The sequence below is a fragment of the Empidonax traillii genome, unplaced genomic scaffold (assembly GCF_003031625.1).
Source record: "Empidonax traillii isolate 1590-97213 ecotype Southwest subspecies unplaced genomic scaffold, ASM303162v1 scaffold62:size2133460, whole genome shotgun sequence".
Taxonomy (NCBI): Eukaryota; Metazoa; Chordata; class Aves; order Passeriformes; family Tyrannidae; genus Empidonax; species Empidonax traillii.
Genome location: NW_020955255.1, coordinates 1,273,738 through 1,390,736, shown reverse-complemented (window position 1 = coordinate 1,390,736; position 116,999 = coordinate 1,273,738). Strand labels below are relative to the sequence as shown.

At 38.7% G+C, this 116,999-nt stretch overlaps 4 protein-coding genes across 8 annotated transcripts; 3 read left to right on the top strand and 1 right to left on the bottom strand.

The window, feature by feature from the left end:
• Window positions 1–12,927: 12,927 nt before the first annotated feature.
• On the bottom strand, window positions 12,928–33,617 carry ALG14 (ALG14 UDP-N-acetylglucosaminyltransferase subunit). Its single transcript, XM_027879943.1, has 4 exons — window positions 33,434–33,617; window positions 31,329–31,480; window positions 26,920–27,042; window positions 12,928–13,723 (listed from the first exon to the last, which is right to left on the bottom strand). The coding sequence occupies exons 1-4, from the start codon at window positions 33,561–33,563 to the stop codon at window positions 13,493–13,495; spliced, it is 636 nt and encodes a 211-aa protein (XP_027735744.1). The 5' UTR covers window positions 33,564–33,617; the 3' UTR covers window positions 12,928–13,492.
• An 86-nt stretch (window positions 33,618–33,703) lies between these two features.
• Window positions 33,704–69,958, top strand: TMEM56 (transmembrane protein 56). Of its 4 annotated transcripts, none has more exons than XM_027879942.1 (7): window positions 33,704–34,075; window positions 53,024–53,189; window positions 57,734–57,823; window positions 62,148–62,206; window positions 63,977–64,071; window positions 65,988–66,061; window positions 69,436–69,958. In XM_027879942.1, exons 2-7 carry the CDS (start codon window positions 53,035–53,037, stop codon window positions 69,749–69,751), a joined length of 789 nt encoding a protein of 262 aa, XP_027735743.1. In that variant the 5' UTR covers window positions 33,704–34,075; window positions 53,024–53,034; the 3' UTR covers window positions 69,752–69,958. The 4 variants fall into 4 exon arrangements, with proteins under 4 accessions (XP_027735743.1, XP_027735742.1, XP_027735741.1 ...); XM_027879941.1 differs by lacking the exon at window positions 33,704–34,075 and adding an exon at window positions 48,034–48,165; XM_027879940.1 differs by lacking the exon at window positions 33,704–34,075 and adding an exon at window positions 48,426–48,515.
• A 9,610-nt stretch (window positions 69,959–79,568) lies between these two features.
• On the top strand, window positions 79,569–86,023 carry LOC114055613 (cytochrome c-type heme lyase). The gene is made up of 7 exons (XM_027879937.1): window positions 79,569–79,649; window positions 80,093–80,242; window positions 80,976–81,124; window positions 81,708–81,856; window positions 82,781–82,900; window positions 83,407–83,493; window positions 83,730–86,023. Exons 2-7 carry the CDS (start codon window positions 80,128–80,130, stop codon window positions 83,926–83,928), a joined length of 819 nt encoding a protein of 272 aa, XP_027735738.1. The 5' UTR covers window positions 79,569–79,649; window positions 80,093–80,127; the 3' UTR covers window positions 83,929–86,023.
• A 5,063-nt stretch (window positions 86,024–91,086) lies between these two features.
• On the top strand, window positions 91,087–99,510 carry RWDD3 (RWD domain containing 3). Of its 2 annotated transcripts, none has more exons than XM_027879936.1 (5): window positions 91,087–91,267; window positions 97,217–97,701; window positions 98,407–98,522; window positions 98,622–98,889; window positions 99,017–99,510. In XM_027879936.1, the coding sequence occupies exons 1-4, from the start codon at window positions 91,261–91,263 to the stop codon at window positions 98,734–98,736; spliced, it is 723 nt and encodes a 240-aa protein (XP_027735737.1). In that variant the 5' UTR covers window positions 91,087–91,260; the 3' UTR covers window positions 98,737–98,889; window positions 99,017–99,510. The 2 variants fall into 2 exon arrangements, with proteins under 2 accessions (XP_027735737.1, XP_027735736.1); XM_027879935.1 differs by lacking the exon at window positions 91,087–91,267 and adding an exon at window positions 91,588–91,686.
• The last annotated feature ends 17,489 nt before the right edge of the window (window positions 99,511–116,999 follow it).

The window sequence follows — 116,999 nt, the reverse complement described above, 5'->3', positions numbered from 1 at the left end:
GGACATTTTTTGTTAATGCTCTCAATCATTTTTGCTACAGTACACAGTGGCTTGAGAAGTTTGAGACATTTACAATTGGTATGCTTTTCTCAGCTCCATAAATTGTATGTTTCATCAATTTCGAAATAAAATGGTCCTGATTAGTAGCAGACAAAAATACGGCCTACTATTTTCTTGCTGTACAATCAGGTTTAAATTATACTCAAATAAATACTGTAGTTTGTGGGTTTTATACATCATCTGAGCAGGGCACAAATACTGTTTGTTGTTTTTATGCTGATACTGAACATCTGATAAGAAAACTGCCATTTTTTGGGGTGATTGCTGCCTTTTATTTTGTGATCAGTAGCATGCTTACACCCTGCAGAAAAGGTTGTACTATAAATATTTGAGTGTAGTTAAAAACACATTCTGTTTTGCATCACTCTGATGACACAAAGCAAATTTAAGCCCATCAGTGCAGTACAAAGCAGCAGGAGCATAGTGGGCAATCTGGCTCATTATGGGTAAATCTCTTATCTTTGCCCTATTTTTCTCAATTTCTTATTACTTAGGCTGTGTGTATGGAAAGAGGATTTGCAAAAGAATTATTCCCCACCTGAAACCATAATCCTCTTTGTGACATTGTAATAACTTCTTCACTACCACATGTAATATCATAAACACGTGCTGATGACTTCAGTCAGAAACTGGAGAAAAAGCTCTGAAGAGACTAAGACTGTTTTCTTAGAAACAAATATTCTCGCACATGAATTATTATAGGCATGTGTGTAGTCCTATTAAACACCCTGAATTTAAATTATCCTGTGTGTAATTCCACCATAATCTATAGAATTAACATAGCTCAATCAAACTATCAAATAAGAAATCACATGCTGTGATTTTTGTGTTCTGCTTGATGATTGAAGATGTGCAAGGGGGTGACTGAGTCCTACACATGGAGTCGAGTGTAGCCATGTCTGAGGCGGAGCATTGTCTCATTCCTACTCATCTGAACCTGATAAAGGGCCTTGGTTTAATCAACTGGCTCAGCTGATGAGGAGTGGGATGATTTCCCTGAGGATAGAGGGAGTTTGTTTGGAAGAGCTAAACTGTAGAGGAAGAGAATTTGCCAGGACTAGCTCCAAAGGGTGATATATAAGAGAAGGCTTTGGTGAGTGGTGTGGCTGATCTGAGGAAAGGGAGTAGGGTTCTGAACTGGGGAGGACAGCAGTACCAGCCATGGTGCTGGGTAGCAGCAGATGAAGAAATAGACCACTGGGAGTGTGCTTGTGGTCATGGGTGTGATTTTGCCTGGAGTGGAGGAGTAGGTTCCTGGGTGGGAGGTGGAAGCAACAGTGCTTGGAAGTACTGGAGCACAGGAAGAAGTCAAAGCAGGGTGTTGTGCTAGCTTGGTATGGGCAGGAGGTGACTGGTGAGGAGGGGGTCCTACACTGCACTGCCATCGATGGAGCTCACCAGCCCACAGGTAACTGGTGGGGGAGTTACAACTATGTTATTTCCTAATGATTGAGGAGAAAAAATACTAGTGAGTTAGTATCCTGATCTGGTGAGGCAAAAAGAAGGCTGTACTGCTCGCTTTCCCTTTGATGTGCTTCAGCTAAGAGGCAAGGAGCTAACTAAGCCCTTCTGGAATTCTCTTGAACTTGGGGGAGTCTTTCCCAGGCTGCCCCGTCCCATGTAGGTGTGTTAACTACTGCCGGTGTTGTGAAATGGCCTGTCCCAGGGTGGTAGCGACACTAACACTCAGTAATGTTTTAGCCTAATTAACTTCCGTGACTGAAGTTATTAAACTGCTGTAGGATAAATACAACTTGTGACTCTAGTAAGACTTGCATCTTCCTGATGGTTGATGCGTGTTAAGACCAAACATCAGTACAATATTCAGTAGCACTGAAACTGCAAAGCAAGAACTCCATAGAAGAGCCTTAGCACTACCCAAAACTGTCCTTAATCTTTCATTTACTATGATTCCATTTGAAAATAATGCATGTCTTAGGTAAGCACATATAATCTTTGTTCATATGTTGCCTCAAATACCTGCTGAAAACATTGCAGGGCTGAAACTGCTAATTACTTTGGAAGATTTTGGAGGTATGCAGCATTACCTTTGGTACTTAAATTAAACATGCCATTCTGTATGTGTGCTGTATTGCTTCTCAACTACTTTCACAGATTATTCTCATCCTATGGGAGATCCTCTTGCCTTGTAGAACAATTTCAGGCACTATGAGGTGTTCATAGCCCGCTCCTCTTTCCTCTGTACCAGACTACAGAAGACAACATTTTCTTGACAGTCATTAATTCTACCTAAAAGGCCAGCTTGCAAGTGTCTAAAATCAACATCTGGAAAAACTAAGTCCACAGACTTCTTTCAAATACCACAAACTGAATCATGGGGCCAAATTCAGCCTTGATGGAATTATTATCTGATATCTGTGTTCTGTGTTTTCCCTATGTTGCTTGAGTAAATTCCCTTATATGGAGATGTCTTCAGAGATGCACATGATGCCAAAATGCTCAGAGAATTGCATAGAACCAAACCTAAAATACTGCAGTAAAAAAGAAATATAAACCCAGACTTCTCTTGAAAGGGTGTTGTGGTGCAAATCCCTCATTTGAAAAGAGATTTTAAGCTTCAGTTCTTACAGTTGTAATACTGGGAGACAAGTCTTAATTTTGGGAAATACTCCCCTTTGTGTCAAATTTTTAAGGACATAAATATTATTCATGTTTATGATAAAATAATTTGCTGAAGGGAAAGATTTATCTACATGTCTGTATTTTTAGAGATTAGGCTTTATTTAAAACAAAACAATATATTCTGTTTGTTAAAATATCTAAATGTTTCTTTTTAATCCATCACTTTTTCATTAATTTTAACACTGATGTCATCTTCTGTTGTTCATACTTTTATGAAAATAGTGGGGGTTTTGTTATCTAGTTGTACTAGCTGTTGATAAATAAGCTTAAGGCAGGCTGTTCTCCTTTTTTCATTTTTATTTGAGATTTATGACCTTCTCTTAAAATGTGATGGCTGCATTCTTATCAGTGGGACTATAGCTAGAAGAACAGTGGAATGCAGAAGTATGTTCCTTGATAATATAGAAAAAAAAAAAAAAGACTAAAACTATAATTTGCCTGTGACCTGATTAGTGTTGATTAGCGTTGGGGGGTCCTGTGTTGTCAGATGCCCCTCCCTGCCTTCTGCCTGACTGGGTGATAGGCTTGCTGCTGGTGTTGGTTTTTAACTTGCCAAAACCAGTACACAAGCAGAAGGTAACAAAGGCCTTCAGATTGCTTGCTGTGCAATCAAAATGCCTGACATATTTTACAGTTATGTTCCTCAAGCACTGGAACAGCAGTCTGTTGGCTTGCAGCAGGTAGGTCAGAGGGCCATTTCTCCCTCTTATTTAATGGCTTCACTTCTCCATGTAGGACCTAAAACACTTGCAGATAGTCTGTGTCGTCAGCATACAGGTATTGAAGTGTTTGATTCTGTCTGTCAGCAAGCTAAATAACAACAGCCATCAGTTTTATTTCACAGTGATGTTTGCCTACAAGAACAATACAGCAAAACATGCAAAGGAAATGCCTTCAGGGATATGGTATATTACCAGAACTGCTCCTTTGTGATATTTTGTGCTTCCAGATTTATTGGCTTTTAGCTACCACTTCACTTTATATATATACATACAAAATATAATTTTTCATATATATATTTTAAACAAGCAACTTCTGTCTCTCCAGGATGCAGAAGAACCTATTATATTTACCATTTGGCTGATACCTCCTCAGCATGATCTGAGATTGATTTCAGCACCTTATCTCCCTACCTGAATCCCCAAACTTGATTTTTATGCTGCTTGATCTTGTTTTTCTTGCTTCTGTTTGAGTGCAAGTCTTAACAGGGTCTGGACAAATTCATGTCTTTCAAGGACTGATGTGTTGCACTGATTTCTTTCTTCATCCTCCCTTGTGTTCTCCAATGATAACCTCAGAAGAGAGTCGATTTAAAATTGTAAATGGTAACTTTTTTATGCAACTTCATGTTGCATTGTTCAAATATATTTATTTGGATGCCAAACACATAATAAATTAAATGCCATATACAAATAATTAAAACGTATTGGTCTACAAACTGATCAGTTTTTTGAATGGTTAAAGTCTTCACACTGACTTATTGAAACAAGACCATGCAGTGATGATATTGTAAAAGGCTGGTTAATTACCTAGTAATACTCTTGTCAATAATAAAAATCTGAATATAGAAAAAACTAGAAATTTTAATTATCTAGGCAGTATTTTCTAAATAAGACTAATTCCTCATCAGAAATATATTCTACCTCTTACATGGTATTCTTATAAGCTTAAGAAAATGTGGTGGCTCTTGCCTTTTTGTTAACTTTAGTTTATTATCCTTCAATGAAATTTCCCAGCACAGCTTTACTTAGAAGCTAATATAATTTCAAGAGCAAAGCAATACACAGCAAGTGACCCTCACAGTGTTTTATAGGGTTATTTGGGACTGAAATGGTGCAAAGAAGCAAAGACTGCTGAGTGTTACACATGAGTGACTAGCTGAGATACAGTGGTATTTAGCCAGAGGCTGGCTACCATGGCAGAGAGACTTGGTTATTACAATAGTTCACATCCCAAATCTGTTTGAATAAGAGAGGTTTCAAATAATCCGTGTCACTGTTAATGTACTTCAGTACATGTCAGAGGATGTGATTCAGACTTGGGGGGGAGAGAAGGGAATTAGGAATAGCTGATGCTCAGATAACTGAGACTATACCAGAATACAGAATGCTGAGGTTTTTAGCCACTTTATCCCAGATCATTAATCTTGTCTATTTTATGCTTGCATTGCATCCCACAGAATTTCAGACTTTCCAGAAGATGTTGAGTGTGGGTTTTGGTTTTTTGAGGCTTTTTTTTTGTTTTGTTTTGTTTTTCTTGTTTGTTTTGATTTGGGGTTTTTTTTGGTGCTATGGAGAAGTATTTTTTCCCCCTTTATTTTTTTTTTTTTTCCCTACAAAGGAATAAAGATTCAATACTTGAAGTAGTTACCTGCTTAAGTGTTAAGGCAAGTAATACCTACTGTTTTAAATTCCAGTGATATTAATATGATGACTTTGTATATGCCAGGTTTGCCTGCCCAGTAGTAAATGCAGTTGGGGATGGTTCAGACCTGTACCGGCAGTTCTCACATGTACTGACCCGTCTCCAAAAGGGGGGTGTGGGGTGGAGCAAGAGCTGCACGCCAGTTGAAAGTACTGGTAATGTTTACTTGTAAACACAATGAAAAATTCTGATTATGGAGGTTAAAACTGTAAGTAAACAGACACAACTTTATTTTGTATCTGCATTCCATAATAAATTTTCTTCAGAGGGAAATCTTGTCAAATGAGCATATTGTAGAAATACTGACTACATCACAGCTAGCACAGTTCAGCACCAGTTGCAAATTCAGTCTACACAGTATAAAACCTTAATTCCTCTGTGTTATATATTCCGAATCTTCAATAAACCTGAAAGAACTTGGTGGGCTGGGAGGTGTCTTAGGGGAACAAGACAGCAGTAATAATTTCCAAGGTAGTGCGTTATATGAAAGCAGCTCTCTCTGTATTTCTCAGCCTTCATATTCTAACCCCATTCTCATTTTCGAGGAAGAAGTTAGATTAAGGTTTTCATGAATTATATCTAGTCTGGAATTCAATTAAATATATGGTTAGAATGGTGACTGTGCTCTGATGTAATTACCTTTACTTGTCAGTGGTCATCTGCTGTCTCTAAGTAACAGAAGAGTGGAGATCCTTCCACCAATTATTTTTGAAGGTATCTATTTTGTATCTAACTACACTGCAAAATCTGACTGAATGTACCCAATTGCAAGGTTACTTTTTTTAAGGCATTATTACAAATATTAATGCAGAGCCACTAATATATCACATAAGTGCTTCCTTGCAAATATAGTAGCATTACGTTTAATATTCTGCTTTTCAGTGTGGATACAAAAAAACCATTTAACTATAATTCCCAGCTGTCATGCTTGCTTTTTTACAAATGGTTGCCTGCAAAAACAGGCCTTGTTTACTGCTGCTGAATAATAATTTCTGGATTTCATCTTGGCAGTGTTTGTTGGGGAGATATCCTTTAAGCCACTGAATTAGAGGTTAGGACATTCATTTTGGTGTCATCTGACATCCCAAGCTGGATCAAAAATGAAAAGCAGCAGAGTTCAATTGCAGTGTTTAACAATAAAGCAGGAAACTCTAACTGCCAAACTACTGGCAGCTGAAAGTAGAATTTACAGTAATGCTAACTGAGCAGATCTGACTGTTGATATAACATTACAAATATCCACTCATTCTTAAACCAAATAGAGGCTTGTTCGGTTTTTGTTTGTTTGGTGTTTTTGTTTGTGTTTTTGTTATTTTTTGTTCTGTTTTAGTTTGGGGTTTTTTTGTTTTCTTTTCTTTTTTTAAAGACCCTACTGTGCACCAATGGATAGAATGGGCAGGATTATTTGGGGCAACTTCACTCCATGGTCTAAAATACTTCTTAAACCTCAATATTAAAAAAACATACTCTAACTTTGTTATGGATTCCTTTAAAAGTTATCTGCTGCATAGTGCAAGGACAATTTAATCCATCTAAGAATATTCTCTTTCTCTTCTTCTGAAGTTTATATAGAATCTCTTTGAGCATGTCTCAGTCCAGTACAATCCAGAAGGTCATTCTGATTGCATAGTCATGAATCAACACCTGATTTTTATATTGACCCCCCCCTGCTGTGTGTGCTACCATTAATTAATTCATCAGTTTATGACAGACTTGTTGAATATGCATAAATATCTTAATTGATAGTTTTATAAGTGGTCTGAAACATGCAGCATTCCTAGGAGAGACCCCTCACTTCCCCCATTTTGTCTGTTGAATTTTATTATTGCCCCTAGTCTCTAGTTAGAGAAAAACAAACATGTCAAACATCTCATTTAGCTTTGTTCCTCAGGTATGAGCAAAGATAACACAAGGTATGTGTAAAACTGATTTTATCAGTCAACAGATACATCTTTCTATAGATGCATGCATGGTTAAAGCCTATCACTGGCACAGCTAAATGTGAGATTTCTTATTTCTACTGCATGCATATTTCTGTCCATTCTGTCCATTACCTGGGTTATAAAACGTTAAAATTTTGGGGTGAGGAAGTAAAACAGAGGTAAGAAATTCTAAATGTTAAATTTTACACTGTGCAGAAGTCACCTGCGTTTGCATAAGCATGTCAACAAATGTTGATCTCGGTGTATCACATGCCACTTTCATTTCCTCCTTCATTGCTACTGCAGCATGAAGCAGCAATGCAGAGGAAAAATGCTATCCAAAGCTATTACAGTAAAAGCTACTGGTTTTCTTAAATTCTTCTGCAAAATTCTGTCCCTTACCAAGTAGTTTCTGTAAGATGACCTCTGCCCCTGGTACTTCCTATTGATTTCAACAATACTGGTCATGGGACTACCATTATGCTATCAGGAAGTAAGGGTGATTGGAAGAAGTCAAATCCAAGTTTCAGGAAGGTCTTGGTTCAATTTGCACCTCAAACAACCTGAGGGCTCAATGCTTACTTTCCTAGGCCCTCTCCCACCTCCTAGAACAACCAGGAGTTTACCAGCACAGCATGTGACCCCAGCATGGGCCAGGAAAAGGAGTCACGTATCAAAGTACTGACTGAGGGCCAGAGAGCTTCTTCAAACCCCTTATACAGTGCTTGCTTGTGCTCTGCCGAGCAATAACCACTACTAGCAGTTTTCCAACTTCCATGGCTGTCAGATCTAGTACAAAAATACAACTCGGTTTTCTTCAAATGTACATTTTTTTTAAAGTTCTCATTTTCTGTTGTAAAATTTCTGAACTGTGTCTTTTTGTCACATAACATAGACACGATCCTCCCAGCACATTACTCTGTGACTAATTACATAAGCTTCAGTTAAATGATTCTTGTGTGTTCATCACATGTAAGCAGTCCTTCTTTCACATAGCATTACTAATGAATGGAAGACTATTTTTTTGTGAAATGAAAATTAAAAACTAATATTTTGGGGGGACTAGTTTTCTTAAACACTGAAGTCAGCAACCAGCTCATAATTACTCATACAAACTAGTTTCCTGAAGTCAGTCTGAAAATGTAGATTAAGTGTTGTATGATCTATTCCGAATGCTGGTAAGTCTCTGATACATACCCCAGTGATCAGAGCTCTTATGTACCATGGTTGTTGATGTCCCTTACTTGACTGGAAGGGAAGGGAAGACTCTATCTGTGTCCAAGTTGACATGTAAAATGCATTGCAGGGACAGTGTGAATCCAATTTGCTCTGATCTATGCAAGGTTAAAAGGGGTATTGCAGTCTGTTATAGAAAATATTTATTAAGAGAATTTTAGTGCTTATCCCTGCTGTACTTCTTAAAACAGCCAGTGGTAGACAAAGACATGTTTCTGATTTGCACAGTAAGTCCTAAATCAAGTTTTAAAAAGTGACCTTTTAAAGCCTCAACATTTATGACATGCATGACCTACAGTAGTCTGTGTCAGGCTTTTACTAAACCAACTACCAGAAGCAAAGTGGGATTGCCATGGCTACAGTCCTTGTACGCTTGCATTCATGTCCAGTGCCTCCAGTTGGGAGAGAAGTTCCTTTAGAGAACTAAAAGCACTGTCAGATCAGCAGCTTGTATCTGTTGCACTGACTCCACAGCCCACCACGCTGACTTGATTTCAGGTGTGATCAGGAGGGAGAAAGGCAACACAAACATGCTTTGAAAAGAAACACAAGTACTGTGTATGGAATGTGGAGCAAACATGAAGGCAGCTACCAAGGGTCTGTTAAAACCCTTCATTTTCGTTAAGGTGTAAGAGACCAGTTGCTAGAAATGGTGACAGCGAGTCTTTCATGCTATTTGCTGAGGACTGAACTGTAGGGTTAAAATGTGTTCAATTGGATTGTGCCACTTGGTACTAAAAAAAGGTTTTTGTGCAAGTGCCATTCCCTGAGATGCTCTTCCATGTAGACAGCATACTTTCTCTCCTATATATCTCAGGGAAACTGGCTGCTGCCTGGATGCAGTTTCACAGAACATTCTGAGTTGGAAGGGACCCACAGGATGGTTGAGTCCAACCCTTTGGTGAATGGCCTATACGGGATCAAACCCACAACCTTGGTGTTATTAGCACTAGGTTTTAACCAACCGAGCTAATCCTGGGGTTTTTGGCTAAGGCACAATGATAAGCTTATTTGAGGGTGAGAAAAGGATGGAAAAGTTGGTCACACCAGATCTGTGTATACTCTGTGGCCCCTTGCACAGATATAAGAGGATCTTTTTGCTTTACAAGCGTGATTTGTATGTCTAAAATGCTCTATGTACTATTTGTATACAGCAATCTTTTGTTTCAAGGCATTAACTGTCCTATGTTATGACAGGGTGTTTTTACATGCAAAACAGGTGTGTTAAGAATTGTGGGAGTACAACTCTGGAAGTTGTTTTTGGGGCTTTGAGTACCGTCTCCAGAAATCCTTAATGTCTTGCAAAATGTTACAGAACAGCGTAACTTTATTGGAATGGTCACTGCTGAGTTGTAAGAAATTTGAATCACTGGCTAAAAGCAGATCAGTCTGTTTAGCTTTTAGATCAGTCTGTTTAGCTTTTAGATCAGTCTGTTTAGCTTTTAGATCTGTCTGTTTAGCTTTCTTTTTGTCTAATGTGGAAATAATCTCTTAAGCTGTTTTTATCAGGAGTCAACATTTTTCTTACGTAGTTATTTTATTACAATCTAACTGATTCTCCTCATTTACTTTTCCTTCCTTCTTTTCTAAAAAAAAATTAACCTGTTTTTTAATGTATACTAATATACATTATATACTCTCCATTAGAAGAGAACCAGATCAAAAGAGAAACAACTGAATATTTAATATTTGTCGATTAATGCATATCTAGATAAAACAATTTGATAACTAAAACTCATTTAGAATTTGGCTTCCAGGATAGGACTTGGGGAAAGAATTTCTGGATGCCTTCTGTTCTGTTTTGAATCTTTGCCAATTTTCATGATGGTATTTCCATAAAGTCATATTTGTTTTCTGTAAGAATATATTTCTTCTCCATTTTGGTTTGAATCTGTAAGATATTATGGTTTCCTTTTTTGGAAATGGAGAAAAAAAAAAAGTAACGTATTTCACTCCAAATGCCCCTCATGTACATAGTGCAAATGCGATTGCCACAATGTTAATATTCAAGAGAAAAAATGAGACACATCAAAACCCAAGAATCTAAACTTCAGGAATCCAGTCAGTGACCTTTAAGTCTTTGGACAGACCCTGGAAGGGCTGCCTTCTGTTCCATGCTGGGAGCAGGAAGAATACAGTTTTCCCCTAGAACAATTGACTGTTTGGTTGTACGCACCTACTAAAAACAAAAGATAAGAAAGAGCTACTCAATAACAAAATGCTAGTTTACTTCGGCTCCTCTGTGCTTTTGGAGAGAACTAGCAGTTATTTGAGATAATCTTTTCAAGGAAAAGTCAATGGAGCTGATAAGAAGACTTCCTTCAAGAGAATTTAAGCTGAGAACTCTTTTTCTCTGTACTGTCCCCTATGGCTGAGATGCAGTGTTGTGTTGAAGGCTTTGGCCAGAGTTAGACTGTAATCTTCTCGTTTCTGAGCACTCCAGAGCAGTCCTACCTCTTTCACTTTACAGTCTTCTGGGTCATTTTGAATCCAAGTTTCTTGCTAGAGCTAATTCTAAACTGCCAAAAAGTAAATGTTCTTAACCCAAATAGACACTTTAGCCAGTAAGGAAAATAGCAATACAAGGGAATGGGTACCATCCCACCCTCTCATAGTCAAGTACCTGGATTGAAAATCACTTCATATGCGCTACTTTATCATGTGTCTCCAAGGCTGATCAAACAGAGTAAAAGACATGCTGTTTGGGGAACACAGGCAGAGATTCTCTTGACTTTGCCCCCCAAAAAGGCTGGCAGTGAAGTAAAGGGGGAAAAGTCTTCCCAAGTCCTTGAAAATAAGACTCCTCCGTATCAGATGGCCTGGAGCAATTCAGTTTTTCAGAACAGCCTCTTGTGAAGAAATCCATGTTTCCTTCAGAGTGTTTACATGGGAGGTTACAAGTCTGAACAGGCTTTCTTTTGGCAGTTATCATTGCCATGCAGGTGACAGGTGGAAGAAAATTCCTGGAACTCCCCAGTGTTCAAAGGCAGACGCACAAAGTTTATGAACCCACAGTTTGAAAGCACACCAAATCCCAAAATCCTGCCCTGGGCAGGGCTCTAAGGGAGTAACTGAGCAGTCAGAGATGCTTTCACTGATGTATAAATGCAGAGCAGGATAAGGATGTGCTACCTTCTGCTTTGCTCTAAGCAGAAGCAGCATGTGAACTCGGTGCTGTCTGAGCCTTGGCTGCCTTACTATTTGGCCAGCGGGCTATTCAGGCACGGGATGTGGTGCATGAATGGAAGCATTCATTGCCTTTCTCTTCTCATGCTTCTCTAAGCCTCTGGGCATTGATCCTATGCTGTTGCCTCTTATCCAGAGCTGAGGAAGAGGCTGCCTCTGTCCTCTTCCCCTCTACTCTAGTTCCCTTGCAAAACAGAAAGCAAGATTCAAAGCAAGGTTCAGCACAGAAAGCACTAATCTAAAATAAACTACCATTAGCCATAATAAAGTCCAGCGTATCTCCAATTTATCAAACATCTGTAACTGTGCAGAAAGTCACGATAACATAGTCCTCTCTCCAGTTCAGGGGAAGAAAGAAAGCCCTTGCACACATCAGATTTACTTCAGCCAAGTAATTTTCAAGGACCGCAGTATGTGCTGCACAAAGTCCTTCTCACATAGCCTTAACCTATTAACTGCTCTTTAATTTCAGACATAATCTCAGTTAAAACCACAAAAACTCCCTGTTCTGAGCTCACATGTGACCACATCAAGGGACTCTACTTATGATGAGGATTATTAAGCCTGTTGGACAGGTTATAATGACTGCCTTCCCCACGGGGCCTCGCAATATCCCGGCAGTAGTTTTTTGCATGATGTTTTCTGATGATTTCTAAGGATTTTCTGCATAAAGCAGACTATTTCTCTGGACCCTTGTTTCCTAACAGCAGGAACCACTGCTTCTGTTCAGCTGAATTCCACCCCCCCATTCCCTCCCAGAATAGCTGCTGCAATGTTTTGTATCAGACACTGAGGAAAAGGCTTCCTAGAGCGAGTCTCCTCCTGTGGCAGCGCGAGGAGCTGCTGTTGGCTTCACCAGAGCCAGGCTGGGCACTCTGCTGGGTGTTTCTACTTTTCTTTGATCTGTTTTCTTTGTATGTGTTTCTGCAGCCAGCCACATAGCTCTGTGTGTGTACAGATGACAGATGTGTTTATATTGCTTTATAGGTGGGATAGTGTGTAGGATTACATTGCACCAGATAAATGTGAAATGCTAAAGGATGTTTTCATATACTTAGCTCCAACGAAATACCTTTTAAAAGTTGTTCCAGTGTACAGAATACCATTTTCCATGGCAAAGTCTTAAGAGCATGTGCTGCTGCTTAAGAACTTGTACTGCTGAAAGTAAGGTGCTTAAATTTAGAAAACAGGATATACTGAAAGTCAGATTCATTGTATCAGGAAAAGAGAGGGAAACTCTGTTCCTTCCCTTATTACTAATAGTAACATTTTTTCTATATTGTAGAGCTTGAACCTGTTTTCCCAATTGACAGTTTGCTCTTTTTGATGTAGACTTGGTAAAGCTTTTTGCACATAAGCTTTGAAGAAAGTACTTCTTAAATTGGTAAGTATTGTGCCTGTAGCATGACACTTGTCATCTTTTTATTTATCTTAAGAACTGAGCAACGATTTTCAAAAGGTGCACAACAGATTATAAGGACAGCTTTGACAAGACCAGAGGAAAAATGACACTGGTTTAATGCTTTGGGGGGTTTGGAAGACTGTAGAGTACAAACTGTCATGAAGCCAACTTAATATAACTGTTTCCTTTATACTCTAAGGATTCACAAGGGACTTCACTGCTAGCATACAGGAAATAAAGTCTGTTGTGCTAGAAAAAGACTTTGTTGCTTACAATTTAGAAAACTACACAAAGTTTCCTTAAAGGAAATGTTACATTCATACAAATTCCCATATTTATTTGTAGACAAAAATTCCCATTCACATAGCAGGAAAACTAGACGAACACAGAGACAGCATCGACTTAAAAGCCATTATGGGGTAAACAGACCTACACGACAGCAATAAATACAACTACACAAAAATTTTACTTAAATGTAGATATATCTTTATTATTGCCTCATTTTCTAGTACCAGCCTAATTTCTTAATGGTAATTCTTGAAAATAACTTGCTACATGAATGCAATTCTTCAGTGAGGAGTTTGCAGAGTTTATTTTAGGTAAAGCTTGTCTTCTGTTGTTACACGATTCGACCAAGATATACTGACTTGGGATATTTTTCCTTTAGATCAGGCCACTGAACGATGAAATAATCTGAAAAGTAGTAAAGGATCTTTCCAGAGAGGGATAAAGTTTCCACACGGCAGATGCTCTCTACATATACAATGATTGATCTCTTTATTCCTAGAAGGCCAAGAAGAAGAGCAGATATACAGACAGGAACACATGTTCCTGGTCCATTGCACAATATCTAAAAGAGATGAAACATATTACAAAAGTAAACCATGAGTTTTTTTCATACAGTAAAGAATTAAAAGGGTTCATATTCATTCAATGTTACATTTACACACAAAAAAAACATATTTCCAAATATATTAAGCAAAAAAAAAGGCACAAAAACACCCCCAGAAAAAGCAAGTGAATATGAAAAAATCGGGGAGGTAAAGAAAAGACATTATTTCAAAGTAGCTGCCAAAAAGTATTTATTTGCGTGTCATGGAGGAGGAAAAGAGCTCTGATATGGCACAGTTAATTTCTACGAAGGAAAAGTTTAGAATTCCTTGGGTATATAACTTACAACAATTTCCAAATTCAGTCACAGCTTTGTGTTGTATCAGTCATGAAATCTATGCACCTAATAAGTTGAAAGAAGTTTAATTAGGATTACTAAACCTGAGATCCAGTTATAAACCTCTTGAATTTTGTCTTAAGTCAGCAAAACACTTAAGAGTTCACCAAAAATGTGCTGATGAATTGAATTAGGACCTTCATGAGAATCTATTAGCTGATAAGCATGACTGGATTTTATTTTTTATTTTTAATAACATTAGTAGACAGTTACAAGCATACAGAAGAAGGTGTTTTGATAAAAACATATCACATCCTTGTAGCAGAGGATCTCAAATTCACTTATAAATGTTAACAGTAAAAGGAAGTACTCTTTTAATTTTAGACATTGTTCAACTGAAAAATTGCTTAAAAGTAAAAGGTTTAAACCAGGGTATATTAGGCACTCTGCTTGGTATCAAAATGGTATATCAGGCAAGGAATTTCTTACTAAACTTAAATACTACCATGTAATCAGCAGTTTTCTGCACAGCTGGAGTTACATGGAAATAAAGAGTTCTTTTATAAAATCATGGCTCTATATCCTATAAACTCATATTTTTTTTTTTTTGTTTTTGTTCCAAGTTCACCAGCCTGTGAAAGATATTATACTGGTGGGGAGAAAAAAACAAACACTGAGTTTCTCTTTCAGGGCTATAGCAATCATCTCAGAATGCTTCCTTCCCAGCTTCAGGGCAAGATCCCACTGGCTGGCAACACCTTGCCTCAGTTAAAAGGGGTAACAGCTTCAGTGCTACTGAGTCCTAAACTGTCTCACCTATACTTTGCCTTTATCATAACCCCAGAAGTCTAACTTGGGGATGTGATGGCCATACTGCTGTTCTTATCAGAATTAACAGAATGTAATACTATTTTCAAAATTTTATTGTGGATCTTGAACTATTGAATTGAACTATTTATTCATGCAAGACTTGCTGACATTTTCTCAAAGTCCCTTACAAGCAACATGCTGTATATAGTTTTAATCTTGGAATTTTAGGGTATCAATGTCCACACATTCCTGTATTTGAAATGTGCAGTGGTGCACTGATTTTATAAGCAGTTATATAGCTAAGAAGCAAAGAAGCTGAACACATCAACTTTGCATGCTATTTTGAAACCAGAGTAATATACTGTGGTTTCAAACCTCCTGCTGAGCCTGACTTCAAGTAAATCCATGAGACTTTAAACTCTTCAATCTGCTGAGAATGAACAAGCTGTATTTTATACATCTGGCTTGGTGAGCAAGGACATAAACCAACCACACACACTGCCTTTTAGCATTTCATAGAAACTTTTCCATACCTGTGAACTAAACCATGCATTTTGCCCTATTTCTTGACAAGTTTGATTAATTTGCATGGATGTTGATCGTGATACTGGTACATGGCTACTGATACGTAAGTTAAGGCAGGTTTAGGTATCTCTATTTGCAACAACATCTGTTCCTGTACTGTAAATAAAGGAATAGGAAACAATGTGGAGTGTTCTCCTCTGTCTGCAGGCAAAACCCACCAGATGCAGAAAGAAGCTGGACTATTTCAGACAAATGCGTAAGAACCACCAAAACTGTCCCAGTAAATTATTTACTACTTATTTTTGTGAGTTGAATATACAGTCTAACTACTGATTTAATATTCAGAATTCAGCTTTAAGTGAACAGATAAAAATGGGCACCACTGCTGAACACTTTCTCTTTCCTTCAGTAGAATTACCTGGAGTATACATATTGTCTCATCTTCAAGCTCTTTCTCTGTTGTAGTACTGTTCTCTCCTCTGTTCTTTCCTCAGTGTCATCAGTTTCCAGATTTCTCTGTACTCAACCCAAGCCTCTGAGATGTCTCCCATCCACCCTTTCTTCCCTGGTTTTCTCTGTGGTTCATCTCCCTCTGCATCCCTACCTATTCTGCATCCCTGCCCTTCCACCTCTCCTCCTTCTGCAAAGGCTCTGCACTCTTTTGGCCTCCATCTGAGAACTCAATACAGTTGTCTAAACAAGGAGTTTCACATTGGTTTCTTACTTTCTACAGTCTGACATAAAAAAAATACCACTTGTGGATATGATTTAGGTCAGGTAGACATCCTGACACTCTTCTCAGCCCATAAGATGAGAATTGTAGAACAGGTTTTATAAAAAGCTGAATTATTACAACCATGGTCTTTATCAAGCCATTGTGCCATACACTTCAACCTCCTTCCCCCCTTTATTAAACTTGGCTAGCACCTCCAGTCCTTTTGGTATTTGATATTCTTTTGTCTAGATGCACACACAGAGGTAAAAGCCACAATGAATTCCAAACTAAGTGTACTTACAAAAGATCATGTAATGAAATAACAGTAAATGGGTCTATTTGTGAACCTCTGTAGCTCTAAAGGCCACACTGAGATGCTGTTATTTTGCTGAGGAGCAAAACAGAAAAGCAATAATCAAAATCATAAAATAGCTCTCCTATATCCAGGTTTTGATATAATTCACTCAATTTATACTTTCTACTGACCAACTTGTAGGCTGCTTCTCAAATGCCCTTTGATTCATGGAAAAGGACTTGCATGCCGGAAAAAGGATCAGGAAAATTATGGACTTGGCATCTCTAAAAAACCATGATATGATCATAACTCATGTCCTCTGCTCTTTCCCCTTCCACACGTATCAGTTCAAACAAGACAAAGCAGATGTGGCTTTATAGGATTTATGTATGCCAAATGCTCATAAAATACTCTGATTATAGATGTTGCCATTCCAAAATGCTCAGATTTAGGAACTGGCCCCTGAAAGAGACTCTAGTATAAACCTGCTGAAGGTCACAGACAAATTGCTCCCTATCTGAATTGGGGGTCATGATCTGTAAATCAGAACTAGTAATCAATCTTTCTGAACATTAAAAATTAACCTTCAGTTAACCTTCGGTGCGTGTCTAGAGACATGTCCTACCTAGAACTGGTGTAGTTGCAATTGCAGTGGCAATTCCCCTCCAAAAATCTGGTCTGACCAGTCCTACTTACTCCCTCTCACACTGTCAGCAGGAAAGGAAACCAGTGTTCCTTCTGCCCAGAATCCAACATCATACACTCTTCAAGGGATACAGGGGAAACTTCTGAGAAAACAAATATGTACCTCATAAAGAAGAGGAACTAGTGCAGAATCTGTAAGCTAGAAATGCTGCTGTTCAGCTCCTGTCAGTATACACTTGCTGATTGTGGAAAGGAACTGAATCATGTACAGCTTTCCTTAAATATGTAAGAGAAGGTGACCTGTCCTACTAGAGAATCTTAAAAAAACTATTCAAAAGTAACTTCTGGAGAATGATTGATGTCTTACACCTTGAAAAGACCAAATTTTGTTTTTCCTCTCCAACAGAATGCAAGTACCTCTCAGTGAATCCAATGGCAATCATTAATTAGTATGTAGGGATGAGACAGGCACCTATTGGGCAAGAAGGGACCAGGGCCTCTACAAGGTCAATCAGCTGTTCAGGGTGTTTCCCAATATCTATTTACTTTAGCTACAAGGCTGCCTGTAGAATATTTGTGTTGCATGGAATATGTCTCAAAAATCTTTGGTTTATTTGGTTCAGCCTCCCTTAAGGAGGCAGCAGAAAGGGGGAAAGAAGGGGCCAAAGACAATTTTTGTATCACCTTTGAACTGCAACTGCCAAAGGACTTTCCTGGTCACTGGGCTATCTGACTTTATTGCCAACAAGTGGTAAGAGATTGTTCCAGAAGCCAGTGCTACAGGTCTCTCTACACCACTTACATGCACCTCTAATGCAAAGAAATGTCCATCTCACTGCTGAATTGGCTCACTAGCTCCCTGGGTTCACAGCTAGGTCTGTAAACTAAGTTGTACATACTAAAAACCTCTACCAATTCAATCTAACCAGACTTTAAATTGTAAAATAAACTAATCAAGCTGTATATTAATGGAGATTTAAAAATAGAGGATCAGAATACAAAATTTATCTTTAGCTACTCTATAAATCTAATTTAATTTTAATCATTTTCATATAAAAATTGAATAGTTCTTGCTTTTACATTTCAGATATTTTCCACAGCTGTTGAAAGAAAATAAGCTAAGCCAGCAGTCTGGCACACTGAGAACACTGGCACATGGCACCACTGCTGATAAAAGCTACTTCAGAGTCGGTGAATGCAGTACTGTGGCAGAGTGACATTTACCAGCGAAAACACTGAAAGCAGAGCTCACAGCTTCACTGGGATTAAATGTCAGGGCACTGATTAAAGCAAAAATGAGTAAAGCAGAAAACTTGCAGTTTTTCTCATAAATATGTAAACATACATTTGCTATATATCTTCAATGAGCAAGTATTTAAGTACTACTTATGTTCCCAAATTACAACAATCAAAGGGAGGTCAACGTGAGTCCCCCTACACTTAGTAGAAAGTGGAAAACATGTGTGATTTGTTTTGCATAAGAAACTCTCAACACCTGCTGTTTTCCTTAATGACTTTTGCAGAGATTGGCCTTTGTTACCTGAGCAAGAGCAGAAAACTGTCCAGCTTCCTAGGGCTGGAGAGGCTTGTGGTGTGGGAATGTTGTTTGCTACTGTGGGGTGATGTGCATATGTGAACTGGAGACTGTGCTGCTTTACCAGACATGGTGTTACCTCCTGGAGCATATTTAGGACATTGCTCAGGCCTCCTTAGTTCTGGTAATGCTTCCCTATTCCACAGTGCTAAACAACTGGAGATACGACTAAGGGAATAGCAGGTGGCGGTGACAGAGAACTAATAAAAGAGGCAAAGGTAAGTTGAGTGATACAAAGTGGATCCAAGCTGGGTTAACTGCATGATCTCTGTAAATCTACGTAAGTTCTACTTTTAAATGATACGCAATACCTGTTTTTTAACAATGTAGGGAAAAAAACTATTAGATATTCCTATGTTATAAGAACAATGAATGTTTTCGTTTGTGTGTTTCTTGTTTTGATGGGGAGAGGTGGTTGTTTCTGTGGCATGAGTATGCAATGAATTAATTTGTATTCTGCTATGTAAATTACAGAATTTTAGGAGCTTATCAGCCCTTACTTGTTTTTAGTACTATATTACTATTTTTAAAACTTCACACTAACGTCCTGTAAGGTGACATATCCAGCTGAACAATTTTTCCTTCACCTACAGAAGTACTGAGTGCTACCTACAAAAGCTGCTGTAATCTGGCTTCTTGGTTTCAGCTGTGCCCACTTCTTGTCCCATAATATACAAAGTTTCCCCTGACTTCTCAGTATATCCTGAACAGTCCCCAAACCTGTGGGAAACACCAGGACAACACTAGTTATTTTGATGGCAACTAAAGCCTGGATGGCAAGCAGAGAAAAATTTTTACCTTTTTCATGAATTAGTAACCCCAAAAATGTTTCAAGAGATACATTGCTCATCCACACAGAGACACTGCAGTTACAGAAATATCTCTTCTAGGGTAGATAAATTTAATAATCGGAAAAACAAGAGAAACCTGAGAATTTGAGAGAAAGGGATTTCTCCTTACCCAAACATTGAGAGGGAGTGTTCTTTTTGAAGCTTTCGCTAGTTTTGTATTTAACGTATCTGAAAATTCAAGTTTTGAACTTTGAGAGAAACTAGCTTAAAACTGTTAATATTTTTTAAGGTTTTAAAAAAAAAAGCAGAAACCTTTTTCAACAATCCTTTATTATAGTTATTGATAGGGGAAAAGAGGAATTTAAGGTTCTGTTTGAACAATAGAACTAAAATACCTATTGGTTTATTATTTTTGGAGAGTGAAGATCTTATCCAGTTCCCTTCCCTCCACAACCTGTACATAAAACCAGCTAAAACTTCACACCCTATTTTCTGTTTGAACTTACCTGCAGAATGCAAGATAGGACAAAGAACCCCCCAAAAACTAGCTGTGTAGTCTGATGTAAATCGGGTAATTAGGGTAGAAATCAGGTAATTAAGGTAGAACTGAATTATACCTGGGTACACTTCTATCTTCTACTGTCTAAATCGCTTGAATCATCAGAGGTGCAAAAAGATAGTTATAATGTTCTGCATCAGGCAGTTCTGCAACACAGCTTGTGTTCAGGTTGGTCAGCAGCTTGTAGCATTTACATGAAAGCCTTCCTTGTCCACCTCTGCATTTGTTGGTACAGTTGCTGTTGTTATTATCATACATTTACACAGTAAGTGAGGTGCTCTTCAAAACAAGCAGAGACATGTGTGGTCCTACAGGCAGATTACCTGAGCAGGATAATAAGATCGGTGAATGCCAGAGTGGGGGAGAGAGAAGTGGAAGAGCAAGGACTTATATTAGCACACTACGCAGCTGGGTTTCTAATGTGTACTAATTTTTTTAATGAGTATTACTTGCATCATGGAATGAAAGACATTGGGAAGCATCACTAGCTCCTTCTCTTTTGTAGCTCTTACTTTATGAAGGTTTGGGGAGAGGGAGACAAAAATCCTACCCTAGTAGATTTTTCTATGGGAGAAAAGGAGAGCTTTCACAAAACCACCAGGAACCAGATGTAACAACAGGATTGAATTGTAACAGCGTTAGGCATTGTCACTTCTGCCTTCTAGGCACTCAGTGGCCTGACCCAGAGTTATCAGCCCATTGTCCTCAGGGGCAAGAGACAAGGATGAGGCCCAGCTTACTGTGATTTGCATCAGCATCCACATACAAAGTAGTGAGGGAAGCTCCTTGTTTCTGGATTTCAGCAGAGCACAGGAGCTCAGCTATGCATGTGGCTATATGACACTGTAAAGATTTAAAACAGCTCAGGTCTGTTTCTGGGTATGCCCAAGGGCTTTACTGATGAAGAGGAAAGATAACTGGGGTCATTAAGTGCCTCAGAAGTTAGGCAATAGCTTCGTGAGCAAAGTTTGAGAATCTAGATTTGCATGCATAAAGAAATATGCAGGTTTTAATTTATTAATTTTTTTAAATGAACCTAACTTTGGGCACTCTGTTTAACTGCTCCTGTATGACAGGTGGCAGGTCTGTCATTGGGATTAAAAGGTTTTTGGAGTGGTAGTTTCCATCAGCATACTTTCTAGCCTAGTTGCCAAATGTAAAATGAGAAACACAGAACGAATCAATTAAAAGTTACAATAAATGATAGGTGTGAAACTGGTAGTAATGTTCAAGTCTATGGGAATGTTGGCTATTAAAACATCACATTAACACCCAGATTGTCAGTGGGACTAACAAAACAACCAGAGAGTATTTTGAGAAACAGTGGGAGATGGACAGAAGGTTGGTTAAAAAAGATTACCAAAGCAGATACAGGGTGGAGAATAAACTAACTCCCTACCTACATCACTATGTAGTGGGTCTGTGGTTTATTGCTGCTCAAAAACTAGTATGAAGTAACGGAAATTTGACTTTGTGTAGATAAAAAAGTTGGTCATAAAACAATACAGTAAAAGGCCTTTGCCAAGTAAATGAAATAGTAGTTACTGAACTACATCTGTAGTTAAAAATACTAGGTACCAGCTGTCTTTCAGCAGTGTTACCTTGGCTGAATCTGAACCTGACTACAGTCTCTTGGTCACTGTGAGAAATACTATCCAATCATTTAGAGCTTATTTACAAATACTTTTTATATCTCCTGACATAAAAAGCACTGCTTATTCTAGTAGTCTGCTTCTACTCAAAAGGAGAAATTAAATCCAAGGACTGTTAAATATATTCATATATTACTGATAGTAGCCTAAAATGAGCCTTTAATTGCAAATCTCAATGTGCCTTTCGTTAGTCAAGCATTCATTTAACTAGAACTTGAAAGCAGTATTTTAGGTTAGCTAAAGATGACATTTTATATGTACATAAAAACATATCTCAGGTTACTGCCTAAACACTGAAGTTGGCACAGCAAGAATGTGCATCAAATACCTGCCCAAAATATCTTCGCAATGCAAACCCTAGAGGTGTTGGCAATCTGTATCTCATACCAGTGGTTAGATTTAGCCAGACTGTTACGTTTTATAACATACATGGAAGTGTCGCCAGGGTGTTCATTAGGTTTATAATGAACCTGATAGCTGATGAGTTAAGACTCTTTTATGTCTAAAGTCTGCTTAAATCTAAGCTAAAAACTCACTTCATCTTTACCAGTACTTCTGTGCTCCCTCTGAAATGTAGTGTCTATAGACACGTCTAATCAGCAGTCACAGAAAGAGCAGAGCTACAACGAAGCTTTAAACCAACGGACTGGAATAGCTGTAGATGTTTATCTGTGCTCAGCAGAGGGTAATTCTACATTGTGGTGCAGAGTAGCAGTACACAGCACACAAGGTAGAGGAGGGGTGAATAAAACTAACTTCCATCAACACTGAGAAGTTAAGCACAAATTTTGATAGCTTAACTTTGGGTTTTTTTGACTAAACAATTTGTGTCACTGCAGGTCCTAATCTGATATTCTTACTCTTGCTTATTTTGACTGTTTTGATCCTCGAACAACAACAGTAGGTCAGACACACCGTCAGTCTGGTCCAAAAGAATTATAAATAGTGGCGAAAGGTTCAGTGTGTAAAAGAATGCAGCAGATAGTCTTAATATTGCATTATACAAAGTTCACTTGTTATGAAGTGAATAGAGAAAAAATGCCACCACCCAGATTTTGTAGCTTTCCATGAAGTACCAATAAGAACCGTGATATAAGGGACAATAACTTACTATTTGTCACAGTAATTTGTTACAGTGCTATGAACTTTTGGGCAGGGCACAAAGGATGGAAAATCTTAGCTAAATGGAATAATGGTCTCTTTTCATTTAGCTTACTGTGTGAACATTTCTGTTGCTAGAAGCTGCCTGTAGTCAGTTTAAGCAGTCAGGGGACCAGACACGTGTGATGGGATGTGCAGTCATAAAAGAATAGGTAGATTGCTACATGCATGATGAGCTGTGCAGGTTTCAGGCTTCTAGAAAGTTTAACAAGGAGAGACTCATTCAACTGACAGCTGGTGGGGAGGGAGACAGCAGAGCTTGTTCTTGCTGTGCAAATGTAAACTTCTTACTACAGACTTCCCACAGGAAGGAGGCCCTCATGTGGGAGGACCGCCTTCTTTGCCTGATTTAACCCAGGTTTTTCCAAATAGCAGTGATCTGAAAATATCTGCTTATTTCAGGCTCTGTAGGGCCCTGAGGCACTAGGAACTGCTGAGAAGCGTCTCCAGAAAAGGAAAGAAGTCTGGTCCTGAGGGTCCAGGATGTGCAATCTACTAATGAATAAGGCTTTATGCAGCATTTCTGCCCAGTTCTAGGTGAAATTTAATTATATTAAAGGACAAAATCACTGGTACAAGTACATAACCCCTCTATGGCTGAAAACGAGGACTGGATACAGTATTTTGCAGTTTTCTGCTGTATGGTGGGTGCACATCCTTTGTTTCCAGTTTGAATGTCAGCTATGCCAGAATGACCAGGGATAATCATGACCCAGACAAAGGGCTAGATCACCTGAAAACCTGTTTGCAGGGTTGGCAAACCAGCCCAAGAACAATGGTTCTGTGAGCAGCAAGAGAACTGAAGACCAGTTTCCTTTAACTTGTATCTTCTTAGCCTTTCCCTCAATGAAGACAGTAAATCTCTCTTCTCTGACCAGCTGCCTGTTTTCATGGTAGAAATTTGCAGTCTTTGAGCTACAACTGCATGCTAAATGTGGCAGAAATTGATGAATGGTTTGAAAAGCTTTTCTGGGGAAAGGTAGGTGTAGGCACAGTGCGCTGGCACAAGCCTTGCTTCCCTGGAATTTTAGGCCATTGTAGAGGAAGCCTATTTAAGGCAGATAAATGTTGCAAAAACTGCCCACTATACATTCGCTTGCAAAACATGCTGACACTTATATTTCTATAATTCTTGGCTATACAAACACAAGCTGATCATCACTTCTGACATCTTAATTGTTACTTGGTTTAATATATCTAAAGGGACTTGACTTTGCAGAGTGCAGATGTTCATAACTCAGAAATGGGCCTCCTGAAGATGATCTCAAGCTGAACAACTAGGCTAACTTTTACATTTCTTAAGCTCTCTGGGGGCCCACTTCAAGTGTGGGTCAGGTCCTGCAAGACAGCAAAGGTCTCCTGGAAGTTGTTCAGTTCTTTCTGAACTCACTATCTTGAAGAAGGGTCGGATGGAACTGCTTTCTCATGCAAAGTAAACCCAGAAGCTTTGCCAGAAGATCAGTGTGAGATACAAAAAGGGACACAGTGCTCATATAAATAAGCACATAGCAAGTAACTCCTGTGCAGCTAGGTTTGCTGTTTCCCCTTTGCAGATATTTTCATTCCACAGATATGCAAGCTATGCCAAACTAAGCTTATCTGTTCCAAACCTTGCCTTTGTGCACCTAATGGTTTCAGGTTCCCTTTGCAGCACTTTTCTTGTTCTATATTTCTTGAAAACAACAACACTTCTGCATTTTTCTAGCTTTCGGGTGCCTGGAGAAGACTTCAGTCATTCCTTTGTACTTACACGTTTCTGACAAGCCTAAAAGCAAATGTAAGGATTTAGGGATCACTTATACATACAAATGCTTTAGAAGCAATTCAAAGTTGTCTTTCCCTCCTGCAGTTAAACAGAACCAGTGTCTAGACTGAAAATGTAGAGTACCCACAAGCTCTAGTGTTTAAAAATATGAAGCTCTCAGCATGATGTAATACTGTGCTAGTTTCTAAACTCGGTCATGCCAAAAGTTATAGATGACTCCCATAAACTCAAGCATTTGTCCCAGCCTTTCTAGTTCTTTAAACTACTAAGCATTGCATTTTGCCAAGAGTAGGGTGAGTCGCAATTCCCTGCAATCCTTTTTGTCTGAAGGTAATTAAATACTGCCAGTTGCTTCACATACCACACAATCTTTTCACTGGCAGTGTGAAGCATTTTAATCCCTGAATCACTCTCCTTGGATAAGTGTTTTAAAATCTTTAGAGCTCTCTGAGTTTCTATATTTTACAGAATTCTGAAAGTAAGACGTATACAAGCAGTCGTATGTAAGCAGCTTTCAAGTGGTGTAAGATTTGGCATAATGCTAGAGATGCTTCTGCCAGCTGCTACTGTGGTTGATACTTGCACCTGACAAAAAGTAACTGGGGACAACCTCCCCTCCAGCCCCTCTCTAATCATGGATAAAGAGTCTTGGATATCATTTTGAGTCAGGGGTTCCCTTGAACACTACAAAGGGCTTAAAAGCCTTGCTGAAATGTATTCTCAATTTTACAAAGGCAACTGTTTTTCAAAAATGTTAGTCTTTTGACAGCTTACCATAGTTTATCAACTCCAACACTATTTCTAATAATTTTATGTGTAAATCTCACTGTCACTTTAAATTCCTTTTGTAAACAGAGAAAACATGAAATTAAATTAGTAACTTCCTGCTTCCTACAGTAAGCTACATGGTGAGTTTTTTCCAGTCAATTTCTTTTGCAACAAGTAAAAAAAATATATGCATTAACCTAACACAGTGGTATAGCAAAGGGATTACTAAATATTACTCACATTTGCTCTGTCTGCTTCATGTAAACAAACTTGACTATTTCCCCTGCCCAAATTAAAACCTCTGTAAAAAGAATAGCATGTTATCTTCTTCTCTCTCCCAACTCTACCTTTTCAGAACAGGCTTGAAAAACAACAAATGCAAAAAAGCTACTTCTGTTGTTCGGCACAGTAAATTGCTTGAAAAATTCCAGCAAGCAAGTAGCTTTTGATCTGATAGGAACTGACCAGTACTACTGAAGCCGATGAGATCAAATTATTCACAGCAGCCTCTCTAAACATTCAGAATACCACAAATATATAAAAGCCTCTTTAGAATTGGCCATACAGTTCACAGTGGGAGTTAAAAAAAGGTCTCCTTACAAATAACCCCTGTGGGTGTCTAGATGCTGCTATGAAATTATGAAAAATACCTTGTAACTGCACTAGTCTTTACACATTTCATTAAAATATTTAAAACCTCATAAAATATTAACTTGAAATTCTGGTAAAATAATGCTTTTAAAAAAACCCACAAGTTTAGGTTACTGACTCCTTCAGAGACTTTCAGCTGTAGGGAAAAAAAAAATCCATCTGTAACCAAATTTTCTGTTACAGAATTGTAAGACTTAAGAGTAGGAGTCCAGTGCGTACCTTTTGCATTAAAACAAAACTTTATTGATTGGGTATCTCCATTTTAGTTCTACAGTTTGACAACCCTGAATGCTTCTGACTTGTTCAAGTGTGTGGAATACTTTTAAATGAATGTGGTAATTAGCATGAGAGTGCAGTTTTGTGAACAGCTTAAAAAGTTACCGAAGTGCTGAGGAGTTGCTACTTCAGCAATAAAGTTTTTTGTCATTAGATGAGATAATTAATGTCAGTCAGCCAAAGACTAAATAAATATGCATTGTACCTCAAAAGTCCATGTAAGCATAAGAACTGTATCTGTTTATATTTGTGCTGGTCTGAACCTGCCTGTGCCAGACTGGTCATACCATTTTAGAAGCAAGTCCAGCTAACAGGATAACCGGGCTTTCAGGCATAGTTTGTGCTGTTGCAATCCTAAAGAGATATTATCAAGAATAGCAACTTTGTTTTTGCTAGTTCTACCAGCATTAACAAGGAAATGACACATTCTGATGTTACTTGCAAACTTTGAGAAAGAAAACTGGTATTTGCTGCTCTAATTCACCAGCAGTGTAACCTGTTCTCTCTTTCTTGATGTATTGCTGCTATATTTCATTTAGCGTTAAGAAATACTTTTTCTGTGAACTGTAAATCTAAGCATATGAGATATAGTCTGCAATGTGTTGATATTTCAAATGCTTCTATGATGCTGATTAGCAAGTTCTCAACGACTTAAAATTTACTTTACTTACCAAATCTGGTTTCAGTTTGTTGGTCAAAGGAAGAGAGTAAAGCATAGAGTATAGGGTTGTTACTGCAGAGGAGATCCAGGCTTGTCTAACCTCACGGCTTCTGGGAATGCGATGAAGGGTGAACTGGAAGAGAGCAAGATAAGTGGAACTGTTACTTTTCTAAGAATGTTGCTCCTTCTATAGCGTTACTACATCTGTCTGTGCCAACCTTTTTTTTTTTTTTTTTTTTTTTTTTTTTTTTTTTTTTTTTTTTTTTTTTTTTTTTTTTTTTTTTTTTTTTTTTTTTTTTAAATCTAGTTTGGAAATGTTCGGGTATAAGGGCTTTGCACAGATGCCCGTGGTGCGATGCTTAGCACTCGTGGCAATAAAGTAAACAGAAATACTAGAACTGCATACCTATTGTGTAATCCCTTCTCGGGTTACTTTAAAACCTTCCCAAGGTCCCAGCCAGCCGTGCCGGCGCAGCTGCCCCGCGGTGTGTTAGCCGAGTGCGGCACCCCGTGGGCACCGCCAGCCCTGACCGCACAGCCCGCACACGGGGACTCTGCTGCCTCCCGCCCGCTGGAACCCTCTGTGCATCCACACCCCAGAGAATGCAACAGCTTTTCTCAGTCAATGCCCGGCGAATGCTGTTAGCAAATATCGCTATCCTTTATCCTTTAAATGAGTACTCAGTGAGTATTCAAAAGATATCTAAGTTGCATATTCAAAATGCAAAATATTTGCATAAAGAAAGAGGAAAGAACATCTTATCATTAAATTAAAAATAAATCTTTTTTTTTTCCCTAGGAAAAAGTAAAGATTATTTACTGTGTAAAAGGTATCAAATTAATAAAACAAGGATGTTTTCTTCTTGTCTGAAAACACTGTGAGCAGGTAACAGCAGTTAGGCTGCCTGCACTCTTTGTAGGTGGCTCCATCTCTTGATGGAGAGGAGCTACACATCAAAACTGCACATAAGAACTTAGTGCTATGTCAGAAGGCAGTCCTTATCCTAATGTTTGACTGTTTAAACGAAAGACAAATATAAAGGCTGCAGTGACACTGACACACTGTTCCTGTGGACAGTGGTTGTTATCTCACTTCATCTAGGACAGCAGATCACTACCACTCTGGAAGAACTTATACTGGGAGTGAGAAACACTAAATATAAATATTGAAAGTTACCCAGTTACTTCAAATACACATTGCTAATTATTATAGCTTAGTCCTGGTGATTTGTGCCCAGGAAAGATGATGTTAACAGTGGCTGTACAGTAAATACAAACTACAAATCAGTCTTGAATAGCACTAACTGGGACTTTTTTAATATTTAAGTTGGAAAGAATAAAACCCCCACACCCACATTTATAAATGCAGACTGTTAATTTTCTTAGCTGAAATTAACCTATTTTGTTGTGATATGTTTCTTTAATAGCTGTGATACCAACAGGCATTAACAGATGTTATAAACTGGGTTTTTTATGTTTTATTTGCAGGTGTTGAAACTCTGATTGCATTACTCTGACAACAGAATATGGAAAAATAAATATGCCCTCTGCTCCCTATTCAACAGCTTTCTGGTTATCACTGCCTCTCTGTTTCTTAAAGCTTTGGAAGAGTTCAGGTGATAAAAAGAAATGTTGTAAATGGAGTTTATTTGACAAAAAAATCTGCATGTGATTTTCTTCATCATTAGAAAACCCAAGTAATTTCAATAAAACTTGGCAGGGACCCCAAATAGTATCAAAGAAGAAATTTATTTGTAGAATTCAAGTAAAGATCAAGCTGATTTTATCTGTTCTTTTCAGAAGCATGCTGGAAACTTTAGTCCTTTACCTACTTAATATTCGTGTATGCAAGCATGCAAGGAAAAGCTGGTGGAAAATAGCAACTACTCTGAATTATTATAAGATGCTCAACTGAACATACTGCAATGCTTGCAAAGAAGCTGGGTTTACACAGCTCCTTTTCAAGCTGAAAACCAAGATTTCTTAGTATGGTATCTCTCATGAAACAAAAAATGGAAATATATGGTCAGAAGAGGTTTATGTAAAGGTTAGTTAACCTGGTTGCTCATCTTAGACGTGACAAAGGGGAATATAAGATCCAGTGAAGAATTCATGTTCTTCAGTCAACAAATCTAAGTTGTCTTTCTGTTGCAAGAGTAGGCTGACAGCAACTGGAGCAGGTTCTCTATGCTGAGCATAGAAGGTTCCCTGAGTAACAGCTCGGGGAGCATCCACGTGGAATATTTATGGTTACAGGCTGGGTACAACAGAGTGATAGCAGGACCAGAGACTTTTCATAGGAGGCATTTTGGATTTCTTTTTTTCAAATGACTTAGTAGGTTGAGGTGCAGCATTTTCCTTCTTGAAAGCAAGATGCTCATTCTGGCTTCTTTTCCTTCTCCCTGAATACTGTAGCTGTTAGAGCTAGGCTAGACCACAGATCAGAAAGTAAAGTATTTGTGGGGGTTTTTACATCATCATTTTCTTACATCACTGATTTTCTGTTAGGTTATTTCTCTAATTTGTCTTCCATCTGGTCCTTAGTTCTGGAAAAATTTACTTCCTTCACAAGATGGGGAAGGGAATAACCATGTGTGGAAGCATTCAAACTTTTCTATTCAAAGCTGTAAGAAGCTACTAGCACATAATTTTTAAATGCTTGATGATCTCCAGCATCCCCAGTAACAAAATGCATACTATGTGCCAGTATCTGAAAGCACACTCTGAAAGTTAGCAAATACATTTTATAGGCATGTGATCTTTACTTTCCAAAATTTATCTCCCATTTTCTCTCTAAATGCTCAGTGGAAAAAGAATGGTCAAAGGAAAATGAGCATCTGTTATCCAGACATCAAACTCACATGCAGCCAAAAATATTTCTTTGGCTTTCAGTGTTGAAGGAAAATATAACTACATGATCTGTTAGCAGTCAGAGGGGGTATGAAAAGGAAGCTACTTAGCAAAAACAAGTGAACTAATGGAAAATTATGTTATCTTTTAATACTCAAAATATGTATTTTTAAGAAATTTAATAATTTAGGTTGGACATTTTTCAGATAAGTGAATATAACTGTGTGAATGGCTATTTACCAAACAAGATTTCTCAGAACAGGAAATACCTCTGGTCACTTTACTAAACTTTCATCCTCAGTGCACAATGAGAGAAGAGACCGCCATGGTCAATTTAAACTAAATCTTCCCCACTTCATCCGGCAGCTTGTGGGCAGGCGAGGAACCTTCAACTTTCAAGGTGGAAGTGGGGTAAGCAGACTTAAAAATGTCATTGCCAAGTGAGCCTGTGGCTCACCTTAGCAGCAGCTGCCTTACAGTAAAAGGGTTTATTCTAAAAATCACTGTACCAAGTCCTACATCCTTTTGTCCCAATAGCGCTGCTGAAGGCAATGTAAGGGCACCGAATGAAACTGACACCATGTAAATAATTATTTTACTCCGTGCTGTACTGTTTGCTCAAGAGGGCTTAAGATTTTATAGTTAGAATACTCACTTGGGCACTGGACTTATTCTAAACTCTAAATTAAAAAATACCATCTTTCTACTAATTTCACTGGATGTCAGATCACACTTGAAGTTAGCAGTCATGCTGCTGTCTGTTAATCATGCAGCAAACCAGCTCAAAGCAAGCAAATGTGATTAAAAGATAAACAAGATATTTTAATGATTTTTTTCATTATTTTTAGGAGTTCAGCATTCACTCCGATCATCAGCCACAAAATTCTGACATTCAGAGGCCTTACATTTCTTTTAAACACGTTCAATATTTTATTTTAAAATACAACCAAAACACAGTCTAGAAACACACAAAACCAATACAATTTCAATTAAGGTTTACCTATATAAAATATTTATATATAATTTAAAAAAAAAATAAATAAATTGTGTCATTGAGGGAAATGCCAAATTAAAAAAAGAACCTCCCCACCATATTTCTGACCCAGTATATTTATAGCTACAATAACACTTCAGTGGCTAGCTGCTTTACAAAATTAAAAGAGATCTATTTTCAACATGTTTTTCTTGAGCAAGAGTCTTCTTTATACAGTCGCTTTCTCTACAATTATGTTTCCTCATTGGTTTAAATGGATTAACATATAAACAGGAGGTAAAGACTGTTTCAAGAGAAAGTAAGAAAGGTGTTTGTGAAAACTGGTAGCAAGAACAGCATTTGCTATTTTAAGTAGATTTTCAGTGTCTCTCTAGTACACCAATAATCAATAGTGGTTATTTAGCTCACTTTTAGAACCATAAGCCCCATTATCTATAGAACGGTTAATACCTAGAAAATCAAAGGCACTTGCTGTTCAAATAAATATCCTTTTAAAGAATCACTTCCAAATTGCCTTGAGTTAGAATGCCATGTTAAGATCACTTTATTTTACATGAATATATTTAACAAGTTACCTGGGATTTAGGGAATGTTTCAGACCTTTTTTGTTCAAAAGAACGTATTTTAGCTTCACTCATCTTATCTGAGTCTGCTAAAACATAATGTCTAGGAGAGTAGGACTCTGACAAACAGCTAAGTAACCTCAGGATTTCTGTTGTGTGCCCACCTGTGAAAACAAAACAAACTGCAGTTAGTATATGGGAAATTTTGTAACTTTCCATTTCTTCAGCTGAATTGGTCACTTTTCTTTTTGAAACGTGTTAGTACTACTACTTTCAGTGATGCTCTTCTGAGAGTAGAGGATTCAATCAGAGGATGATTGAGACTAAATGTTTAAGTAATGTGGAGATAATCCAGCTCCCACTGAAGCTGTATTGATGGATGTTTTTCAGCAGGGACTGTGCTATCCCAGCTCATAGTACCAAAATCAACTGGGCAGCAGTTTCTCTTGCAGCCACTCCAGTGTAACAGCCTGGTGCCGACAGAACAAACAGTCCTGCTCCAGCAGGGTGCTCTGACCACTGCCCTTGAACAGGTGCTCACAACCTTCCAACTGCAAGGTCACTTGGTTCAGGGAGCTAAACTGGCACCAGACTGGAGAGAAGGAGAGGAAGTACTAACTGTGCTTTTTAGAGGGAAGGGTTAACTTTTTTTTTTTGTCATTTGAGCTTCCTGAACTGCAGTTACAGGGATACTGCAACAGGGGAAGTCTGTGTACAAGGTGAGGTGGAACAGACTCACCTTTTATCTGTTGGACTGGATCAGCTTAACATCAAACTGCACTTATGCTATGTGCATAAGCATTTACTGAATGTGTGACTTTTTACTCTGCTGGCAGCTGCAGACCAAAATAGCAAACTAAATGTATTCCTACTACCTCCTTCTGTCCAGTGTCACCAGGCTCCTAAGAGACCTGTTACACAGGTGAAACACTTATGACTGGTGAACAACTGACAAGCAAGGCAGGCTATGCTATGCTGTGGCCTTTTACAAACAAGAGTTTGCCACCTTTCCACACAATTTCATGCTGTATTTTTTAAATATGTTTGGAGGTGTTTTCTTGTCAGCAATGTTTGCTGGAGGTTTCACAAATTTTAATGCAATCATCTGAGCATTCACATGAGAGTAGGAGACTCCTACTTAAAGTCTCAAATAGGCTTGAACATTATATGAATCTTAACTGACATGAATTATTTCACCTGGTAAGCTTATGTATAGTGAAAGTATTCTTTTAATACAGACAAATTAGATTCCAAAGGACTGAAGGAAAACAAGCACATTTCCAGCCCTAGTGGAAGTAAAGACGACCTGAAGAATTATAAAACTGCCAGTGAAACTCAGATTGCAGGAAGATCCTGAGACTGTTACTCAATTAGTTGGTGCACAAAAAAACAAAGGGATAGTGAGGTGGTGAAATCAAAGCTGGCCTGGATTTGTCAACTGCAACTTTACAAATTCGTTTTTCGGGGCAAATTAATTGCCCTGCAACTTATGGGACGAGGTTAACAAGGAGCAGTAGACGTGTATGCGCTCCCTTAGCATGGGGTGACATTCTTGTATCGCCTCTGACGGACCCACGTGAGGCTCTTGTGAGTAAATCACAGGAACGTGGTTTGGGTAAATTACAAAACGCCACGTATGTCAGGGGTGTGCCGATGGTTGGAAAGCCGTGCCCTCCACCGCCATTGATAATTTTTGTCAGCAGACTGAGCAGCCGCACAGGTCAGTCATGCACTATTTTATCGGTACGTTCGTGAGCGACTCTGGAGAAGTGCACGTGCTGCCGGAGGGAAAGGCTCTGAAACCGAACTGCCTCACATAAACACGGACGAAAACGCCCCAGATAAATACGAGGTTTAACAATTTCTCAAATCGAGCACTAAAAACCCCAAAGGCAGGCGGTAGCGCGGAGGGGACCCGGATGGGTCCGGGTGGGCTGCGAAAGCTGCGGCGGAAGGATCACGGCACCGCGACTACAGCTCCCAGCATGCACCGGGGCCTACTGGCGCGTGCCGCGCCGGGCCCGCCCCGCGCTGCATGCCGGGACTCGTAGTTCCAAGAGCCTTGCGTGGTCGCTCTACGGCACCATCCGCTCCCGCCGGAGGCAACCCCCACTCACCGGAGCCAGCCACCACCAGGAGACTGAGCGGAGGTGTCCGTCGGCCGCGGCGCCTCCTGGCCAGGAGCGCCAGCGGGACAAGCAGGAGGGGGAGAAGGAGAAGAAAGGCGGCCGGCTGCAGGAGCTCCATGGCGCGGCCGGCGCCGCTCCGCGAGGAAGCGGCGGTGACACCTCCTCCGTACGGCGGCTGGCGCGGTTCAAACCTCCTCGCGTGGGGAAGGCGGTGGGGGCGTCGGGAGCGGTGCGAGGCTGGGTGGGGGGCGGCAATAAAGTGTGAGGGGCTCCCGTGTGCGGGGCCTGTGCGCCCCGAATGTGCGGGGTCTGTGTTCCCCGTGTGCCTGAAAAACACAGCATGAACTCGTGTGCCGGTCTGTGCTCCCGCCGTGTGCCGGGTGGGCTCCGCGCTCCTGCGAGCGCGGTCCGAACTCGCCCCATGCGGGAGCGCGACCGCGAGTGTGGGCAAGAGCCGGCGCTCCCCGGGCCCCTGCGGGGGCTGCGGGCCGCCAGAGGAGGTCGAACTGCCCTAATTCACCTGTAAACCGAGACGTGCGTGCCGCAGCATGTGGCTGTCATGTGGCTCCTCTGGCACGGACAGATTCCTGCAGGAATTTGTCAGCATGCGCAGGCATAACACTGACCCAGGTACGTACGCTTGCATGCAGATGTAATTTTCTGTAATGCATAAAATGAAGGATATTAACATCTCGCTGCCTGTCGCGACTCTTGTTTTCATTCACTCTAATACTTCAGCTTTTTATTTCAGTAAGAAGCGTGGAGCAACAGATCAGCACTCTTTTCGTCCCTGTCAGCATCCGCTCTTTGTTCGGAGATAGCGATGATTCAGCCACTGGACTAATCTCAGATGAGATGTGTGTTTGCTAGAAAGAGTAAGATATTGCATTTTATGATTAGGAAAGAGTTTGTTCATCACTGTCCTTAAATTATTGCCCTCCTCTTGGCCAATGAATCAGGAGTAATGAACTCTGGAACTTTATGGAGCGTTTTGACACCACTGCTTTATAGGCTGAATTGTCACACATATGAAGCGTGACAGCTGTGCACTTGTATCTCAAGTGCACAAACACAATAGATCAAAGACACTGCAATTCTGCATCTGCCTGCCATGGTTTATCTGGCTGTTTTCCCCCCTCTTATTTATTCTGAACAAATTGGACTTTTTGTAACCCTGTTGGCCTTGGAAGCTGAATGTTTCTCAGTTTTAACAAAAATGTGCCCGTTGTGGGCTCCAGTGGTTATTGTGTAACATACAACTAAATGATACATGTTCTAGCTATCCTTTGTCATCTTAGGATCTGAAGAGAATCTTTCTGATTCATGCCTCACAGTTTTACAGATTATGTTTTTTTTAATTTACATCAGTGTAACATATAATTTTGCAGTTGTTTTAGCAGAGACTATTAAAAACAATATTACCATGGTAAGCTTGTCTTCCACCCAAATGAGTAACCTCACAAAAAATATTTTACTGCCTAATCATTGTTGACATTTGGAAGCAACAAGATTTTAATTAATAGTTCTGGTGATGATGCATGAATTTAAAAAAATTCATTTTGATTTCCACTTAATTAGCTACATAAAACTAATAAGTAGGGACAATAGAGATGCGTGTCTCTCAATGACAGAAGAGGAAGAAAGTACCACAGTCCCTTTCAGGACATCAACTACTATGTTAAAACAAGCCAGTAAGTTCTATAGACAATTTAATTATTAATTTTGACCGTGGTGATCTTTTCCCCTCTTGTACCTTCTTCAGTGAAAATAATGTCATTGATGTAGAATTTAGCCCAGATTGTGACAGTGGCTGTAGCTAGCAATTGTTTTATTTGTTTTTTCAAGATTTTTCAAGGTCTTTCCTTTGCTCTTATCTTTTTTCCTACCATAAATGTTAAAGCACTGCTTTTTATTAGGCATTTTGTTCCAAGAAACAGTCCTGGAAACTAAGCAGCAAGGAGTGACATAAAAAGCTTCAGCTTCTTTTCTCCTTTTCATGTTATTTCTTCTGTATGTACATACTTCTCCTTCCAATACAGAATTCTTCTGTAAAGCTATTTGGTGAAATTATTGAGGAACTGACCTAAAACCAGTAAAGTTGTAAGTTTGTTTTTTCTGTTTTTGTTTTGGTTTGGTTTGATTTGGTTTTTGCTAGGGAAGTTATTTATAAAACAGAGGAAAAAATAAGAGTGATACATACAGGGAGTTCCTTGGAGTAGAAAATTGAGGATCTGAGAGTTCCTTGGATGTAAAGCATAGTTCCTGACTTTCAAGGAGTCTAAAAAGCTAACCAGTGAGTTTGCCTCATAAACTCCTACAGCAAGTGCTTGAAGTCTTCTAACTCATTGTTAATGCTGCTAGAGTAAGTGATTTAGCTTTCAAGTAGTAAACACAGAAGATTTCAAGGCTTGAGGGGAGAGTCAGAGTTCAGTAAGACAGGTTAAAATAATTAAAGACTGAAGCAACAATCTGCAACCTAGTTGCAGTCAAGGTCTGTGGATCTTTTTTCCTTGGTGAAAATTGAGCAGAGCTCATGAAAATCCCATTTGCAGCATAATGCTGTTAATTACGCCTTTTCTCAGTAGGACATAGGTGTATTTGTGTTTTTTCATTGTGGCAACTTCCTGCTCACTTGATATGATGTTCTTGGACCTGGGAGACTTGAGTATGAAGCTGTAACAGTCACGAATCAAGGAGTTTCTCCTACTCCTTCAGCTACGCTGCATGCTTGGTGATTGATCCTGATCCATAAGTACCTTGAGAATTCTTCATCTCAGCATCAGACATCCGTGTGAAAGTTAATGTGGAAAGCAGTGACTCTCCCAAAGTTTAGCACAACATGGTCACATTAGCTAAGTAATGGAGAAGCAGGTGAAGTACAAGACTTCTGCAAGGAAGGTGCTGGATCCTGCTCTCCAGTCTGCAAATCAGTAATACTGCAAGCGAGTGTGTGACCTGCACGTCTGGGAGGAAGCGGTGCCCTTGGTCTAAAAAGTCATTTGTCAGAAGGTGATTCAAGTGCAGTAATTACAGAAGCTTCCTCTGGCACCTCTGCTACTGTTGCACAAAGTAAGCTTTGAACTTCTTTACCAAAGGAGAAATAAACTACACTTACTCTAAATACTTGATCACTGTTGTTCAACTCTGAAACTCTTGAATAGGAAAAAATAGGTGTAGTATTTTTTCCATGTACTGCTCGTGAGACAATGTTCCAAAGAAAAACCTGCTTGCTACCCTTTTTGTATGTGAATATTCTCTCTGCAAGCTTACTAGTACATCTGAAGCATGTCTCCTTTGAAAGTTACACTGGTGGGTACTAAATGGAACTGAGAAAAACTGACTTTTCATGTTTCAGTTTCTTTTGTCTCCAAGAGGAAAGGCTGTAATTGGAATATAAATAATTTTTTTTTCCCTGAAATGAAATGTTGGCAGCTTTGGCCATCCGACAGTGATTCGCTTCCTGATGTTCCACTTGCAAATGATCTAACTTTAACTGTTAAACAAGAGTCTTTCTATGCAACTGAACTACACCTTATAGTCACAATTTCTTCACTGGCACTTTGAATAATTGTGATGTTAGGGTTTTTTTCCTTCTGATTATGAATTCTAAAATTAGATCTAAGAACAAGAGTAGTGTTGTTTTCTTAAATGAGGTAATTTTGTCTTGTTTTGGCTTAGAGCGCAGCTCCACAAATGGTTGCATCAGCACAACTGTGGAGTAAACTAGCAAAATGGTAGAAGGAGTTAGGTGAGCAAAAGGGCAGGAATTGCTTAGTCAGGCTTTGCTACTGAAAAAAATTGTAATGTGGAACCATTTATCATGTTAAACCTCAGTCATTTATTAAATGTGTCAAAATATTCTTTTTTTCAGCATGATACTTTCACAGAAGTGATTTGCAGAAACAGACATGTTACATAAGTAAACTTGATTTTCTGCAAGAAAACTGTTTCTTTTTATGTGCTTATGGTGTTTTTAGAAACATTTAAGAACAATGGTATTATGTTTTTTGATTAGGCAAAACCTGAAGACTTCTGACTGTGTTTCTAGTGATTCTTCTTTAATATTAGAGGTGCAAACTGCATCTGGAAGACTCTAAAAGAGAAACAATATCATGAGTGTTGTAAAAAGTTTTGTGTTTGGGAAGGAAAGGGATTTTTAATTAAATCAGTGGACTAGACCATTTGGAATCAGCTGGGGACATGATGAAGCAGGCAGCTGATAAATATATAAGATATTGGATGATCTCACATGAAGGCAGAATTAGGATGTTATCAGAGCCAGTCTGGCAAAATTTGTCCCTTTTAGCAGCAGGTACTTTCAATTACTTTGGGCCCAATGCAGTTTCACTTTCTTATGAGTTATCAGAATTATAGGAATGTAATCTTAGAAGTCCTGATTTGTATTTGCAATCAATAACAGCTGTAATATTTATCTTAACATTACAATTAGTGCTATGCTTCTTGGTATAATGGCACTTCTTATATATATTTAAGAGGAGTCTCATTTGTTTAGACACAAAGATACAGCACTTGCAAACACTTGAACAATGCTTTTGCTAAATAGCCAAAAAAGTGGAACCAAATTTTCTAAATCACAAGACTTATTCCATATTAAAAATTCTAAAAAAAGTGATTTTTTTTCCCATTCACATTTGCTGTTCTTTAATTTTCAGTGACAGACAACAAAGTGGTTGTGAGTTTACAATAACTCAGTACATAAGGTATCCTTCCCTCCTACTATTTCACATTTCTTTCTTATTGGCAATGTTTTTTTCTGTATATAGTCTTTGGAAGTGGGGGAGGAGGTTGTTTTTAAAAATTTGTTCAGGTCTAAATACCATGTATGAATTTAAAATCAAAGTACCAATTTGTAGGGAAAATGTTTTCTCTAATAGGCATGAGCCACAGTGCTAGCAGATGTTCCTTTAACCTGCTACATCTGAGAGCATGTCTGGAGGGCTGGTGTGCGTGGCTTTGATGACACAAGGTTTGGTAACCGTTTGGGTGCATTCTGAGTGTGCTTTTATGAAGCAAGGACTTTAGTAGTAGACAGCACCAAAATTACATAATGCAACTTGTTGTAATTACTGGGTAGCATGTTCAGGGAGCAGTTCCTGTAACATAATGTAAAATAATGCTCTTCTGTCTATTCAAAAGGCCAGGAGAAAGAGACTACTGTTTTACTTAAAAGTACTGAGTGTCCTGCAGGTCCTTTGGGTGCCTCAGCCTCTAAAAATAAGGTAATTTTAAAAAAACATTCCTAAAAATAGACTTGAAGTCTAATATTAATCTCTCTTCAGATCTGTAATGTTAAGTAAAATTTGCAGGGTGCTCGGAGGTTAGAATGTAGGATTCTCTACATATTCACTGCTGCTTCTTGGCTGGGGTTTTCCTGAGCTTTCCATGTAAGCATTTGTAAGGAGGATGAGAAGAAATGGACATTTGTTTAGCCTTTCCTGGATTCCTGCTGTCAGAAAACTGGCCATTGCTTGTGCAGGGAGATAGCCTGGTTTCACCTATCAGCTTGTTTCTGTGCACAGCTCTTCCTCTCAGATTGAAAACCAGGTAGTTGTGGGGCTGCTGCTGCTGTCACAGATCATGTTCTGAATTTCAGTGCTCAACCCTCAGCGCTCTTAGGCTTGAGAAAAGGGTGTCTCGCCCTTCTGTGCTCTCTGCATCCTCTCTTTCTGAGCATACAAAACACAGCAGAACTGACACTCTCCAATGTAAGGACAGGTTCCCGAGTTGAAAGCAAGGAGAGTTTTTTGAGCTGTTTAGGTTTCTAAAGATCTAGCATTGAATTAATGACATGCTGGAGCCAGAAGGGGCTGGTCATATTAAAAGAGTAGGGGAGATGTGTTCTGGTTTTGTTCCACATGGTCTTTCATTTTCTTTTCCTCCCATTTTTCCTTCTGTCCTTTCCGTATGCAGTTGTGTTTAAAAATATGTCTTTTATTGACCATTGTTTTGTGGATGCTGCCAGATATGGCTGTAGGTTTGGGGATTTGACCAAGTTCTGTAAATTGACTGTAAAAGTCAATTGAATGTAATGACTCCACTAGCTGCCAATGGAGATAAATTGAATTCTTTGTAGAGTTTGCAAGGGCTGCCAAAGGTATCTCATTTCTTTATTTTAATTTTTGTATGTCTGCGTATAAGTCTTGCTACACAAAATATTAAAATTTTGAAATGTGAAGCTTCATTCTATTTCTTCCATCTCTTAATTAAAAATATGTAAGATGTCAAGCACAGCAAACCTGTTAAGAAAAAGCTGATACAGTTAGAAGTCCAGTTATGGCCAATATAACTTGCCTTCTGCACTGTACTTTAACAGTCTTTAATTATGTGATAACATAAAATTTAAACACAGATACCTCTCACTTACATTTTTTTCATCAACCACGGGTGATGTGTAATACTGTTCTCTCTATGTTTGACAGTACAAGAAAAGAATGTCCCTGCCTATATTACAGTTTTAATGAATGTCAGGAAATTATAAATCCTTTGCATTAGTTACTGTGAATTTAATGCATTGTTAAGGTGTCAAGAGAGTTAGCTGGTCGATTCCCGTGGCTGTGAATTAAGCAGTGATAATGAGACAATTACATAGTTAAGTTGTGATATTAATTATTTTGCTGAGTTGTGATTAATATATTATTGAAAAGAAAAAATATTACATATGTGGAAACATGAGTTTTTATAGCAGCTTCCAATTTACTAACACTGACCAAATTCAAATAAATAATAGAAATAATTTCCAAAGAGGGATCTTACAAGGGATTTCATACCCTTTTTAGAATACTTTCAAGAAAAAATTCATTGTTTTCTTGATTGTACCTTTGTGTTTGAGGACTGGTACAATTGTAAATACAAGCAATTCTTAAGTAGCTAATAGTCAAACCAAGAGCTTGTATAAGTCTTGATATTTTTTTTCTCCTTTTGTTTTACATTTTTGTAGTTAATAATCAGATAATGAGAAGCCTTGATTCCTTTAACTTCCACAGGGGTTAAGGGGAAAAGAAGTACAGTGCTCTCATCCAGATTATTTATTTTTTGTTACAACATAAAGGAGTTCTTCAAGACAGATGCTATGCAAAAGTCATGAAACAACTGTCCCTGTTTAAGGAGATCTATTGGAATATGCATTTTTTTAAAAGAAAGAATAATTACACAAGGTTTAGAGCATTACCTGCTCCAGCACTCAGCTTTAAGTATTTTTCCCTAGGATAACTTGACACAGAAGAGTTCGTTCGGTGTCCATTTGGCCTGTATACACGACCATCAAATTTTTTGAATTCTGAACACCATGGACTTGCTGCATGATATGTCTGGCGCATCCAGTGAGTCAGAGAAGTCCAGTCCAACACTTAGTGCGTATGTGTGGGGTACAGTGTGTCCAGAACACACCCGACCTGTGCACTGTAGAACATGGCATTGGACTAGAACATTTTGGTCTGCAAATGTGCAGGTACTGCTGCCCAAGATACCTTGAATCATAAAGCTTCTGCTTCCAGTGGTGAGAGTCCTGCCTCCTCTGGGGCATAATTTCCACATAGAAAAAGAGGACATCGCCAGAGGCACTCCAGATGTATAATGTCCCTTACTCAGCAAATCAAAGGAACAGGTGCTGAAATGTTGGCTCTTCAAGCAGTCCCAGTAGAGTTACTGCGGAAAAACGTGTATGTTTGCAACAAAATGAAAGTGGGAAACACTGAAAAAAACCCCAAAGGCAGTATTTGAGTATATCACAAAGTGATTTTTCTGCAATTTTTTTAGTTAGACAGTATATTTGATGCCATTCATAAGGTGACTTTTCAAACACACTTGAAATGTTTGCATTTTTGTGGTAAAATCTTCCATCTTAGCATTTTTTTCATATATTTACAATTAGGATATCATATATATCACAAAGGATTATTTTTGTATTTTCCTTATTTTTAGTTATTCTTGGTTTTCTATTCACTACTTTTCTAGTATTTGTAGATAGCTGAGTAAGTCAAACACTCAAAGTGAGTGTTACTCATCAGCAAAAATGGATGGTATTGAATAGTGTCATTGGAAGTAGAAGCCTAAACAAAATTCCCCACTTGATTTGAAAGGCAAGCTTTATTTCTGCATTTTGGCACTGATGTATTTAATGTAGTTTCTTCTCTTTTTATATGTTTCTTACCAGGATTGCTGTCTTAAATCTTAGGTTTGAAAGTTGAGTGTATAGAGCATGATCTTCCTTTTACTGAGTACTGTATTTGAGAACTACGTGGAAGACATTTCTTTTTTCCTTAGGTTTTTTTTTTGATGGATTTCAACAGCACTTGGACATATATAAAGTGAGTGTGCACCAGGTTTTATTGTTTCCTTGTGCTGCCAAGTAATTTTCCTCCCTTGTTTGCTCAAGGCTTTCACAGATCAACAGAGGAATCAAAAATCACGAAAAGTGATAGAAATTTTTTTGCCAAAATCTTAAAAATTGACAAAACGCTCAGAGGAAATCATGTTGTCCGAAGAAGGTGCTTAACCTTTTCAGGCTAGTATATCTGCCATTAAAATATCCTTACAAACCATTCTTTCCATGCTGTGCTGTGTGCTGGAAGAGGCACAGTTAAATGCTGTGCAGCTGCTATGGCATGTGCCAAAGTTTAGACTGAGCTAAGTGAGGCTTAGAAGCTATCTTTAGCATACAGATGAGTGATACTATCCCAAGCATGCACTCTGTCTTCTTACCTGAAAATCTGATGCTATCACATAAAATAACAAGTATCAAGCAGCACTGTTTTGTTCTCTACTTGAATTATGCTGATTTTAATTATTAGTCAGAACATTAAAAACCAGATCGCTTTCTGACCCTTTGCATGTTGAATTGTTGGGAAATAATTTGTTTGGTTTTTGTACTGCTTGGCACCAATTTCATGCTTTTCAGTTGTATGCCATTACAAAGTACATCTTCTTCCATTTTCTGCTGTTCTGACATCATCAAATTCTAGTCACTACCCCGTTCTTCCGTGCTCTTGTTGCTAAGAGCCTCAACTCACAAGGCAAAAGGAAGTATGTGCATTTGAAGAAAAAAATCTGGTATTATTTCAAGCTTCTTCCTGCTGTTTCTGGTGTGGTCCATGTTGGAGGTTAGGGAACCAGGAAGCTGTGTTAATCTCAGAACTCTCTGGTTTAAGCCTTTGAGAATGAAATGGTTTCTAGACCCTCAGCTTGCAGATCCTAAAGATGCAGCCAGATGCAGCTTTGTTTACTAAAGAGCCAAGGACACATTGAACAAAGCTGCAGAACTGCCTCCTTTGTAACTCTTTGTGAAGGAATATCAGAGGAAAGAAAATGCATGGAGGAATGCGAGGTGGACAGTGAAGGAAGCTAGGGGAGGAAGAAAATAAAGTGACAGAGAAGGAGGAGATGATAAGAAAAAAACTGTAAAGTGGAACACATGGAAAAGAGAAGGCAGAATGACCTGGAAAAGAAAAAAAAGAGATGGTGTTCCTTTGAGTTCTATGGATCATACTCGGCACATCTGTCTTAATGTGGTTTGATGTTTTGTCATAATGCTGACATGGTGCATCAGTGTACAGTGTAGTGGTTTGTAATGCAGCAGATTAACCTCACAATGTGCTCTTTTGCAGGTCCTTAATAGCTTCTGGAGGGTTACAATCAGGACAATAATACCAATAGAGAGGGTAATGCTGCAGGTGAGGTGTAAATAGATGAAAGAGACAGCATGTGATGAGAGAGATAAATGGAGAAGACAGAAAAACTGGAAGAAAACTGAAGAAGAGACAGGAAGAGGTTCATGAACAGACAGCTTTCCAGAAACTCGCCTTTGTTCTTTTATGGACAGTAAGTACTACTGGCAGAAATGCTGTCTCTAGTGGGGAGGTGAGAGGAGCTAGGAAAGCTAAACTCGCTGACCTCAGATGAGAAACTGAGGGTGGAAGTATAAATCATACTTAGAGGAGGTATACTAAAGCAGGAAAAAGTGAAGGGACATTACTACCTAAAAATGTGATAGGATATGTTACAGTGACCTGTGCTGGAAAGGTAAGACAGATATTCTCTAGCACTTGATCTGAGTAGGTGTAACACACAAAACATGTCTGCTGTTTGGAAAATGAAGATAACGTTTTTCCTCCAGGGAAGCATACAGCTCAGCAACTGTTAACTGGGCACCTGCAGGGTGTTTAAAAAAAAAAAAAAAAAAAGGCAAGGCACACAGATTTGGGGCTTTTTTTCCATGCAATTTTTTGTGAGAAATTTGTTGGTTTTTTTTTTTTTTTTCCTTTTCCATTCACCATTTTCCTTCTATTTTTCAGCCTTTTATGACTAAACCAAATTCAGATCCTTTCTTTTCAGTCTCCTCTTTTCAGTCTTGGGCCTTCTGAATTAAATGCTGCAATATTAGCTGCCTGCAGTTCCTGTGATTGGACTCCATGGGTGGCCTGAGTAATTTTCAGACAATGGAGCTGGTTCTTTTCTCACTCACACCAGTGTAACTCATTGGCTTCAGTGGAGTTACTCTTGATTCACAATGTTGTGAAAGAAGAATTGTGCTTGCTCTTTCATGTGTTCTTTAATCTCCACAATATTTTTGCTTACATGTATAATTGATTTTCTGGAAATATCTCCTGCTGCTGACAGGTAGACCTAGGAACTTCCTAAGACAGAAATAAATGAAAGCATTTTTTAGGTCACTGAATTTAATCCACTGCTTCTACAACACTGTGTTATATAATTTCTTTCATAAACTGCTCAGGTTTTAAACATTCATCAAGACTGTTCTTACTACGATGGGTAAGTTCAGACAGAAAGGTTAGTTATATCCTGTGTAAGTTTAAAACCACAACTGAAATAATTTTCAAATGCTCTGAAGTATTTTCCTTTCTCACATATGTCTCACTTTTCAGTACAGCAACCATGATAAAGGCTTCATTCTTGGCAGAAGGAGGCTCAGCTCTGGGAAAGCACAGCTCTGAAATTGCAGGCATACTTTGGAAAGGTTACTGTGTATTTTTCTATTCATGGTCACATCCCTCTTGCAGATTTTAGTGGGAGCAGTCATCTGACAATAAATTTTTACCATACCTGAAGTGCCACTCTGGAAGTAATTCCAGAAGGAGAAGGGTATGGAACAGGTGTGTACAACTTGGCTGAGGATGGATTACTGCAGACTTTGACTTACTTATGTTGGGCTGCCTTCTCTTTACCAACCAGTTCATTTTATCCAAATTTGTTCCTTGTTTATGGATTTGCTGGGTCTAATTGACATGCAGCTGAAAATCACCAAGATGTTTAATTGTAATTAAAGCATAGATGAAAAGCAGAGCACAATTTTTCTCTTACATAGTGTAAATAAATAAGGTGATTCAGCTGAAGCCAAGAGAATTATGCTGCTACCCACAAGTGCTACTGTGATACCTTCCTGTAGTTCCTACTTCTTCTATGGTCTTTCAGCATATGTGCCCCTGTTGACATGGAATATAATGTTATTTTTTGCCCTGTGTTGCTAAATCTTGGATCTGCAACTCATCTTAGCAAGCCCGTTGCTCATACTTTCCTTTTGTGCTGAGGCTGAACCTTGTCTTCAGAAGTTGCAGTTGTTACTGAGAAAGTTCTTGACAGTTGTCATTTGGCAGTGGTGACTTTGGTTTGCAGCAGTTGGAAAGTGGTGGCTGCATATCCCGATGGAGAGAGGAAGATGTGTATTAGTTGTGAAATTGTGGTCACTGTATAGCAGCCAGGTGGCTGTGGTACTGCATTGGTGACTTTTTGTCCCACTTTTTGCCTATTCTCTTTCTGATGCAGAAAAAGGTGCACCAGTTGCATCATGTAAGTACAGTAAGCCTCATACTTTTAGAACTTGCTGGAAATGCTCAAAGTAATTGTGTGGTATGTTCATGCAACACTTTGTAGGAGTGGTAGAGTACTCTCTTAGTTTTGTTGGAATTACACTGCATATGCAATATGGGCCTAGTCTGTTTGCTCTGAGATTGCTGGACACGGGACCTCCAAGGTGAGGCTGCTGGATCTAAGCAATAACACGATATGAGATTATTAGATACTAAGAATCCCAGATATACAGACAGCTCTCAAAATCTTCCTGAAGAACACTTCTTGTTGGAAAAGAGGGCAGACAACCAATCGAAGGCAACCTGGATTTATGGTAGATATATCTAACCATGTCTGCAGGCTTTCCTGCTACTACGATGCCTTCACGCCCCCAGAGCCAGCTCTGTTTGATCTGCAAACTTTCTTTATCAGAAGTCTGAGAGATACCCTCCCGTACACTCATGTGGAGAGCAGTCAGCTCTGGAATCCTCAGTGCACCACCATTCTCAGCTTTACAGTTGGCAGCTCTCAACCCAGCATGTGGTGTTGGGCTGTTGAAAGAGGGCATTGCCTCTGGTCATGATCTGCTGCGTGCTCAACAACGTGCTGATGGCAGGCCAAGGAGAGAGCAGTGAGGCAGGTCAAACTTGTTTCTTTCACCCACGCAGCACTGGGCCAAAGGAATTATTTGGTAGGCTGTGAGCTACACAGGCCTGATTACAGAGGTTTTGGGGAGAGTCGTTTGTCTTCTCCCAGATGCTTCCTAACCTGTAAGCGCAGGTTGTTTTGAGGCTTAGAGCTCTGACAGGTGGTCTCTGTCAGAGTTATCTGTTCAGTTCAAGACATTAACACTCTCAATTGTCTGTTTTACCCAGCTGCTAGGTATTACCACACTCTTTTGATGGAATACTCCAGGTCATAGGCTGGCATGTTAAAAAAAACACCTACTTTCATTGCTCTGCTCTCCTAGAATGATCATAACCTCAGGCAGTTGAGAGAAATAGTATCTTAAAATGTAGGAGCTAAATCTGCCAGAACTTGTTGTTCAGAGTTTTTGGTTGTTAACCAGGAATGGAAAGAGTCCTTGCCAGTGCCTGCAGGACAGAGGACAACCATTCTTGCTTTCACTGCCACTGAGATCCTCTGTCACCCCAGAGATCCGCTGCTTGTCTGTATGGAGTACCGGTGTCATTACAACTTAAAAGGCAAGGAGTATGTATAAAAGCACTTCAAAGTCAATGATAGAAAAAGTGAGGGTTGTTCTTTGGAAGGTGAATTATGAAGAAAAAATTCTCTTGGAATTTTTATAGTTTAGGTCATCTTGAAAGTGGTTTATGATCCTACCATGGAGTTCTTAGGTTTTAGTGGTTGTTCTGATTCATTAAAAACTGCAGACATAGTAGAAAAATAGGTTGAAGTCTTCATTTATATGAGTAATAAAATTATATCACATCATTATCACAGTAAAAGATGAGGTTTTAATCTTAATTTCACTAAGAAATGGTGTTGATATGATATACCTGTCTTTGTTCATCTCTTTTTGGAATGGAAGAAGGAATGGGATCTCTTCCTTCACTTGTCTGAGGATGTCTTGTGGAATTTTGTTAACAAAAATAATTTTAAAAGCTAGTCAGTCGTAGGACTCAAGTCCTTAGGAAATCAAACTTCAGTAGTTCCGATGTTTACACGTACACTTACCTGGCTGTTGATTCACGTTCAGCAATGGATTAAGCCAAGCTGGCTGGAAACAGTTACGGATCCTGGCAATGTGCCCTGCCCACCTCCTACAGGTTACCACTTTTGCAGCAGGAATGGCTCAATGCCTTGTTAATCAGCATCTGGGTTTCTGCATTCCCTAGACTGGCCTATTAAGGCAAGTCAACATGAGTTTCTGTTCAGGCTTAAGCCATAGCATTCCTGCCGTGGGAGACGTCTTGCTCGAGTGATCACTGTACACACAGGGGTAGATGATTTCTTTCTCAGCCAAAGCTTAATCTATAGGGTGAGATATATATGAATGCCTTTAACTTTATTTTGTTTGAGAGAGGAGAATTTTTAAATTACTGATCTGAAAGATCAGGAATGCTTAACGGAAATGTAAAATTGAGGTGGTTTAGGATGTGGATGATTGAAGGATGCCAAGAGGAAGAGTGTCATGGCTATTATGTTTTCTCGTTGGTAAAAGACTAAGTCTATCCATCACATTTGTCATTGTAATTTTGCTTCTGTTTGATTTTTTAAATACAACATCTCAAAAATGTAAAATAAAAAATAATTTGTTGTAAATCACAACATTTAATTTAGAAAATAGCAAATATTGGCAATACCTGTTCTCTGTAGGATGGGTGCTTTCCCTATGACCCTGCTCACAAATAGATTCCTAGCGCACGAACGGTCACATCAGCACTTTTCCCGTGATATATTTCAGACAATGGGGCATAGTGACCAAAATGTTGTTGGAAGGTGAGATGCTCTGCTTTCCTGGCGCTTTTGCCCTCCCAGCGCCTACGCCGTTCTGAGCCATGTCCATGTAGCGGAGTTTTGGGGTCCCGTGAGCCCCCGTGGCAGCCCGAGGGGGCTGGCGGAGCTCCGCCGAGCGCTGGCACCGCCGGGCCGCGCTGAGGAGCGGCAGGGCAGTCCCGCGCTGTTCCCGCGGTTATGGAGCCCTCGGCCCGGCCCGCGGGGCCGCAGCGCGGAGGGGACGGGCGGCAGGCGCTGGGCAAGCCGCGTCCCCCCAGAGGCGGCGAGCGGATCCGGCGGCAGGTGGCGGCGGCGGCTCGGGCCCTTTAAGGCTCCGGCTGCCGTAACCCGATCCCAGCCGGAGCATCCTGCGCCCGGGAAACGCTGTCCCGTCCCCGATGGAGGAAGCGCCGCAGCCCCCGTAGCCCCGCTCCCAGGTGCTGCGGGCGAGGAGGGGCGGGCGGTGGGCGCTGAGGGGCCGGGGCGGGCGGGGCGGGGCGGTGCGGGGGCGGTGCGGTCTCTTTTCCCCCGCCCCGCGGGGCTGCGCGGAGCGGCCCCTTCCCTCCCTCCCTCCGACCGCGCTGGTCCGCCCCCGGGGGCCGAGGGCCGCAAGCCGCAGCCGGCGGCACTGGGCGCGCTGACAGCGCTCGGCACCGCGGCTGTCGCGGTCGTCCCGCCGCCCGGCAGCGGGTGCGGACGCGGGCGGAGCGAGCGCGGCGGGTGAGCGAGCGCTGCCCGCCCGAGCCGTGCGGGGCTGCCGGGGCGAACGGCGCCCGGGGAAGGCGAGGTAACGCCCGGCACAGGGGCAGCGCCCCGGCCCCGCGGGGTCGGCCGGGGGGGGGGGGGGGGGTCCCTCGCTGTAGCTTCGCGGCTCCCGGCTCCTTGGAGGGTTTGAGGAAATTTGGTAAATGGTATCGCGGCGGACACCTCAGCCTTTATAGAAAGTGTGCCTAATCTGCCGGTGGCTCTGGTGTTCTAAGAGGGGAAAGCAGAGTGGAGTTTGGGGGGTGAATAGCCTTAAATAGAAAAGGGAATGGCTTAAGCTGTGAGTAGCTTGAATTTTGTCGTGTTTCTCCTTAATGCTGCTTACTGAGCTAAGATATCAAACCCAGTACATCTAATCTAGCTGGAGCAATAGAAACTATCCTTTGGAGCCAACAGCACAGCAGAGCTCCAGCACTGCAGATGTTTTATTACTGGGCTTATTATAAAATGTGCAAACAGTCCGACGTTGCTTGCTGCAGATTGGTGTGACAAATTTTACAACTATGGGATTTGGCTTTCAGTTTTAAGCGGATCAGGAGAGCATAGGACTGAATGGGATGTCTTGGTATCACTAGCAGCTTTAGGTTGTAATCTTGTTTGGAAATTGATCCAATTCATCTTGAAATCCAGTCTTGAAGAAAGTAAGGGCTGTGGGCCTTAAACCTTCATCTGCACCTTCTTACCATGTCTTGTGGCTATACTATTGCATTTCTTATTTTTATGATGTGAAAAATTGATGTGGAAACAGTAAGATGAGGGAAGCATAAATGTTGAATGCCTTTGATGGTACAATGCTTGGTAACTCTTCTGCTCCTTTATTCTCTTCCAGTAAGTGCAGACTTGTTTCTGTCAGAAGTTCCTAATGTTTTCGTGTTGGCGGTGAATGAATGAGGAGTCTTAATATTGTTGTGCTTTTTCTTCTAAATTTCATGTAGAAACAGAATTTCAGGAAAACCACTGCATGTTAATAGCAGATGAAACCCAACATTTTTAGCTCTTACTGAGTATGATGGAAAAGTTGTGTTATTAACTTTTTTGAAGTTAATGGTTCAATAGAGTAATTTGAAATCACGCTAGACATATGTAAGCAATACCTTGCTGAAAATTGTTACTTTCAAGTGTTTGGTAGTGTTTATTTACCTGAAGACTTCACTGAAAAGCTGCAAGAGTGAAGTTCTAACCGTGTGTAATTATTGTCTAACTGAATGGCTAAGACAGTAATTTTGGCTAAGCCAGGGAAATACTACTCCTAAAAAACTAGTTGTGAAGAACCAACCTGGATATAGTACTTTTTTTCCTGAATTACAAAGTAGTTACACTAAACCTCCCTCCCCACCCAGCCTTCCACTAGCTCAAAACCCATATCAGCTGACTGAATGGTAATCAATGACTATGCAGTTTGGGTGATAAAGTGTCTGCTCCTGTATAATCCACTGAGTTCTGTAACTTGATCAGACTTTGCTGGACATCTATAAGAAGATACTTGAGGGGAAAAAAGCACAATGTAGTTGAAGCTGCCTCTGACTTGCTAATTTTGGTCACTGTCCTCAGGGCAAAGAAATTGTATGTAATCAGAAGCTTGTTATGTTTCTTTTAAGTCATAACCTTTTGTTTGACAACATGAATGTTTTTCTTGTAAATTAAAAGACAGTCTGCTAAACAACAGTTAATTTTCATGTTAAACAGCATATAGTTGAAAATGACTAAGAGATATGAAAAAATGGTTATAGCTGAACTGTTTTTTTTTTTTGATCTCACATAAAACACTGTTTACACCTGGTCCTTGAATTGAATTAAAATACAACACTGTTAATTTGCTGAAGTAAAACACGCAATTATTCCTGGACTTGGTAGTTCATTTACTTAAACAGCATCTTGATAAGCTTGTATGAAATCAGGCTTGCAAAACTTGAGTATCTATAAGACCAGTCACAGAGGCTGATTGACTATAGTTTCTTCTCTACCTCTCTTTTCTTCTTCTCTAAGCTATCATACTTTCTCCTTTGTGGGCATTGTTTTGTATTTGCTGCTGAAACTTCTGAAAGTCAGATCAAGCACTTACAGTGGAAGTCCCTTTTCTTAAAATAAGGGCCCTGTACAAGTTTCTTAGGAGAAAGATTAGTCTTCTAATGCATTTCTTGCAAGGATTGGTTGGAAGGTTTTTTTGTTTAATTCCATAATTTCTACTAAAATGAACACCTGTCAAACACTGAAATATTATTTACATAATAAAATCTTCTGGTTCTAAGGAAGCAAAACAAAACATGGCTTTCTCTTGTCCAAGAGATTATGTCAGTGTCTTTGAAACTCAGAGGTACTAGTTTAGTCGTTGCAGGTGAATAAAATTTGTAGCATCATGGAATTGCTTTATTTTAGTTAAAAGGATAAGGTAGCTGTGATTGATGTTCAGTGATTTTGCTGTTTTTCTGAAGAGAATTGTCCTTAACCTGGATTTTGGCTTCCTTCACTTTAGGAATTAAATCAACTGATTATTTTTTTCCCCCTTACATAGTCCAAGAGAGATTTGGTTACTACAAATCAGATGACGTAATAACAAAGTTTTTGGCCCTGGGATTAGAATCTGTAACATAGAGTGCTTCTCAGTGGGTTTAAAATGGAAGATTGTTCCTTCAATTGGTAAAGTTTTAGAAAATCAAGCTTAACACCCATTGGCTCAAGTACTTAAAACTGCGTAAAAACTGGATAAAGTTTTATTTGTGTTTTGCATCTTCTTGGTCAGTGGAGGCAGATGGACAAGTACAGGGAGAATCGAGAATACTGAATATCAGGATAGTAATTGAAATTGGAAGTTTTAATAGAGTAACATTAAAAACTATGCAGGATTAGTATGCTGCTGAACTAGAAAAGGTAATCAGAAAACAATTGGAATCAACTAGTTTGATGCAATGCATTGCAGCATTTTGTGTTGATTAGCTGTCCCAGAGCACATGCAAGCCCTAGATAGGCCCAAGGAGCACATCAAATATGTTCTAAGAACTGTGGAGTCCCCAGGACAGGATTAAAGCTGATCTGAAGTAAACACATGAAATCTGTATGATATGGGTGCAGGTTTAACTTAGCAAATCTACTTATTTGTCCTGCATTCTGTTTATATAGCTGTAGTTCCATGGGTACCAGTCAGAGGATGTTTTTTCTCTTCAATTCTGGGAAGAATAAATAGGAAAGAAGGAGATGGGGGGGAAAAAGTTTGAGGTCATCGAACCTTCTGCTTCTAAATCTTTGAAGACACAAGTATTTTTTTTCTTGATCTACCTGTTTCAATATACTCACCATTTACCTTGCAAAGTGAGAATATTGTACTTAATTTTTAAAAAAGTTATTATTTTCACGGGTGGACTTCTCTTTCTTTTTCCTGTTGAAGTTTCTTACCACCTGCAATGCAGATAACAGTTTCAAAAATCTAAGGCATGTTCACTCATACCATAAAGCATGTGAAATAAAGGTGGGCATAAGTGTATTATATAATTTTATCATTTTTACTGACCATTCAGTTGCTGTAGTAACATTAAATTATGCTATTGTATAAGCCTTAATTTTATTTTTATATATTTTCGTAAGTAAAATCAAAGTGAGAGCAGTTATTTGAATAGATACTAAAATCATTATTTAAATATTTTAAAGCAAGACTTCTGCCTTATTTTTTTTCCTTCTCTGTTCGACTTTATGTAACTTGATGTTTTATGAGTTTGTAACCTCTGCCAGTCTTGGAGTATAAAACACACAACCATCAAATTGGAGATGTATGTCAGAAGTTTGTGGCTTCTGGGAAAATACGATTTTGTCTTGCAAATACTGGCAACTCAGGGGAAATGACTGAAGCATTGGGAGACTTATGTTTGGAATTTATTTAGACCTCATGAAACAGCTAACAATCCAGCAACTGAGAAGTCCACTAGCTCTGATGATAGGAAGCTTTTCAGTATGCAGTGAAATTGTGTGAAGTTTCGACTTAAGTGATGAAGAAAAGATCTCAAATACAGACAAGCCCTCAAGTGTGAACACAGTGCAAATTGAGAACTATTGTGTCTGTAAAGCACACAACCAGAAAGCTGCAGTGAGGCTATTGCTTCTCAAGGCTGACCCAAAAACCTCTCTACTATGCTGATCTGATTTCATTGTTGTGTTTTAGAATCCCATTGGCAGCAGTCAATCTGGTAAGAAAGAGATGAGTTTTAACTCTGGAGCTTCCTGAGACAGGAGTGGAGGCTTTAGAGATGGCAGTTGCACTGGTCATTGATCCTCCCTGCCCTTTCTGTAAAGATAAAATACATGCAACTTTGGGTCACAAAAATGTATGTAGTGTGCAAATGTTAAAAACAAAACCAAATGCGACTTCTAGATATAAAACTTTGGGCATAATTTTATACTATTAAGGCTTTACTGAACCGGTTGAAACTTTTAGTGAATAATATTTCTGTTGTAAGTTATCTGCCAAAAAACACTTTCTGTGTCTGCTTAAAGTAGTTAAATGGAGAATGGACTGAAATTACCTTCTGCTTCTCTTCACAGGCTGAAGAACAATGGCTTCCTTCAGCAACCTGACTATTGGCATTGCTGTTGCCAGTTTTACTATATTTCAGCTCCTGTTCCATGTTGTAAGTTCCTGGGTGTCAACACGAATAACACCTGGTTTTAAAAATCTCAGCCAAAAAAGGAAGATTGAATGGAATTCAAGGTAGGATGTTCAAAACAACTACAGCCAGTAACCTACCTGAAATCATCAACACCTGAACAAGCTATGTGTATATATATAAGACTGCAGAAAACCTTATTAGTTAATTATTAGTTAAACATGTGTAAAGATCAGAGGGCTGGCTTCAAGCACTTTATACATATGAAATGTTGAGCCTGCTTCATGAACACAGAGCATTACAAACACTTGTGCATTAAACACTTTGTTAAACAGTGATGCCAAAGTCAGTAAAAAAAAAAGCAGTGTCTGGTGAGAGGTAATATGCTGAAGTGACACTCTAGTGAAGTGACTCTAGTAAAGAGAAGAGATATGAAATTCTATTCCAAACTTATATGATAATCAAAACTATTGCAGTTTATTGCATGATCTACGTGCTAGTGTATCTATGGTTATCTTTTGGGTGCAGAGCAGTTTGCTGTCTGTTTCCTGGTGCTACTACACTACAAACTGTTTTATGTAAGTCGTGGTTTTCCAAGAAATTTAATGAAGTTTTGGTATAGTATTTAAGAGAGTCAGGTTTGACGGGTACATCTGTGTGTTGGTAGGAAAGGAGACTTCAATAAGAGGAAGCTATGGCAGACACAGGGTGTACATTCAGGAAAGAGTTGTGGCAACTCAACGTGAAAACCTTCCTCACTCCTTTTGTGTTTCTGCTTTCCACCACTGGGATGGACTCACCTGCATTACACTTGTTTCCTTGAACTGTTAGAAACTTGTTCAGCCCTGTGATTCTTTCCTGGGCACTTTGCTCTCTCTTAAGCCATAAAGGAAGTCTAGGGTACTAATTGTGGATGGGATGATCAGTGAGGTTTTATTTGCAATATTCTACTCTGAGAGGGTCTATGTAGTACACAAGGTTCTCCAGTTCAAATTAATTGGTACAGTACAACTTTGTTTGAGTAGCCTATTGCAACTTTAAAATATTTTTTCAGACGTTTATCAAATTTGAAGCTCAAAAATATGTACTGTATGGCTATCACTGCACTCAAAATGCATTAGCTGCATCATTGTTCCTCCTCAGTGATATTTAGAGGTGGTATCAGGTGGATACTTTTAAAGTTGTTTCTATTGTTGTAAGCAGCATTAGCAACTCAAATAGTCTTGCCCTTCCATTTGGCAAATGTCCGCTTGCATTGTTCTTAAAGGCAACATCTTAATTTCAGTTCTATCTTTGAATAATTACCTATTTTCAGAAAAACTTTGTAGGATGGCAGTTCATAATATCAGTGCAGCTTAGGTTTATCTCTCTGTTACAGTTGATAGTAGAGGCAGACAGGGAAACTAAACTGTTGGCATTTGGAGCTGAACTTCTGTCTCTAAGCCACATCAAGTGGCCCTTGAATTGCATAATAAACTTTGGGAGGACTTACCCCATGCCTGGTAGCGCTGTGCTGGTGCAGTGCTTTGCATAATAACATATGAATTGTTTCTCTCATAAGAAGTGTGCTGGAAATAAGCTGCTCCATAATCTCTGGGCTACTTTGTAGTAAGATGTTTAACTGCTCGAGTTGATACAGCCTCCCAGGCTATGTCCTCTTCTACTTCTTTCTGCATTTTTTCTTGAGGCTGAAAGCAGGATGTAGATGTTGGCACAGAGATGAGTTGTGATCCGGAGCTTCCTCAGTTTCAGGAGTTAGACGGCGTGAAACATCGTTCATCAACAACTTGTTGATGTTATACCTGAGGAGGGCATGAAGGAAAAGAAAGGCTAACTGTGCTTGTGCTACTTCAGCTCTGCTAACCAAACACAGTGTTTTGTCAAACTGCCTCATAACTCCTGTATTTCACCAAAATTAAGAGACACCTCAAGGAACATCTTATAAGTTCAGAGAGGGTAGATGGATATATATTTATTCTGCAGATAGCTCTGCAGGTAAAGTTACTATCTCTCAATAAAATGAGTTTGGTTAACTTAAATTATTTAAAAGTGGGTAGTTGTTATTTTGTCCTGTATTGAACTGGTGTAGGGAGGGCACACACAAATGATTCTGTTGGCAGTCGTGAAGGAAACTGGCACAGAGGATGGTTACGCATTTTTATCAGCTCAGCTGGGTCTGGAGGAGTGCATCTGTCTGAAATGAGCTGTAGCACTGAAAATATATTGTTACAGTTTGGAGGGCTTTGTATTTAAGTATTTGAGCTGCAGCTCCTTCCATACTGTCAATCTGTTTATTCTGACCTTCCAAGAATTAAGAACCAATAAAGTAAGTGGTTCTGGCGTCTTAAGTATGCTGGTGCTCAAAATGAGTTATAAACTATATTTTGACACAGATGTACTCTTCAAGTTGTTGTGCATAAATTCCTGTCACCTCTCCTATAATACATGTTTGTACTGCTATTAAGTAGTTGTGAAGAAAAAAAAAGTATAAATGAAGGAACAAGTATGCACTGCTGAGTTGCAACTTTTTTGTTTGCAGTTTAATGAGGAGTTAAAGGATGCAAGCTTTGACAGTAATTTCAAGGAAATGTACAGAGCTTGATAGCTTGACCTAGATTCCATATTAAAGTGCAGTGTTGTACTATTTCCCTTCTTCTGTCCTGTCTTTTATGGAAAAACTTCAAAGTCCAGAGTTAAGGAGGAAATCTGCTTCTGCTGCTTTTTTTTTAAATTTTATTTCTCCCCCTTCAAGTGCTATGCTTGTGTCTAGCTTGTATTGTGAACACTTAGGTTTGGATAAACAGCCACTCCAGAGACAAATGCAACTGTAAACTCGTGAGTATATTCTAGGACAAATTTTCCTTCTTGCAGCATTATCCTCTCCTCAAGTTCAAAAATTCCAGGTATTTCTCAAACACTGCATGCCTTACTTTGTTTTAAAAAAGGAAGCAAAGTTCCTATCTTTGTTAATTCTGTGTTGTAAGAGTAGATCTTCTAATTAAACTATTAATTGTCATTAAAATTCCAATAGTTAAATTTTCTTCCTTTGTTAAAAAAAAGGGGTTGAGGCAAAGTGTAGCCTATGCTATAATGGCTATTAATTGTTCTCATCTAGCTTCTCTTACACTTGACTATTCATATTATATTTATCTCCATTAATTTTCTGGAACACTATTGAAAAAGCTGCTGAAAATAGCACAGTGACACTCTTTAAACAAATTGTAAATAGAGCCTTCTTTTATGAAAAGTTACAGAATTTTCTATTGCCAGTAGGCAACAATATAATTTCTAGAAACAGAATAGGGATTATAACCTACTCTTTGCAAAGTCTTCCACAGGAAGGAAGATGTTTTCTTCAAATCTTGAATAGTAAGAGTTTAGACTCCTGAGAGTGCCTTAAGGACATTTAAAATATTAGTGACCTCCAAATACATGTATTCAATATGTACAAAGACTAGTCTAGTAACTAACAGCATTTGTACATTTGTGTGCATATTGTCACAGTTAATGCTGTGAATATGGTGTGAAGGTGTTTCCAATCACACAGCACTGAACCTAGTTCTCGTCTTTCTAACAGTATCCATGATTCAGTACAGATGTTTTGTCACATAATTTTTCTGTATTCCTAGTCACACTTGAAAAGTGGGAAAGCAGACAGTAGCTACACAATATTAGATGCACTTTATAGCAGTGTTATACCCATGGCTAGAGCAGAAAAGTTACACAGTTTGGCCCCATGCCCATTGCATTGTTCTGTCTTCCAACAATATATGTGGACTCAAAAGGCAGGAGTGGTCCTGGCCTGTGTGCTGGCAGAAACCCTGCTGGGGCCTCTGTAAATAGGTATTTCTCTTTAAGTACTTGTTAACATGCAGAGTTTATCTGCAGTGTGCATGCAGCCTGTATACTGGAGACTATTGTCTTTGGGAAAAAAAAGTGTTGAGTCGTGAAGCAAGGACAAGGCAAATCTGATACAGAACGAGAGAAGTATAAAATAAAGCTGCAGGCTGCTAGTTCATATGAACCTGTAGCTATAATACCTCAGGTACTCAGCTACAACATTTTGTTATACAAGTTTTCTCTGTGAAAACCAGAATCTACTTCAAATGCAGTAGAAGTTCTGTCTGAGACAGATTTTTCTGTCTGAGATTTTTCATTTAATGCCACTTTCCAAACCTGAACTTGGCAGACTTGTTATGGGTCATCTATTAATTTGGTGCCTGAAAGGAGAAACCTGCTGCTGCAGGGTGGGCCAATCCGAATATGAAATGCATACAAATTTTCCGGCAAATGGGACAATCCAGAAAGTATTTGTTAGAGAACTAAATGTCATATTGTCTTTAAGGATTCATTAATATATGGAATAATTGGAGGAAAATTTAGATTTCTGTTACTTTTAAGAGTCTGCTTTCTATCTAGTATCGCAAATCCCACTTCAATCTAATAGATTCTTTCTTTTTGACTGTTTTTTTCCCACCTGTCAGTGGATAAGTGGCTGGATATAGCATAAGGCGTATAGAGCAGATGATTGTCTTCCGCAGAAGTATCTGGATACATTGCAGAATGTCTTTGGAAACATCCTACCTTAAGCACAGTATAAGAAGTTGTGAACAGCAGTAGCTCATTGTGACTGTGATCTCTTTTTCAGGACAGTGTCCACATTCCACGCCTTGGTGGTTGGAGGGTTTTGCCTATATATTTTGTTGTATGATGACGCTGTTAATGCTGACCGTATCTGGTAAGGCACGTTACCATAGATGCTGTGTTTACATGATAAAATAACATAATTGAGAAGAAAAAAAAATCCTGCAGTGTATTAATTACTGAAATAATTATTTCATTTCCGTTTAAAATATGCAGTTGTGATGGGTTGATTTTTATGTCTGTACTATTTGAAAATTTGATAATTATTTTGTCAGTAATAATGTCTTAGTTCAGTGTGTTTCTGTGAAGTGGAATAGATAAAATACAAGCAATTGATTTGGAATAGCATAATAAATTACTAAAGACTAAACTGTAACTAAGCATGACCGCAACTATCTCTTTAATAATTTTAAAGTGAAATTGAAAAGCTGTTGCAGATCTGGAGAGTGTATGTCTCTGTCAAAGTTAGAGTGGCCTATTATATGTCTAAAATATATATGTCTAAATTGATAAATGAAGATGTTTATTTTTCTGCCTCCCATAAAGCTCCTTCAATCATTTTAACAAACATATGAAAGTTTCAAGGGCTAAATGCTACCCAAGCAATAGGAATATTTAATAAATGGGCTTCTAATATTTTGTCTACTTAACAAAATATTCTACAGTGAGCTTATATTTTCTTGATTTTTTAATTGTATTGTTTTATTTCACACTTCTTTGAGGGAGGCGAAACAATATGGCTTATTTTATTTGAGTTAATTATAGATTGGTACTGGTGTTTTGACACTTCACTCATTACCCTCTGGAACTCTTTTCCTATAGACGGAGGAGACCATATTTTTCCTGAAGAATAACTAATTACTTTAAGTTTCATTTCATGTTTCTGTCATAGACTGTTGCATTTCACCTTGTCAAAGGACCACACTGGGAGTCAGTTTAAACTCACCTAAATACAGGGTCTGATGTTTGTTCCTCTCGTACATTATCGTAAGTTAATGACAATATAGCATGGACTAGACAGGATTGGGTTCTTGAGGCATTCTGCCATGGACCTGTTCTGTGACTTTAATAAATGTAACACTGAGGCATAACGCATATTTAGGCAACATTGGCCTCTTCTGTATGTAGTGATATATAATTAGGTTGGCTGTTTTTTTTGGTTGCATCCTGATATCTTTAGAGAGATCAAATACAGTCTGAATATCTTATGAGATCTGTTAACCATGTTAAAAGCAGCACGTTATTATGACTCTCTTGGTGAGTGTTGTAGGCTTTATCAGATAGAGGCTTTTATCCTGGTTTATCTGAGTAGATATTGTTCTAAACAGTACAAAAGAAGTCATGAATGGCAGAAATAAAACCTCTCAGTGATGAAAAATAAATAGGATCTTTACATTTACTAAATTTTCAGGAGCAATTCCAAGAAAAATTCAAATTAAATAGAAATCAAACCATTTTTTTCTTAGTAAGTTTCAGAAATTTTTTGTTGTATGTAAATACATATTTTGTAATATATATCGAAAACTTAATGTTGCTTATGAAACCTTAGTAAGACTGAAGAGATAAAAACCAAATTCTATGGGAAATGCCAGATGGACTTTTACAAGGCTGCTCAGTCTGGGCATGTAATGCCCTTATAAGCTGTGGGACTTGGTCATTTACAGACATGAAGGATGCATAAGTATTTCTGTAGGAATTTCTTATTAATAATACAAGAAATATTTGTGAATCTAGTTTCAGTAGTTTGTGAGTGAATGTCCAGGAATCCTTCGTGCAGATTGATTGCACAGATCTAGCCCAGGTCGTCTGAAAATGCTCAGATTTTTGACTACTGGGAAGGTTTTGATATATATTATCTATAATGAAAAATCACCAGCTCTGAGCCTCTGCATATGCCAGCCTAACTTCTGGGTTCATGCAAAGCTGAAATACGTGGTGATAGTGATACCCATATGTCTTGGAACAGATCAGAACTCCTGCTAAGGGTTTGGGCTCAATGGAGAGAGAATTGTGGTATTACTGAAAATAGATAGGGTAGCTCGTAACAGAGACTGGAGCATTGGTAAGTTACAGGGAAACATCACTGTTGTGTATATATCCATTTTTTTGATGGTCTGGGACTTTTCCTCATGCTTTTCCTTTTTTTCTGTATGTACTACAGACTAGCTAACACAGACTATGTAGAAATTGTTTTTGTGGTGGTGAGAATCACATGGTAGAAAATGTGGAGGTGGTAGAGATCAGATAAGGAGAGAGAGAAGATGTAAATAAGTGAAATAAGTGAATTAAGTTGTAGACTCTATCCTGTGACTGTTCATTTTATAGTCATTACAGTTTTCAAAGTCCGATGCTTGATTAGCCTTTTATATGACTGTATCTGCAAAGAACTTTGAAGAAAGTTAGTTGTGTACTTTTGTTTGTTCTGCTGTGCATGTTCACGTGTAATTCATTTGCCACACATTCCTCCCTAGCAATCACCAAAGAGGCAGCTCTTCCCATTTGCTTATTCAAGTCACTCCCTGTTTGTCATTCCTGGCTCTTGCTTGCATCAAAACTAGGCTGCCAACATCAGTGCTCATTAACTCCACTGCACTTTCCCTTCAAGGAGGTAGATGAGGAAACCTAGAATATTTTAGACTAAACTCTAAGTTTTTCATTAATTGAGATTATTTTGGGATTCTAACATGGACTTTACTTGAAGGGAAGAGAGTGATGGACAGTGCAGCCATATATGTTGTTGAAGTGTTGGCTTGGAAAGTCTTAAGAAGGTTTGTTGCAAAGTGACCATTCTCTGGGGAAAAAAGAAGGGAAGTGAACCATTCCCTATCTCATCCAGTTAAGTCATGTTTCCCAGTATCAAGGAACAACTTTCATATCCTCAGTCCTTTGCATCTTCTCTGGAGAAGAATATGAAGGCTCAGTCTTGGTGCTGATGTGCTAAAATGTGTTGGGACCACGTAGAAGTTGGGTTGTGAGGCTGCTGCTGCTGCATCTGGGAGCTCCAACAGGAGGGCTTGTAACCGAAGAGTTTCTGCTGAAGTTGTGAGAACACATCTGTCTATGCTCTATGTCTAAACCGAAAAAAGCACTCAACCCACAACCCACGTAGCTCATGAAATCAGGTTTTGAAGCCATGGAAAAATGTTCCTATCTCAAGTTGTAGTCAAGAGAGCCTCTATGGCCAACCTTAAGAGGTGGAGTGAGCTCCAGACTCTCCTGATAGTGTTTTTATTTCATCTTACAGCAGAATTCTGGTTTGGGAGCCCTATTTTCTGTAAGCTCCCCTCTCACTGAGGGAAGCAGTTAGTTTCAGATACTAAGAAAGCCTTAAAATTTAGTGAACAGATTTTAATAATACAGGAAATCTCTTGCACTGCTCCATTTTAATAAGATTAGGAAATTAAAGCTAAATAATAGCATTTTACTGTGTTCTGGCTGGGGTAGACTTTGTACTGGAGGTGGCTGTAAGCACTGTTAGGTTCCTTTTTTCTTGAAAGGTTTACGACAAAGGTTGCTTTCACAGCTTGTCTTGAGAACTCTGCATTTTATGAATGGGTTGATCTGTCACTTGAAACTCAATTCATACTTACACAAAACATAGCTAGATTAGTTGCACAACTTACTTAATAAATTATGATCTTTACATCAAGGGAAAAGAGATTTGCTTACCAAACTTCTCAAAGTAGAAAGAGGACAGTAAAGTACAAATGTTGCTTGCTGTAGTGTGGATGCTTCCCTTTTTTCATCTGTAATCATAAGTCTGGGTTTGTTGAACATTGTTGAGGAACTGAAGTTGTGTGTGTGCTACTAAGAGATTTGCCTGCTGCTTGTTTGGCACCAAAAAGGTGTGAAACTTCTCTGGAAAGCATTTCTCCTCGAAGGTTCCTTGGCTTTAAAGAACTGCCAAATAATTCCTTTCATGTCTGCTTCTATTCTGTTTATCTCTATAAGCATCCATCTGATTATGAATATGAGTATGAAAAGGACCAACTGAGCAAGATATTTTTGTCATCCTTAGAAAAGTTTTGACACAGGCAGAAAACAAAATTGGAGACACAGAGTGTCAGTTAAAGGTAAAAGACACTGACTGGGCTGTTCTCTCTCATCCTCAGTTTCCAGAGAAGCCAGCTCAGAGTACCTTGCTCTGTTTGAGTTCTAACCTCTAGCAAGGCTCTTGGGGCAGTCTCTACATTAAGGCAGGGGTTAATCCTGATTAGGGTAGTTAGTGGATGTCTTTTATCTGGGTAGAAAAGGATTCAATTTTCATGACTAGAACCTTTCTTAACCAAATTGTGTATTATCTTACTGATGAGCCAACAATAAGGTGACCTGATGGACATTGTGTTTGATATGTGTATGTCCTTTGCAAATTACATTGTTAAAAAGGCTGTAACTATGTATTTTTGGTATGTTTACAGGGGTGATCCTTCAATGGTGAAGCTGAATATTGCTATTACCACAGGCTACCTCATTTCTGGTAATTATGCACATGTATATAACACACACAATCTGTATATTTATATTGAGTGACTACACTTATATATTTATACTAGACCGCTATGTTGAAGATGTGATATGTGCGTACAATACAATTTCTACTGTGGCTTTTTAATTGCTAATGGAGTTGTGGGTTGTGGTGAAATCCCAGGATCTTGCTAGCAGATGTGAAAGATGGAATATCGCCCCAAGCACTGAGGAAATACTGCAGTGTGGCTTTGTGATGGTTTGATATGCAACCGCCAACTCCAGCTCAGTTTTGTCCTTTGGCCAACTGAGGAGGTGTTAGAGCATTGCCCTTCACTCCCTTCACAGTGTCTACAACTTGTAGCTTTTTTATCGTACATTTCTTCCTGTGACCTCAGAATGCTGGCAGAAGAATTTTAGTAGCCCTCAACAGAAGCTGAGGCAAATGATGCCATAGGATCTCGCATGCCCATCTTTTAGTCTCACTTTAAGCCAAAATTTAAACATGTATAAAACAGGGGAGTTTTAAATTATTTTCTTGGTATGGTCTTTACTCCTACGTATGTTTTATGTTCTTAATTTTGCTGTCCACTAAAATTGTCATGGAAATTTTGGTACAAAATGCTTTGGAGCTTTCTTTTATGTTATGTGGGGAAAATAGTAACTTCTCTAAGTAAAAACTTGTGACTTGAGCTACTTTCAGTTCATGGAAAACTTCTCATGTTAGGTTGAAGTTTCTGGACAGAGACTGGGCCATGGACTTGCTTATCTCTCAGATTAGATTACTCACCCCAGTGGAATTGATAATCTGGTGATCAGCACACTGTTAAACTGTGGGTTAGTTTAAGTCTGTTTTTTGCATTACTTTTGCTCCTATGTTTAAATTAATCAGTATCTATTTTTGAATAGTTATGCATTAGATTTTAATTATGAATTAATTAATGCCTTTGAACAGGGATCTCAACCTGGCCACTCATTCTCTCTCACTTCCTTATATAGTTAATGTTTAATTATTAATAGGAAGTGTAATGGCTATGTCAGATGATATAGAGCCCTGCCTGAGGATAGCTAATATGAAAGAGATCAAGGGACACAGGGGTAAAGTCTTTGATTTGGAACCATGGTCACTAATATTTCAGTCCAAAGTTCTCATTTGGGGAAAGCAGAGCCAGAAATTGCTTGTTCCAGTACAGAAAAGATCTGAAATCTCAGGCCGTCATGGGAGAAGAAAGAACATTTCTATTAAAGCTTTCCCTATAACATTAACTCAGGTCCGCTATGTCATTTTTTGCAGTACTTGGAAAATTTTGAATAAATAGAAGTAATATGCTTCTCATTCCAAGTGTCTTTTGCAAGATATTTTGGTAAACGGTTCCCCATTTTTGATTCCAAAGTTCCCCATAATAGATCCCTGCATTTATTGCATGTATTTGTTTATTTACTATGCCCTCTGTAGACCCCCTACCTTTTTTTATTTGGTCACTTGTTCCAGATTAGTGTGATGTCACGATGAGATTCAGGATCCACTTTTTCTTCCAAAATATTTCAGCTAAAGTTATTTGGGAAAGTAATAATTTATCACAATTGTCGGGAGAATACTGTTGCTTAATTTTTTGACTGAAGTAAAGTCTTTAGGATAAAGATGCTCTTGTCAGAGATAATTGATTCAGAAAGTTTGTACTGACGCTCTATCTTGGTATATCTCTAAAACTTACAGAAACTATTCTGAGGTCAGTGGTTGTATAGTAAAATGTTCTTTATAGTTATTTCTGTTCTTTTGTAGATCTGTTGCTTATTATTTGCTACTGGAAGGCAATTGGTGACAAATTTTTTGTAATACATCACTTGGCAGCTCTCTATGCTTACTCCTTTGTACTGGTAAGTGCTGTATTTTCTAGCAACATAACAAGCAGATGAGATTGAAGACAATGCTTTTATGTATCTCATTTGTTTAATGTTGAAAAAATTTTTCACTTGTTAGTGAAAAGCATATTATACTTTCAGTCATCGTTCTTTCTAAATGTTTTCATCTGTTATTTGTGGTAAGCCCATGCCTTTTCAGTGTTACACTCCTTCAACAAAAATGTGTAATGGCTGAAGTTTAAACTCTTCTCAGTTTTTGCTGTAAAGAGGCATTGACAGAAGGGCTTTTCATATGGTTATAGAAAAGGGTTTCAAATAAAAGAATAAGCTTGAATATTTAGTTGGAAAATGAGAAGGAAATGTTTCAGGTCGTTATGTTCTGTTTCTGTCTCCCAGGTAACAAGTGACAGGACGAGGAAATAGCCTCAAGTTGTGCCAGGGGAGGTTTAGACTGGGTATTAGGAAGAATTTCTACACTGAAAGGGTGGTCAGGCATCAGAGTAGGCTGCCCAGGGAAGTGATGAAATCGCCATCTGTGGAAGTGTTCAGAAGGTGTGTGGATGTGGTGGTTGGGGATATGGTTTAGTGGTGAACACAGCGGTGCAGGGTTAACAATTGGACTTGATCTTAAAGGTCTTTTCCTATCTTAATGATTCTGTGATTGTATTTGCAAGGCCACAGGTCAGTGATCCCTAACTGTGATGAATGTAGTATAGTCAGATAGATGTGTTTTTTCTGGGGTAGGTTTTTTTCTTTTCTGTTTTATGAATTTATTTTTTTTTATCAATTATGACAAAGTGATCCTCTGAGACTTCTTGTTTAAGGTTAATTTGGTGGGGAAACAATATACCATTAATTGTATATATCTATAAAGATCTGTGGTGCACATACAATGAGGGGAAAAGGGGAAGGATTGAGTCATAGGATAAAGAGTAAGGTAGTCCTTGCTGCTGTTGCTGGAATTTCTCAAGGATGTCCTGGTAACTTGGTAGAAATCCCATTGGTGTCCAGAATAGAATAATGCTCTTGAATTTCTTTTGAAAATCTCATTCAGTAAAGCAATCTTACAAAATACAGTTTACTTTATTTACCCCTTTTCTTTCCCTGCCTGCTGTGTGAATCCCAGGCTTAAAATATTAAAAGTGTCCAGATGCCAGATTAGTGTCAGATTTCCCATGTAATGGTTTAAAGGGGCTGAAGTACACTGACAAGTAAATACTCTGTTTCAGGTTGAAGATAATTACATCTACTAATATTATCATGGATGAAAGTGAATTAGAGCTGAATATTAGATAAATGAAAATACCAGTACCAAAGCTAATCCCTGATGCAGAAAATTCATTAGTTGTTGCTAGAGTAAACAGAAAATGTAGTGTTAGCATGAACTTTAAAGCAGTTGTTATTATTACGTGGATATAGCTCTGCTCTTGGATGAAAGGGCTTTACATGCTTTTTCTGCTGTCAAATCAAAGCTGAGAATTCATCTTTGCTTTGGCAAATAATGTTCCTGGAACAACGTGGGGAGATTTTTCTTTAGCATACAGTGTTCCTGTTTGGGCTTGTTTAAACATTGAGAAATCAAAAATATCTGTAATTCTTTTAGACAGCACTAGTATAATGATAATTATAACCTATGACTACTTGTGCAAGTCTTCTCTAACTAGCTTTCCATGACCACTTAACTGTAAGTCTTTAAAAGATTTATTTGAAGTAAGAAGCTACTGATCAGAGACACCTGAAGGGAAATTGCAGCCTTTATGATAAAACTCATTTTGGAATTGCAAGGAAGGTGGCCACAGCTGGCAAACTCACCATCAGTTTAAATAAAGAACTTGAGATGTTGTATCATTCTGTGTATACTTGAAGACTTAAATGAAAATTTCACATCTACATTGTTGATTTTTGTATGTCTGTTTTGTTTTGCTAACCAGAGCAAAGGTCTGCTGGCTTATTTTGGAAACTTCCGTCTACTTGCAGAGTTCTCCACTCCTTTTGTCAATCAACGGTAAGTGGTTAGGGAATGTTTCCACAGTTCTTTTAAAATCTAATCTCCATTATTATTTCTATCACTCAGGAAGTTGTTTTGTCGATTTTGAATGTCTACTGAAAGGGAATTTATATATATTGAACTAAGGATTACTATATGGAAGTCTTTTTTGCTGTGAAGATGTTTTGCTGCTGTAGCTGCAACACTATAATTAACGTATTCACCCCATAGTTCCTTTTTAGATTAGACCAGACTTCATATGAAATGCCAAAATTTATGAAAATACCAAACAAAAAAAGTTCACAAATAGCATATTGTTTATTGCCTTTTGTATATTCATTTAATTTTTATAATAAAGGCATTTTCAATATGGATTTTTTCTTTGTATCATGGACCAGGAGAAGAAGCAAGATAATATTGTCATCAGAATCCTAGAATGGAATTACATTGCCCTATATAATTTGAAGTTTATTTTGCAATATTGCACATGTGTAGATCAATAATATAAATGTATATTCTTTATATGCTTTCAAAAATAATTCTGCAAGTTATTTTCAGCACTTAAAATTAGAAAAATAGTAAAGCGTCTACATTTATCTGGAATGGTTAATTTTCACGCTCATGATTAGAGAAGAAAGGGACAGAAGGTTCTTTGGCAAAGTTCAGTGAGAGTCAAATCCTGCCATGGCTTCTGGTTTAAGTGTTTCTACTGGATTTGCTGCTGTATCAGAAAAGCAGTATGATAATGCTGCATAACTGCAGAGAATGGGAAAGCTGTCAGTGGAGTTTCACAGTGCTGTGGGGAGGGTGGCCTTTTTCCTTATTCCATAGCCACCATGACCCACGTGGGGACAGGGATTTGCCCCAGAAAGACTTCTCCTCAGGTGAGGGGCTTTGAAATAGAGCAGTGCTGCAGTCGTCTCCTCTTCCTCTGTTTGTTTTGCAGTGTAGGATCAGATCTTTCAGTGTATCAGATATCTATTCCTCACCCATGCTTTTTGGGGTGTATTTCTACTTTACCGATTCTACATGTGTGGCATCTGTTTTTCCTTCCAGGTATCTGGTAGGGAAAGGATAAGGCAAACAGAAACTGCAATCCTCCTGCAGACAGGCTATTACCCATTACTGCACTGTGACTGTAAACTCTGAAATATTTTATGACACTGTAGCATTCCTCAGAGCTCTTAAGAATAAAATAGATTGTGCTGAGATCCCTTTTGAACATTAGTTTGGCAAACTCAAACTTACGGAAGGAGTGGGTGGGATAACGGAGCTCTCCAGAGGGTGCTTTCATTTATGCCAGTGCAGTTGAGTAGGAGATCATAGTCTAATGTAGCCTGTGCTCTGTGTGTGCAGAGAAACTGAAGAGTAAATAAACGCTTCTTTTAACTCATTAAGAAAGAAGGGGATACTATATTCTAGGTTTTGTATTGATGTTCATGTCCTAGGGAATGGCTGTTCCCCCAGCTGACTTCTACCAGGACAGGAATTCATCCTGGGTTTAAGGGGGTACCTGTACTGATGCTTACCTTTCAGACTGTGGCATTAGGAAGCATTGTGATACATCTGTCTATTAAAAGTTATTTACGTTATACTCTAAAAGTGCCTATGGTGATATTGTGAGTCTTTGAATACTGACATTCAGAGCTTTCTCAGAATAGCAGAAATCACTGCAGGAGATAAAGTCCCTTGCACTAAGGGATCTCATTAGTGCATGATTTTCTTTTCCCCGTTAAATTTGAAGAGAATCAGACCCTTAAGACAGTAAGTACTAGATAATGATAATGACTTACATGATGTTTCTTTATGCGTTCTTAGTATTACCAAAAGAGCTATTATTAAAATATAGAAAGATATTCTAATCTCAGAACTGTCTGTGTATTTCCTGTCTGTGTTGTTAGGGATCTCTAATTGGAGGTTGTCTGTATGCCAAGCATTTAGATATTTTAATGTTAGTATCAGCAATAATATAATTAATTCTGAACTGTGATGGGTAAAATTGTAATGGTAACTGTGATTTACAGACTTCTGTTTGTTTTTTTTTTTTTAAATTTGCTGGGAGAGGGAAGTTGCTATGCTGATGTCCAGTTACCTATATTGGCACATTGCAGTATATTTGAAAAACATTTTTTATATTACTTTTTGATTCTGCATTGTATGTATCACTGAAAGTACGGGCTTTGATTGTAAATCTGACCAAACATATCAGGTCTTTCTCTTCATCATCCCAGTAGGTGTTCTGTGATGAAGCATCCTGCTTCCAGGCTGGACTGTCACCTCCAATGCCTGGATTTTAGTTGTCCTAGTTGCATGCTTAATGAATTTCTGGAGTATTTCTGTTAAAGCTGGATGTCTGGCAAATCTTTTTGGTATATATATATGTATATATGTATATATGTATATATGTATATAAATAATTACTTAGGTTGCAATCTTTAGGTAATTAAATTAAAAATTACTTTTAAAACCAGTTCTAGAACTGGGTTGTTGTTTTTTGTTGTTAAATACTTCTAGCCTTGAATGTTATTGGAAATAAACTGATTATTTCATTCCCTTCCCCATCATGAATATAATGATTTAAATTATTTTTCTCTGGTCCTGTCTGCCATCACTGCACAAATTTTACTTGTGTTTATTCTGGTTTCAGTGTGAGTGGCAAAGAATTAGAAGTTTGTTATTCCCTTTTCTAAGCATTCAATCCTCAGGTTCTGTATGCCAGGCAATAGATAAGTTCTGCCTGTCTACTAAGGAATTAATGTGCTACAATTCTTGTTTAAAGACCACTTGTGACCCAGTAGTAGATAGAGAGGCAGGTTTTAGAGTTATCTTTTTCATTGCATAACATTCCAAGCTGAGACATGGTTGAGAGCCATTTACAATCTCTGCTTTTGAAGTTCCTGTTTTGGGCTGAAGAGCAGCAGTCAGAAAATCCCAATTACGATAAATTGGAGCTGTATCTAGATTACCATACCCAAATACAATTCTAGAATTGCTTTTGGAGAAACAGAGAAGATTTTAGTTGCCCATTGATACAAATTGTAATAGTTAGTAATAAATTTATCTTCATCATTTTAAAAGATACTTTTATTATTGTGTATTACACAATAGTCACTGAAATGCACACTGGTTGTCAACTGGTTTACAGTTCACATCAGGATTTTCTATGTGTTATTCTGCAATGTACGGGATATGGCACACTGCTGAAGTGGCAGGGAGAAAGCGCAGCCAAGCAGAAGAGTTTGCAACTAGGCCAAGACACAGTGCAATAATTTAGAAATTATAAGGGTAGATGCAATTAATAAATCATTAATTAAAAATAACCATGAAGTAAAATAATTTTTAAATGAGATGGCTTCAAGTCTGCCTGGTATCTGTGAACGCTTCTTTTGCAGGTGGTTTTTTGAAGTGCTGGGATATCCCAAATCTTCAAAGGCCAACATCATCAATGGTGTGCTGATGACAGCTGTGTTCTTCGTGGTGAGGATTGCCGTCATGCCTATATATTACAGCCATGTAATTGCTTCATTTGGAACAGAAGCTTTCCACAGATTAGGATTTGCAGCCCAGAGCGCCTGGATTATCTCAAGCGTTGTCTTGGATGTTATGAACGTGATGTGGATGGTCAAAATTGCAAAAGGATGCTACAAAGTCATTTGTCTTATTGGACGCAAGGAAGCCAAAACTCACAGAAATGGAAAATCTGCCTAGAAATCATACATGAAATGAAATTTCTGCTATGAAAATAATTTGGGTTCACTGAAACAGTGCACATTTCTGCCATGGAATGCTCCTATTAAGGAAACAAGGTATTACCTCTGTACTGACCTTACTCTTTCCCTAGCCACACTGCCTGCACACCCAGGGCCACGCTTTACGGATCCTGTCCCGTGAGGAATAAAAGCAAAAGCTCACACAGATGAGTTTCACGTGTCTGTTCTAAGCAGTTACAAGCTACAGAAATCAGAAAGGACTAGACTGGTTACTTGCTTGTCGTCCACCAGTGTGTTCGAAGTGTTTCACTCAGGTTTCTCAGATTAATGTGTTTTATAAATCCAGTGAATACTGACATATCTCTTTTTTTAGAAAATGAAAAATTCCCCAAACTCCTGATATGGTGCAATTTTCCAGTCACGTTTCTATGTTTTCTTCTAGGAATAACAATCAAGATTTCATTCTTGACAACTTTTTAATTTTTGCAAGAAAAGCTAAAAGTTTGGCTTTGATTCTGTGAAGTCTTTTACTGCTTTTTGTTCTACCTTATATGAGTCAAAACATTTTGGGAAATTTACAAAAAAATTTAATCTAAAATGCTGTATTATAAGACTACATAATATCTTAAAAATGGTTAAAATTCACATTTTGATGGGAAGAATTCACACTTGCTGTGCTACATTACATGCAATAGTACATCTTCTAAGTTGCCCATAGAATTTTTTTTGGTAAATTATATGTGGAAACGATGTAATTTTTACTGGAGTGCTTTTTCCTTTGCTGCTACTACCTTTGAAAAGTGCTGCAACTCTCCTTGGAGTATTTGTAACCATTGGCTATTTGGATTCAGAGTTTAATTGCAAAGGGATGGAATTCTTCTGTATACATGACGTATACCTTCCAGTAATGCTTTTTTTTCTTTTTTCAAACAAATGTCATATTTGATATGAAGTCTTGAGGGTTTTTGTCACATTTTCCATGTAGATCAAATCAGAAATCTGAGGTGTTGACTAAAAACATTCTTAAATTAACTGTGCCAAACTTGTGTAAAGCTGTATGGTAATTCTGTAGAAGGAACAGTTCACCTCCATAGACACAAATTTTTATTTTTATTTTTTAAACACACATTTGTCAATAGGTACTCAGTTCCTCCTTCTGTAAACCTGAAGGTTTGGAGGTCATCAGAGAAGAACCTTATCATCTCAGAATAGTCTTAAATCTAACTTATAATACAACTTGAGGAATTTCTGAGTTTTGTTTTATTTTAAAATTCTTTTGAGACCTAAATTTATGTGTAAATTGGTTTTGTTTCTTTTAACCATATTGGAATCGGGACTGATTAACTTCTAATATTTTTCCTTGATGTAGTTTTGCTTTGTTTTGTGTTTTTTGTTTTGTGGTTTGTTTTTTTTTTTCTTCACATTATTTGTTATTTGTTGCAACTTCTGGTAAGGCGTGGTGAAAGCATCCATTTTCAGTGACACTTTAGTGCACATCCCAATTATTGTGGCAGTCTGTTTATTTTTAAGGAAAAAGACAAAGCATTTACTTTGAGTAGGATGATAAGTCCTTCTGAGAAAGCTGGATGCTGTGAGCTGTCCCTCTGCAGTCGGAGGTGTGCGTGCCCTGTGCTGTGCGCTCTGCTGCGGGACTCCAATGAGATGTCTGTAAGACCCCAGGAGGACTTGGTAGGCTGAAATGCCTTATAACCGAGGCAGCTGCAATGACTTCAGTACCATAGTTAAAATGCTGTCAGGGAGTATTGTTTGGAAAAGTGTAACACTCACTTTTAAAAGCCTAATTCTACTGTTTAGCTGGTCAGGCTTTTTTCCCAATCCTGCCTTGTTAGCGGAGAAAGCAAGGATTGTTAGTACTTCTGGTTTTTGCATTCTGTGGTTATTAATACTTCACAGGCCTGCAGACAAAAGATCTGTTTATGCCTTGGGAGAGTTGGCAATTAATCTGCTGAGCTGTATGATTTGCGTGAGTGCAGTACCTCATTTGGGTACTGCTAAATCCATAGTCTTTTAGAGTTGATCCTTTGCAGAAAGAAACCGATTCCCTTTTATGCTAATCTGCAGAACCTGGTATCTTTTAAAATGTGATTTCAGTCAATCTAATGCAAAATTTAGGCTTCATAAAAAGGCTTTGTGTGTCTATTGCCTTTGAGATTTAAAGGTATATATGAAGTACTTTTTTCTTGAGGTTTTAAAATCCCTAGATCAGGGAATTGTTTTGTAATAGCTTGTTCCTTTCTAAAACAAGTGGAGTAAATTGAAACATTTTGGAGAATATGTTTGAAAGCAGAAGTCTGCTTTTGTTATTTGGGAAGTAGGATGCAAAAAATCAACAAGGTGATTTGGAGCAACTTTTAAGGTGATAACTCATGAAAATATTCTGAAATTCATAATTCCTTAGCATTAATCTTTAATATTTTGATATTTTAAATATTTTGTTCTTTGTGGAGACCATTCATTAAAATGGTCTGTTTCTTCCACCTATAGATAGACTTGTGTCTGATGGGGAGGGGGGGTGAAGTAAGTAAAGCTAAAATAAAATTAATGTTAAAACTTTATTTAAAAGGAAAAAACCACAAACTCTGCATAATACACTTTGGGCAACAATCTGAAATTGAAGGGCAGTGAAATAACTCTTTTAAAACAGCTAGTACCTTGGATTTACGTACAAATTTAGTGTAATTAAAACTCTATTTTGCAATGCATTAGGTTTAACTTTTCTAATTTTTTTTTAAACAATATTACAGGTATGTCCTGATGCATCTGCTGTGCATCAGAAGACAGTTTTCTTGTGAAAAAAACTATTAAGACCTGTGACTTTGGCAAGGACTTTAGTAAACAGGGTGCAAAGCTGTGATGTACTGAATACAGTAGTATTGGGCACTTTTTGCCTACTATTAAAAGCTTATAATACAGCAAATTAGATAGCTGCAGCACCCATTTTTTAATTGCACTTTATTAATTTGAAAAATGTGGTGAAATATTGATGAAATTCAATGTTGAAAGCTTGTGGTTTTCTTATGCAAAAAAAGTAAATGCATGATCAGTAGCATTGTAGTAATTGCTTTTGAATGTAATATCTTATTAGTGGCTTAAAACTTATATTTTTAACAGATGCATTATAAAAGCAGACTCTTGGCATGTCACCAGGTGTCTTTGCTGTGGACATATCAAATGGAAGGAGTTAATATTGTAAAAATACTCAGCTATCTTAATTTTTTTTCTTTTCTGTTCTTCAATACAAGGTGACATAAAATCAGTTCGATGATCATGGGAGAGACTATTTGTAGTGGTAAGGCTGTGTGTAGGAATGCAAGTTTCCCTTTTTTATGACATTACATTTTCATCAAAGGATTAGTAAATACCACTTTCAGAAATACTACGGGGAACGGTAGGTCAAGTTCTGGTTTTGCAGTTGATTTGCAGAATCAGTACTTGCAGAAAGGAAATAAACTTCAAATACTCATTATCTTGATGAGTGTTTAGTGGATTTCGGTGAAGTCAAGAGCCTCACACTACAGAGATGCTTTATGGTTATCTGAGTGAATTCTTCAGTGGTAAGAATTACATCTCTGAAACCTACTCTACCTCTATACATACATACTATCTTGAGTGAGCTCAATAACTTAATTGCTTAAAAAATAGAATCTATTGAGAAATTAAATATATCCTATGCACAGGAAAATGAGGGTAGCTGACTTCATATACAAATTCTTAAGAATTCCAAATTTTGTACTAAAACTGTCTAAAAATTAGTTAAAGTGTGTGGAAGAGAATTACTTTCATCTTTACTTAAAATGTTGTGGGAGAAGATTACTTATACTGCAGAACAAACATTAGCCTAAAAGTAAAAGCTTACACAAGCAAGCAAATGCATTTAGGCAGATTTAAAGAGGAGAGGTGGAGAAGACTTTGAGAACACCCACAGAGATCCAGATGTCTTCCTACTGCTGTAGTTGGGACAACAGCAGACTGATGCGTAGCAGAAAGGTTTAGGTGGTTCTGTATCTCTGTTCGCAGTGGAAAATGAAACTTTATTCTTTAACTTTTTAAAGCTGTATAAAATGGGATATCAGTTGTTGATTACTATATGAAGAGGACTTTTCTCATGGCCTTGTGTGTGATTAAGCATATGTATATATAAGTGTTCTGTAAAAGACCACTTAATAGAGAAGTTTGTAAAATTGTTTTGTGATGCTTCTGCTGAGCCATTCAGAGAAAAATAAAGGGCTGCTTTGACAATTTCTCCAGTTTAGGGTCTGGTGCAGTGTTGGCTGCTGAGGAAAGCCATCAATAAAGCAAATAGAGACTAGAATTTTTAGATTAGAAAGTGCAAATGTAGGAGACTTTGAAAAGTATCGCAGCTCCCGTTCATATTTTTAATTGCCTACTGTACAAAAACATTATCTGGCTACAAGGAACTTCATGACGGAAAGTTTGCTCCTGGTCAAATTTCTCTTGTCTATGGAATACAGCTGGAAAAAGAACAGTATTTAATTGCTGGGATTCTGACAGCAGCCAAATGGAAATAATGATGATATTTATGGACTTTTAACATTGATTTAGACCTGGATAAAATCTCTGTTGGATGGGTGAAGGTCTTAGGATTTTCTGAAAGCAATTTGAAAGTTCTTTTTATGGCAGAGAAGATGAAATATGTGCTGTTTGGGTTGTTTAGAGATCTGGGATTATGCATCAAATCATACTTTTAGGTAGTAACACTTGGTAATGGTTCTAACCCATTAAAAATTTCTACTAGCTACCTCCTTTGACATTCTTGCTCTATTTATAATAACCAAGCACTTTAAAGAATGCAAGGTAGCTATGAAAAATAAATTGTATCATTTGGTATAAGAAATACTTTGGCAAAATTTCTTCTGAGAACAGTTTCATTGTGTGATGTCCTGCACTGAAAGGCCATCTGTTTATAACAAAGTACATACATTTTTAACCTAGCTGTAATGTAAAAGAAATGTCTTCAAGAGAGTGAATTATGAAGAGTTCAGCATGGCTTGTTATCAACTATATAATGATTCAGTGTGCTATTTATAACTTCCTACTTACTGAAATTGAAAATATAAAAGCAAATAAAATATTCTGTATTGTATCTTTATTTTTAATCTATGTGTGGGATGTCAAACATTGTACTTGTCTTGTGGACAGGACATGCTTTTATGAGCCTATAAATATTTAAGTATATGAGAATCTGCACCCAAGTGGAACATGTTGCATGTAAATCGTCTTCTAAGTTTTTAAATTTTGGTATTTTTAAAAATTTGCTAAGTTTGAAAGTAACATTTAAATACTAATACTAAGCTGTGATACAGAATGCAACATTTTGAATGCAATGTGGCATATATTGGTTTTGTTTATTGTAATCCTATTCCAGTTTCACAAGAGAAATTCATCAAATGATAGGGGAAGGGAGGAAAAGGGCTAATCATGAGCTCGGCTGTATAATTTGCACATTTAATATGCACACATCCAAATATCCTGGATTTGTTTCTAGCATGCATATGTCAAAAAGTGTTTTCTTTAATATTGACAAGTACCTATACATGTAGAATAATTTAACCCATAAGCACAGCTAACCTGTTATAAAACCAAATTACAAAACCTGTTGGGAACAAATGAGTTACAAGTTAAGCATAAGTAATAGAGCCTGTAATTTAAAAATATTTATACCTTCTATCTAGGAAGAAACTTGATCAATATATCTAATTTATGTGCAGAGCAAGGATGAAAACTGTAGATTCTGCTATACTGATTTCTGGTAAACCTTGACAATCTGATTTGCAGTAAATACTAATACTATCACAAAATGTCAGGACCACATTATTGAATTCAACTAGTAATGTGACCTGATTGTAGTAGCAATCCTTATCATGGCACAAGAACTTAAAAATGCAATATAACAATTCTGCAGATTGGTGATAAATGTAATCAGTCGTAGTAAGGCAAATGATTAAGTATTGTGGGTTTAAATTGACTTTTTATTACAAGAAAGAATCTTAATTATTTGTTTGCATTTCAGTGATACTGTAAGGCATTTCTATATTTGTTTGAACAGTTTAGGAGCTTGCATAAAATGATATTGGCTGATTTTTTTTCCCCTTTGATATATGCAATAATGTCAATAAGCAATAAATTGCATGTTGTATGCAAGGTATTGGTACTTCATAATAAAGGAAAGGAACACAGTTTCTTATTTTGTGAATTTTTCTTTCTTATATAGTAATAGCTTATGTACCTATAATGAATGCATCATGAAAGAACAATTTTCTTTGAGTTCAGTTCCGTAGCAACTGGCTTATATGGTATCTTGAGATTTCATACTGTATCTTTTTTATTTTAAAAAAAGTAGAGACTGGAGTTGCTCAGGTGGCTGGACTTGTCAAGGCTGAAATTCTATGTAGAACATCACTGGGGCCAGCAGTGTAACTTAAACTGTAAATTCTCTTGTGCATTGGGGGAAGAGCTTCTGTGTTGGATAGTATAATTATATTGCACTGTCTGTTTCAGGACATAAGCTGGACAGCTGTCTGAAGGCTCTGGGGGAAAAAGAGCTGCTGTTGGCAGCGTATTATAAGTATGGTGCACTACACAGTCTCTTACTGAATACTAAGATGAGCAATTAAGTCCCTCAGTATGGCAATTCCTAGATTCTGTATGTGCAGTGAATGTATGCCTAGGAAGCATGGATCGTGTGGTAAAACTCAGAGGTTTCTCTGAGCGTCCTCACAGGAAGTTGCTGCTGTTTTATATTTTAACCATTGGCTTCCAAGCACAGGAATTACTCGTGTTACTTTGGGTTTTCTTTTGTATTATGCAATGGTTGAATTACTAGAAGAAAACACAAAGCAGTGAGGTATTTTTCCTTTTTTTTCCTCTCACCTTTTGAGAGGTATTTAGTTCCATATGTAAATTATTCTTAGGGTGCTAGTTTTACACTGTCAGTGTAGAAAATTACTCATTAACTAGTTGGTCTGTTTGGAAGTGAGTGTGAATGTCTGGGAACAGATATTCTTTGGGGTCAGATGCTATATAGGTCAGATTTCCAACTGCTTGAGGAAGGACAATGGGGGCTTGGTAGGAGGCTTTTGTATTGGCATTGGGCAGCTTTTAACATTGAATAGTGGAAAGGAAGGACTGAGCACAGCTGGGAACAAGGGATGCCTTTCAGTGAGGCGTTCCTAACCTAACCTGATACATTTAACAAGTCTTGTTTAAAGTGTGAGAAACATTATACCTCCTTAAGATGTAGGATATAGAAGCTATTTTGCATATCCACTTCTTTGTCGTACTCTGAAGCAAAGTTGCTCTTTATTTTCTCCCAAATTTTTTTTTATTACTCTCTGTGTTCTTGCTAAAAACTTCTTTTCTCCTCATATTAGTGTGATAACTCTGCGCTAAGATTTTAAAAAATTTTTATTTAATTTTCACAATGGACATCTCATTTTTTAGATGGTGGACTACTGTTTTGTCTTCTTTTACTCTGCTTTTGTGACGTTCACAGTGCAGTATACCTAAGGGTAGATTGTGTGCTTCGTTGAGATTGTGATGTTGAGTTCTTTGTAATGCTTTACATAGAGTAAAAAATATTTACTACTTGGCTTACCTTACAGAGGGTGAAAACTATTATCTATGCAATGACTAATAAGGCAGTTGTTGTTTCTGGTGGAGTGTGATGGTGAAAAGCAGTGAGATGGCATATCGACATCAACAGCGTTATGCACTCTGAGAGGAGGGAGTAGAACCAGTTCCCTGTTTGAGAACATCTAAGAGAGAAAATCTGGTTTATCTTGGACTCCTTCTGCCACTTACTTGAAATATTTAGAGGCAGAGATGTCAGCTGGTCTATGGGAGGATCTTTTAAAACTGTTGTTAAGTGAAGACAGGCTGAGAAACTTGCGGTTGTTCAGCCTGGAGAAGGGAAGGCTTTCTTAGACACCTCAGAGCCTCTTCCAGCACCTAAAGGGGCTACGAAAGAGCTGGAGAGGAACTTTTTACAAGGGCATGTAGTGATAGGACAAGGGGAAATGGCTTGAAATGGAATGAGGGCAGGTTTAGATTGGATACTAGGAAGAAATTCTTCACTATGAGAGTGGTGAGGCCCTGGAACAAGTTGCCCAGAGAAGGTGTGGGTGTCCCTGTTTGAAGGCCAGGTTGGGGGAGTTTGAGCAGCCTGGTGTAGGGGAAGGTGTCTCTGCCCATGACAGGGGATGTAAGCTTCAAGGCCCCTTCCAATCCAAACCATTCTGTGATTCTGTAAGTGCAGCAAGTGAAGACTTAGAATTATTTTATATCTTTTCCAGCTGTTACTGTGAATGTGGTCTTAGAGACTGCAGCAAAGCCTAAATTGGGAAATGAGGGAGGCAATCAGAATGTTTTCTAAGGCATATAATAGAGACTCAATTACTGACATGATGCCTCTTTTCTATCTTGAGGTTCTCCATATGCTGTGCTAATAATTTCTGCATGCAGAAAGGGTAGAAAGCAATTTCTTCCTAAGTAATCAAGACTATAAAAGGGCAAAAAAATTACTAAAGGGATGAGTATTTGATATTGCTTTATCCTTGTATTTTTATTTCATGTTCACACTGAATGGCAACATCCTTGTAATAAGAAAGATCCTATTTTGAAAGACAGTATGTGAACATGATCTTAACAGCACTCTTGAGAGGAATGTATAAAAGAAGTTTTTTAATGCGGGTAGTAAAATGGTTTGAAATAGTGCTGGTTAGAACTGCTTCAGTGTGGTTTAGAATTTGTCTATTAATCCTTCTGATCTTTTTCAAAAAAAATGGTAGAGAATCACTCATTTCTGTCTCTACATGCAGAGAGTCTAAGAGACCTCTCTTACAGATTTGAATTTGGATTTTTTTCATCCTAAGTTACTGTAATAACTGTGCCACTCGGAATATTAAGTTCCTTTCTAATTTAATTGTTAAAATGAAACAGAGCATTTGGGGAAACAATATTTTTCTAATCAGTTCTAATTCTTGCATATTTATAATGTATGTTTCTCATCTCTCCACCTGCTTTTTGCACTTGATAGTCTCTTTAGAGTCCATGCTGTGGGATGAACATTGAAATAGTCCTGCGGGATTTGCATCCACTGTTACAGTATAGCCAGGTGTTATCACCTGATGGTCAAAAGGGATGAGATGGAGGTACTCTTCCTTGCTCTAATGTACAATGAGCTTCATAATTTGTATGTTATGCACGGTATTTCATGTATGTAGCTGAACTGCATCTTCTGACTTGAAATAAGGCAATATTCTTAGGAAATATTAAAAGAGCTGTGATGCTTTTCTTGACTAGTTGATGTTTAAAAATCATCTTAAGGAACTTTACCATCTCCGTAAGTTCAACGCTAGAAAGGATACACCTATACAGTATCGATATGTGCTGCCAGTACATTCAGTGGTACTCGCAGTAGTAATTTGCAGTTGTAAGGGATAATGATTTCACAGCCCGAGGTAAGAGCACACACAGCTCGCGGTAACGCCGCTGCACCGGGACTAACGCGAGTCCCGGTTCGCACAGTTCGCTGTGGTCGGCAAAGTCAGAACCAGCCCTTCTGCACCTCGGCGTGGCACGGCCGGGCCCAGCGGGCTCCCCTGCGCCCTCCCCGGGGTGCGGTGCCTTGGCATCTGTGCGCTGAACGGGGGATAAGCCTCGCTGCGACCGCCCGGCAGCGCCGGCCCCGAGCCCCGGCGGGACGGGCGGGAGCGGCGCTCTTGAGGCCGTCTCTTCCCCGCGGCCGTGCCCGCCCCTCGCCGCGGCGGGCGGGCCCCGCGCAGGCGTGGAGCTGGTGCCCGTTCTCGCGAGGCGCTGGGGCGGGTGCGGGCCGGGCTGTGCCGGGCTGGGCAGAGGTGAGGAGGAGGAGGAGGAGGAGGAGAAGGAGCAGGAGGAGGATGAGGATGAGGCGGTGGTGGAGGCGGCGGCGGCGGCGGCTCTGGGGGCCGCGGCGGCGGGAGGCGGGCGCTGCGGGCGGGCCGCGTGGAGGGCGGGCCTGCCCTGACCTTGCGGGTCGGTCACGGAGTGTGGCGGGTTGCGCGAGGCGCTGCTGCCCCGCACGGCCGTGGGACACGGGCAGAGCCCCCCGCCAGTGGCCGCGAGGAGTGTCTTGGGACGGAGCTAGAGGCTGGCCCCGGTAGACGCTTGGGGTTTTATTTGGGTGAGAGGCTTGTTACTTAAACCGATTTCGTAATTAATTTTTTAATTTGTGATGCAGCACTGTATCTGCGCTTGCGTTCACCTTAATAAGTAACCACCGTACTCTTGTATTACGAATGTTTGCTTCTTTTTATTTTAGGAACTTGATGCAAGGAGGTCCGGTGTGTGGCAGCCATGGGTTTGTCTGCATCCTCCCCGGCTGCTGCAGGTCAGTCACCACATGAATCCCGGCACTACCAGACGGCGTCTCCACCTTCAGAATGTCCCATGCATCAGGAAAAAATGAGCGGTAATCATGCTTGAAACTTCAATGAACTAAACTCTTTACATGGAAACCGGATGAAAAATCTTTGTGAGGAAAAAGAAATTATTCTCCAAATAAAAATCTAAGTTTTTTTTCTTTAGGGAAAGTTGCTCTTAAGTAACTTTTCCTGAAAAGGAGGCCAAAAGATCACCGTAACAGTGTGCAAGGTGCTGTGTCTGTAGAGACAGGAGATGCTTGTTGTAGAACCTGTGGGTCATTCCCAAGTGTCCGATTTCACAGGGGTCCTGCAGATCTATTCCTGTGGTGTGGTACACCTGCAAAAGGTCTGGGAGCCCCTGCAGAGATGGTAACTGGGAGCAGGTGGATGTTACAAAAAAATATGCATCTGGAAAAGGGCAGCAGAAGGGTGGAATCAGATGAATGTCTGAAGGAGGACATCAGCTTTTCTGGTGACACAGTCAACACATTTTGGATTAACATTGCTGAGGAAATCTTCGGTACTAACAATTCAGTATAGGGGCCAGAATGGGGTAGGAAATGAGCGTTCAAGGACTACACAGGAAGCACAGATCTTACCATGGTGTTGGGTCCTGAAATGCAGGAAAGAGAAAAATTGAAGCTGTTGCAAAGCTCAGAAAAAAAAGTGAAATAGTCACTTGCATTTACTTGAGCATTCAATGAATTTTCCCATTTCCTGTCATGTCTTTAAGAGTTTTCGTTTTGTATCATAATACATGCTATTTTTCCCGTGTTTAAGGTTGTCCGATGCACATGAAAGCTGCTGATCACGGAACCGAGAACACAGATGATGTTCCTGCACATCAAGAAAGAGCTTATGAGTTTGTAGCATGTCCTGTGAAGTCTGGTTCATCTCAAGTGAAAGATGACATAGATCCTAGCAATATGGTAATTTTTGCTTATTTCAGATGTTTTCTTTAGTCTTGTTTTTTCTGAAATGCTGCACCACAAATGTAAATAGTGATACTGTCTAAGGTGGAAACTCTGGCAAATAGCACTGGGTTTTTTTTTTTTATTTTAAATGGTGCTTTTTCTCTTTTTGTGTGCAAATTTTTATATAAAAACAGGTTACATCTTGTTTAACATTGTCTTCAAATTTACACCTCTTTGATAAAAAGTGGTTTTCCAGTTTGTAAATATCTTTTACTCTCTATTTATTAGTTATATGCATGTTTTTTATGCTACATTGGTGGATTTTATGTTCTGTGTAATAGCAGTATGGGTATGTTCTGATTAGCATCTCTCAAAGATCTCTGATTTACAAAAAGCATTGCTCTTTTGAAAGTTGAATTTTAGGCAAAAAGGGTTCCTTTAGTCTTCTGATGACAAACTTGTGCACACAGTTCTACTGCAAAAAAGATAATTTTGGTGTAATTAAATAAAGGCTGTTCTTTTTAAGAGTTGATTGATTATGCTTTGATTTTTCTCAAACACTGTAACTTGAAAAAATATTCATACTCTTGTTTTGTAGATGCCTCCTCCTAATCAGCAGCCATCCCCAGGTCAACCATTTCCGTTGTCAACTGTTAGAGAAGAATCTTCCATTCCTAGAGCGCATTCTGACAAGAAATGGGTCTACCCTTCAGAGCAAATGTTCTGGAATGCTATGCTAAGAAAAGGGTAAATAAATAACTTGTGAATTATAAGATGGAATGCTGAAGTAATATCATTAGTTATTATTCATAATTTTTGAAGAGTTTGTGGATTCTAACTGGTGAATAATTAAATAGCTCTTTTAAGAAAGTACTGTTTTATACATATGTTTATTTTAAAGGGTGAGCTGGGCTCAAAGGCTGCGTCCCTTGTAGTGAACAGGAGGATGTTAGGGAATGTCAAGGAACTGCTACTGGCTCAGAAAATTTTCTTAAAAGTCTGTGCATAGGCATAAACCAAGTTTGCAAGATTTCCAACTTTCAAACTCAGTTGGCTTCATGCTAGGCCTCTAAACTGATAGTAAAAGTTCTGTGATTGTGAGAACAACTAACTTGACTTTGCAGAATTGCTAAAAATGTGGAAATTTATAAGTAGATATTTTTGGTATTTACAGAAGTTTAGTGTAGGCAAGACCTTACTTAATGATTGTCTTCTGTGGCCTAAAAAACCTCCTGTGCTGCTGTTTCCTTATTCCTTTGTATAGTCACAGTGTAGGGTCAAGAGAGATGAAAGGCATTTCTAAGCATGCAAAGTGTATTGAATACAGGACTTCTCTGCATTAGGAATGCAAGTGGGATTTTTCCTAAGCATTTTTATGAATCCTGTGGATGTGCTGATGTTGGCACACTCTGATAACTTTCTGATCCAGTTAAGCTTTTAATTTAGCTATGTAGAATTTGTGGATCTCTGTGATGATAACTTTGATACCTACAATTCTGCACAGAAGATGAAGTGGTTCTCAAGGTGCTTAAACAGATGAGCCAGAAGTTTAAATACTTGTCTTGTGTCTTTGCCTAAAACCTTAATTCAGAAGTCCATCAGATAAACTGAGGAAGGTGGAGTAGTTATGCTGTAATGCTTATAAACTGTTTTCAAGTTCTTATTTTTTAGGTGGAGATGGAAAGATGATGACATAACAAGTGAAGACATGACCAACATCATAAAGATTCACAACCAAAATAATGAACAAGCTTGGAAGGAGATTTTGAAGTGGGAAGCCCTTCATGCTGCGTATGTACATATGAAATGTTACGTATGAAATATTTTTCATTGTGTTATGACAAAGATATGAGATGTAAACTTAGATCAGCAGTGACTGGTGTAAAACAAACTGTCAGTTTTTAGATCAGCATAGTCCCTGTTCCTATAGGAGACAGACTAGTTAAGCAATGCTGTATGTATAAATTTTTCTCTGAAATTTTGTAATCTTTGGATTATGGTTTTCTGTTCTTTATTAAATCTTCGGATTAGATTTGCTGAGAACTGCTCTGTTGACAAATTAGAACAATGTTGTGGAGCATATCGGAGGTACTTTATTATACCAGCAGTAAGTGCTGGCAGAAATTGGGTGACTTTTCAGACCTTTTAAAGAAAAAAAAAAAGCTATTTTTTTACTGTTGTTCTTTCTTCTATTCAGTTTCTCCATTACTAAAACAAATTATCATAGTGGTTTAATCGCTTAAAATAAGACTGCTTTTAAAGGTAAAAACTACTTTCCTTTTCAATTGTGTTTGCAGGGAATGTCCATGTGGACCATCACTGATGCGGTTTGGAGGCAAAGCAAAGGAGTATTCACCAAGAGCCAGAATACGTTCATGGATGGGGTATGTGGGAGGAAGGGTCTTCCAGTGAGGTGGGAGGTTAAGGAGATGTGTCTGAAAAATGTAGTGTAGAATTAATTGTAAGATGTTTCAGGACTGGTATTGGAAGTTAGAATTGCCAGAAGATAGAAGTACTAGTGGGATCTTATGGATAAATAAATCTTAAATAGGACTTCTACTCCCTCTCTTGGGTTCATATTTATTAAAATATCTGTGTGTTCTACTGTCCATCTTTCCAGATATGAACTACCCTTTGACAGACACGATTGGATTGTTGACCGGTGTGGAAAGGAAGTGCGCTATGTTATTGATTACTACGATGGTGGAGCAGTGGATAAGAACTACCAGTTCACCATCCTGGATGTGCGCCCTGCGTTGGACTCTCTCTCGGCTGTGTGGGACAGAACAAAGGTAGCCTGGTGGCGCTGGACTTCATAACCGCTCTTGTGGTGTGTACTCAAAAAGTAACTACTTTCCTCCTAGACAAAGGATAAGTGAATACCAGGACTTGAAATTGAAGTTCACTTCAGCTGTCATTGTTTTCATGATCACCACTGTTCTTTGGGGATGGGAAGGGAGGACAGGGAAATCTGTTGTTAAGCACACCAATGCTTTGTGGTGTTTCAAATGGAATAATAAAGTGATAGTAGCAAAAACACGTATCTTAATTTTCTTAAAAACTGGGGAACCTTTCTTACTTTGGCTCAGATTGTGCATAAGCTTGCTGACTTTTCATTTCATGACTTCGGTGCTGCACCAAATACATTACAGCTCTGATTCTGACTGGAGTTTTGAGTATTACTTAATTAGTGAGAACTGGAAATTTCATAAATCACTTCACGTAGTTAAAGTGTTTGGATACGTCAGTGATGCATAAAGGATAAAAGATCTGGACTGTTTCAAACTGCATGTTTTACTAACAGTATAAACCCACGTATTTGTTTTCACGTGGGCACTTTACATATTCAATAACATGCTTCCTCAGAAAACTTCAGTTGAGGTCATTCAGTTAAAGGAAGTATAGTGTAGTATGAGTATTTTATAGGTGTGTTAAATTGAAAAGGAGAATATACTCATGCCTTAATCTGCAGTTTATCTTTGAACAGAAGACCATCTGTTAGAATCAAGAAATGAGTGTCACTTTTAAAACAGCATTTCTAAAAGGAGATAAAATTGATATTTAATGGCTATTTATTTGAGTATTTAAAAGGTTTTCTGATGTAAGAAAATGTATTTTAGTATTTTCATGTCTTTCATGTGTGTCATGAATGCATTCAATACAGAGATAAGCCTTATTTAAAGAACCTCATGCAGTGCATCTGTATTTGGCATCTTGGCTTCATCAACTGTACTGTAGCATGGTTTTTTTATATAAAATAGAATCGCACAAGAGTGTGTGACTACACAGGCACGTGTAATTATAGTGAGGCCTGTTACAGCTGTGTATATAACTTGGCTAACGGTATCAAAAGTGCCAAGAAATACGGTTGATTTGAATGTTTTCTAAGAATGATGCGTGTTAATGCTGTGTGGATTAAAGCTTTGATTAATGGTTGTGCTTAATAAGGGAAACTGTCTTTTTTTAAAGTCTTCCGCTGTCATAGCTTTAAATTTGCATGGCTCAGTAAGTTGGAAAGCAGTAAGAGAATATCACATTGTAGCTTCTCAAATGGGGGAAGCTGCCTTCAGAAAACTTCCCAGCCTTAACTGGGAAACAGCTGTTTCATTTCTTTAAGTACTTATGTTTAACTGACATTGGAAGCTTTTTTCTTTTCTTTGTTCTTCTTTCTTTTTTTTTTTTTCCTTGCGGGGAAACTCCCCAACTTCCCCTTTGGGAAAAATTTAGTCAGGGAAGCTTTCATACTTGAGAATTCTAAACGGTTTGCACTTCAGAGACAACTGTCATGCATGGTAGGAATAGACATTACCCAGAAGTCTAGAATCCTAAGAGGAAAACCACGCTCTTACCCATACCTGCTTTGCTCATCCCTTTTTCACATTTCTAGTGATTCATATGTATATATATAAATGATAAATAGGAAAAGAAAAAAATTCCATCTGAGTAGGCAGAGTATGTATGAGGTATATGAGAAGTGTGTGAGCTTGTATGAAGCATATCTGACAATGAAGGAACTGCTCCTCTGTTCTAACAGTAAAGATTTAGGCTTACTGCTTTTTGGGGTGTTTTTTGGGTGTTTTTGATTGGTTTATGCATCTGGTAACTTGATATAGTGAGTATTCTATGTTTATCACAACTAAATATGGCAAGGGTAGGGGGTACTTCATTCAGAAAGTTCAAAAGAATGAGTTTGCTTGGTTGGTTTTGGCAGTGTGATGTTGAGTGCATTATGGAAATCTGTTACTGCTGCTAAATCTGGTGAAACCTGTCACATGTCACTTTATGCATTTACTGTCTCCTGTTATGTTCCATCTTCCATAGATTCAAAGTTGTTCTTTACTGTGCTACTGTTAATGAAATGTTCTACTTTGTCATCAAACTAAAAGGAGAATCAAATAAATATACTTTTCTTAACTTTGGTGATCATACTTATAGCTAAAAGAATTATTAAGATGAGCTTTTGCATGTGTCATATGAGATTATAGTCTGTTACAACTATAATCTTGTTATATATTTGATAGAGTCATTATATATTATTGTAATATTACTACAACTTAACTATTGTCACATCTTTGAATATATACTACTCATTTTTTAGGTGAATACAGAACCAAAACCCAAGGACTAAATTCAAATGTTTGTTACCAACCAGCAGTTCTCAGAATAAGAGCATATGACAACAAATATATTCATCCTGAGTCTGGCTAATTTTAGAGGAATGCAAGGAAATAAATTAAAAAAAGAAAAAAAATCCCAGAAGTGTCAATGAAAGTAATTTCTACAATCAGTAAGACTTAAGGAAGTAAACATAGAGGTTTTGTTTTTAGGCCTGGGTTATTTGATGCAGGCTGTTGGCAATTTGCTATTTTTCAGGAGATGGGTGTAATTTCAGAAGAATGATTAGAATTCTGATGTAAACTTGAAAAACAGTGATTTAAATTGATTTTCTTTTAATCCTTAGGAAGGATGTTTTAACTGAAAAACTATTGTTAAGGCTATATTAAAGCAAGTATGTGAGTACGCATAAATAAATACATTTATATAATTTCTTTATAAGTATAGAAAAGTGTGGAGAGTTCGTGGACCTCAAGAAAGTGAAGAAGTATCCTGAGCAGGCCCTTTCAAGAAATTCTGCAGTGACATCAGGTTCCCAGTCAAGCTGAAACAGAATTTTGGAACCCAGCATCTCGAACCAAGGTTAACCTGTGCACATACAAGAGGAAAAATGCAGGCTCTCAGTAAAGATGGATCACTTTTTAAATTAGTTTTGTATTTAGATATATGAAGTTTACCTATGTTCTGCTTTACTGGGTCAAAGCCCTGCTTGACCGATTTTGCTCGAGTCTTGCAGATAAAATGAGTTAGGAGTGCCCTCCTGGTCTGCCGCTGAAGGTGTATGTGGTTCTTCAAGGATACTGGGGTGCTCAGAAACTGCAGTCTCTGTGACTGATAGAAAAGGGCTCCAGCGTAACACTGCAGCTGTAATCAGGTCTTGGGTCATCTTTATGTGGTCAAGAGTGATCCTGATCTGTATCACCTGGAGCAGGAGACCTTTCTGCATTCAAATACTCTGCAGTCGGTGTATGGCACAGTGCTGCCAGTCTGGAGGCACTGATCATGTGGTTGCTGTGCCTACAATACCCTCCCTACTCAGTGGTGTTGGCCCAGCTCTTCTGCAGCTTGTCCTGTTGGTACCTGGCCAAACATGAGCACTCTGTAATTGGGGAATAAGTCAGAGACTTAGCCTTCTGGCATGCCTGGAGCTCCTGACTCTGAGTCATCCCGTAACATTTTGCCTTTGCAATGTAGTAGCAGGCAGTTTGGAAGGGGGAGCTGTAGCTCTTCTTTTATTTATATTTTTTCACCTGACCCCTAGAAACACCTTTGCTGCTCCCTTTCATATCGTGCCAATGGTCTTAGCTTCAGTCTCTCAAAATTTTTCAGTTAAGCCCCAGAATTTCTGCGCTGGCTTTGCTGTAAAAGAGACTGTTGCTGTGAGAAGGTAGTTGTGTCCCTTGATTATTGCTACTTCTTGCTGCCAAAGGAAGGTGTTTTGAATTACTGTTTTTGAATTATGAGGTGAAGGAGATATGCTAGTTTAATGTGAAATGCATAATGTATTTACTATCAGGACTTCAATGTGCTCTGTAAATTTGAAGTCCAAAAAGTGCTGATGAACTGTTTTGCCTTCAAAAGGTGTGAGTGTGGCAAAGGATCTCTTAGTGCTCTGAAAATGGTCATAAACAGTCTGACATCTTATGCACTCCCTTTTTTTTATTCCACTCTTGTATCAAAGTGTGGGGAATAATAGCTAATGTGCCAAATTTCAAAAGATGGAGGCACGGATACTAGGACTGCTGTAGCTCAGCAGCTAAAAATGAACTAGTAAACTAAGGAGCACTGCCTAATTTTTGAACTCTTACTAATGTTTGTTTAGAGAGTAGAAATGCCTCTGTTAAAACCACCACTTTTTAAAGAGATCTGCTACTACACTTAGTAAATTAAATGACACATTAATTCTTTGTCTCCCTTTGCTTACACCTGGAGAAGAATCCATGTAGTAAGGTTCCACAAGCAGATGCGGAACTTGATGTGGAAGCTGAACTTTTTGAGGATAGAATATACTACTCAGTGCTAGCTGTGCTTATATCTTCAGTATCACACCCTTCCCTACTCACAAGTTCTTACATGTTTTGGTTTTTTTAAATGCACAAGATTGCTAGTTTTCTGCAAATTTTCGGTAGGCAACTTCATGCTTTTTTACTCTCACTGGAAGAAAATATGTTCTATTTATTCTTCCTTTATACAAGGTAAATTGCTGGCAAAGATCTTTATGGAGTGAATCAAGTATGTTTTGATTCTCTCATCAATGTTAGCATTAGGAACCTGTGGCCATAATAGATATGTCGTAAAAAGCAACCTTTTTGGTTTATATTAGATGGCTAATCACTATTATGTGCATTTCCTTCAAGAGGAAATGGCTTGTCAAACTCCTAGAGAAAGAATCCTAAATTCTCGTATGAATGTGACAGTTACATCTATTTGGTCTTATTTATATGTACATCAAATTGCAGAGAAACTTCTGGGCAGAGTACATGTCTTGACTCCAGATCTAATTGTGAGGCCTTGAGCATGTGTGAAATGACGCATTATCCACCAGTGAGCTGCTGATTCTGATGGCAGCTCTTTACATCTGCGTATTTGCAGAATGGGTAAATATTTTGTGACTGCAGTCTGAATGAATTCAGTTTTCAAAGGATAATGTAAATTTATTGGAAATATTGGGATTGTTATTAGGGCTCATTAAAAAAATTTAAAAGATCATTTCCTTTAACGATGTCCAGTTTGGACCATGGCCTCTCACATAAAATAGAAACCATCAATTTGTTTTCAACATACTATGAAAAAAAAAAGACTAAAGTCATGTTTTTTGTTTTCCAATGTTTTGCCAATTTTGTGGTAACTACAGAAAGTTTTAGCTATTTTGCTAACATACTGCTGCTCTTGCCTCCAGCTTCTGACGACTGTGACCCCATAAACCTCCTGTCTGTAGAGACAGCTAATGCTTTAATTGATCATTAGTACACTTTCAAAATGAGTTTCCATCTGCCAAAAGATTAAGTGTCTCAGGGAATTGACTTAGAGCAGTTTGATGCATGGAGTATAAATGTAAGTGCCTTTAAAAAGCACTGCTAGATCACAAATCCTTGAAAAACTTGCTTCTAAAATACTTAAAGGAAAAGTAATGGAAAATATTTTTCTCTGATTTATTTTTCTTTTTTTATATATCAATGAGAGTTTATTAGCTCATTTTCAAAAACTGAAAAGCAAAACCACATGAAAATGGTGAATTTAACCTTAGAACAAACTATGCAAATTTTGGTGGCTTTAATTTGCAATGTAGATTTTTTGTTAAATGAGTCCATTCCAACAGCAAAAAACTACGTGTTTTGTGCTAAAAAAAATAAATATGAAAAGTTTTCTACTAGCTGTACTTGAGAATACCAGGGAAAAAACACTTCCATGATTTATCATGTGTTTTCTCAATTACTAGGGTTGCTTCTCCTTCTGTTTTCTTCAAGCTTTTGCCCTTTAGCTTATTTGGAGGTTACAGGTTTTCATGTTGGTTTCTCTCTGCCACTTTTGTACAAGCCACTTTTGGGAAAACTTCTACCATTACAATAACAGAGTTATTATTACAGTAATGGTACCTTCTTGCTTACGTATCAGAAGAAGCAGTGCTGTTTAACTCAGGTAAGGACAGTTCTAGCTGGTAAGAATGCCATTCTGGCTACAGTAGAGCTGGCAACGTTGTTGTAGCAGAAAATATGGGAACTGCAGTTGTCTTTTGTGATGTAGTGGTTATCCATCACCTTTGTTATGGGTTCCTCATTAGTGTTTGTCTTGTGCCCCCAAAATGAGCAGCTGTAGTGATGCCTTCTGGAGTACACGCCTTTACGACTGCGTGCAGTTGTAGAGGAGAAGCCTGAGTGGCTGGCACGGAAAAGATGGTAAAAAGGTATATAGATGGACACCTTTTTTCCCCAGTGTCTCTCTACTCCTCTGATTCACCACTCAGGTTAGGGGAAAATAAGTCTAAATGCAGTGTTTTATATATAATCACTAGTGGTTGTCGAAGCAACACCTAATTGATTAAGGCTGTAATTGTAGTGAGTGGAAAGCAAAGGATACTGCTTTTGCAAGTCACCCTGGGAAGATTAGTCTTACCTATGTATGAAAGGTTGCATTCTGTTTGCCTTATCAGGCAAAGTGGAAGATACTGGTGGCACAATCGTTTTATGACAGGATGTTGGAGCTGGTTTAATGTAGGCTGACTAGAAAGTGGAGCTTTACTTTTTTAACCTTGCTACATGCTAATGGGAAAGCATCCACTTAAAGAGTATGGCTAATGCTATTCTATCAAACACTGCAGTGTTTGAAGAAATCATAAAAAAAAAAAAGGGGGGGGGAAATAAGATCTTGGCTTTCAATTTAATAATAATGGAATATGAAGGCCAGATTGTAACTGTAGAAGTTCATTTCAAATTTAAATATTTAGCATTTTCAGTTGTCTGTGAATACAAGAAAACTTATTACATTAAGATGGAATTCAGATCTTTGACATGAAGCTGATATTTTCATAGTGTGAAAAATATCAAGCTGACATTATACTGTCTTATTTGATGACTTCCAAATGTCAGAGTGCAGTAACTTATTCATAGGGACCTCTATGTCTTGTGATAGTGTCAATTTAAAAGACATTTACATCGACTTTTTTATTTAAACATGTAAAATGGAGTATGCGAAGTGTATGAGGAGAAGGGGGAAAGACCGGGGCAAGAAAGTTCTTAATAATATAATGAGGCACTTCTAAGGCTAATTTCCAGGACAGCCTTCTGACAGCGGCAGGGGCTGCACCCGGCAGTGCCGCTCCTTCTCAGCACCCCCCCTTCCTCCCCAAACCAGCGCTCTCGTGTTTCTTGTTACTTCAACGGAATTTAGGGACTTAGAAAGAGCAGGGTATCCTCTCCTGAAAAGTAACCCCCCTCTCTCTTTTAAAAGTGATTTTATGATATCGGAAGATACTGAACGTTTGAGATCATTATGCCTGGGAGTTAACGGTACTGCTGGCTGTGCTAGACCTCGGTGTGATGGCTGGTAACAGGATTGTGAAGCCACAGTGCCTCAATACAGGAAGCCTAATTTTATATTTCAGTAAATCTTTGTGTATGGGTGTGTGCGGCTGGCTGCGCACCGGCGGGCCGCGCACGGCCCGAGGCCGGCCGGTGGTCGGATGGTCGCACAGCGCGGCGCGCCCGGGGCAGGCAGGGAGGCACCGAAGAAGGGAGGGACGCGGCGCGCCCGCCTCCACAGCCGGGAGCGGCCATTTTGTTCGCGTCTCTGCGGCGCGGGCCGGGCCGGCGGCGCCCCCTGGCGGCCATGGTGCCGCGCGCGCGGCCGGCAGGGGGCATCGCGCCCGCCCCCGGCGGCCATGTCGGAGCTGGCACGGGAGGAGCTGTCGGCGCTCGCCGCCATCTACTGCGAGCCGGGCGGCTGCGAGCTGCTGGCAGCCTCAGGTGATGTGGCTGCGAGCTGCTGGCGGCCTCAGGTGACGCGGCCGCGCTCCGTCCGCAGCCCGGCCCCGGCAGGAGATGCCCCGGCGCCGCTGAAGGCGGGGCTGAGCCCGGCGGGGCCGCATCGGCTCAGTCGCTCGCTGCCCGTCCCTGACCCGCCGCGTGTCGATGCTGCTCAGAGCCCAGCGGGCCCTGCTCGGTTATAGTTAGCGACCTTCGCTGTCCCGGCTGTGCCCAGCGCCTGCAGACATTGGCAGCAGGCGAGGGGCAGCGCTGGGAAGGGGCTGGCTCTTAGCTAGGTAGATAAGCAGGTGAATCTCATACGTATAACAAGACCAGGTGTTTATCCTGTAGTACGTAATAGGGGTGTAGCTTTTGCTGTGTATGAGAATGGTGCGAGACCATGCTGTGCTTGGGTAATTTCTGTTTTTCTATGCTAAGGTGATAGTCTGGACCCTATGATGTGCCAGGTGTTCTCTAGCTTCAGCAAGATATGTATGGGTGTAGGTGTTACAGGGTACTGAGGCTGGTGTATCGTGTCTGGTGCTGGTGGAATGGTCAGAAGGTCTGTACTTCTTGCTCCCGTCAGCTGCTGGTTGTTGCAGGATAGCAATGCAGTCAGTGTAGATAGATACCTTTACTTCGCGTTTTCTGCAACAGCCACTGTTCAGGATGTAGTGTTTATAATGTAGACATTTATCAGTCTGTGCTGTGTGGTGGATGTGAAGATGCCCCTTCAGCAAGGGAGAATAATCCTCAGTAGTTCCAGTGTACAAGAGCAGTTACTATCAGGCTTAAGTGTCAAGTGGCATATGCAAGTGTTGCGTGTCTGTTTGAGATCCGGATCATAGGTAGATTTTGCTTAGTGCATGCCACGGATGTGACAACTTGCTTACATATTTGTTGGAGGGAGATACAGGCACACACAGATACACAGAACATGCCTGTATTCTGTATCACTCTTCCCTGGTGCCCTAGGAGCTATTGCAGAGTACTGCCCAGCACCCCAACAGAGTGATGGACAGCAAGTGGCTTCCTGCTGGTTGGACTGCGGTGAAGTCCTGGGGAATGCTGTTAAAGATGGATGCAGTGGCCTGCTTTCAGATTTTGTCTGCGTATGTGTATATTCAGCTTGAAAGGACTCGGATTGATAAGGAAACACTTCCTTACTGTGAAGCTGACTGAGTGCTGGAAAAGGTTGCCAAGAGGTTGTGGAGTCTCCCTCCCTGGAGATAGTCAAGAGCCATCTGAATGTTGTCCTGGGCAGCCTGCTGAAGGTGGCCCTGCTTGAGGGGAGAGGTTGGATGAGGTTCCTGCTAACATCAACCATTCTGTGATTTCATGAAAATAGCTTTGTTCTGTGAAGTTACATGTGGCTGCTTTTGAGTGACTCACTTTAACTAAAAACTGTGTGTGTAGACAGGCTCAGAAGGATGAAGACGTCAGGGAGCACAATTAACTGGGGTAATCTAAAAGCAGAATTTTCTGTCTAGATCTGCATGACACACCTCTTGCTCCACTGTAGGCATGTAATTCTGCCATTTTATAGGGTTGTATTTTTAAAATATGACTGATGAAATGTTTCAGCTGAGCTTTATCTTCCTAAAGTGAAAAAGTTCAATAATGTCATTTTGGGCATAGTTTGAAAATTCAATATGCAGGCTTATCAGATGTTAATTTTAAAAATTGTGAACATACCTGAACAGTGCATATAAATGTCTATTTCTCCAGATTTGTTAGAGAAATATATGCACAGTCTTCTTTGTGCTTCACATATGGAAAAATAGTTTTGTATTTGTAAGTTACCAGAATGTAAAAGGCTTAGAAGCCTTCCTGGAACATAAAGTGAGGTGCCACAAATGCGCAATGGGAACAGGCTATTTTATTTGTATTGACGTTTTGTGACCTTGCGGGGCCTTTAGCTGGGCTGTGTTCATGGTAGGTTAGGATCAGGTATCTCTAGTTGATTTCCATAGTTTTCTGTTGGAATTGAAAAGATTATTTACAACAATGATTATTGGTGTTTTTCTTACTTTTGGATCTTACCTCTCTTATGTTGGAGCTACAGAATCCTTTAGTCTGTATACCATTAACTTTTGCTGTAGTCATTAGCTTACATTTGCTTTATCTCTTCGAACCATATAAATTGTCATTGACAGACGGTGCACAGACATAACTTCCAGTAAGACTGTTATGTTATGCTGTATCTAATACATTAAGAGTAATTTGTGTGTAGATCCACAGGATCAAAAAGGGGGCCATTGGGGATTTATGGCTTTGAGAAATGTAAAAAAATTCTTTTGCAGGTCTCTTGGTATGGTAAAAACTTTGGCTTTCTGGAATTTAACAATGAAGTATTCAGAATGTAAAATGTGTTTTTATCAAAACCAATGTGTTGATGAATTTAAATAAACTAATTATAGCATATCTTTTTTACCTTGTGTATCTATGTGCAAAGATTAGTGTTACAGATAGAAATCCATAATTTAATTGTTAATCTGTTCTCTTCTGGTCTGCTCACCAAGCCTGCTGTAAAAATATATTTAGATATTCTAAGCTTGTACGTTAGTAGGTGCCATTTTCTGAATTTAAAAATAGACTGCATGTGTTGCATAAAATGCCTTTGGGCAGGAGAGGAGGGGGATATCTATCTGGTTGACATGGAACATAAGAAAAAATCTGAAGTATGCTAGAGCTAAATATACTGATAAGCATGCAGCTATGGGGAAAATGAGTTAAAATGTATTGAGTTTAGTCTGATTAGCACATTAAATGCCAGCAGAACAGTCATACCCAACCTTTTATTTTAGAAATAATCACCATGTTGCTGTGAAGACAACTCAGCCCTTGTAGCATGTGCAAACAAAGGAACTGTTCCTTTGGAGCCAGGTTGTGCGGGGTGCCGGTGGTTTGCTCTTTGTTCTGCCAGCATCTGCAGCGCTGGCGCAGAAAATGGACGCTGCAACGTTTAAATAAACTTTGGATGCTGTAGCCCCACAAAGGTTTTGAACTGATTGTCCTTTTTTTAAAAGTGAGTCTGGAGCAGATGTAAATGAGCACGACTGGGCTTTTTTGCAATGGCTCAGGGTGATACACCTTGGGATGCGAGGCTGTGCCCCTTCCTTTGGATTAGTTCATCATCACAGGGAAAGGTGTGAGATTGCTGCAGGCTTACGAATAAGATCACTGCAGCAGGAGGCCCTTGTCGAAGGGGCAGGGTTGGCCTGTCTTTTTATCACTGAGTTACTTCTGAGTTAGTGAGATCTGTTATGACAAGCTAGTGAAAAAATCCTAGGAGGATTATCAGAAAGGTAACATGTTTTTCTGTCACTGTAATTAAGCCAGCAGTAGAGTAGTATTCTTCAACTCTTATACAGGTTGTGCATTTTAAAATCTCTTGGCAACATAGCTGAAAATAAAGTGATTCACAGGCAGGAGCACAATAATGTTCTTGCCATTCAGCCAGGTGCAGCTTGCTTCCAGCTGGCTGCACCTGGTGGGGCTGCCCTGCGTAAGGGGTGGCTGAAGGAGGTGGGGCAGGAGGCACTGTCTGTGTCTGGTGTGATGCTCACCTGTGTGCGGAGACCCTCGGTGGTGGCTGGCAGGGTGCTGGGGGTTCCAGGAGGTGCAGTGCAGGCTTTTCTTCTTGTGTCTGTGGTTATGTGTGCTGAGTGCAATGGTAAAGGAACCATCTAGTTCCCAGGAACCAGTTCCCAGGAAGAAACATTTGTCAGGGCAGCAGAAGACAGAGATTAGACTGGGAAGGCTTGAGGTCCTCCTGTGTAGCTACTTACTATGTGTGAGGGTCTCTTCCAAGGCTTGTGCTTTTTTGAGGAATACATTTGCCTTTAAAATAGCCTGGAACCTTTCATAGCATCTTGGAAGACTGAAGATGAATCGTGTTGGCAGGAAACAGCAATTTGACATGTAGTGCCTGTATGTATGTATGGGTATGGTTGGGTGTAGTTTATTTAATTCTCTAGATTTGCATCTGCTGCATTCAGCACTGAATTTGACTCTTTAGGTAGGGATGGTTTGTAGGTGTTTGGAGACTTCTTTATAATACTGCTAGACTTTGACTGTTGGGTTTGGAGGATTTCCTGATTTTATTTTGTGACTGCCCTGACCTAGAGAGTTCTTTGTATGATCTGGTAAGGAGGTTTGGAATCAAACCCTTGGGTTTGCTCTCTAAATTGCTTCTATCTGTCCAAGTCACTTTTAGGTCCTTTCAGTTATTTAGTAAGTTTCTAATATCAAATAGTGGAGAGCACTGAGGTTGGTTAGCAGTGTCAGCAATACTAATCAAACATAATTCAACTGACTGTCATGTAAAGGAAGGTAAGGGAGAGGGAGAAGAATGCAAGTCACTTCAAAAGAGCTGCTCTGAAAATCAGCTCTGCTCTAATCTGCCTTTCAAATCTGGCTTCTCCTGCCCTCATAGAATGAATCAGCCTGACATTTTAGCAATTTTTTAAAGAAAAGGGGTGAAGTGCTTAGAATGCATCAAAGGGGTGAAGCAGAGAACATCTGAAGAAGATCATCTTTTATCTGATTGATACCCTCTTACTTCATGGCAGAGGAGCAAAAGTAGGTTAGGTCTTTGTCCCCGCTTTTCATTTTGTCAAATTTTGTATTGTTTTTCCATGAAAGGTTTTATTTCAGGAATTACTGTATATAACTTTCGTATTAAGCATCTTTGATTATATGATTTATCAGGAGGATGTGATCTTTAGCCCTTCCCGCAGTATGCTGTATGTATCCTTTTCACTCTGAATATAATTCTGTTCCAAAGTAGGCCTGCAACAGGTTTTGAGTAGATAATCAGATATATAAACATACATTTATATAAGTATATGCCTATTTATATATGTAGTATCTACAGTCAGATATCCAACAGAGTTGTTTTCATTACATCAATGCAACTGTTGTAGAGGGGTTGACAGACAAGATTTAAGTGTATTTTTTCTGCAAGTTGTAGAGGATGAAGAATCCTACTTCTTTCTTTCCAAGTCTCTTGTTAATGTGGAACTGCTTTTGACTGGTTGTCTTAAAAAATACCCAGTGCAAGTCTGTTTGCCTTGCATTGGTATTGATGTTAGAAGTCTTACAGATTTCTTTAGGAACAAAGTTAGGGCCGTGCTGAGTCCCTCCAGAAAAGTCTCTGTTTTCGGTTGTCCTTGCTGCTGCTGTTGAGCTGTAGAAGCTGAGTTATGTGTTTGAGAGAGACAATTCTTTATTACTGGCTTGTCTAGACTTCAAAAGGGCCAAAATGTGTGAATACTTTTTAGAATGTGTTAATAACTTTCGTTCTACTATGTTATGGAAGTGTTTCATTTCAGGATTCCCCGCAGGAATAGCATGAGCCATTGGGTGCAACACCCCATCCTGCAAAAAAATACCAAACACCCTTATTTTTTATGAAATTGCAGTAATTTGAGTGGAATTGTTAAAGAAAATAACATGACTTAATGATATATGTCTACTTCAACTTTAAGCAAACTATTAATGTTTATTTTTTTTTTATATTTTCCAGAGACGCATGGGATCTCATTTAGAATTCAAATCATTGTGAAAGAACTGCTGGATACAGATGTACTTTTAAAGTTGTTATTTCATTTACCAGTCAATTATCCATCAACTGTACCAGATATTTCTGTTAACTCAGACCAACTTACAAGGGCCCAGTGTATGGACGTGAAAGATAAATTACTTGAACAAGCAAAGAAGCATCTTTCTGAACCCATGGTGCATGATCTGATTCTTTGGATACAGCAGCATCTAAAAGATGTCATTAAGCAATCAGCAACAGTTTGCAGCAAAAAAACTACTTCGTCAAAAGGAGCAAGTACAGAAGATGGTATCTGGATGCTCCTTTTGCATTTAGATCACATGAGAGCAAAGACAAAATACGTGAAAACTGTGGAAAAATGGGCTTCAGATCTAAGGCTGACTGGAAGACTGATGTTCATGGGCAAGATAATATTGATTCTTCTTCAGGGTGACAGGAGCAGCATTAAGGTGCAGGAACAATGAATGTTGACTAGTTCTATCGATTTACCACTGAAGCCTACGTGTCTGAATATTTTGTCTGTGTTTTTCTAAGATTAATGATTTTGGAAGCAAATTGATCATTATGAGAGTAGGAAGGCCCAGCAACTTTATTCAGATTTAAGAAAAAGAAGATATTCTATAAGAAAGAAACCAGTGATACCTGTAGACCTGTGGTCTGTATTGCTTTGCTTCTCACTGTAGTTATACCCCTGTATTCCCTTTGTTTCCTGACTTCAATATGCCTAGGTTCAGTTTCCTGTATTTCCCAAATGTCTAAAAAAGCAGAAAAAATTGTGGTGTGAATTTAATAACAGACATATTTCTAACTCTTTACTAACTGTCTCTTTCTTTGACTTGGTGCTCCTTGTGCATGCCTGGCCTTTGAAATTCTTCTTGCCTGTGCTAACGAAGTCCCACTGCAGTAGGTGGGGTTTTGTAGTGGTGTTGGAGGAGAATGTTTTGGCTTTTCTAAATCACTTAAGCCTCCACTTAACTTCAAAGTGATGAATAGAAGCAGTCACGCACTGTTTGGAATGGGTACTTCCAAAGTTTGATTGCTATGCTCTGAAAAAAAAGTCTGTATGTTTCATGAATTTTTGCATTTTTTCATTAAATTTTGAAGATACTCAATGACATTTAATGTTTTACTGTTGCTTTTTTTTAATCATTTAGGAGTATTTGATTCTTCAGAAAACTTCTAAGGTAGATGTGGACTCAAGCGGAAAGAAATGCAAAGAGAAAATGATGAGTGTACTGTGTGAGACAGAAGTACAGTCACAGCATAAAAGGTATAATTTAGTACTGTTGTGGATAGAAAAGTTAACAGAATTGATAATTACATTCTGACAGATCTGAGCATGTTCATGAGTTTCCCTTTTACAATGTAGGTTTCAGAAATTTGAAGTCAAAGAATACTCAACACTGGAGGAGCTACAAAAGGAATTTGAAACTGCAGGACTTACAGCTCTTTTCTCTGAGTTTGTGCCTCCTCTCTTAAAATAAAACTATAAGAAAACATGGGACCTTTGACCGAAGCAGTAGTTGACTGCAGATGCGGATGGAAGATAAAAGGACTAATGTGGCAGATGTTAAAGCTTTTCTGCAAAAAGTGCCAGAAGTAGTCATCCTCTTGCAAGAAGAAGGCAATTCATACATTTAGAGTTGATAATTTTTTGACATTTATGTATTAATAACTTTTTCTAAGTAATGTGAAGTTATACGTGAGAATTGCATGGCAAATATGAGAGATTGGAAAGAAATAATGTTTTAAAAATTCTTCTAGTCAGACTGTTTTGCAGTCTGTGGTTTTCAATGTTTTGTTTCTTCTCTGTCATGGTAGAGTTTGTTGATAATGGTCTGCTAGAATGCATGATTAATTTTACTTTGGAAGATTATATGAAGATATTTCTATATAAAAACATACCAAACACAGATTTGAATATGGGAGGACAGCATATACTTAATATTCCTTAGGAGTTCATCTGCTAACTTTTCATTCTCCATTTAATTGACTATAAATGCTAGACTGTTGATTTAAAGAAAAATCTCATGTCACTTCGGGCCTGAAAAAACATAGAAGTGTTTTTTTGAATGTTAGTTTTAATTCTAAAATGTATAAAAACACCCAAGTGGAGAATTTGAATTCATTAAAAAGCTAAGGTGAAGCCAGTTGTGATATTTGCTTTGATAGTTGACAGATTCCTTTTTGCATTTTATCGGGTTTTACTGTCTGTGCATCTTTAGATATCTTGATTCAGTTAAACTGTCAGAGCAGCATATATACAGACTGCTGTCTCTCAAGACTTTGGCCAGGTGGTTTGTGGATTTTTGGTGGGTTTTTTTCTTTGTTTGTTTGGATGGTTGGTTGTATTTTTGTTTGTTTAGTTTTGTTTGTTTGGTTGATTTCTTTTGTTTGGTTTTTTTTTTTGATTGTTCACTGGCCTTGGCCAGCTTATAGGTTTTTTTTAATCAGTAGTCTGTGTTTTACATTAGTATAATGTTAGGAATTATGTACATAATTTTATAAACTGTGCAAGTTGTGCAAGTTCCGTTTGCCTAGGGAGAATTGGATACTTATTTCTTACAATTATTAGTGTCATTTGATTTCTGTTTTACCTGAAACCATTCTCTAGCCAGGCTAGGTAAATTATCCAGTAATAAAAGTTTTGCAGTCATGAGTTTCTCAGTAACTAGCAGTGCCATTTCAATTGGGTTTAGCATGTAGCTAAACATATGCTTTACTGCTCTCTAAAACTCACTCCTGCCTCATGTATTCTTTGTAAACTAAACAGATGTGATCAATTCAGTATAAATTAATTTATCTCCCTTGTACTGGGGGAAAACCAGAACAATTTGGTTAGTTTCTGTCCTGGAAAATCATTATGTAAGATATGATTTCCAGTTTCATACTCAGACCATGAAATCATACCTCCTTCTTTGTATCTTCTAGAAAAGCAACTAAAGCAAACTCGTAAGACTTTTAGGTTTCACTTTTTTTTTTTTTTTTGAGATATCAAATGCATAAGAGGTTGTAGATTGCTGGAGAGTTATTTTCCTAATATAGAGCGTCTCAAATATATATGTTGCATGTTATTTTTTGCACTGATGCTTATTTAATGACATAGTAGCAAGAGTTCTTAATGAGTCTTCATGTTTAGCAGATATAGTACTTCAGGCACAGTAGAAAACAGGCTGGGTTGAACAGGTTTTACAAATCTGTTCTATATTATTTTGAAATGGCTTCCTGAGAGATAGGAATCTAATTTTCTGTTATTTTAAGTGCACGTGAAGATGAATTCTTACTTTATAAAGAAGAATGAAACAGAAGTATCTTTAAAATATTAAAATAACATGTATTTTAAATTATAGTTTCCAGAATTGAGCTGTTCTCAGGTAAAATACCTATATTGAAAAACTGTGTGTCAGTGGAGTACGGTCTTGAAAAGATGCAGGAGCTCTCTCCTTATACTATGCCGCAGATCTGGCAAGTATCAAACCCAAGAAAAGGCCTATGCATGTATAATAAGAAAACATAATCAGTATCTTTCTGCAAAACTAAATGTTGTAAGGTTTTGCCAGATGGATTTCATGTCCTCAGCCAGATCTTTACTTTAAAACCCTCCAGTTTTCTGGAACGAGAATAGTAAGGTACTTCAGCACAGTTTATATCACAATATTTTGCCATTAAAATCTACCTGGGGCCTTATCCAACATGCATATAAATCTGTTGTATATGCTTTCTATTGATTTTGGGAATAGGGTTAAATACCATACCTACTCATGTGATATCAAATTGCATGTGGCTTAAAAAATAATTGAGGCATAAGTTGTGGTCATCTTTCTTGCAACATTAGATGGAGACTCACTAATTTTTTTCTCCCCACAGAAAAGTCACTGTAATTAGCTGCACAAGAAAAGCTATTGGTAGGGTTAGTGGTTGCTAGTTGCACTTGAATATAAACTGATGTATTTTCTTGGGCATTATTGCCTGATGCTTTCTTGATCAACTGTTTGGCCAGAGGTAGCATTCTCCAACGGCCAATTTAAAAAAAATAAAAAGAGCAAATGAGAATTGGTTAAGTTGCAGATCTCTTCTAATCTGTGCTCATCTTCCTGCCAAATGAAGTTGTTGTAAGAAGCTAGATGATTTCTGTGTTTCAGGAGTTGTAAAATGCAGTTTATAGAGTGGATTTTTACCACAGTTAAATTTGTTACTCACTAGCTTACACTGGACAAATCCACAAGTTTGGTGTAGGAAAGGACTGCAGGTTTTTTGGTTGGTTTGATGTGCTTCAGCAGAATTACAAATCTGATCAGCTTGATACTGTTCAGACAGCAGAGAACATGAAAACGGATGTCAGTCTGATTCTGTTAAAGCAAATGCTTTTGCCTACCCATCAATCACTCACTTATTTTGAAGGGTAGGAGGATGTCTTCTGTTCAGATGAGTAAACAATATTTTTAAAGGCTGTTCTTTTGGAAGGATGTTGCAGCTGTCTGTTAACTGATGGCTTGTTTGCATTTATTTTAAAAAGAGACGGGCAAGCCTGTGAGCCCCTGGGGCACAAAAGTCATAAAAATAGTCATTGTGGTGCATGTTCTGCCCTCCAAGGGAACAGAAGCGGACACAGAAGAAGAACAAAACATGCAGATACAGAAAAACAAAATGCAGGGAAAAGTCAAAACTCTTGAGCATTGTTAAAGAATGCCTATCAGAGTTTAAAAAGTTTGTGAAGCGTAGGTAGCTATCAGAATCTGACAATTCAGTTGCAAGGGAGAAGAGATCCACAAATCAAAAATGATTTAACAAATAAGAAGCTAGATTTCTTATGGATATTGTGTTATAAATAGTTCTTCAAAAGGCACGGTTAGTAAAGCCTTGTTTCTGGTGGCCTTTCTTGTTTCTAAACAATAGCACACATGAAGCCTTCTCTGCAGAAGATACATTCCTGATGGTATTGTCCCGGGTGGGTTCCCCAGTGCCTGATGTTGATTGTGCACAAGTTGATTATTGTTTGCATGAATCTTTAGAGTATGGATAGCATTTTTTCACCTGTTGCCTTGTTCATCAAAGTTGTAGGTACTTGGTTTCTTTCAGGTTGTTAGCCTATCATTTTAATTGAAAAGAGTTCAATTCAAAAGTTCTAGGAGAACTTTGTAGTATAAACATGCCTGCTTCTGTACAGACACCACAGATATATAACCATCGTTTCCTTTGAAAATCAGGCTAAAATGAAAGATGTTGCAATAGGACTGACAACTTGAAGAATCAAGTTTTTAGGACAAAACTGAGATTAGGTTGGTCTTTTTGAATACCTTAGTGTATTAAGTGTGAAGAAAATAAAAGTTGGGTTAAGAAGACAAGAAAGATCCAGAGGAGGGAAGTAACTTTAATGGAGGACATCATTGGTAATGTGAATTCACCTGCTTTTCCTATTTAGTCTCATTAAATAATTAGCACCCCCCACTCTGATCTGTTATTCGATGTTGCAGGGAGGACAGGACATTTTAAGAACTCATACATGAAAATCCTTGATGTAATCAATTAAAAGTAATTGAAAGTAGATTTGATTGTTTTGTGAATAAGGCTGATTTTTGTGGTTTTGTAGTTCTATCTCATTTTCCTATAATCAGATCATTTGTCTCTTATATCTGTTGTGAATGATCCACAAAACCCACACAGATTAGTATAAATTATATGTAGAAGTACTGTAATGAGCCTGAAGAAACTTCTTAGTGGAAAAAATATTTTGTTTATGTTGTTCCCTTTAAAAATAGTTTAATAAACCCTGCATGTGGGTGATTTAAAACCGAGTGTCCCTTGATTTGTTCAGCTTTATCTGTGAAAATACAAACATAATCATGTTATAGTACATCTGAAATAAGATGATGAAATGTTGCACTCACTGTATTTCTGCCAGAGTTTGAGACTGAAATTGCTTATATTATGAAATAGTGCAATTGCTGGAATCAACTTTCATATATCTTATAGTAGTATTAAGCATTATCATCCTGTCTTTTTGTACATAACACATGCAACACTGGCAGCACTCTGTTCTGGCTTTATATTTTCTATGTGTACATAATTTTGTGTTATCTTATGCCAGAGTTATGATTGTTTATATTAATTATAGACATAAATGGAACTTGAAATGTAAATATGGTAATGCCATTTTGCAGCTATTGTTCTGTGCTGTGTTCATGTATTGGCTTTTGTCTTAGTTTGTGTTGTCTAACTTCAAAGTACTAACCCACAGTGAAGAGAACTCTTTAGAATGACAGAAAAATTTGCCTAAAAGACATTCATTTAAGGAATTCTTTGGACTCTAAAAATGAATGCCTTAATGCTTTCAGTTAATTATGCATTCAGATGCTTTAATTTTATGCTAATAAGGTAACAACAACTGCTGCACTTCTTATTTTCTTCGTGTTTCTTAATGTAATACCTGTAATCTGTTTGTATGCTGCATTAGAACATAGCTGATCGTGGAATTGGGGCCAATGTTTTATTAGTATTTCCCATTGTAAATATCTATGATTCATTATATGTATGCATTGTTATCTATTACAGCATGAATGCAAAGAGCTATTTTAGGATGAAATTTGATACAAAAGATGTCTGCATGAGAACAGTATCTCTACTTTATTCTTCTTTTCCAGTGTCACCTTTTACATTTCTGCAGCTATGGGAAGTGGTCAAATGTGCGGAGTTTTCTGGAGCTGAATGTAACAGGCCAATTCCCTGTTGTTGCTCTGGATCTTGATGCCTGTGGGGTGGAGGTGGGGTACTCTGTAGGCCTTTATGGGACCACTTTTGGCAACATCGAACTGCTCCACTGGAGGAATCAGCTGGATATTTCTGGAATGTTAAGTGAAGACTTGGAGTTAATTTCACCGATGCAGAAGCGAAATGGTTGACTGCTGCTTGACCTGAGCTTCACATCAGGAGAGAGCTCTTGGTACTCCTTTTATGTCAGCGCCATGGAGGGCAATAGCCTGAAGTTTACACTTGTGCTAATCACAGAGGACAAGGCACAGCAAAATCAGTGTCATGATTTTAAGACTGAAGGTAGTAAACTCAATGTACCTTTACTGTTTTTGAGATGTACTTAGATAGAACGACACAAAATGATTTTGTTAGTCTCTGATCAGTCACTGATCTGTAGAGGTTTAGAAAGGCAGGGTACATTTTTGTGGGAGATGGTGCTATGAGTATCTTTCAGTCAAGATAAGATAAAAAGTAGTTCTTTTTTAAAGTAAAGTAACTGAGTTGCTTGTGAGAACACTGTCCACGTGAGGTGCTGAACAGAAGCTGAGCTGTATGGATTGAGCTGTGCCAGAGGCTGATTTTTATTTGGTAGAAGTGGAGGTGTTAGAAAGGAACAGACAGCAATAAAAACTGGTGATGTGGCTCTCAGAGAAGCCAAAAGGAGGTTTTTTTGCATTGATTACTCTCTGGAAAGAAGTTTGGAAATATGAGCAAAGACATTGCTACTGTATCCAAGCTTCAAGTAGAAATGCCCGAAATAAATACGCAGCTTCATTGTCATTTTCTCTTTTTAGCAGAAGCGACATGTAGAACTGAGAACAAGTAGTGGAAGTTTTCATGAGTATAGAGATGACTAACCTCACTCAGGAGCTGTAGGCTGTCTGCAGAGGAATTAGCACAATTCTTAGGAATTGTCCTCAAATGAACCAAGGATGACAGAGGCTTTGTTGAGGCAACAATCTCCAAAAGTGGAAAACCAGGCTGCTGTGGCTCCATGTAGTTGGGAAAATTGATGGAAATGGTGACTAGCAGCTCCCAGGAGCAGATTTTGGAAAGCAAGGGTTAAGAGTGTTGACAACTCAATTTGGGGAAAATTGGTTCTGCTTATATATGGAATCAGAGAATACAGGTAAGTGTTTAATTTTTTTGAGACCTTTTCTGCATTGATATTACAGAGACCTGGTGTGGAGATATTAGATGGTCCTTGCTCAAAGAGTGTCTAATGTCTTGGGGGGCTGATGTATTTCAGTTCCATGTCAATTACAAAGATAATCTTGGGTGATAACAGTGGTCAGTGGCAATACAAGATTTAAGTGCTGCAAACCTACTCTGAATCAGGGATTTGCAGTGGAATTATGAACCAGCCTATAAGTATGGGTTAGGCAAGGCACATCTAATATTAAAGAGCAAAAACAGGAGGAAAAGAAAATACTGCAATGGAATGGCTACAAGTTACCTCAGAAATACAATTTTCTGGATATCATTGTGGCAAAGGAGGACTTCAGTGTTACCTTTGCATTGACAAGGAGCCAAATGCTATAAACTCATCTGGGTGTGAGGGTGTCAATCAGAGTTTCTGGGCTGTACGATGCCTGGAGCTTGGCACAAAGCGTGTATCTTTCCTGCCAGCGTTGCTCCAGATTTCTTTCTTTTTTCCCCTTTTTTTAATTGTTTTTGTTGTTGTTTGGAGGCAGCTGCAGGGAGGGAGCTGGCAGTTGCTTACTATGAATTCTGTTATTTACTTCCTACAATACTAATTACTAAAAGATGCTACAGGTTTCCTTCAGACTAATTTTGAAGAAGCAAGGGAATGCTTTTTAAAGCAAACAAAGGAACAGAGATAAAACCTCAGGAGTAACTGTTCATTTACATATTTGAGCTGTAGAAAAAAAAAGATGTATCAAAAGAAGAAGGAGAATGATAAAACAGAGCAGGAATAAAGACATGTCCCAAAGCTGGCCTGGAGTTGCCATCTCTCTGAGCTCCTGCAGAAGCTGATGTTGGTGCTTAGCAGAGGAGAACAGGTATATCTACACCGTTGCTGGCACTAAAAAGCTCTGTGCTGGAAGATTGGGGACAGCTAAAGGCAAAAGCAAGGCTTGGAAGTACAGGCACCATGCTGACAATTTTTAGGGTCTCAGCTTTTGAACAGCCCTTGAAGCTGTTCAGTGTGTAACAGTGTAATACCCACAGGAGCTCAGGTACTGGCTCAGAATATTTATTTAACTGATCAAATCTATTGGAAAAGGTAGCAACATTGAAACTGTATAATCAGGTCCAAAGGGAGGATGTGAATGTGGGGAGTGAAGCTGTTCAGTACTGGGAAGCACTGGTCTTGAAGGCTTGATAGTTCTTGGTAGCAGGGACAATGAAAAGTTAATCCCTGGGGTTTTTTGCATAGTTCTTAGTAATAGCTATGTGAAAAAAAGGGGAAAAAATTATTCTTACTCATGTAGTTTGTGGATTTTTTTTTCTATAAATTAATTGGTAAATTGAAACAAATGAGTTGTGGGTAAATTTTTAGCAGCAAAGTAAGTTTTCCTGCCTTTAGGTAGAATGTGAGAAAGTTCTAAGAGAAATTTTAACTGTTAGATTTCTTATGGATCTGAAGTAAAAGTGGGTTACAGCTCACTAAAAATTTTTTATTAACAGTAAATCATTAAAAATGCAACAAATATTACAAAATTTCAACTGCCATGGAATAAGCTACAGCAGAAGGATATGTGTGTAACTCACATTACTCAGTATTTTGCAGAGATTCTTGGGAATAGCTGCAAGGGGGTCAAATTTTCTGAATAGAAAGGAGGATTTCATTTTTTTCTTAAACAGCAGGAAGAGTTTCTATTTATGCCATTTTTCAATAGCAAAAAGAAAAAGGATGTACTTCTGCGATACCAACAAGAGGGAGCAGAACTTTTAACAAATATGTAGGTCTCATTCTTATGTTTCAAACCTCAACACAAATAAACCCCAGAACAATCTGGGAAAAGATTACTTTAATGATAAATATACCTTGTGGCAATCTGGAGTGATAGCTCTTAGGTTGTGCACAGATGTATTTGTGAGATTGTCTGCACAGGTAAGGGATGAGTTTAGGTTTGGTTTTGTTCTTTTTTCCTATTAAAATCAGAGGGGATGCTGTAATGTGCCAAAACATTTGAAAAAGAACCAGTATGTGAACAAATTACCTGCAGTAAACCTCAGGTCATTACTCAAGGTCAAACATGATGTGGTTTGTTCCAAAGATATGTTGAGGAATATAATTTGTTGCAGCTGCAGTGGGAGACATTGGTGGAGCTCTGGAGGGTGGGAGCTGGAGCCTGAGGGAAGAGGCCTGAACTGCTGACCCTTTGCAAACCAAAGGGCCCAGGGACCTGTGGCACAGGCATGGCAGGAGGCCACGACCTCCAGACAGACCCCCAGACTGACCCCCAGACTTTCCCACCCTTAGACTGCGAGGGGAGAAAAGCCCAGGGGTTCCTTTGTGTGGTCCCTCCTTGGAGGCACTAGCTCAAGCTGCTGTTTTGTTATTTAGTTATTGCACCATGATTAAATTATTTTAAGAGTCTGCATGTCTGAGGCTGTTATGGGAAACATGGGGTTGAACCACTAAGGAAACCTGGTCTGACTGTGAGTGTGGGGTGTGTAGCTGTGAAGGGGCTTCAGTCTCAGCTCAGGTGGTGTGAGAATGACTACCAGAGAAACTCCTGGGTGGGTAGACAGGGAAGTTTCCTTAACAGGTGCTAATTTCCCTTTTACAAAGTAAAAAGGGTGGATGTTTCACTTCATGAACTGAAGACTGAAGTTCTGCAGAAACAGGAAGCTTTGGCAATTCTAGAAAATCATTATATAGTGTGATAAAAATCAGAAATGTGCAGTGGTTAATGCTGCTCTTTGTTTTGTTTTGTTTCACAATGCGTTATGTAGTGAATGCAGACAGGAGAGCAATTTAAGGGCTTGTGTAGTGATTGGCTTATGGTGGCAACATCCTAAGGTTTTCAGGGATGAGGTGTCATTTCCCTGGAAAACTATAGCTTGCATGATAAAGCTAGTGCTTCCCATGGAGGGTGTTCTTAGGACAGAGTGGGTGTCGCTTCAGTTGGCTGACACTGAGCTGAAGAGGAGAGCAAAGGTTTGCTTGTTCCAGGAGTAGGTATTGCTGAGAGCAGTGGCCTCCCTCGCTTTCTTTTACAGGTTGTGTTGGTGCAGCTGCTGGCTGAAGGGACACCAGAGGGGCAAGATTGGAGTCTGACTCACCCTGGAACTGAGCAAACTACTTTGGCAGCTGGGGCTGGAAGAAATGGGAAAGTGATGTTCCTCCTGTCCAAGCAAAGAGGGCAGAGGCTGTTCCCAGCAGCTGTTCCTGGACGCCTTGAGACAGGCACAAGGGGGTAGGTGGGTATCAGAGCTGGTTTTAGGCTGCATGAGAACTAATACTGACAGTGCCTCTGGCGGCACCTGACTGTCACCTCATATATGTTATATGCCACATTATCCCATCAACTGTCCAAGCTACATGGATTGTTCTTTTTTGTGGGCATTTCTAACCCTGACACAGGGTTAGAGTCTTACAGGAACTGTCTTACTATTGTGAAGATGGGAGTACCTTAATTCCAGAGCTTTGTGCTACAAAACACCATCCTTTTGTGTTTTTACTATGAAATGTCTTTTCATTTATGTGGAGTAAGAAAATGACCAAATAATGAAAGTCAGCTACAGAGCAAAATACTGAAAGTATGGGATGCAGACTGTCAATCTGTGAGAATCCATCCACTGTCACTTATATAAATGGAACAATAATTGTTTGTTCCTCTTCAGAAATGTAGTTCATGCAGTCTATATAAAGGCAAATTATTTAGTGCAGTGCAAGGAAAATTCTTTTTTCCTATCTGAAACCAATTTAATATTAACTGATGAAACCATTAGAAGATACTGAGGAGACCAATATGAATCCCTTTGGTGGATGTGGAGGAGTGGCTTATCTCACAAAAAGCCTGCCTCCATTTTGGAGGTAATGGGTTTTTTATTTTTTCAGTTTCTTAATAATAGAGGAAGAGAGAGGGATAGATCTGCTAGAATACTCTCCTTATCGTCTTTGCAGCCTATGGTCTCATGGAGAGGAATAGCTGAGAGTTGAAAGGGGAAAAATCCTGACTATTGTGCTTTCCCCGAGATAAGGAATATTTTAGAATCCCTTGTCTCACGCATGAAGCCTGGTAAAAGGGTTCCATATTAACATATGGAAGAGTTTTTTGGGAAAAACAGATCTTAGCCTCAGGAGTCTGCTTTTGACTCTTGGTTTGTCTGGGTGTTTTATATGTCTTTGAAAGTGAATGTTAAAAGCAAGGCTATGAGACACACGAGCTAAGATTGCTGCATTGACCTCAAGAGGTGAAAGCACAATTGAAAAGGTCTATTTTAAATGTTTAAGGAATTAATAATTGCTGAAAAGTGCAGATACTAGAAGAACAAGCATCTTATATGCCATGTTACAGACAGATCCGGCACTCATGGGAGGCATTTGTGACAACAGTCTTCCAGTGGGTGACATTTATGTACATTATAAAGAGACAAGGCCTCTTCATGTAAAATTTACAATGAGCTTTCTAATGTCATCATTTTTTTTAGGCTTAAGAAATTGCCTCTCTGGTGAAATTAACTCCTCATGTTCGGCTATCAGCTTTTGGGGGCTGCAGAGAACAGCCCCACAGGTGCGTGTGGCAGTGGGTGCACTGTGAGGCTGCGGAGCTGGGGATCCATGGAGGGACAGGACAAGGTGCTGCTGACCATGGGCACACAGCAGCCAAACTGGCAACAGCTGCTGCTGTTGGACTGAGCATGACAAAATTGATGTTCGGCCTGGAGAAGAGGAGACTGAGGCAAGACTTCATCACAGTCTACAGCTTCCTCGTGAGGGGAAGTGGAGGAGGAGGCACTGATCTCTTCTCTGTAGTGACAGTGACAGGACTCATGGGAACAGCATGAAGCTGAGTCAGGGGAGGTTTAGGCTGGATATTAGGAAGAGGTTCTCCACCCAGAGGGCAGTCAGACAGTGGAACAGGCTCACTCAGGGAAGTGGTCATGGCACCAAGCATGCCAGAGTTTAAGAAGCATTTGGACAATACTCTCAGGCACATAGTGTGATTTCAATATGGTCCTATGCAGTACCAGGAGCTGGGCTTGCTGATCCTGTGGGTCCCTTCCAACTCAGGATATTCTATGGTCCTAATAAAGTGCATCATTACCCTTGTTTTCTTCTGAAAGTGTATTGGAGAGTTGGGAAAGAGCTTTCTTGATCATTTTTTAGCAATAAAGGGCCAGCAAAGAATTATGAAGGAGAGAAGAAATAGAATTGAAATCCTGAATGAGGGAGAAGGAAAAAGACATTGGATTAGGAACTGATGCTAAAACCATTGTGAGGGAAGGGAGTAGAGAGTGCCAGACAGAGCTCAGTGTGTTGGAGCGGAAAGTGTGGGAGGAGTTTACAGGCTGCAGCGAGGCTTCCCCATGGCTGCTCTGAGCAGTATTGCTCTGCCTGAAGCTGCCACTTGGTCTCTCAAACTTTGTAAACTCCACATGTAGCCACTGACTGCTTGGATCGCCCTTACTGGAGCAGGTGGCTTCTCTGTGATGGGGATCAAGAGAAAACAGTGTGTGCTGACTTTAATTAAACTGGGAATTGCCTCTTGTGGTGAGAACCCTGGTGAGAGGTTTATGGCATTGTTCACCCATAATACTTTCAGGTTTACAAAGTAGGAACTCATAATCACATTCAGTAGGAAACCATAAACATTGTATTGAAAGCAGCATGATTCTTTCATCCCTTAAAACCTTTCAACAAACCAACCCAATCATAGCTATGTGTCCAATCTGAATTAATTTTTGCAAGAGAAACCCTGTATGCTAGAGTTTTTTATTGGATGATAAATGGACAAGGCTTTGGATTCAGCTGTCACTTGCCATTCTTACCTTCAAAAATAAGTATTTTGTTTTAGAATATTGTAAGTGAAACCTTTGTGGGAGTTTGTAGGACAAATCCTGACATGCTCTCTCTGTAGGACTGCATTTCTTTGTCCAACCTTTCTGTATGAAGAATATGTAGAGTATATGTACAGGGAGGATATGTGCATAGAGGATATGTACAGGGAGACTACATTTTGCTGAGCAATGCTGTGAAAAGACAACTTTGTGCATGGGATTGAGAAATCCAAGGAGGTGAGTGGATGGCTCTGGGGAAATCGTGACCCACACGGTGTCTACCCACACGCTTTGGCTGGCTGTGATCTCTCTGTATCCCCTTTATCCTGTTTATTATGGTAGTAGTAGGTACAAGAGAAGGTTTATGGTGTGGATGTATACTCCTCCCGCTCTCCCAAAACTTTGCCTTCTCCCTGAGTCTCCTGTGTCCCTGATTTAAAGCAGAATAAGCTGCATTTTGCTAAGAAGTGCACTAACCCATTCAGATGCTGTCTTAGATCCGGCAGCCTGCAGCGCACCAGAGTATTTTGATAAGCATCATGTCTCCCTGGAAACTACTACTTAGCAGTAACTTGATGCTACATTTGGAGTGTTATGATTAATTTAAGCCTTGCTTCTGCAAAGACACATGGTATGGGCCTCCTCCTACAGAAGTGCAGTGTCTTGTTGAGCTTATCAGAACAGCTCGCATGTTCGAAAGTGTCCCTGTGGGGTTTAGGAGTTCTCTGAATCTCTTCAGGCTCTGGTTTTAAGCCCTTTGGTTATAAATCTCACTTGTTATCCTTAGGTATGTTTTTAGGAGCCTGTTCTCTAATTCGGTATTTTAAAAACATTTCTAAAAAGTCTACATCTACAGTTATGAATAAATATAAAGCTCCTTCTGAGGCCATTAAATAGTATTTTAATTAGGCTGGCAAAATTGCTTTTGGCTTGTCTTTAAAGTCTTTAGTATCTTATTTCTATTAACAAAGTGGTAATCAACGTTAAATTCTAAAATGTAACCAAAGTAGGTCATATTTTTATTAACTGGAGATAGATAATGAATGTGGCCTATATAAAGATTTGGATTAAATCTTCTGAGATGCTGAGGATAGTGTTTTAATTAAGGCAATCCTTATTGCATCTAGCAAACACTATTGCTGCTTAGAAATTTAAGACCTCAGTCATGCATATTAGTGTGTTACCTCAACAAATCTAATAGAGATTTAATACTTGTATTTGAAGCAGCAATCTGTCATAAATTAAAAGCATTTGAATAATAAATTTAAATCCTTTTATTCTTTGCAGAATTTTATATAATTAGGAACACATTCAGCATGAACATTTTGTAATTTTTATAGTGCTAGGAAGGTGTACTTTGTTGTTGCTCCTAAATCTGTTAATGTTTTCACCTGCTTGTAATATAGGGAAGTTGCAGCAGTGTTATGTATGTGTGATAAGTTTCTCCCTAAACCCCCATGTATTTTGGGACACTTGGCATAAAGAATGGGACTGTGGGTACCATCCACTGAATACTGCAGTGGAGTTTGCAAAAAAATGCTCTAAAAATAAAATAATAATAGAAAATAAAAATAAAATAATGCTTTAAAAATTTGACAGAAGGGTTACTAATTTGCATTGTTAAGATGTTATGAGTAGAGTGTTTGAAGGTTTGGTCTGTGGTACTGAGAAAAGGATTGTAGTTGATACAGTATGTTATAGTCTATATTAGAGATGTGTATGCAAAGGCAATACTTGTCTATATTCTCATTAAAATCACAGGTCTAAGCAATTTTTATGTATTAAACAACATAACCAGGGACTTTTATACTGAATACATTCTGAGCATCTTTTTCCCCACAAAGACATTACCATTCCTGTGATTTCTAGGTTGCATTTCTGATCTCTGCTTCTGTATTAATCCGTAGGAGTGACAACAGCAAAGTAGAGCAGGCAGACACTTTTTCACACACTTCTTTGCTCTCAGTGTGCACTGTGGTGCCAAGGCTAGCTAGCTGGAGTTGAATAAGAGTTGTGAGAAATGCTAATTTTTGAACCCAGCTTAGCCTGAGAAATACCATTTGGAGTGCATGGGGGTCCAGTCTGCCTCGGTCCTTGTTCCCTCTAAGCAGCTGATGGGATGCTTGTGGAATAAGTATAAAGAATGGGCAACATCTGCAGAGAGGCTCTTCCCTGGACAATGTTCTTTTGGTTTTTACTTTCAATGGCTTCTCCTGAGGAGATCATCTATCACTTAAAGTAGGTGATATACAAGGACTTTCTGGCCATGCTTGCTCAATGACATCCCACAGAGCGCCACTCCCCACAGGGAGGGAAGGATGTGACAACAAATCTGCTTTGTTCTTCCTTTAAAAACTCTCTCTATGCTGATGTTACTCTCATTGTGCCAGATCTTTCCATTTCATGTGGTGGGATGCATAGAAGAGTGCAAGCAATTTTGGATGTGCTCTGTCCAGTTCCTATATGGATAGGGATTTCCTTACCTCTTTTAATTCTACTCTTCCTCATGGGGGGAAACCATACTGATATTCAAACTTTAATTTTTGTTTGCATAAATTTAACCCTGCTGCTCCTTTGGGAAGTGTGCTGCACAATTCTCATCTCTTGGGTATTTATGGCCATCAGAAATAGTATCTTTCTTGCTCACAAGCAAAGAGCAAATCAATGGGAAGATTGTAAAGATTATCTCTATTAGCTTCCTCCCAGCATAACTCTACAATCATAAAGCAACATCCTATAAATTAATTTTGTCCTATAAATTAACGTAAAATAATGCTTTTGTTAGGAGTTTCATGTTATATGCAGTCAAGTAATATTGAATACGTTGTTTATATAGTCAAAGTCACTGAATATAACATATTCTTGCTGTCTGTAGATGACAACTATTACAGTAGTCACAGATGAATCTCTCTTTTGGGATGGACAATTTTGCTATCCTAGCTTACTCTGATGTTCTGTTTTGTGGTTTAGTGAAGAATATAAAGGGAAACCAGGACTATGTAGCAGAACATTGTAGGACAATCTTGTTCAAAATCTTCACTAACTGTTAGTGTTCACTGTTTGTTATAGATTTGTCCTTTAAATTGGTAATTGATATATAAACTTTATGCTAATTTATACTGTTTGTTTTTGGCACCATTAGTTGGAAAATTACGACCTTTCTTATGTTTGTTATACTGGTTGCAGTGATTCTGCTTCTCTCCTCTCTTTATTTTAGCATTCTCTAGATTGATGCTGAAAATTACATGTTATTTTTTCTTCCTTCATAAACCCGTGTCACAGGAGTAGAAAGACCTCAGCTATTGAGATCAAAGGTTGCTCAACTTTGCTGGATAGCACGGCATAAAGTTCGGCCGTGATGAATGGTGCCAGCACTTGACATAAGAGTAGCGAGTCTCAGAGCATGAGTCACTGTACTAGGTCTTCATGTCTGCGGAAAATTTGTGTGAACTGCTGGCTGAAAGCATTGACAATTTTCCATTAGTAATGAATTACAGTAGTAATTTCATTAATTTCTTCACCTCAGTCAGGATATGTTAGTGTAAGTTGCTTAACCAAGCATCAGAGGAGCCATTGCCGTTAACCTTTGGTCCTTTGCTCTGTAACCAGGACCAGTTAAGAAGTAAATTAGCGTAACGTCCCTTTTAAAAAAATTTACTTTAGATAAGCAGTGGACATAATTTTTGCCTGTTTTTAATTTAATAACAGGTTTATGGTTTTATGCAAAACCATTCACATTACAGCTGACCCTCTGGGAGCTGGGTTTTTTCGTCTGTGTAATTTGGTGTCTTTAATAATCTGCTGTCTGTTAAATCCAGCACAGGCTTGATTAATGAATTGTGATGAACCAATGCATTAATTTACAGGTTTGGTCTAATACCCTAAAAGGCTACATCAGTGCTTTTAGTTATTAATGCTAATAAACTTGAGAGAAAAAAGCAACATGAGGAGGGGTAAGGGAAGGTACTATGTGACAAGTTTTGTCTTTATTCAAGCATTTGTGTCTGCAGCTACTTTTCTTACAAGAGAACTGCAAAAGCCCTTGACAACAGACAACATCAAATCGAGAACAGCTTAGCAGTGTTTGAAAAGACTGTAGAATTTCTGAAGCTGTCTGTGTTGCAGTCAAATCCTTTTTCTCTATTGAAAGTCCTTATTCAACATAGGTTTTCATGCTGTATTTTTAAATACTATGTAACGGATTTGAAACCCTTTGCTGTTAAATCTGTGGCTGAAGCACAATCTTGAATATGAATTTCTCTGAAAAGTCACTCCAGAACCTTAGGAAGTGATAGGTAGATGTGCATATAAGGAGGTATATGCATGAGAATGGTGGGTATTTGACACTGACAAAATTGGCTGTGATGAGCAACTCATTTCTAAGATGATATTGAAGCTTTAAAGATGATCCTTTTGAAGATATTAAATAAATCTACAAGCTAAATTTTGAAATTTTATTCTATTTCATTTTTTAAAACCCCTTTATGTGTCTACTGCATGTAATGATTCAGAAGAGTAGAGTGTATTCTGTTCAGTCTCAAAAGAGCTGGTACATTGAGGTAAGGGAATAATAATTGATTTATTTACTATCTATTGAGGAAGTGGGGTTTGGGAATGGGATAGTAATATGGTGTGAAGATTTTAGGTTGCTGTAAAAAAAGTATGAAATTTTGTCTTTGATGCTGAGCCTTTAGATCTTGAAAACATCTTAAAACAGCATAGAAGTTCAAAGAAGGGGCTGTATGTCCTCTCTCCTTGGATATTATCTCACAATACTAGAGCTCAGACTTCTTCAAATTACAATTCCAGCCTTGCCTTGTTCTGATAAATATAATTTAAGAATTATTATTTTAGACATTGATGTATCCATCTTTCTGTCTATTAAAATATAGCATGACGTTTAAAGCCCATTTTAGCAATCGTGCCTCAGGCATTGTCTTTCTAGTGGGGCACAGGAATTTTCACTTGTCCTTGAGATAAATGACACTGGTATAAAATTGGCATCTCTTAAGTCTTGCTTCAGCATCTGTGGTAGCAAAGCATTGCTGGAATCGTTGGAATGAGACAGAGAAACAACACTGTTTAGGCTGAGCAAAATAAACTCTATGTCTGTTGGTTCTTTCACTTCCTTACCGGTAGGGAGAGAATAATCTGTTACATCTTGGCTATTTTAATAGGATTCAGAATGCATGATCACATTAGATACTGTACCTGAGGCAATCTGTGTTTAGACTGGTGATAATTACATGCAAAAGTCATTCAACAATGAGGCAATTACTGCTGATGAACTTTAATAAATTTAGCTGTCAGCGATAGATATTGCTGGCAAGTTTCCTAATCCTATATTTATAATACTTTGAAATTCCCTTATGTTCTATTCTATAATGCATTTCTGTTTAATGGGTTAAAAAAAACCCACCAGAAAATATTGCCAGCAACATATTTAAATATGGCACAAATATGAACAAAGAGGTCAGAAGTCGGCCTGCTTACCAGATTTACTCCAGTGATTGGTGTTTACTGAAGAAGATGATAGACAGAACAAGACAAATCCTCTAACTCTCACAGCAGAGGAGAGGGAAAGCATTAGATAAGGAATGCAGGGCTTACATTTCCCTTCATTGTTGATTAACAAGCATTAAATTATGCTTAATGTCAGATGCAGGCAGGTCATTGTAATGTGGTATCACTGTAAATTGGAAGATCAAACCATTTAGTGTCTGGGATTTGCAAAATTCTGGAATCTGGGTCCTTTGCAGAGATACACTCTTGTGATTTTCTTAGTTATCCTAATTAGTTATATGGCCAGGTGAATTTTATCCTTGGAAAATTCCATTATAAAACCATCATTCTTTGGAACAGAAAGCAGAAAGTGACTCCCAGGCTTTTTTGTCTTTCCACCATAGGCCACTATGAAGCTGCAAGGAGTAGGCTGATGGAGGAGTGAAGTGTCCTCCCCATTAAACTTTATTAAACATTACAAAGGCAATGCAGAGCTGCGTGACTCTTCCTGTGGATC

Bases quoted from the DNA above. Each gene is read 5' to 3' on its own strand.
- ALG14 (XM_027879943.1), bottom strand. From the start codon at position 33,563: ATGGAGCTCCTGCAGCCGGCCGCCTTTCTTCTCCTTCTCCCCCTCCTG. The intron at 31,481-33,433 runs GTGAGTGGGGGT...TTGTTTTCACAG, and splicing joins CCTGGTGGTGGCTGGCTCCG to GTGGGCACACAACAGAAATC. The intron at 27,043-31,328 runs GTAACTTGTTAA...GCTCTCTTCCAG, and splicing joins AAACATTCCCTAAATCCCAG to TTCACCCTTCATCGCATTCC.
- TMEM56 (XM_027879942.1), top strand. From the start codon at position 53,035: ATGGCTTCCTTCAGCAACCTGACTATTGGCATTGCTGTTGCCAGTTTT. The intron at 57,824-62,147 runs GTAAGGCACGTT...GTATGTTTACAG, and splicing joins GTTAATGCTGACCGTATCTG to GGGTGATCCTTCAATGGTGA. The intron at 64,072-65,987 runs GTAAGTGCTGTA...TTTGCTAACCAG, and splicing joins ATGCTTACTCCTTTGTACTG to AGCAAAGGTCTGCTGGCTTA.
- RWDD3 (XM_027879935.1), top strand. From the start codon at position 91,602: ATGTCGGAGCTGGCACGGGAGGAGCTGTCGGCGCTCGCCGCCATCTAC. The intron at 91,687-97,216 runs GTGATGTGGCTG...TATATTTTCCAG, and splicing joins CGAGCTGCTGGCAGCCTCAG to AGACGCATGGGATCTCATTT. The intron at 98,523-98,621 runs GTATAATTTAGT...TTTACAATGTAG, and splicing joins GTACAGTCACAGCATAAAAG to GTTTCAGAAATTTGAAGTCA.
- LOC114055613 (XM_027879937.1), top strand. From the start codon at position 80,128: ATGGGTTTGTCTGCATCCTCCCCGGCTGCTGCAGGTCAGTCACCACAT. The intron at 81,125-81,707 runs GTAATTTTTGCT...CTTGTTTTGTAG, and splicing joins ACATAGATCCTAGCAATATG to ATGCCTCCTCCTAATCAGCA. The intron at 83,494-83,729 runs GTATGTGGGAGG...CCATCTTTCCAG, and splicing joins AGAATACGTTCATGGATGGG to ATATGAACTACCCTTTGACA.